Consider the following 144,179-nt stretch of genomic DNA (forward strand, 5'->3'; position numbering starts at 1 on the left):
TCTCCTCCCCCAAAGCCCTGGTCACTTGTTTATCCTCTTTCTCCAAAATCCAGATGCACTGAATTGCATTTTCCCAAATGTACACCCACCTCCCTGACCCTACAGATTGCCAGCGCTATTCTCAATAGTGTTGCTATTTAGCTCACTCCTACAGTTATTTTAGCCTCCGGTGGTTCGGTGTGGTTTTGTGGTCCTGGGGCTGGAACCCAGGGCCTAGCAAATGCTGGGCAAGTGTTCTCCCACTACATTACATAGACTTAGACTTGGTTTCAGTATCACCTTTTCCAGCAAACTGCCTCACACCATTTTCAGCATGCTTGCATCTCCACAGCTGGGCTTTGCTAACACTCAACCTGAAACCACTTTTCCATTGTCTGTTTTCTTAGCCAGATGTGATCCCTGAGGGCAAGCACTGAGACTTTCATTGTTTCTTCTCCAATAGTCCCTTCTTCCCCTGGAACAGAAAGGGATTACTCCTGACCCTGATCAGGTAGTAAAAGCTGGGGAGACCCATCCATGGAAGGAATTTTCTTTTGAATCCCTTCCCAGACAGGAAAAGGATCTCTTTAATTAGGCATGACCTTGAGGTTGGCCAGCAGATGGATAAAAGCAGGTCAACGGTTTAATAATAGGTCTTCTCTAGACCGATGACATTTTAAAGGAATGTACACAACTATCCAGCTATCCTTCGGTTTTAAGGCTGAAGAGAAACCACAGCAAGCAGGAGACAGTACCTCTCCTTCAACTAAATGCCACGAGTCAATGAGAGTTTGTTCCCAAGGTCCAAAACATAGCTGGCCGTTTGAGTATAAGGAGAGAGAGAGAGAGAGAGAGAGAGAGAGAGAGAGAGAGAGAGAGAGAGAGAGAGAATCCTTTTGTAGTTACATTTTTTTACTCTTCTACTGTATGAACATTCCTCATGGTCCTGAAAAAAAACAAAAGGCCATTGCTTCCATGGCAACAGTATCTCCTTGCACTGACTCTGAACAAAGAAAGACCAGGAGAAAAGAAGCCTTGAACGTTTTATTTGAAAATTCTTTCTTGCTTAACGAATTTTAGAAAATCACTTGACAATCATCTTCCCCAGAAACAGTATTATAATTGTTAAAATGGCATTGGTACCCTCATATGTACAAGTATTACATAAAACCTCAGGCTGTGTTCCTTCCTTCTTGTCTGACTAGCCATCCCAATCCCAATGCTCTCTCTCTCTCTCTCTCTCTCTCTCTCTCTCTCTCTCTCTCTTTCTCTCTCTCTCTCTCTCCCCCTCCCCCTTGTCACAGCCAAAGCCCTCTGCCAACACAGATTTCTCCACTCATGCAAGTATCCTGGTATCAAGAAGAAAACAGAAAATCCTTTAGAAAATTAATGGCAGTGCTCCCATTTGGTCTTAGCAGAGATAACCACTCAGATTATCAGAAGCATGCTCAGCAAAGGAAATTACCTCAACCTTTTGGCTGGAGAATGCCTCCCCCCCCCCCCCCCCCCCCCCCCCCCCCCCCCGTCTGTCAATGAAGTTTCCATCAGACAGAATGGACACGCACACCTACACGTGTCCTTACAGGCAAACGCAGCTCCTGCATTGTGCCGACTGCCAAGCTGGAAGGTAATTAGTTGTCTGTAGCCTGGATCACCTCATCAATATTTTAGCAAATTCAACAGCCTGAAAAACCATGGCTCTGGCAGTGTTTCTGGCTTACCCTGCTCTGGCCTTTGTCCTGTCCATCCCTCTTAACAAAATGCTTCCAGAAAAGGCAAGAAGACCCAAAGGAGCCAAAGATGCCACTACTTTTGAAATATTTTCCTTCATGTTTGTTTGAAAAACATCCAAATTAGTTCCAATTATTCATCCACAGGCTTAGCTAATGAACCGAGACAGTAGGCACAGGTTCGCATTTCTTCTTGTTTTGTTTTGTACTTTTAAAAATATTGCTGTGATGAGCATCTGTTTAGACCTGCCTAGGTCTAACAAATGAAGATGGAGGCTCCAATTCAGTTAGATTTAGATTTCAGATGAACAACAAAAACTTTTCTGTCATAAATGTAGCATAATCTTTGGGATGTACAATCACTAAAAGGGTATTTATCGGTTATCTGAAATTCACATTTATATGGACACCTTTATTTTATTCATAATACTATATGTATTTCTTATGATCATCACTGAAGCAGATAAAGGAGAGAAAAACACATAGAACACGCAATGTGGTTACAACAGTTCTCTCCAGGGTGGGATTTCTTCTGACTTTTATGTTCATTAAATTGGTATGATCTTGTATAATATTATAAGGACCAGCCTTAATATTATACATCCCAGGGGCTCAGGAAGAGAGAACTACTAACGGGGAGGGCTATTTTCAGGAAATAGAATCTCAGCACACTGAACTCTATAGTCCACTTGCTTTAATTCCTGGCATAACATCCTTTATACACAGCTTCAGTTCTGTTCTCATGCCTAGCTCCTTTCTTGCCTGATTTCTCTCTGTTTATCTACTGCTCCCTCTTAAGTTCTATCTTAATTCTCTCATCTTAATTCTGCCTCATCTAGGTCCTTTTCACCTTGTTCTTACCCAGCTAGGACTTTCCCATCTGATGTGATACCTCAGTAAAACCCCCCACTCTATCCCCTACAGACAAAGAGAAGCTTAAACCAGGATTCCTAAGTGTAGATAAGAACTTAGACCCCTTTTCCTCAGGTGGCTGTATCTGCTACAGGGACTTTGGAAATCAGTCAGGATATTCGACCAAAAGACTAAAAAGGGAGGCGGGTTAAAATAAATTATATGGTCTGTGCCTTTAAGAACTAGCCTCACAAAGAAAGGGAAGCACTCCTTCCAACCTCCCTGCTGTGAGTGAGAGATTTGGAAGAGCCTCCCTGGAGACTTGTAAACTTAGAAAACACCTTACTTTTGCATTCTGTACCTAAAGTCTCCAGTAGCGGCTTTGGGGACATGATCTAGGCACAAGACCCTCACTCTATTGTCTCAAAAAGGGGGCCTTAGACAAAGATATCTCAATATAGATAGACTCAGGCCAGTTTCAAGTCCCCAGAAATGATGGCGCCAGCCCCAGGAACAAAAGAACAGAGTCAGGATGTCTGATGGTAACCAATTAACCACAAGAAGACCCTCTCCGGAGATAACATGACCAGACCCCGGAGAGGAGTTGTAAAACTCCTGACAGGGCAAACAGATAAGCTAGAATAAGATAAAGTCCAAAAACTGGACCAATCAAGGATGGACCCATACTAACCCCCTCCCCTCTAAGAAATTTTATGGGTTTTGCCTATAAAAACTAACTTCCCCAAGGAAGAGGGACTCCTCCCTGCCTCACTGTATTGGGTGTAGGAATGAGTCCCTGTCTAGACTTGTATCTGCAGAATAAAACTTGCTGTTGCATTCTGGACATCCAAGGTCTTCGGTGGTCTCTTTGGGGGGTCACAATCTGGGCATAACACTGACTCTTCCTCATCTTTCATCTTCCACCTCCAGTACTCTTTTCTAGCTCTTCAATCTAGTTCTTTCCCATCTCAGTTTGTTCCTCTCAAGTTCTTACCCATCTAGTTCTTTCATTCTTTTTTCTCTTCTCTCCCTTGTGCCCTGGAAGTCCTGGTATATAAAGGGAGGTTCCGAGCTAAATTGTGTAAAGCTATTACTTAACGTCCACCTCTCCTAGGCGGTGTCTCCTTGTGGAATTTAAGTCGGGAGACTTGCAGATGAGCTGTTATCATTGGAAGTTGGGCGCCCAACTGGGTGGTGTTTCCTGTAGTCCTTGAAAGTGGCTAAGGGAGATAATCTGATTCCAGAGAAAGCCTTTCCTGAGGCTGTTCTCCAAATACCTGGAATGTGTATGTCCAGAGAGTGATCAGTCCACACTGTTAGCCCTTCTTAGGGAAAAGTCAATTGGGAAAACTATGAAGGCACACATGATTTTCATAACAGAAGACAGCTGATATATAACAAGCCAAGTAACACCCAAAACTCCTTGGGATTTGGCTTCCTCTGGAGGAATTCCCTGATTCCTCCAGGTAGTGACTTTGCCATAACCAGCTGAGTTCTTATGATATATTCCTGCGGCCTGCAGCAATATGAGATTTCCAATTTTTTATCTTAGCTTTTATATTCAGAAATCTAGTGCAAGTCATGTTTTAAATGATCTGTACAGTGGACTTATAGTTATGCAAATTGTATCCAAACAAAACTCATTCTTTGGAAATGGAATCCACTCCTCCATAGCAGACTGAAGGAGTAACTGACTGTGAGGATCCCTTGTCATCATCCTGAATTTCATGCAGAGGAGCCTCACCCAGGGAGAAGAAAATCAGCATTTCCATCATAGAACATGCCTGCAAATGAAAGTGCCTGTGTGAGCTGCAGAGAGAAGCCAAGGTGTGCACTGTAGAAAGGGAATGGAAGCTGTCTTTCAAAGTGATTGTTTTTCAAGTCCCAAACCACACAAATTAGAAAAAGTATGAATTAATTTTTTTATTTGATACACGATGCATTGATTCTGTGGCAAATATCTTTTCTATAAATTCGATCACTCATGGGTAAGTATTGGGACAAAACAAAACAAATTTCACAGCCACAGATTGCTCTTCTCACTTGAATCTTGCAGACCATAAACAGTCCCACTGAGACTTCGTAAGCTTTTCAGAATCATGAATATTTGAGTGAATTTTCTGTATTATTAATAATAAAAATGTAAGCTACTTTTCCATGATAAGAAGCAGTAGCTCAGAATTTGCATTAGCAGTTCACAAGGGTCACAATCAGACACCACTTTTGTTTATACATACATTCATTTGAAGTTATTTTCTCTTCATGAAATAATTTATTCAAGTTTTGTGGTCTCTGTGGTTTTATAAATCACCCTAAGAAATGGTTCCTCATGGATATGTTGGCATTCTTGGTGAATTTACATGATTAGTGATGATTAAAGGTTATTAAAACCTTACATGATAAATATTAAATAGCCATTGTGCTAATTATTGGCTCTTATTCTAAGTCATTTTTGTAGTAACAGAGGCTGTGAAGGGTCTCTGAAATAAAACAATGGTGTTCACAAAAGGCCTACCTCTTAAAGGAAGCCTTCTTTCAACTTCTGATTCTAATTGACTAAATTCCTGACCTCATCTCTGTGTTCCCAGCCATAGACTAGAGGTGAACGGAAAGCCAGCAATCAGCATTAGGAAGACAGGACACTCCTTTGTATTGGCTTTGTTGTGGCTGTTGTTCATTTTCCTTTTTATTTTTCCTGTGGTTTAGGGTCACTATTCCATAAATAAGAGCTAAGTAAGAATGACGGTCTAAAAATCAAAGGGAAAAAAATCAGCTGCTAAGAATTTTCTTAGAGAATCTAAAGCTTACCTCACTTTTCAAATGTCAAGTAGCAACTCCATGCTATGGCATTAGAGTGATGTCTCTGTTCCTTGGGGCGGGGTGGGGGTGAGGTGAGAGGTGCCTCCTAGAGTTCACAAGGCAACCTGGGGCTGGTTTCTTTCAGCATATGAGGACATGGTTGCTTCTGCCAGTTTGCAGTCAGCAAGCTAAGACAGGCCAGAGTCAGGAAAGCCAGGAGGGGAAAGAGGGAAAAGGGAACAAAAGGAAGGAGATGGAGGAAAGGAAAAAAGGAGGAGAGCAGAGAGAGTGTGGTACTTTGAATGTAATTGGCCGCCATAAGCTCATAGGGACTGCCACTATTAGGAGGCATAGCTTTGTTGGAGTGAGTATGGCCTGGTTAGAGGAAGTGTGTCACTGTGGGGGCAGACTTTGAGGTTTCCTATGCTCAGGGTACCACCCAGGGTCTCAGTCGACTTCCTGTTGCCTCTAAGATGTAGGACTCTCAGCATCATGTCTGCCTGCACAGATCCATGCTTTCCACCATGATAATAGACCGAACCTCTGAACCTGTAAGTGAGCCACCTCAATTAAATGTTTTCCTTATAAGAGTTGCTGTGCTCATGGTGTCTCTTCACAGCAATAAAAGCCCTAACTAGGGCAGAGAGGAGAGAAGGCAGAGAATAGAGTAGCAAACTGGAGCACACAGGTAGGAATAGCCTGATGCAGAAGTACAGGAGTCGGAAAGTGAAATCGGGGGTTTAAGGGCAGCCACTTCCTGGGAGGGGAGATGGCTAGGTGTGAAAAGTGCTGTGCAAGCATGAGGAGCTGAGTTCAGGGCCTGGGGACCCCAAAGGCTGGAGACAAACTCCAAATTCCTCCAGAGACAACTCCATCTCAAAAATTAGGTGGAGGGGCCAAAAAGATGGCTCAGCGGTTAAGAGATTGAGCTGCTCTAGCAAAGGGCCTGGGTTTAGTTCTTAACACTTACATGGCAGCTTCTAATCATCCATGACTTTAGTTCCCGGGGTTCTAATGCCCTCTTCTGGTCTCGGTGGACACTATACACACCACACAGTACACAACACACACACACACACACACACACACACACACACACACACACACACACAAACTTTTACTAATTGAGACTTGTTGGAATATGTTTTACTCATCTGCAGTTCAGACCCACACTCACACTCACACTTGGATTAACATATACTCCTCAGACCTGTTCTGATGACCACACCCTCAGCCTTCAACTTGACTAAGACTATGTACCTCAGACAGGTCATCAGCATTTGGCATACAAGTGAGAAAGGCAGAGCAGAGCCGCTTTTACACTGGAAGCTGAGTAAGTCCTGGTCATTTATAATATTTCTATGCTTTCTTATAGCTTAGGAACTTTTTCATTGTATTTAATTAAATTATAATTACATCACTCACCTACACCCAGTGTTGTCTGCATGTATGTGCTTCTGAACCAGCAGAGCTCATTCATAGAGAAGACTAATTCTCCCTCTCTCCATAGTCATTAATTGCCCATAGGTCTTCATCTAGGAGTAGAGCCATTAAGAATCTCCCCATTTAGGTTGGGATGTTCTGCTGGCTAGTTTTATGTCAACTTGACACAAGCTAGAGTTATTTGAAAGGAAGGAACCTCAATTGAGAAAATGCTTGCATAAAATCTGTTAAGAAATTTTTTAATAAGTGGTTAACAGGGGAGTATAACAATAGTTTTCTTTGGGCCATCATCTCACAAATAATGACAGGGAGACTTATTAATTATGAAAGCTCGGCCTTAGTTTAGGCTTATTCCTAACCCATATTTTTAAATCTATGTTCTGTCACGTGGCTGATTACCTCATCTCTCTCTGCCTTTCCTCTTCCCAGCATCCTCTCTGTCCCCAGAAATCCTGCCTAACCTCTTCCTGCCTAGCTACTGGTCATTCAGCTCTTTATTAAGCCAATCAGAAGGTGCCTTCACAAAGACACATCTTCACACTGGAAACAAATATTCCACAATGGGGGGGGGGGGAGTAAGTTTATAGTGAGTGATGCTATCCCCAGGCTGGTGGTCCTGGGTGCTATAAGAAAGCAGGCTGAGTTAGCCCATAAGTAGCACCCCTCCATGGCCTCTGCATCAGCTCCTGTCTCTTGTTTCTTGCCCTGTTTGAGTTCCTGTCCTGAATCCCTTCAATAATAGATTAAGATATAGAAGTGTAAACCAAATAAATACTTTCTTTCCCAACTTGATTTTGGTCATGGTGTTTCATCATAGCGATAGAAACCCTAACTAAGACAGATGTAAACTGATTTTGGAATGGTTCATGTCTTGTTTAGGCATCCATGTTTTTGAGGGTCATAGATGTAGCTTCCCTGTCATAGCTAGAAGGCACAATCTCACAGAGGACGTCCTGGTCTTCTGGCTCTTATAATCTTTCTACATCCTCTTCTACAATGTTCCCTAAGCCTTGAATGTAGGAGCTGTGTTTAGATGTATCACTGGGGGCTGAGCACTTTACAGTCAGTCATTCTCTTTATTTTGACCAGTGTGGCTTTCTGTAATGGTCTCTATACGATGTAAAATAAGCTTATTTGATAAGGGGTGATAGCTATACTTATCTGTGAGCACAAGGATCAATATTTAGAATGTGGTTAGAAATTATACCACTTTAGGAAGTGACAGCAGTAGGTTCTCCTCTAAGATTCATGGCCCTACTAACCAGACGCATTTAGCTAGTTTTAAAGTAGCAGGCTTGAGTTCCTCCTATTAACCAGGAATTGAGTCCAATTAGATAGTTATTGGTTAACTCCAATGCTATAGAATGATCCATTTGTACATTACAAAGATTTGTCACTCAAATTGGTTTAATAAAAAGTTGACTGACCAGTAGCCAGGCAGGAAGTATAGGCAGGACAACCAAACTAAGGATGTTGGGATTAAGAAGGGTGGAGTCAGAGGAGATGCCAGAAGACACAGAGGAAGCAGGACATATAGAAAATGACATAACAAGCCATGATCCATGTGGCAGGTGGTAGATAAGAAATATGGGTTAATTTAAAATGTAAGCATTAGCTGGTAACAAGCCTGAGCTATTGGCCAAGCATTTGTAAATAATATTAAGTCTCCGTGTTGATTATTTGGGAACTGGTAGGCAGGAAAGAAAAGTCCACCTACAAACGGCACACAAACATGTGGCACCTACACCCCACATAAAACTGAGAGAACTTGGGAAAGGGTTCTAGACACACAGAAATGGAGCCGTGCATGGTTTCCCTCTTGTGTCTCTCATGGCTGGCACAATGCGGAGATGTGTGTCCCAGCTACTGCCCACAGACTTGAGTTGCCAGCCTGAGCCCTGCCTACATGCCATGAGGTAAGTCGCTTGGCAGGTTCCCACAGTCTCGCATGCAGGCAGTGTTACAGAGAGGTGTCTCCTGGCAGCTGCCTGTGGGAAGAGCCAGCAGCCATGTACTACCACCATATGCTCATAAGCTACACCTGCAACAGCTGACAAACCACTTTAAGATTTATCTCATGAAATCAAAACCCAATACAGATTCTCGGTAAAAACAGATCCAGACTGAACAACATCTCTCAATGGGTTACAGTGTTTTTAAAAATATACACAGGCTTGGGAAAGAGATGAGGAAGAGTATATACAGTCATAGATTAAGAAATATAGTTTTAAAATAATAAAGTACTTAAAAGGGAGTAAAGTAATTTTAAAAAGCCACGTGAAGATGAAAAACACACAGAGAGTCTGGGTACTGTATGTTATTGTGTTGTCTTTGAATTTTTTGACTGCTAAAAAAGGAGCGATAGCTACTAAGAGACATTTGATTATAAAAGCTGCTGAATTAAACCAACCTACATATTTTAACAATATCTTGATTTCAAAATTTAAGTCAAAAGGTATGTTACTTTGGGAAAGAGGTTATACTTGTATTTTCACAGAAAATAAAAGGCTATGGATTTATTCAAAGTTAAAGATCATCAGGTTTGATGGAGGTAGACTTCCTGAAAATCCTGGCTACAAACATAAAGAGAGAAATATAAAAAATTACAAAACACATAGCATATATTTTACCTGCTCAAACATAAAACAAAAAAATCATCTTTGGCTAACTCGCATACAATACACAGTCTATACTCGTATTAATACAAAAAAGATCGTTACCTTTTAAAGTTTATATATTTTCAGAACAAGGAGACCAAACACCAATAAAGATGGATGACCTAGGTTATCCAACATCTCAGAGCACCTCTGTTACAATTTCCTCTGAGTTCTTCATCCAGAACAGCTTCAAGGCTGCTGGCTGAGATGATCCAGCCTCACAGACTATTCCAGCCAAGATTTAACAATTATCCTGATTTTTCTCAAGGTTCGCCCAAAGTTGTCAGTGACCCCAAACAATAGGAAGCAGCCTAGAGAATAATACCTACATTCCAAAAAAAAAAAAAAAAATGGGCTCTCCCTATGGGTGTGATACACCTGAAGCCTCATCCTCAGCCACTGACCTGCATGGTCTAGTTCTAGGACCCTAAGTTCTAGAAGAAGTCACTCTGACAAGGCCAGGCCTGGGTGCTCTGCTATGCCTATGGCCACCCGCACTCCATAGCCCACCAACAGCAGCATAACACAAGATAAAACCAGCTAGATAGAACCAACACCATGGGCTGCCTTCTGCTGAGGCAGAATCATGGCTCAACACTGCTATGAGCAGCCACAAGTAATTTTAGCACAAATAAAAGTCAGATGGAGTAGACCCACATGTCTCCACCAAACACCATGGCCGTTCCAGTGGCTCTTGCCACAAGGAGGTCTGAAGACAGGGTCCTAAGGACATGTCATGTGAGGTTGCACCAGTCTATCACTAAGTTCTGAAACTGTCCTTGGCTGTCCTATCCTCTTCAACCAACAGTGAAAAGTCATTCTTCATACTGTGCTGCTTGAAGTTGAGGGAGTGCTGGTGAAGTAGTCTGTTGGCCACTGAGGTTGATTCTAAACTGGGGCACATCTGAGTCTCTTAGCCACAAGGACCTGGACACTCTCAAGGGAGCACCCAGACCTACTGATAGTAATGCAGACCAAAATATGAGTCGGTCCCACTAGGGTCGAGGTCTCCATCTTATGCTGGAAGCCTGTCTATAGGCTGTATGTGTGAGTGCTAGCCTTCGGATAGCTGTTCGGCACAAGGTTAGGGAATGTGTAATGGAGTATTCATTTGGCCACCAAGGCTGGTGCTAAGCTGACTCATACCTGAGGCTGACGATGCTCCAGGTACACTTCAAAGATGGCAATGATTCAGGCTAAAACTTGAGTGTATCCCACAAGTGTGCAGGTCACCACTGGATGCCAGGAAGGTCTAGAATTTTTATGCATGGACTTTGTCCTAAGTGTAGAGGCTTTCCATTTCTCTCTGGTCCACCTGCTCACCATCAAGGATGTTGCTCTGAGCCCCTCATCAGAGTCCTAGGCTACCTTGTATTTCCTGTTCCTCATCAGGTAGTCTTGTCCCTCCATCCGCCACATCATCACAGTGAATTGAGGTGGGAGTGGTGGAGGCATTCAGACACCAGTTGATAAGTTCTGCTGACTTGTGCTGTGGCCACTTGCCTGATGCTAGGAATTGCTGGGCTCGTCCCTAGCACAGATATTCACTCTGGATACCTGGTATCTGGTTTCAAGAAGAAGGCCTGAACTGAATTCCTTTTCTTTCCCCAGCTAGTAGTGTCTTTATCACTATGGAGTTGGAGAAGGGCTGAGGACATCTTCCTTCCTGTGTTCTTTAATGCATCTTTCCCTTTTATTGTACCTGACACGGGCTGTCCCTTGGCTTCTTCAGCTTTTGCAAAAGGAGTCTGAAGAGCTGTTCAAGATGGTGACTTTGTGAGAAGAAAGCTATTAAAGACTATTACTCATTGCTAGTTCACTCTACTTCTTTGGTTGGATGACTGAGGAGAGGTATGTACATCTTGGGTAGAAATGTTGGAGACCATTGTAGAATTCTGCCTACCACAGCCTGAAAGCAAGAAACCAAACTTGGCTTCTTGGAAACATCATCAGGGCCATAGAGGAAATGTCCAGGTGATGTGCCCAAGACTATGAAACTAGAAAATCAGTACCATTTAGCAATCCATTCCTCATTGTTATAGTGAACTGCCCCAGTCTGGAGACTTTATAAAGAAAATGTTTACATACTGTGCTGTTCTGTAGAGTAAAAGTCTAATCTTGGGTGGCTTCATCTTGTTCAGCTTCTGATAAGCACCCCCCCCAGCTGTGTCACACATGACACATGGATAGCGTCATGGTAGGAGTTTGCATGTGAGGGAGACATCAATGTGGTTAAATGGGAAGCTTGGCTACTCAGGGGTCAGCATTGCTGCTGGAATTAGAGCCTAGTACTTTCTGTGCTCTAATTGTCTGAAACAAGTCACATGGCCAAGCTGATGTAAATGGTGTAAGTACCTACAACACTCTCCCAGGATGGAGGCTGCCAAGCTGCTCCTCAGACCACACTTTTTAAGAGCCTTTATTAGGGGTACAGAAAATGAAAATCTCTCTAGGGTAGGTACACCTGTATTGCCTGTGGACAAGGCCTACTCAATAGAAGGAGACTCATGGCTGCTACTGCTAACCCAGCCAATCTGTGCTTCAGAGGTCACAGACCCTCGAAGAGAATGTACCATTGCCATTTTCCTAAATCAATATAGCTTCTAACTGTATTTTAAATACTTATCCTTATATTCACAGATGAGTGTAGCTGTCAGTCTTCACCAAAGAAACTTCTTTGTGCAGCAAACACCATTACAAAAATCCACATCTGGTTAAGAGGCTGATAGTAAGTGACCATGTGGTGACTAGACACAGTTGTTCCAGTACAACCCAAACAGCTAAGACTCATGGGACATTTGTGGAAGAGGGGGCAGAAAGACTGTAAGAGATAGATCCAAGACGTCTGCTGCAAGACATTGTCTCTAGATGTGACAAAGTGCTGCATCCATGAAATCTCAACAGCATGGTTACCTAAACAAGACCTGCATAATGACCATGAGTAGATGGGGGGAATTTCACAAGGCCCCACCTTAGATGAAGAGCTATTGGTAAAGCAATGGCTGATGGGAAAGGGAGAATCTATTTCTTCAGTTCAAGGGGGCAGTCCTAAACACAAGTGCATATGAACAACATTAAATGGATCAATTGACTCTGTGTGTGTATATTCATGTGTGTGTGTGTGTGTGTGCATCAATAATAACTACAGGAGGGTTCATTAATTCAAGAGGGGAACAGACACAGTAGGAGCTGAAAGGGAAGGAAAGAGGTGGAAATTATGTAATTCTAGTACTCATGTATAAAATTTGCAAAAAATATTTAAGTTCTGATTATCAGATATGGGGACACACACACACTGCATTCTTCTCTCAGAAGCAAACAGGATCTGTCTGGTTTTCTTCTCTATGCTACCCTGGCTGAGCTTCACGCATTCTGAATCCCCAGTGGCCACAGGCCTTGCTTGCTCAAGTGTCAGTGCATCTGGCAGGGCTGTGTGCTTCTTCTTGTGTTCCTGCCAATGTGTCACCACAGATAGGGTTAGATGATTTGATGGGAAGCAAACAGTTTTATACAAATAACAACTTGACTCTCAGCTATCTCTGAACCAACTACAAAGCAGTGAGAGGTTTTGGAATCTCAGTAATGGAACATGGCCTTCTCTTACTGAGAAAAAACGTGTCCAGAGGCTGGTGAGGTGATACAGTGGGTGAAGGGCTTGCCACCAAACCTGTAAACCTGAGTCTGATTCCCCAGAACTCACAGGGTGAAAGAAAACTCCAAACTCCCTGTCATCTCCCTGTCATGTTGTCCTTTGATCTCCACATGGGGGCCATGGAATGAACACACACACACACACACACACACACACACACACACACACACACACACACACACGTCAATGTCAAAGGGAGGGTGAAAAGAAAAGCAACAACAAATGGCTGGGGTTTATTTTTTCTCCTAACCTCTTGCACTTACATCTTTTTGTGTGTGTATTGGACATGGAACAGAGATCATTTGCCCCAACTAAAAAAAATTAAAATTTAAGTAATAGACTTAGTTTACTATAATTACAAACTACCTAGTTTCTTATAAACTTCAGTCTCCTGGGCTAAAACCCAGAAGCATATCAAATGTTTTAACAGTATTCCCTAGAACAACTTCACATTAATAAAGCCATATCAAATTTTTTGAGAGTAAGGTTCACTCAAGTGAATTCCACATCTTCAAATAATACCTTTTACACCTATGACATGAAGTTGTCATAAGAGAACTACCTTCAAAGTCAGTGATCCAGGCCACAGTTACCTGGACTCTAGCTTACCTACCACTCACTGTCCCTGCCATTAAATATACAAATACTGTATTATATATAATAGAATTTTAGTTATATCAAAAAGGAAATAAACACACACCCACAGACACATTCAAGCATGCATGCATACATAAAAAGTATGTGTAAACACATTCATATTTATATTATAACATACATACTATTTTAGAGTTACAATAAAATACACACAAATGTGTATGAAGCATACATAGTTATATAAGTTAAAACTGTGTTTGGATTTAAAATTATGTACACAAATATAATATATAATGTAAACTATTACTTATTTAAATTATAAATATATATTTCTTACTCAATTTATTACAAATTATACATGGATCTCATATGCATTTCTGTCACTCCAAATAACTCTGCATTAATAGGCAGTTATCAAAATCTTCTGTTTGAACTAAACATCCTCAAGGTAATTTGGTATCATGAATGTCTAGTTTTATTCTTTTATGAACCATCCTTTTAACACCTTAACGTAAAGCTTATATATTCTCAGTTCTGCCAAAGCTTCCTTGGCTCAAGGACAATGGAAATGGCCTGGATTTAATAGTCACCCGAATAAAGTGGATCTTTTGTCCCCATCGGGATTTAAAGGCAGTTCTGCAGGTAGGCCTGTGGACCAGCTGGCTCCTCAGTGAAGCCACACACCAAAGAAGCTGCGCTTTGAGTCCCCATGTGGCTTCATACAAAGCAAGTTATTTTTACATTACCTAAAATGAGCACTAACACAGTAGTGTGTTCACAAAACAACAACCCACGTTTTCCTCCTCCACATGGTTTCATAATACTTTAATTAACTTGAATTATTTTGTTAGATAAAGTCTGTAATTGAACTAATAAGAGCCTCCCACTTCATTATCGCTAGGAGTCACAACTAATCATCTTGAAATACAATTTCTTAACTTGATGCTCATTATTAAACCATGCAAAGAATTAGAATAGATATTTTATTCATCATCTATTATTAGGGGATATGTATTTTAGTTATAGCTTTGGATAAGTGTTATAATTATTTTTCCAACTTTTGACAAAGGTTTTCTAATCAAAGAACTGGAGGAAATGTTATAAAAGAAGAAAAGGTAAGGATAGTGTCAATGAAGAGTCCAGATGTGAACGCAGCCACAGTGAATAGGTGCTCTGAGTCAGAGGAAGAATAATGCATTTTGGCTTTTCTGTATTTAGGTAGAATTTTTTCAAATTTCCTTTTGGCCAAAAACTAGCTTTAAGGAAATCTGAATCCAATTTCGTAATCCTTAAACTTTACAGCACAAAAAACAGCTACTTATCTTTGCTTCTCCAACCCCATTTACTCACAGCAAAATATTCAAACTACCTCATAATAAATCTTTAAAATTTGGTAGAGAAATTTACTCCAAAGAGTTTTGTAAACTCATGACTATATAAGGTAGTTCCCAAGAGCCTAAGAGAGACAATTTCTGTTCTATAGAACGGTAGTGATTGGAATTTTTTTAGAATTAGTGTATATTCATTGAATAAACAATGGCTTGAGAGACATTTTCACACATGTATAGAATGTGCTTTGACAATATTCACCTTCTGTTCTTCTTTCCTGACTCCTCCTGCCTTTTTTTGGTCTCCCTCCTCTTCTCAAATAATCTCTCTTCTATTTTCATGTCTTATTTCTATATAATCTAGATTGTACATATGAGAAAACAACATGTGGCATTTGTCTGCATCTGGCTTATTTCATTTAACATGATGATCTCTAGTTCCATCATTTTTTTTCTGAAAATGACATGATTTCATTCTGATGTTTGTTGACACTCCATTGTGTACATTTAATACACTTTCTTTATCTAATCATCTGTTGATGGACATCTAGGACAGTTTCATAACTTTTCCTACATCTTGGCAAAGATAGCTGTTTAGCTCATAACTCAGAAAATAGAATAGCCATTTCCACCTCCATTTGAACCATGGGGAAAGTGTCTCTGTCCCTATAAAAATTCTATTATTCTTGGGGAACCCACTGCAAGGATGCCACTTGTGCAATTATTTCTTATTTCCTCTATTTATTTTTCCTCTGGATTGTTCCAACAACTCAAAGACATGCTCAAGTTGCTGGTGTTACCCATCCCCACTCCAATGAAGTTCAATGATGCCATCAGGAGGTTAATTTCCTTGCATCTCTGCATCCATGCATGCTGTTAGCTTCATCCTCAAAGCAGTGTCTCTTACACTGGCCAAGTCACTGCAGCAGTTCTAACTCCATATCTGCAAACCATGCCATACAAAATGATTGGGGAGAGTGATTTTGGCAGCTTCCTTGGTACTCTCTGAAAGACATGAACTGCTTCTTTCTATAGAAACTCACAGAAATTGAGACTATTAACATTTTATTTGCCAAATATTTTACAGACCTACTTCTATTCTAATTACCTTGAATAAATCAACATCATATGGAGAGTGACTTAAGTCTATGTCATGTGAGTCAATGACTATGATATAGGAGAGGAAATATTGAGACACAGACATCAAATCTATGTTAGTCTCCAAGTAAGGAACCAGAGCCCTCCAAATATAGCAGGTGCCACACATGGTGATGAGAAAGAAATGATGGTGGGAGAGGGTGCCACTACCCAACACATCATTTCTGGAATTATGTTTCACACTCCAATGTGAGATGCCCAAGCTAGAACTCTTTTACTGCCACCTGCCATCACTAGATCTGGTATCTTCTCTGGTATCCCAGTAAATGCTAACATTTATCACTTTGTTGATAACCAAAATTTAGAGATTATTTTAACTTGACTTGGTTTCCATCTTCCCACCATCTAGACCATCAGTGGGGTCTATGAGTCCCATATCCCATCTATACTAAAGCTAATGATCTCCTGATTCCTAGAACACTGTCTAGCTGTTCCCACCCTGTAGATTTTACTGTTTTCTTAGGTTCTAAAGAGAATTTTAGAAAAGGTATTCTAACGATAATCAGAATAATTTATGCATACAAATATTAACAGTGACAAAAATAATTGCCAATACAGAGATGGGTAAGCTTTTAATATATTTTCTCAAAATGTCAACGTAAGGTCCATATATTTATTAATCTCAGTATTAATTAAGCAAATAGAAAGTATGTTCATGTTGTTTTAAATTCAGGAAGAATGGAAGCATGCATGTTGAATAAAGAGCAAGTGTCCAGCTCTAGAAATGGCTGTGGGAACTAGGCCATTGTAAAACTGTCAGTCTAGTTCTTTTACTTGTCCCAGTTTTAACGTTTTTGTTTAAGACATATTTAGGAATTCTGGGGGAGGGAATAGAGAGATGGCTCAGCAGTTAAGAACATGGGCTGCTCTTTCAGAGGTCCTGGGATTCCCAGCACCCGCATGATGGCTCACAATTATCTACAACTGTAGCCCCATGGGACCTGATGCCCTCTTCTGGTGTGCAAACCATGCAAACAAAACACACATACACATTAAAAAAAATATATAAATCTAGAAAAAAGAAATATTTAGGAATTCTTTAAAATACTTTTAAGTTCTTCGGGTATGGAACAATTTTATATAGTCCTGCTACTTAAAATGTATTGATTGTTATTTTACTTTATGAACATTAGTTGACATTGGCTTACTTTGCCTGGGGTAGGGTCCTCTTCATGCTGGGTTGGGTGGCAGTTGTGAGGCAGAAGCAGGTGAATCCCTATAAGTCTGAGGACAGTCTGGCTTACATAGTGAACCCCAGGCCAGCCAAGGCAATATAATAAGACCCTGTCTCAAACAAACAAAAACAAAATGTCCCTCAATTCTATTAGAGTTGAAATTAAATAAATAGAATGTATCCTGAATTCTTTTTGAAGAGTTTTTAACTATATGCAATTGAAATAAGTGAAATCCTTTTGATAGTTTTTTTAATTAGTTCATATTCACTATGCATAGTGATGAGTTCCCTGGATATTTTCAGTAAAGTATACTACATACTTTAACTATATTTAATCCCATATGTTTTTCCCACCTCTTTCCGCACCAGTCTGTCCTTTTCTCACACACACACACACACACACACACACACACACACACACACACACACACAGAGAGAGACAGAGACAGAGACAAAGGAACAGAGAAACAAAGACAAACAATATATTGATACATATCTAAAATCAACATATAAGAAAAAAATTGATATTTGTCTTTCTGAATTTTGCTTAAAATTATAATCTCCAGTTCCATCTACTTTCCTTCTAATGACATGACTGAGTTTTCATCATAGCTGATTAAAATATCATGTGTGTGTATTTGCTACATCTTCCTTACCAGCCTGATGGACATCTAGGCTGATTTATAACTTGAATAGTGCCATGGAAAGCACAGACAAGCTGGTACCTTTGTAGTACATTTAGACTTCTTAGGATATGTCTCCAGGAGTGATATAGCAGAATCATATGGCAGCTCTATTTTCATTTTAAAGTTTTTGATGGAGCCTCTATATTGATTGCTATAGTGGGTAGACTAAGTTATACCCCCAACAACAGTGTAGTAAGTTTTCCTTTTCCCCCAACATTGTGACCAGGATTTGGTTTTTGTTTCCATAATGATAGTCATTTTGAGTGGGATAATAGCAAAAATAAATGTAAAACATGTCAAAGACCTTAATGCAAATCCTGAAAGTGAAAATGCTTCAGAAAAAAATATTTCAAGATATCCACATAAGCAAGGATTTTCTTAAAGGATGCCACATAAAATTAAAAAGCTTCTATACAGCAAAGGAAATAGTGAACTGAATGAAGAAATTCCTTACAGAATTGAATAGAAATCTTTGTCAGCTACATATCTGGAAAGTGATTAAAATTTATACTATATGAAGATCTCAATAAAATAAAAATAAAAACTCTCCAAGCTAAAGACTCCAATCAATAAATGCACAAATGAAATTGTGCTAGCTAGTTTTATGAAAGCTTGACACAGCCAGAGTCATCAGAAAAGAGGGACTTGCAGCTGAGAAAATGTCTGTAAGTGCTTTTATTATTTTTTATTTTTATTATTTTATTAATAATTTATATTGGTGGTATTAGCTCATCTTGGGTTTATAGTCTGGGATACATAAGAAAGCAGACTTAACAAGCTTTGAGAAGCAAGTTAGTAAGCAGCACCACTCCATGACCTCTACTTCAGTTCCTGCCTCCAGGTTCCTACTTTGAGTTTTTATGCTCACTCTCCTCAGTGATGGAGTGAGACCTGAGAGATGCAAGGTGAAATAAACCCTTTCCTCCTTGAGTTACTCTTGGTTATGGTGTTTTATTACAACAGTAGAAACCCTAACTAAGAAAGAAATGGATAGATGATTCTCAAAGGATAAAATACAAAAAGGAAAAAAAAAGAACAAGAGGAAAAATGTTTATCATCCTCAGCCATGAAGTAAATGCAAGTCAAAACTGCCTATTGATGTACAAGAGACTTCAAATAGCCAAAGTAATACTGAGCAAGAACGCAATGCTGGTGATATCACAATACCCTACTTTAAATTATCCTACAGAGCCATAGGAACAAAACAGAATGGTGCTGGCACAAGCTCAGACATGTGGACTGATGAAACAGAATCAAAACCCCAGAAATCAACCCATGCAGCTACACTCATTTGACTTTCAACAACGGAGCCAAAAATTCACATGGAGAAAAGAGCCTCTTCAACAGTAAATGACCTGTCAACAAAATTTTATTATAGTCCAATCTACAAAAAGGAATAAGAAAAGAATAGCTTTGATCATTCATAGTTTCTAAACTAATTTCCCCTGAGACTGAGAAGTGTTATCTTGGCATTCTTCCCTCCACAAGTATTCTGACGTGGAAGTCCTACTCTGGGAAACAACGGTACCATAGTGTTTGTGTTCTGAGGTTCCCATGGTTGAAGATGGCTTTATGGAAAACTCGGACAGAGAAGAAAGGGGGAAGGAGAAAGGAACACACCTCCAGAGACCCATAAACACACAATCTAACTCATAAACCCTGCCATCACTGCAGAAGGGGGAAGCTCACCATGTCCAAAGTCACTAAGCATCTTATTTTCCTCTCTCATCCCTGTCAAGAAGAGCTCTCTCATTTCCTGATGCCGTTCAAGGGTTGAGGTATGGAAAACAGGAGGCAATTAGACATTGTTAGGTGCCCGGAGCCTCGAAGCCTCACAGCCTTACATTATGATGGCCATTTCCTATTTTTGTTTTCAAATGAGAGGAGGGAATTAGGATTATGTCATTAAAACAGTCATTGGCTTAACCTTCTATTTGAGGTAGAAAAGTGGTAGCAATGGAGACAAAAAGAGACGTCTCCGGGATATATTTTGGAAGTAGATTGACATATATTGTGGTTGGAGGAATAGCAAATAAAAAAAGAACTAAGAATTACTCTGAGGTTTTTTTTTTTTTTTTTTTTTTTTTTTCTTTGAATAACTGAGTTTCTTTGAGTGGATGCCACTACTGGGAAAGGCAAATGTAGTCAAGAGATAGGTTTGGGGAGTAAAGAACAGAAATTAGAAAGTTCTGATTTGGGCCATTTGAACTTTGCAGTGTTTGGTGGCCAGGTAAATGCAGATCCTGTTCCACCCAGCACTAATCAGGCTGACATACGCATCTTCATACACTGACACTTCTGTTCACCCTGTTTCCAGAGGGGAAACTTCCATGTCATACTAAATCAGGCCTTTTATTTCTGTCAGCCATTTTCTCCCAAATCTTTCAGGCTTTCTACATTTCATTGCCCTGATGCTAACTCTGAATTTACATACCCAGCCCACTTTTCACCCCAATTTCCATTACTTTGTGTTCTCTGTAGTCATTAGAAAAAAAAAAAAAAAAACAGGATCGCATAACTTCTGCTGGCTGTATACATCATAATACAAGAAACAACTCCACAAATCACAAGAATGTAGTCATCTGAATATGGGAGAATTTGTTTATTTAAGCTGCTCCTACTTGCATCCTTCCCACCCACTCTGAGACCAGCAGAAAATGAAGATTGTTGAGTACTATTGGCCATATATCATTTGGTTTTCTTCATCATGGAAATAAAGGGTGATAACCACCACCAGGTAACACTGCAAAGGAGCTAATGGAATTCTGGCTACCAGATGCTCCTGTGTGAACATTAAAACTGTTCCCAAAGGTAAAAAACAAAAAACAAAACACCTTTAGTGCACAGCGATCTTTCCAGCTCAAGTCTGTTCAGCTCAAAACTCCAGCTTTAGCTAGAATGTTCTTCATCATCTCTTACTTTGTCCATGCTTTAAGATAGTAAAAATCAAAGGGAGGGAAGGAGGGAGAGGAAGGGAGGGGAGGGGAGGGGAAGGAAGGGGAGGGGAGGGGAGGGAGGGGAGGGGAGGGGAGGAGGAGGAGTGAGGGAGGGAGGGGGGAGGATAGGAGGGAGGGAGGGAAGGAGGGAAGGAGGGAAGCTGTGCACACATCACTTTATTTCCACCCTCTCAAACTTTATATCATTCTAACCCAGAGTGTAGTTTGAAGCAATCTGATATGCTAAGAACATCTAGATGGATCTCCTGTGAACGCCACAGGTAGACTATACATGTAATTCGTGTTGCTTACATGGTGAAGAGAGAAGTGGTGGGGATGAATAATTAGATATTTCTTCAATCTTTTCAGCAAAGGTTCTTGGGAGTAGAGCATTTCCACTGATATTACAAAGGAAATGAAGACATCAAACATGAAAGGAGGAAGACAGAAATGATGCTAGTTAAAAAAACCAAATACTATGAATTGATGCAAAGTCAGTCAGATTGGCAGTTCACGAGTATGCTTGCCTGAGGAGTGGACACTCCCAGGAGGCCCTTGTGTGTGTTCAACAGAAGTCATTAGAATCAACGGACAGGAATTTGCATTTCACACCTGGGAAATCCCCAGAGCAAGTGTTTTAGTTACTTTTCTGCTTCTGTGATAAGCAGTGTCACCAAAAGCTCCCTGAAGACAAAAGGGTCTCTTACATCTCACAGCTTAAAGTCTGCTTATTGGCTTGCTCTCTATAGCTTGCTCAGCCTGCATTTTCATACAACTTAGGACCACTTAATTGTCCAAGAGTGGCACCGCCCACAGTGGGCTGGGCCCTCCCACACCTGTCATCAAGTCAATGTCCTAGACTTGCCTACAGGCCAATCTGATGGAAGCATTTTCTCAGTTGAGGTTCCCTCTTCCCAGATGACTCTAGATTGTGTCCAGTTGACAAAAAACAAACAAACAAACAAAAAACAAAACAAAACACCTAAGCAGCATACCACGTGACAGCAGTTAGAAGCAACCAGACTAGCCAGAGTCGAAAACACCTCCATGCTGTTCTCCAGAGCTCACCTCCATAAGAAATCAATTTGTGTTGCACAACTCAGCCTTCTGGTGTAGACAGAAATATTTCATTTTTTAGAAATTACTAAAAATATTTATAGCTTGACGAAGCTAATTTAAAACACACAGCAAAAGCAGGCCATTTCTTGGGTTCTCTGGGCTGCAGCTGCAGGGATGGCAGCTTCTGCCTCAGCAGTGATGGCTCAGGTCGGAGCTCTCTGTGAAAGCCATTCTCTATTCAAGACAACCGTTGAGCAGGCAGCAAGGCCTTTCTGCTCATTGGGCACCCACTGAGCAAGGATATGAAAATTCCTCCCGTCTCATTTCCCCTAAACTTTCCAGGCATTTGGGCCTCAACAACATCCCGACTTCATCCTAGGGAGAGGTGGTATTTTTTTCTGACCCAGGAAAGTAGTTTATAATCGATTTCCTAATCTAGGAAAAGCTGAATCTTACCCGTTTAAAATAAACAAAACAAAACAAAAAAACAACTAAAATTTGTCCTGAAAAACAAGTGCAATTAAATACGGTAATTGGAAAAATATTTTCTTTGTTCTGCTGAGAAAATTCAACAGAGACTACGGACCCCAGCCAGCCTGGCCATTAGGAATCCTGGCCAAGGTAGGAAGGTGGCCATGCTTACCCTGTCTGGCAGAAACAGTCATAGACATTTCTGATCTTTTTCTGCTCCTTGGATAGAAACAACTGCTATTAGCTTCTTTAATAGTTCTGGAGAAGATGAACTCCATCATCTCTGCACATACTAAAGGAATCAATTTTTCTCTGATGGAATTAACAATACTTCTTGTGGAAAAACTATTTTGTCATAAATTTTAATGAGCACGCAAGGAGAAACAATTTGCTAGCTCCAAAACGTACAAAGAAAAAAAGAGAAAAAAAAATCGAAAGGGAGGATAAGGGAGGCCATCAGGAAATGGGAAGACCCACTAATCACATTCATTCTGAGGACATTGCTAAGCGGGTGCTGATTTCACACTCCGCATTTGAGACACATATGTCTCTTGATAAAAGCAAAGGGAATGAAATTATAAAGCCTGACAATGTCATCACCGTAAAAAGCTCTGAAAGTTATTGTCTTAAAATAAGCGCCCGGGAGGCCTGGATAGCCTCACCCACACAAAAGCAATTTCTTTGTCATCTTCTTATTTAACTACGCTAATCCCTAGCGGAGCAAACATGGGGTTCCTACGACGAAGTGCAATGTTGTGAACCATGACATTTAACAGATGAGCAAGCTGTTCCCCCAGATGAGCCGTTCCTCTAAGACTGGGCAAAAAATAGCCTGAAATGAATCACATAGCGTACAATGGCACAAAAGATGATTCACTGGGTCCCAGGGCAAATAAGGAGTGACTGGCTGGTGTACTCGGTAGCACAATCCCAACGGGCGGGCGGAGTTGATTGGTCTGTACCACACGGAGCTTGGAGCTGAGGGGACACCACAGGAAGTGCTGTGATGGACAGGGCCTGAGGGAACTACTCCTTCGGGGATGATAGCAGGCCATGGCTGCTTGTCTTCTGAGGCAGACAGGGCCCACTGCACTACGGGCTCTGAAGTGTATGCGGTGGGGTGATTTATCCAGAAGGCTGCACAGCTGGCATCAGATGAAACATTTGGGATCATTTTACTTGTATGTTACCTAGGGGCAGCATTCCCTCTGATGCTAAATCTAAACCATTCCTGTCCTGTCATTGCAGGCTCTTCAATGAAATCTGTTTCTCACAGGATGTCTCAGTCTTGGAAATAGTATGTGATTCCCCTACCAAATGGAATCACCTATATACATAACTCCTTCTCTTTCTACAGAGAGAGAGAGAGAGAGAGAGAGAGACAGACAGACAGACAGACAGACAGACAGACGAGGACTTCCTTTAAAGAAAAAAAATCTCAAGATGAAGTGATAAAGATGTGTTTCTCAGGATGGGCACATTAGCACCTGCAAATAACTCATACTAGAGGTGACTGCTCACTGACTCACAAAAAAGCCCCAGAGAGACTGGTTCCCATAGTTCCCCTTAGGGAAAGAGGGACAGAAAATGTGGTATGATAAACATTCCCACAGAATTACAGCTTCAGTGGATTCAGGGCAAGTGGAATTGCCTTTTCAGACATTCACCATGCAAGAGTGAATTAAACTAAACTCTAAGAGAAAACATTCAAAACGCACCCCACACAATGCACACAAGTCCAAATCCAATGAGAATGGATTATTGATAGGCTGTGAGTCTATCCTACTTAATGCTTGAATGTTAGTCAACTTTACTTCTTGATTCAATTTAAAAGCAAAATCAATATTGTGATTATTACTATTCATATCTTAACTATAGGTTCCAAAACTATTTTAAGAAATTAGAAAGCAAGTTTAAGCAAGTCCCAGGAAGAGTTCCAGTTTGATGCCCAAACATTAGCACACTTTGCAATTGGTAAATGAGCATCTTGCTCACATCCATTATAACCCACAGGCATACCACATCTTTAACTTTTCCCATATGTCCTGGGTTTGCATGGTGACAATACTGCTGCTTACCACAGTTTTTCACTTCATCTAGAAATAGTCAAAGAATTGGATGCTATTTCTAGCATTCCAGGAAGGATGCCTAGAGTCTGTGCAAGTAGTTAACAGTGCTTATAAGAGTCTACAAGTGCAAGGAAGGGTTAGCAAGCCTTGTTTGGTCTGAGTGACCTCTTCTTGCTTCACAATGGGGCTCAGAAAAAAGATGACCAAGCACAAGTTCACACAGCTGTCCTGTGAGGCAAGCAATGGGCAGGTCATCAGGTGCCCTTATCGGTGACACCTCAGAACCGGGAAGCCTTTGCTTCTTTTATGTCCAAAGAACAGGTGCCCCTAAAATCACTGAGACTTCAAATGACCCAGGCCACTCTGGCTCTTCAGTTTGAGTGAACTTTTGCCAAACTGCTAAATTTGCTGTGAACGGTGAAGTTGTGGTGTGAGTAGGTAATATTGGTAAAAGCTTCCACTTGATAGTTTACGGAATATAGCATAAAGTCAGAGGGAAAAGCTGGGTTTTGGAAGCCCTGAAGTCTCACATCAGAGGTTACTTTAGGTGTCAAGATGGGGTCTACTTAAAGCACAGAAATCAATGCTGTGGCATAATTAAAACAGCAAAAATCCCTGCAGTCCTCACTACCAAAGCAAAGAACTTTAGTCTTCCTGGAATTCTACTGTGCTTTCATCCATGTTAAGTATTACTGAAACACCTTACCTCTTCACACCCTTTTTGATATAAAGGATGCTTTCTAAGAAGTCAAGCATTTGTCCAAACTTAGTGTGTGTCAATAAGTTCTGGTATAGATAAATTACTATTTGGTATTATGCATTGTATTATCTCTCCAATGAAAGGCATTCATGGCACAATATTAATTGTACAAACTTATCTATAGAATGCAATCACTCTATGACAATCAAAATGTTGTTACATTATCAAACCAAACCATTCCACTCTTGCTCCATCCTAAGAATGGAACTGCTGATTATAAACATCTGTTGGTGGATTTAGTCAAGCAAAGGTTATCTCGGTGAAAACAAGTTAACAAAGCAGTCCATCACCTGCCTGTTGGTCTTTTTGTTGTTTTAAGATTTATTTTACTATTACTTATATGTATGTAGTGTGCCTGTGGGTATCCACACATGTGCCTTGGGAAGTAAGAAGAGGGTGTCAAATCCTCTGGGGCTGGAGTCACCAGGCAGTTAGTTGTGAGTTACTTCATGTGGGTGCTGTGAACCAAACTCAAAGCTTCTACAAAAGCAGCAAGCGCTCTTAACCAATGAGCAATTTCCCCAGACCTTTAAGATCTTCATTTAATGTTCAGAAGAGATTGGGTGGGATTCCTGGTTGATTTCCAGAATGCAAACAGAATCCATTTTTTTTTTATTTAGTTAAAACATACAGCAGTTAGCGAAGCCTGACAATGCATACTCAGTTACTAAGATATTTTAGATGATTTGTAGGCAGGTCATGGAATGTACCAAGTAGAAAAGTAGGCACCACTCTTATCTCTTGTATCAGTGTGGAAATTTCAGTTCTTCTGACAGCAACATCTAATACTGGCTCACAAATTACAAACTAAACTTGCTTCCTTGTGCAGTGACCATGAAGAACATTGACATTCAGTAACATAACACACACACTTCAAGAACCAGTGACTGTACTCACCAGATGTGGTTTGATTCCACCTAAATATAACCTTACACTGCTTAGTAAACCAGTAGCTTTGCTATATAAAGAAGTAGAGAACTCTGTAGTCACTTCTTAACTGAAAGCATGTGGAAGAGACACCACAGCAAAGGGAAGGGAACACGACCCACTGTTCCTGAAAAGGAGCAAAGTGATGGTTTCTTTGTGCTTTGCCCTTTGCTTGACTTGCCTTATCTTCCTTCCTTCCCTCTCTGCCATCAGCTTTGTCCCAAGCCAGAGACCTTCTAAGAATCTGCCCATTTCATCTGCTATGAAAGCCACCTATAGGATCTGACAGCCTCATAGGACCAATTGGATCAGATTCTTCCTGGTGACGTTGCTGGAATCGGCTTGTGCATTTTTTCTATCAACTTGACACAAGCTAGAGTTGTCTGGGAAGAGGGAACCACAACTGAGAAAATATCCCCATGAGATCGGCCTGTAGGCAGGTCTAGGGCATGCTCATGATTAATGATATGAGAGCCCACTGTGGGTAGTGCCAGCCCTGGGCAAGTGGTCCAGGCAGGTGTAAGAAAGGTAGCCTGGGTATCATAGGCCTAGGTATCATAAGCCTGGGAAGCAAGCCAGTAAGCTGCAGTCTGCCATGACTTCTGCTTCAGTTCTCTCTAGGTTCCTACCTTGAATTTCTGCCTTGACTTACCTCAGTGAAAGTGTAACATGAAATAAACCTTTCCTCCAAAATGCTTTTGGTCAAGGTTTTTAAACACAGTAATAGAAACCCAAGACACTGCCTTCCCCAGAGTTCACTCATTTGTTCCTTCAAAGTAGCCTTGTTTTCAACACTGGGTCTCTGCTTAGGTTGCCCTTTGATATTTTCTTTGATAGTTTCCACGTGCAGTAAATTCTCTGCCCTCAAAGAATGGCATTAATGGAGTTAATGGAGACGGGGTCTTGACAGTTCTTACCAACAATATCAAGAACTGAGTCCTGTCGCCAGTGCCCTCAACAAAATATAGGTAATCATTTGGGACCATGACATTTACTGGCTCAAGGATTCCAAGTTCTTTGTACCACTGTGTCCTCAAAACCTGAGGGACTATGTAGCCCATGAACAAGATGGAACAACAATCATTATTTCATCTTTTTTTTTTTAGAAAAACAAACATTAAAAAAAAACCCCACAACTTTTTAAGTTTGAAATAATTATAGTCTCACAGAAAGATGCAAAAATACTACAGTCCCAGAAAACCATCAGCAACATCCCAAGAAGAGCTACAGCATATCACAAACCTAGCACGATGGACAAACCAGGAAAGTGGTAGCCGTCTATTCCTGCTCGGTAGACTTCACTATGCCACCACCGCCCGGCCATAGTGCATATTTCCATGTAACAGCTTCCACAATGGAGACAGAAAACCATTCCACTTCTCTTTGGTGGGTACCTTGGATTTTGAGCCCTGCCATAACTGGCACCTGTCCCCTGGCAACCACATATCTGTTATCCTCTATAGTTTTATTTTAATGTTTTTCTAAATACAATATGAAATCTTTTGACTTTGTTTTTCAGCAGCCATATAGTCCTTGAGGTCTATTAAGGTTGGAGTCATGTACCAACAGCTCATTCCTTTCCATTGTTTATGCATCAAAGTTTGCAGAGTATAGGAATGCAGGGACTATTTCCATCTCAGAAGTCTCCTGCCCTAGCTACATAAGTAAACAGTAGCAAGGGCTGAAAACAATCCACCCACAATGCAAGGGATGTAGGTTGAGATCTGGTTAGCTTCCAGCAATCTCCAATCACAACTAACCTAAGAAGAACATCCAAGTACAAGTTTTGTGTAAGTATAAACTTCTCTATCTCTAGGAAAAATACTTAGGTGGAACTGTTGGTCACAAGGTCAGTTTTCCACAACAGCTGTACCATGTTTCATTCCCACTAGACAATAACAAACCCAGTTCTTCCAGGTCCACATCAACACTCGCTGTTTTCACTATTTCTCATTTTAGCCACGGTAGTAGGTGTGCAATGATATGCCAGTGTGGTTTTAATTGCTATTTTCTACTAGCTAATGAACATGTTTTCATGAGCTTACCTGTCAACTCTACCCCCTCACATGGTGAAACAGCAGCTGTTTTCCCCCTATTTTGCAATCAGATTGTTTTTTATAGTGATGTATGCGCGCGCATGTGCGTGCGTGCGTGCGTGCGTGTGTGTGTGTGTGTGTGTGTGTATTTAGGGCCCGGAGCTTGTTGTTCATACTTAGAATGGAGCCTTTCACTGCTGAACATTTTCTACTGATACAGTTAATGCTTTGATGGTCAGTTTCTCCCTTAGAAGGAATTAAGGACAGACACATTTCCATTGTGCTTAAATCTACATAAGAGGACTGGGAGAATGCCTTATGGAGCTGCTGAGGAACAGGTAGACATGAGGGACATGCAAGCTCAGCAGTATTTTGACAATTAAATGATAAACACATATGAAAATACCCACTTTAACAGTGAATTACAAACCATGTGGTTTTTTTTTTGTTTTTTGTTTTTTGTTTTTTTTGGTTTTTCGAGACAGGGTTTCTCTGTGTAGCTTTGCGCCTTTCCTGGAACTCACAGAGATCTGCCTGCCTCTGCCTCCCGAGTGCTGGGATTAAAGGCGTGCGCCACCACCGCCTGGCCCATGTGTATTTTAATACAAGAGATAGAATTCTTTTTTTCTTACAAAGCAGTTGTCTTCTAACATATCATAGTTCTTCCAGTCTTTCTCTGCTGAGGAATTGTACTGGCTGCATCTGTGATCTCTGCTTCACCACCTGCTATGTTCTTCTATGAATCAGCAGTATTCCATACTCTGGTCAAGTAGGAATTATTATTGTACATCAAAGTTTGCCAAGCCTAGGAATGCAAGGACTACTTCCCTATCTCAGAAGTCAAACTCTCCTCCCCTGGCTACATAAATAAATAGTAGCAAAGACTGAAAATGATCCACCCACTACACATGGGATTTAGGTTGAGTTGTTGGCTAATGAAATGATGAAAGATTGAAGGACATGTGCCTTTGTTCAATTAGATATTTTGCAGGAACCGTTTAGTGTGCAGCATGATTTCTAGTTCAGGACATGAGAGAAAGATCATCTTCAGACTTCAGTAGAAAATCCACTCAGAACAAGGAAAACAGGATGGAGATGTGTTTGTCTTTGATTCTCCGCACCAACATGGCTGTTCAGAGTCATCTGTAACTCTGTTCCAGGGCTCTGATGCCTCTTCTGGCCTTTGTGGGCAATGTACACACAGTGTGCAGACATAGAAGCAGGCAAAATACTCACATATACAAATAAATAAATCCTTTTAAAATGAGAGTAAAAGGATTTTGAGACCAAAAGTTTGGGTTTATTTTAAAGGATATAAAACACAGTAAAGACATTAGAAGTAATAAGGACAATGTAGGACAGAGAAGAGAGAAGATATGGAGGAGACAGGGTGATAGGTGTTGAGACCAGCAAGTGTGTAGAATGGGGAAACAGAGAAGCAAGGAATGTCCCACAGGCTCGGCCTGAATGATTTGGGTAGATGACTAAGGGACAAGAAAAGAACGGGAATAGTAGAATAGCACTTCAACACAAATCAAAGGCTGACTCAAGAACAACAGAGGAACAACTAGAAAATGAACCACGTGTGCCTTGGAGCAAAGGTGCAGCTGGTTAGGTAACACATAAGGTGGCTTTGACATCTGTCACAGCTTGACATTATCTTAAGAGAGAACACCTAGACTTCAGCATGTCTCACATCAGTGTTTCCAATTTCTTCTTGGAAGATAGTTCTATTTTTTCCTGAAAACCTATCTATATTGAAAATCTGGAAGTCTCTGGACTACAACTGCTTTATTAAGAGGTTTTCTATAATTTTTTTCTTGGCTAACTGCTGTAGATAAATGACAGTTTCAAAGAGAGCCTGCTGTAGTTAGAGAACCACACTACAAAGATAGAAGGCATCATTCTCATTGCTCACTTTCTGGACTTCGATTTCTTCAGTATATAAAACAAACCGCCTGAGGTAAATCAATAGGGCTTCTTTAGATCTAAAATTGTGAGAAATGGGCATCAACCCCCATCTTAAAAAACAAACACATGCACCCTGCCCTCCAGAAGAGCACCAGAAATGCTGCCCACCATGGCTGGGCTTCAGACTGCAGCTGTTCCCATGCGAAACAGGATTTCCGAAGACTTGTCTTTATAATTTAGAGACCCAAATCCTAGTATTCTGTCAACAACTTGACTTGACTTGACTTGCAGTTTCTTGATTTCACAAACTTTCAGCACATTCTGCTGCTGGTCCTCATTCCCCCAGCCCAATGTTTCTTACACCATCTCCTTTCTAGACTCCAGCACTGGGTCTTTGAGTCTTAAAGGGCCTCTCCATCCCATTGATCACTTCAACTGATAACTCACAGACTTTCTTCAGTTCTACTGGATTCTCTTGAATCTATGCACTAGAGATGGATGAGTTACTACAGGAAGAAGGTACTGTTAGGAAAAACTACCATCATCCTCCTGGGTTTTCAAGGCAATATAATAGATGCCATCTTCATGGACTCATTCATGAAAAACTAGAGTTCACAGCAGGGCTTATCTTCCACTTTTCTTGCAAGAGACTTTCTTCCCATATAAAATTTTATACAGTAGCTCACTACATAAAACAGACCATAAAGTACAAGCAATGTGGTCACGGTTTGTAAGAAAGGACAAGGGTCCCAAGCTTGGTCAGCCCCAGCTCCTCCTTCCCACCTTCCATCTGCAACAAGGACTCCTGCAGATGCATCACAGGCATGGAAGACAGGAGAAAAGCACCACTTACATTCTTCTTCCGAGTATCAAAGCTTCCAGTAAGCCTATGACTTCAGAAAGCTTCTTTACTGATATCAAAAAGGCATCGTAAGTCATTTTTTCCTCAATTACTCAAACATATGGAATACAAAACAGGATTTTTAGCAGAATAAAAATATACACTGGCTATCAGTGTGACACATGAGGGAAATAATTAGGAATAGCTAGAAATTCTTTCCTCAAGGTTTCAATCAGACACACATTAGTAGTGAAGTGGATCAAGAGTACTTTTTATTGCACATTTGCTTACACATCTGCTGCTTGCGGGTGGAACTGAACTGAAACACTGAGTTAGCTTCAGCCAATTTCCCATCAACTGAAGTCAAGCGGTGAACTGCCTACATGTGCCCAGGGATTCTCTCCCAGAACTCAGGCACTGACATTCTCATTCTATCTACACACCAAAGCACACATTTTAATAATGTTTTTCTTTTCATTTTAAACACTCAAAAACAAACCAAACAGCATACTATAAAGAAGATAATCAAAACTGACATGTCCACATATAATCCCGGCTCACAGAACTTCTGATCACACAGCACTAAGAAGGAACTGTAAACAATCACTCTGCAAACTCCTCAGCAATCCTATGTTTGTTTTGGAAAATCCCAACATTGAAGAAACTTACTCTTTCACAATTAGGCATTCATGACCTCTCTTGCCACCTTCCCACCCAACAAAAATTGTGAATCAAAATCTCCCATAGAAGTGATGATTCTTGACCAAAATGTCCAGAGCAGTTAGGAAGAACACAGCATTTCATCAGGTCCAACTTTAAAGAGGCCTAAGACATTAACAGCCCAGTGAAAAACCAACAAAAGACACATCCACTGTGGCAAACAGAGCATTCTGGCCAGTAGTGGATCAGATGTAATGACTGAGGCTCCTGCCTTAATCTTATCAATGTCTTACTTAAAAACATATGTGGCAAACTCTTCTAAATTACTCCATACTCTAAAATGAAAAAAAAAAAATTTTAATGGATCATTCCTAAACTTTACACTTCACCCATATTTTCCTGTTTAAGGTAATTTAGAGTAAACAATCCAACCAACCTTGACCTAACATTTTTCCTGACACATCTTCACATAAAAGCTACTAAAATCACAATTTTGAAAAATTTCTCATTAGTCATACAAACATTATAAACTACGGGAAGAAATCATATCCACATCTGCTCTGACTAGAGCAATGTGCTACCAAACATGTCCCAACACTTGTGCACGGGTTCTCTTCATGTCAGTGCAGCAATCACAACCTCGGCAGCAGCCTCCTCTTTCCAGTGAGCTAGCACCCGTGCTTGTTCCACATAGGCACTGCCAAAGGCCCCTGTGGTGTCCTCTCCACGACGACAAACTCATCAGGGTTGCCAAATGCCTCATAGAAAACCAGCAAGTCTTGTATCGCATGCTCCTCAACCTGGGAGAAAGAAGTGAAGAAGATTTGCTTCATTCTTTTAAGTAGAACACATTAGTGGGGTTAGCAGTGTTCTGACTTCCTTTGGAGAAACTGAGACTTTACATAGATACAACACAGCAGAACTGAATCAGAAACCTTCCTAGTCCCACTGCCTTGCTAGAAACCTTGAGTCTGAGCTGGAATAATCAGATACCTGTTCTCACTCCAATTCAAATCTCTTCTTAAAATTGTTATGTGCTTGTGTGAGTAACTGAGTGCATGTCTGTGCACCCCCTGTGTGCAATGTCCTGGGAGGTCAGAAGAGAACTTCCAAACTCCTAGAACTCGAGCTAAATGGTTGTGAGCTAACCAATGCTAGTTAGTGTTGAGAACCAAACCCAGGTCCTCGAGAAGAGAAATACATGTTCTGAGCTGCTGAGCTGTCTGCCAGCCCCTCAATTTGAAGCTTAAGTTAAGGGAAAAGAAATGGAATTGACTTTCTGGGATCCATTCATGGCAGCAGTTTCACCCTGTGAGGTATTTCCTGCTACTACACATTCCTCTACAACTTGCTTTTGCCCTCTCCACTGTCCTGGGGCTTATCTTTTCCCAGCCGGCTTCTCTAATCTTTCAGATATGTCTGTGAAATCTTCCATCTCTCAAATAAATCCTCTTTTTCATAAATTAAGCCCAAGATGGTCTCTGTTGTCTATAATCTATAAGCTTCAGTAGAAACTGAGAAGAGCAGTAAACACCATCAAATTCTTTTAAAGCTTAGAATAGCCCAGAGCATTGCCAATACTAAAAATAGAAACCTGATTGCAACGTGCTAGTTCAAATTATCCTGAATAACTCCAATTAATGACTTAAGTTAATGGATATTTCAGTCTAGACTTACATGCACTTAAATTTTTATCTAGTAGATCTAGTCAAATGCTCTAAGCCAGTCAATAAAATGTCCTACAGACCTGTGGATGGATGTGGTGCCACACCAATAATGTGACATTTGGAAGGCAGAGGCAGGAAGACAGCCAGGAGTTCAAGGCCAGCTTGGATTAGAGAGTTAGACATTGCCTCAAAAATACAACAAATAACAACCAAACCCATGGGCCTCGGACTGAAACAGAGAGCAGTCCTGGCCGAGCTGAAGCCCGCCAGTGTGTCCCTCACCTGAATGAGAGCCAAGGGTTTCTCCCGACTTCTGATGAGTGCGGCTTCTTGTTGCCGCTCTTCTTCTACGATAGACGCAAAAGTGACAGGAGCGACTGCCGTGGGAGCAGCCAGTGAGGAAGACAGCCAGGGACTGGAAGGATGACAACAACGACTTTCATTCATGTCCTCAGAGTTTTGCATGTACAATTTCCTATGGATATTACTTAGCAATGCTGTCCCCCACCCCAGGGACTATTCCATAATGTAACCTGGACACTTTTGTAGAAATTACAGAATGGTGAGTAAAAACACAGAAAAGGAAAATTATTATTATCTTACTTAAATAAGTATTACAGATAAAATTTTAGAAAATTCTAAAAAGTAAAGGTGTAACAGAAATGATATAATTAACTCTTATTTATTAAAGAGAATACTCAAATAATACAGTCTAGTAATTTCAGCTACCCAATTATCCATTTCTTAAACATGTATTTGTGTCAATGTATAGCACCAGCTTAGCTTTTGAGGCCCACAGGTAATCAATTAAGCTTACTTGGGACTCTCTAGAAGTGGAAAATCAGAAACATGATTGCTTTCTAGTCCTGGAGTTCCATGAGTTGAACATCTGCAAAACAAATTCCAAAAATTGGGATTAAGGCTTTCAGTAATATTAGTAACACTACTTATTAATAGATACAGCAGAGCCATAAGCTTCTTACTCAGAGACAAATTACTGTTTGCACTCAGACATAGTTTAAGAAAAACAAGCAAACAAAGGAATTTGCAGAGAATTGAACCACACAGGGAAAGCATCCATCAGAATATAGACTATTTCCCATTTATGTTACCCTCTTGTGTAGATCTGAAGGTTTATGATTCATGATGGCAGAGCAGAGAGAGCATGTATGATAGCTAGAACAAGCTGAGAGTTCACATCTTCAATCACAAACAGGAGGCAGAGAGAGTGTACTGGAAATGGCCCAAATTACTCTCAAAGCTTGCCTCCAGTGACATCCTTCCTCCAAGGCCATGCTTCCTAAGCCTCCCCCAACAGTACTGCCAGGAGGGGACCCAAGTATTCAAATGCCTGAGTCTATTGGAGACAACTCATTCAACAACCACACTTCAGATGCTGAAAATTATCCTGGTGGTTCTGGGAACCAATTAAAATGTATTGACACTTTCAAAGATGCACAAATAATGTAGAACCGATAATTACTTAGTTGTTAGATAACTATAGTAAATCAGTAGTTACCAACTATTGAAGAGGAATAAAGGGTAGACATGATCAAAGTACAACAGTTATATATGGAAACGTCACAGGGAAATCTGCTATTTTCTACAATTAATATTAGCAAATAAAGGATTTTAAAAAAAAATGGTGTGTTGCTGGCTAACAAAAGAAAATTACCAGTCTAAGGTTTCAAACGCAGGGCCTATTAAATCAATGTAAACTAAAGCTTTAAAAGTAACAATTCTAGCCGGCTGATGGTGGTACACGCCTTTAATCCCAGCACTCGGGAGGCAGAGGCAGGCAGATCTCTGTGAGTTCGAGGCCAGCCTGGGCTACAGAGAGAGATCCAAGCCGGGTACTAAAGCGACACAGAGAAAGCCTGTCTCAAAAAAAACCAAAAAACCAAAAAAAAAAAAAAAAAAAAAAAAAAAGAAAACCTAACAAAAACCAAAGACTAACAATTCTACATAACATTTCATATTTTATGAGAAGTGTCAGTAGGTTTGTATGATACAGTATTGTGGCCCGTACTTCATATATAACATTCAGAAAGGGCTATGATGTGATGCTGAAACATCAATCTGGAGACTGTAGGTTTAATGCAAGAGAGCAAGTCCTCTAAAAATTTTAAAACGGCAAAAATCTGTTTCATAATATTATAATCCCACAACTCTTTCCACTAATAATATTTAATGGATAATTATATTAATCATTTCTTTATCCAAAAAACTTGGGAGTCCATCAAAATTTCATCATAAAATATAGGAAAGTCATTAAATAAAACAACTAGTATTTTTAAGAGTTCTAAGCTTCCAAATAATATAAAATTAGTAAGCTTCAGATATAAAAACAAAACCAGACATTCCATATACAATCTGAATATAATTAGCCTTCTTAAAAACTACCAAAAGGTTATCTAAAATATTCTTTAAAGATTTTTGTTTAAATTAAAAGGTACTGTCAATTTTAGAAGTTAACTGAGCTATTTTTGTTTAGAAAATATCTTTTTATTTATAAGATTTTATACTACCTTTATTTTAAAAATTTACCTAATACTAAAACTAATATAACAATAATAGTAACTTTGTTCCAGGAATAGTTTTTGATGTGATTAGAAGCACAGCTCACATTTCCCAGTGCAGAGACACAGTTATTTAGGTGAAAGGAAAACAAAAACAAACAAACAACCACACAGAACAAAGAACTAAAACACAGAACACAAAATCCTTCCCTTCTGCATTTTAATATCCCCGGAGGACACTGCCTTTCTTTGCTTGCCATTGCCTTGGAGGCGAAGCATTTTTTTAAGTCACATTTTGTACAATTAAGACATAAAGTGTGGTGTGCAGAGCCTCCTCAGCTGAGTCCGATGCTTACACTCTAACCCCTGAGGACCACCTGCGTTCCTGTCCTCCTGCTTTTCTCCCACTGTTTCCTGTGTATGCTGTCTTTTCTCCTATTTGTCAATGTTTTCTTTAAAGATCTCAGTTGGCATTCCCGAGCCTGTGACATCAAAAGGATAACTTTTCATGGCCTGTTTCTCTGCTGTTCCCACCGTCCCACAGTAGAGCAGGACAGTCAGGTCTGCAGCAGCCACAACTGTTCTCTACCTTACTTTCAGCATGTCTGACTCTCCCTTTGCCAGGTCCTCTTCCATGCTGCACTGCATTGTCCTTTATTCTGCCTTGGCGTTGAACTTCATGTCTACACAGTCTCACTTATTAACCAGACCTCAAATCCAGTAAGGCAAGGTCCTGCATATTATAGGTTTATATATGCCCAACAGAAGTCAGTACAATGCTGTGCCCCTGCCAGGTATCCCATAATTTGGTATTGTTTTTGTCTGCTGTGTTTTATATGTCCTTTTTGAAAAAACTTACTGGAGAATTACATGTTTTCTACGGTTAAATAAAATAAGAAACACAACCTATGCTTTTTTCCATATCCTTATTAGTGAGAACCATCTACATAAAAATTAGTTCCCACATCAACCATCAAGCTATTGACACATGATCTCTCAACTCAAACTTCCAAAGTCACACAACAGCACATACTTCTCACAGTTAAGTTCCAATGTGACAGCACACTCTAGTGACCAATGAGCAAAGCACAGGTCCTTAAGATTTTTCTGAGTTCCATGACCAATGGCAACATTATTTAGTGAAGAATTAAAATCCTAATGGACACTGCTAGTATTCAAAATGTAAAATACTATAAAAAATAAACTTAATTTTTATACTTTCAAATTTGTGCATCAGAGACACCCAATTCATGACATTTAAAACAAATATCACCTGAAAAAGAGTTAGTTTTAATTCATTTATTTATTCAATCACCAAATATTCATTAAATGCCCATTCTAAATATATGTGTGCAATGACCAGCAAAGAGAGACATACTTGCTTTAGTAATACTGCTACAAAAACAAAGGCAGCACACATACATCAGATGATAAGCTGGCTCACATCTATAATCCCAGCCACTGAGGAGGCACAGGCAGGGGCAGGTGGAGCTCATTGAATTTGAGACTGGCCTGGTCTACATAGCAAATTCCAGGCCAGCCAGAACTATATACTAAGATCCTATTTCCAAACAAACAAAAGAATCATTAGCAACAACTATAACCACGTAACAGAAATAAGTAACAAGAACTTACTAACTAAAGGAAGTAAGACCCTTTAAAATATCCAACTAAATAGACTATGAAGAGTTGGAATCACAATTAAGGTGATACAAAGGACAGTTGTGAACAAGAGAAATTCAAAGATACTATAACAGTATGGCTTCCACTAACATGAAATTCTAGAAAGTATACAAGCTCTAGATTGTCAGAAATTAATGGGTAACTGCTAGGGAAAAGGAGCATGAGGCAGACTCTGGAGCAGTGATTATATTCACTCCTTTCAGTATATGTGACCACATCATGGCTGTAGATATATGCCAAAACTCCAAACTATGGCTTCAACATGACATTTAGTATAAGCAAATATCTTCAAAAGCATTACCAAAAGTAAAAATAAAAAGAAAGAGGAAATGGACTTTTTAACTTTAATCCTGAATTACAAGAAGTTATAACATCTGTCCTCTACATTTTTAACATCATTTCAGAACAAGAAGTCACCAGAGAATATTTTAAGGTAGAAAATATAGTTTTGAATTTATTACCTCACAACATTTAGGGCCTGAGAGTTTTCGATTCCTTTCAAACCAACTTTTTTGACATGATCTCCTGAACTATGGCCAGTAACAGGTTTTTTGTCTCCTAGTAGGAAATCCCGGAATGACTTGGATGAAGGTGAGTGCAGAGAAGCCCTGCAGAAGAAAGCAAAGAGCATGTTAAAACACTTTGCAAAGGGGCATTACAAGGAGATAATACGTAGCGTGAAACTGTCAAAGAATAAAAAAATGTAAAAACCAATTTCATAGATTTTTCAACAAAAACATTTAAAGACAGACGAGCTTCACAGATTTTTTTTTTCTTCTCCTACAACTGTTTATTCCAACAGAGTTTCAGTGTGCATGCCTGAAAAGGACATGATATACTTAATTTTTTTTTTTCTTTTGGTCAACTTGATACAAGCTAAGATCATCTTGAAAGGGGGAACTTCAACTGACAAAACATCTCTATCTGGCTAGCCTGTAGGGAAATCTGTGAGGGGCTTTCTTTAGTTAATCATACAGATAGGCCCAGCCCACTTTTGGACTACCCTGGGCAGGTGGTCCTAAACCATGGGGACCAAGCCCTTTCCTCCATGGACTGTGACCTGGGACATGTAAACCAAACAAACCTTTTCTTCCCCAAGTTAGTCCTGGTCATTGCTTTAACACAGCAAAGAAAAACAAACTAAGACACTAGAAAACACTTTCATTAAATGACTATTCAAAGCGTATGCAAAAAAATGAGAGGAGAATATACAATGATTTAATTATAACTTGCAATGCGGTACTGGAATTTTGTCAATTTTGCACCAATGAAAATTATGCCATAAGAAAAAGGAATTACTAGATACCTGAGCTGGAGATAAACTCTAGATGTTAAAAATTAGCAAGGATACTAAAATAGTTACTATAGTTGTGCAACAAATTTATGTTGGGATGTGTGCTGGCTAGCTTTTTGTCAAACTGACACAAGCTAGAGTAATTTGGAAGGAGGGACTTTTAATTGAAAAAATGTGGCTGTAAGACTGGCAAGTCTGTCAGACACTTCACTGATCAATAACTGATGAGGGAGGGTGCAGCCCACTATGGGTGGTACCGACTCTGGGCAGGTGGTCCTGAGTTGCATAAAAAGCAGGCTGAGCAAGCCAATAAACAGCATTCCTCCCTGGCTTCTGCTTCAGTTTCTGCCTTGAGGTCCTGCCCAGACTTCCCTCAATGATAAGACTGTGAATGTGGAACTGCTAAGGAGAAATAAACCCTTTCTTCCCCAAGTACCTTTTGGTCATGGTGTTTTATCACAGCAATAGAAACCCTAGCTCAGACAGGATGAATAAAATGACATAAATAACGCAGCAGAGAAAAATAAATGATAAAATAACAATGGCATTTCAAAAGTGAAACACAATGTTAAAAACAGTTAATTGGATGGACTTGCAGACTGAAAGTCACTAAAGGAGATAAATCATTGGAATTGTTGAATGTGAAGAACAGACAGATAGATGACTGCCACTAATTTAAGTCAGCCTTGGTGGGTTATGAGACATTAAGTGGCTAATCTTTCCCTACAGGAGAACCAGAACCAGCGGAGATATACAGAAGACAAAAACAGAAATCAGACAATGACCAAAATCTTTTCACAATTGGTAAGAGACATAAATTTAAAGATTAAAAAATGTTAGCAAACTCCAAAGCCAAACGCAAAAAAAAACCCTAAAAATTTGCTTTAAATTAAAGATAAAAGGAAAAGCTGGAGAGCCCAGCACACTTAGCTCAGTGGTACAGAATGCCTAGCATGCAAGAGGCCCTGAGTTTGATACCAAGACCAGAAAAGGTGTGTGTGTGTGTGTGTGTGTGTGTGTGTGTGTGTGTGTGTGTGTGTACGTACACATGCATGTGCTCACGTGTGTTTGGTGCTGGTGCTGTGGGGTGCTCTGAAAGCAGACACAGAAATACATCAGAATATGAATATAACTAGCTTGTTTCAGAAAAAGCAGTAGAAAGAAATCATTAACACACCAAGAAAAAGAAAAATGTCAAGCCAGCCTGCATCTCCAAACAAAACTTTGAAGCCATAAACAGGCCTTGACTGTGTTAGATGAGAGCCAAGACCCCTGAACCAGGCAATAAACACTGAAGCTGCTTTGTAGGGAAAATATGCTATGGAACAAGATAATATAATGCACCACAGGAATTATAAAGGTAATGAGGAACTACTGTAAACAACTCAATGGAGAAAAGTGACAATTTACATGGTATGGGCAAATATATTTTTTTTAAAAAAATCTATTACCAAAGATTAAATGTTCATATACCCAACAGAGGTAAATCTGCAGAACAGGCTAAGTGGAAGAAACCAGAAAATGCACCTATTTCCAATTCTACTGAAATTACATATAATATTCCAATTACATATATTCTAATTGCATTATGTTTTAGAGTAGGCAAAACTAATCCACCACAACAAAGAAAATGACCAGTCATTGGCTCTGGGACAAGAAGGGCGCACGGTTAAAGAGACTATTCCAGTGAGAATGTTCTAGAGTGACAGTAATGTTGAGTAATTTATAAAACCAACAATATACAATTAAGAAGAGGAATTTATTTTAGGAACACTAAAAACAACCCAAAAAGTCAATCAATATATATAATTCATCATATTAAGATGACAGGATGAGAAAAATCCTATGAAAAAATTCTATGATTCAGTCAACAGAGGCTTCACAAACAAAATACTTAGGAATATATATATTTGTACATTATGAAAACTGTTGAAACAACCCTAAGATTTACTATGCTCGTGATTCGGAGCACACTAAATTTAAGATAATTACCAACAAAAGTCCATCAGTCTTTTATCTGTTCATAATATATTTATTTTTGACAAAATTCGTGTAAATATGCAAAAGATAAAACAAATAATTTTGGAAAAAGTCTGAGAACTTAACAGTCCCCAATTTCAATGCTGACAGACACTTCTCACGGCAGTGGAGTAGAGAGGACACAGACCTAACAAACTCAGTAACGGGTCTAGGTTAGACCCACATTCACTTCCAGCAACAAACCCGTTCATCAGCAGATACTGGTCCCTATTTAAGGTCAGTTATTATAAATAAAATCTCAAGCAGTAGGAGACAAAATAATTTCTTTAGAAATTTGTTTTAGAACCATGAACTAATAAAGTATTTGTGTTTAAAAAAACTTTAAAAAAATTAATCTGAATTTGACTTTATCATAAAAATTTTGTCCTCAAGACACACACACACACACACACACACACACACCAAAAATCCAAAGTCCATTTGGAAGAACCACCTTCATTTCCTTTGCAGCCTCGGCCCTAAGCCACACACATCTGCAGGTACGGACAGCACAAAGGACAGGGACCATGAGTGACTGGGAACACTGTTGAAGATCCTGACAGCTTGCTTCTAAATCTAGGAACTCTGTAACTCCTACTATGAAAAGACAAGCTGTCAAATTCACTCCTGAAGTTAGGAATTCCCACATGTAGTAAACAGCAAATACCCTGCCAGGTTCTTTCCAGACAAAAACAGTTCTTTGCTTAGGATAATAAAACTACTAAAAAGTACCAAGAGCAGTTAGAGAATATCTTAAGCACACACACTCATTAACTGTGCACGGTAACCACCTATAAAGCAGCTAATTCGGCAGTCTGAGCAAGCCCAGCCCTTTCCATTGGTTATGCCCAGATGTAAAACAGAGTCTTGTTTCCCACAATTTTTCTTTCTGAAGTTGGGCCTTGGCTATTTTCTATCCTAAAAGCCACAGAAAATTTATGGAGGAATAGTTGCAGAAATTTATATCCATACAAAAATTAGTCAGGATTCTGTTCCTTAGCCTCAGAAACTTTAATAAATAAAATTTCCAGGTCAAAAAGGCTAAATAACTGCAATTATTTTATATAAGCTAGCTCAAAAGAATTTTACATTCAAACATCACGCCAGGCCACAAAGACCATATATTTTCCACAAGATGATAGTGAAAAATGTATTTCGCCAAGTAAAACATTTGAAAATGAAAAGTGCCCAGAACCCACACACACTCAATGTTTCACATTAGTTTTAAAATTCAACTGGCTAGAACTCCATTCTAATGCAAAACCCCATTCTATTTAGCACTTTCCATGGCCAAAGCCAACTGTAGGTAGCAGGGGTACAACTATATCTTGGGAACTTAGAGAGTTATTGCATGGATATGTGACTAGACCAGTAAACACTACCACAACCACAGTGTAAGATTTAGCAGGTTCATTTGTGCTTTAATTAACTGCACATTTAACATTAATCTAATGACAAGTATAAAAACATTTACAAAAGTAAAATTTCATTAGGTGATTCCATAGATAATGAAATGCAAGTAGCTAAAAAAAAATCACTACTATCGTAAATACATTCTGTAAAAATAGCCTAACAAATCAGATTAAAATGCTAACTTTAGATTTATTTTCTACTTTCTAAACTAGAATATAATTTAAACTCTACCAATTACTTTTCAACTAGCTTGTACAAGGGATGGTATCTCAGGAGCATTCACCATGCATTACACATGTTTTCACAGCACATGTGTCTGACTTAAAAATCAAATTATGTATTATATTGAATAATGTGATTAACTGTATTTTTTAAAAAGATTTATTTATTATGTATACAGTATTGTGCCTGCATGTGTCCTTGCAGGCTAGAAGAGGGCACCAGATCTCATTACAAGTGGTTGCTGGGAATTGAACTCAGGTCCTCTGGAAGAGCAGTCAGTGCTCTTAACCACTGAGCCATCTCTCCAGCCCGATTAACTGTATTTTAAGTATTTTGTACATAATTAACAATTATAAATCTATCAAAAGCAGCATATTATATTCATTTTTTGTCTTAAGCTCAATTTAAGCTTTACAGACATATACTAATTCAAGAAAGAAAATCACTCAACAACTAATATTTATTTCAATTTATCCTAAAACATGCCTCAAAGTTCCTAAAAACTAACCATTAACTAATTATTTTATATAAATGTATTCTTTAAATTTCTAACAAGTAATATTGAGGAATATTATTTTAAGGTGTGTTTCTTTTATTTATGTTGCATTTGTTTAATTCTGTGAAGCTGTGTTACTGTGCCAAATAAAGAACTGAATGGCCAATAACAAGGCAGGAGAAAGGATAGGCAGGGCTGGCAGGCAGAGAGAATATATAAAAGAAGAAGTCTGGGAGAAAGAGATTGAGGAATGAGGAGGATTTCAGTGGCCAGCCAAAGAGTCACCCAGCTACACAGCCAGACATGGAGTGAGAAGGAAAGAAAAGGTATACAGGAATAGAGAAAGATAAAAACCCTGAGGCCAAAGATAGACGGGATAATTTAAGAAAAGCTAGCAAGAAACAAACCAAGCTAAGGTCAGACATTTATAATTAAGAATAAGCCTCCGTGTGTGCTTTATTTGGGAGCTGGGTGGCAGGCCCCCAAAAAGAGCAAAAACCAACAACAACACTGGTCTGTGCCAATAACTTAAGATAAAATCCACATAGCCTTAAAGTCTATTATACTCATATTATGTATATTATTCTAAATAGAGATCTTCACATATATACTTGCATATACATTTTTAAAAGTTGTTTCAGTTTAGTGTTTAATGAGTATAAATTCAAGCAATGTATAATATATCCTAAAGAATTTCATAGAGAAGCAGTTTTTGAAAGATCCTAAAGGAGTGCTGCACAGCTCAATGGCAGAGCGCTTGCCTTGCACACCTAAGGTCCTAGGGTTCAATCTCTAGCACCAAAAAGTAAATAAATAAATAAAATCTTTAAGATGAAATGTAGTTGAGTCTAAAATTATAAAAGAATATTAAACATAAACCATTCACTTATTTTCAATCATATTAATAAATGAATTCAGTAGATTCACTTCTACTTAGAAGTCAAAATAATCTATATTTGGTCAGTTATATAAATTGTCTTGATAAGATATAAAAATTAATCACTCATTTGTTTGCACTTAAGTTTTGTATTTGATCATGGCACAATTATTTTTCAAAGAAAATATCTTCATATTTCTGCCAAACTTAACAGCATTTTTCTCCCCATATTCCTAGAACTCTCCTTAATAAGCAATAGCCGATTCCCTGAGCATTTTAGGAAGACAGTGCCATCCATGTGGAGCTCAGCTCACGCTGCTAGTGATTACTGGGGAAGAGAGTTGACTAAATTTGAACATCAACATCCGAGGTTTCAAATACCTCATTACTTTCACTAAAATCCCATATAACGGGCACACAAAAATAATCAGAATAAAGACATAACGCCACAGCATCCTGAGGCCAGCCAACACGAGCACAGCAGTAGGCAGCTACAGGGACAAATGGTCTGAGTGTGTAGGAAGACTGAATTAGTAGGACCAAACCCCACAAACTCCTGTCTGCTGGAGACACCCTTGGAACCAGACCGTGGTGTAGCTGGGTGACCAGATATCACCTACCTTAGCACAAGGAAAAGTTGATTTGAAGTCACAAGTCAAATGGAAAACAGGAATAATAAGCTGTGTGCTATGTGTCGTCTCAACTTGAAATGGTAAAGCATGTGAAAATCTATACCAAATGTTGAGAACCCAGCATCAGCGCTAACCTCCTTACCCTGACCAGCTTCGAGAATACCAGCACCTAAATATGCAGAGTTTGTCAGCAGAAGACGCCCGTTAGAAAACTAAGAACTCTGGAGATGAGGGAAAGACACCAAAGATCACCAACATATGTGGGGTCCTAAAAGGGAGACTGCAAGGAATCATAGTTATACACACAGGCACACAGTATTTCCAACTGTAGCACAAAAGCAAAAGAACCAACATACTTATGCAGCAAGACACAAAAATGAACCATAACAGAGACCTCTGAAGCAAAGGGCAGTGTTTAATTAAACGCCAGTTTTAATGTTTTATGAATGAGCCATACAGTATGACTTTTTGACTTCCTATATTAATATATTGCTAGGATCCAGCTATGGTTATATTTAGTCATACTTCTTTCATTATTCTGCAGTATTATACTTTCTAAAAATGTTTAGCCATTCATCAATGACAGATGACAAGGCTGTACTAGGTTTTAGGTACTGCAGTACTGATAATATGGACATTCTTACAGTGTGTAGACACAGATTTCTGATTCATACATGCCAAACACAGAATCATTTACAGAGTAGATGGATCTATCATAGTATTTGAATCATGAACACTATATAAAGGCCAAAAAGCACCACAGCAAACAAGACAGACCACAGAACACAGACGCCAAGAAAGATGTTGCCAGGAAAAATCCTGAAACTCCCTATGCTTGTTTACTGCTGGCTTTTAAAATAAGCCAAGTGACGTCACAGCGAAATCCACAACATTAAGTCCAATGTATCCTCAAGTATTTAACAGCTTCTCTCAGACTACAGTAACATCCAGAATCGCAACAGTGGTTTCAACCGGATTTCACCTGTGTTTAGAGAAACACCTCAGTGCCACCTCAAATCTCCTTAACTCCTAGCTGGGTTTTCCCATTTCGTGTCTCTTTGCTTCCCTTCTCACTGACAATGCTTCACATCTGTTGCTACCTTTGGCAGGTCCTGACAGTTCTACCAGCGACCTTCAGAACAAAATCAATTGTTTGCTATTCTCTTCAAAATAATTTACATTTTTGGTGGTGGGAAAACAGAAAACAAAAAACCCTTCAGGAACAGAGTGACAGGCATGAACACTGACAGAATCCCCCTAAATCCTGAGACAGGATTCTCCTGTCCCTTCCCTGCCCTTCCCTCTATCCATGCACCTTTCTCTTAAACTGGGTTCCAAGCATTATGAAATGAGTTTCCAAAAAGGGGAACTAGGAAGGAAGCAAAAACAACATTTTACACAGCTCATCTTTGGAGATGATTCCTAGCAATGTGGCCCCCACGGGAAGACTGTGACGGCTCAAACCGCCATGATGTGACACGAAGTCAAACAACACAGCTCGGACAACGGACCGCTGCTTCGCTGTCCCGTGTGAGACAACCACGGATGCACACACAAGGACTAGAAGATCGGATTACTAAAGATCAAGCCTGCGGTTTTGAAATTTTAGTCTATTTGTTCTTTATTTTTTTTTTTGTTTTGTTTTTTTCGAGACAGGGTTTCTCTGTGTAGTTTTGCGCCTTTCCTGGATCTCACTTGGTAGCCCAGGCTGGCCTCGAACTCACAGAGATCCGCCTGGCTCTGCCTCCCGAGTGCTGGGATTAAAGGCGTGCGCCACCACCCAGCCGTTGTTCTTTATTTTAAAATGAAACACTGAATCTCTTTTCAACAGAAACTATAGAATGGCAAGAATGACATCCAAAAGTAAAAAGTAAATCCACACTCTTGAAACCATGATGTCTGTTAATACATCTAAAATTATAATAAAACAAAAATACTTTAGAAGTCTGTACTGCACAAGTTCCAACATTTAAGTTAAAAGCCAATAGGGGAAATGAAATATTTAAAAGGACTTTAGAAACACATGCAGGGGAAACTCAGAAGCCAAGAACCGCCACTGAAGCCAAGGGAAGACCTCTGTAATTTTAACAACAAGAGCATACCATGCGTTCGCTGGCTTGGGGGACTTTGAAGGAGCTGTTAGAATTGGTTCCATGCTGTTTGTTCCTGAATTGTTTTCTTTGGTGGTCAATGCAATCATTTTCCTTTGCCTCTGAGAAAGTTTGACTCCATGAGAAATAATTTTCCTAAAAATTAAATTAGGGTAAACCCATTATTTCTACTGGCTTCACTGCTTCTAAGAAATTTTAGGCACTTTTCCTAAGAAATCATTATGCTCAAAACAAAATTAAACCCCCCAGCATTAATGTCTGCTTAATCAAGGTCATCGTAACATGTTTTCTATTTTAAAGTTTCAGTTTATATTGCTGATGATCAAACAGTGGTTAAACATGAGTCCCCAGAACAGCATTCTTTCCAAACGACTTCGCATCAGGCTTGTGCATTTCTTCAGAAATAAAACTTCATGACAATCACTTCAGTGACAACGGTACCCTAGCCCTCTGGCATCTAACACTGACTCTAATGCACTAGAGCATCAGACCAACTCAGTCATCAGCACACAGCTAGCAAACAGTACTGAGGCTAAGGTACCTATCGGAGGGTTTATAACTATTGTATCAACTGCACAAAAATGATAGGAAAGATCCAGTATGTTGTTCCAATTCTGTAGGACAGAAATACAACACAACATGGTCTTTTGTCTTAATTTTTTTTTTCTTTTTAACCAACCCGAAGTTTAACTTTGGTGTTGCGCCATATTTTTGTCTACTTTCTTCTGTTTCCATGATGGTTCTGAAATCCACAACAGGAGGACTCACGGGACTAAAAGACAAAAACAAAACAAAACAAAAAAACCCAGCATTCATTACCTATAATGCCCAACACCGAACTTAACTGAATCTGTAAATTATATATAAGACTGATAATTAACTTATAGACTAATAATTCATTTTGTTAGCTTCAGCCACCCTCAAAAAAAGATATTTTGAATGACAGCTACTCTCATAGATACATATATAACATTACCAAATAATTTGAAGTCTTCAAGTTGAGCAATAACCTGAAGTTATTCTAACAAAACAAAAGGAGTCCTAAATCATCTAAATTAGGCAAAAGAACTCACTAAAATTCTAATTAAAATCTTTATCATTACAGATGAATGAAGCTGAAAATCATTTCATTTTCAAAAACAAATGAAATCGTTACTACCATCTATTATTAACAAAAACAGGCACTTTTCAAAAAATATGGGGGTGCTCAGCAATACTGAAGACATACCCCAGATCCCTCTGTACTCTAAGGGGAAAGAAAGAGGCCCTTAGGGGTATGGGAGCTGCACTGTTAGGGGAAAAAAAATCTCTAGAAATAGTTTCTGATACAAGTGAAACCTATGATATAGCTAAGAATAATTCACTTTATTACATATGTATTTCATATTTCCAACTGACAAATGGTTGCAAAGCAAAAACTAGTTTTCTCCAATGGAGTCTCACTAGGGAAACAAACCACTCATAAGGGCAGACCCCATGCCCAGTAGTACACGACCAACGACCAACATAAAATGAATCAATAGTGATTTTGTAGATGTTTTGTCTTATATTGCTTTGTTTGAGCATTTTTTAAAATGTTTCGTGTCTTTTGCTTGTATTATTATGGTTTCTGATTTTGTGTTTTTATAGGTGTGTGTGTGTATGTATCTATTATGTGTATTTCCTATGGTTTTTCTTTTTGTTTCAATTCTGCTGATTTTTTTGTTTGTTTGTTGCCTGTTTGTTGTCTAAAGAAAGAGGAGGCAGGCATGGAGTTGGATGGGTGGGAATGTGGGTGAGGATCTGAGGAGAGAGAAGGGAGGGGATACCATAACCAGAATATATTATATGGAAAAAATTCATTTTAAATAAATATAAGTAAGAGGGAAAAAGGACATCCTACCTGCAAGAGCCAGCAACCCAACTGGAAGCGCCTGCAGTGTCGACTCTGTTACTGGGAATGAACTGGGGAGCAGATTTAGACGTGGGTGATTTTTCCCATGGTTTTAAATCTTCCCTAGCACATGCAGGAGGTGTACCATTCACATATGGTTTAGCTTTCCCCTGTGAGAAAAAGGAGAGCCCAAGTAGTAATGGCAAGCATCTAACTTAGTAGCTGAGCGTGACAGTCAGTGACACCGGATCAGCTAGCACTCGCCATGTCTGTCTCCAGGCCCACCACCTAGCCTGCTCACCCTCATCACTTACTACAAGCTGCTGCGCACACAGGAAAGTAAGTGCACACCTTAAAATTCTACTCAGACAAAGAGCAAACAAAATGACAATAAAAGTAGTACATATAAGGTATGAAATAGAATTTTAAAATTCCTATTTTAGAAAGAAAATTCACTTTAGACATGAAACTGTGGTACAATGTCTTATAATCTACTCTATGATGTAGCATTTTAAATAAAATGAAAGTAACTAATACTGACACTTCAGGGGCCTTTGGGTCAGAGCTATTAGAAAAGGCTCGAGAAGGTCTTAAATGGCATGTGTACTACTCTTCTGTCCTCACAAGACATTCCCTACACACCTTCACCCTCCTGACACCTCACTGGCCTTCAGATTGACCTTATGAAAACAACAATTTCTTCAAACATCTGCATTAAACTTGAACACTTTGTAAGAATAAATTTATAGTCTCAGAAATCCCCAGATGTTCCAATATGTTTTGTGAATGTGGCAAAGGTTGTAGGAAAATGACTCAGTTTCTAAACATGTAACCATTTTCCTTCCTGTAAAGAAAAGCTGCGGAGCAGGTATTAATGGACGTCGAGAAGAAAGCCTCCTCAGAGGTAAGCCCAGGAGGAGCGCTACAGCTGTGAACAAGTCAGCCAGCCAGCCCGGCACAACAGCTTCCGGCTGGCTATGTCCATTAGCACCAGGTAAAAAAGAGACCACGACATCTGAAACTAGGCTTACTTTCAAAATCATTTTTCTCTGATAAATTTTATTTCATTTTAATAGCCACTTCTTAAAGTTTCTGGAATTTAGCTACAAATATACTTTCCATTGAATAATATTGAAAGTCTATTGAATAATACATTATATATATCAATATATTTATCATCAATATATTTTTACTTGCAAAAGGATTAGAAATGAAATCATAAAGGATTGAAAACTGTATTAAAATTTCTACAATTAGAATAATTAGCCAGGCGGTGGTGGCGCACACCTTTAATCCCAGCACTCAGGAGGCAGAGCCGGGCGGATCTCTGTGAATTCGAGGCCAGCCTGGTCTACAGAGCAAGTTCCAGGACAGGCACTAAAACTACACAGAGAAACTCTGTTTTTTTTTTTTTTTAAAAAAAGAAGGATTATATAACTCTGGAAGAAAATATAAATTATACATACTAGTTTTAGTTTTTTTTTTAACACCAAGAAAATATTTGAAACTTTGAGAGAATATCATGAAAACTGAGGTAAAACTAAGGGCACATCCAAACATGTAGTGAGAAAAGAATGCTGTATCAGACCAACCTCGACCTTCTCCGGATGGAATCCTGCTGTAAAATCAGGCGACTGTAAGTCCCTAGGACTACCCACTCCTGCATAGCTTCCTTCAGAGTCTGAGGTCAACAGTTCTGGGAGAGACTCCACAGAGTTGGTCTTACCAGACTTTAATAATCCTAAAATGCAAAATAAAATAAAGTAAATAAACTGTAACCAGACATAGTAAGCATATATGCATTTCACTCAATGAGCCAAATGGAAAGCGAGCAGCTTATTGCTCCAGACTACACTAACACTTAAATTATATTCACCACACTAACAGCACACTAGTTAAGCTACGGTGACAAAGACATTAAGTGAAAGATCAACATGGAGGAGATAGTAACAAAACTGTTTATTCATCCTAAGTCTCAAATAACTCATTCTCAACAACATAGAGCACCACAGCATTTGCTTCGAAGAGATGGTTAGCTTCTTTCCTCAAGAAAGGTAAGGAGTGAGAAGAGGTGACCAACTCCACAGCAACCCCATCTCTGCCTGTCCCTTTTCAGCTGTGCTCCGCAGGGAGGCAATGGCTCAGCTGTGAGAGAGGAAGTACCTAACGGTCTCTGTGCCAGCAGACAGCCCAGGAACACAGGCTCCTGCTGACCCCACTGGCAGCCTGTTGGAGGGTTCGTCAGTTTGTTTTCTGTACAAAAAAATCTGTCATTTGAAAATGTTAATTATCTTACCCCCAGAGATGACCTAAATGTTCACCTCTGTTATCCCTAAGTTCAGGTTCACTACACACATACTACAAAATAAACTTCTACTTGATTTCAGGTGATAATTCATGCATTTCAAATTAATTAGAATCTATATGAAATGCCAAAAGAAACTTGAAGATGCAGACATTATCTGAGCCATAAAAGCTATACAACTGATTGAAAATAACATGTGCTGTCTCTTATACATTCAGAAAAGTGTTATCCCTTTAAGGAGATCACCACACACCATAGCCTTCTTCTCTTGTCTATTACTAAAAACAGCTTGGCAATGACATCCAAACTTTCTCCTACTTTCATAGGCATTTTAAGTAAATTTTAATTTCATATATTACACTTAACACTGTATGCTTCCAAACCCATTAAAATCAAGACAATCAAATAAATGATTGACATGGCAAGCAATTATTTTTGGTCAAAACGACAAGATCACTCATCGAACTTCAAGGATCAGCATCCATGTCAGGTCTCTACACAATTGTTTCTGATGAAACATGCCTTGTACTCAAATGTTCCTTTTGGTCCCCAAATAAGTCCCACCCTTTCATCATTACCTACTTGGGCCACAGAAATTATGCAACATCAGAATGTATATGGAACTTGACTCAAGAGAGCAAATACTATTTATTCCTTTTGTCATTATCTCAGATCATCATAAACTTTCCAGATCCATTCCCTGATGTTTAAATGAAAAGTTTAAAGTAAGGGACATAAAGTATTTCTTCACTAATCTCCTCCAGCTTTGAAATGTCAAGAGTGTGTGAGTGTGTGTGTGTGTGTGTGTGTGTGTGTGTGTGTGTATGTATGTGCTTATATCCACATGTGTGAGCATGACTCCACACGTTACAGCAAATGTGTTAAGATCAGATTATAATAACATTGGGTGTCCGTCCTCACCTTGTATCTTCTTTGAAGCAGTATTTCTTTGTTGTTGTCCCTGCCATGTATACCAGGCCAAGTTAGCTAGCCTGTGACATTAAAGGGATTACTGTCTGTCTCATCTCCCAGAGGTGCACTGGGATTTCCTATCTTCCCGCTCTGCATCCAGCTTTTACTTGGTTTCTGAGAGTTATAACTCAGGTCCTCACTTGCACAGCTAATGCTTTTACCCACTAAACAACTCCCTAGTCCATGAGAATCTAAGAGTCTACTACACACACACACACACACACACACACACACACACACACATTCACTCACACAAATTGATTCATACTCTTTAAAGCAAATCTAGTATCTACTTTTTCCTTCAGTCATTAGGTAACTGAAAGATCCCCAGTTTCACAACTGTCTGGCCATTTACTCATTCTTTATCAACCTACCTATGCTTTGTCTTCAGGCTAGAAGTAAAGCATTCAACAGAGAATACAAAATCACAGAATTCTATGCTTGGAAAGATCCTAAGATGTGTCTTTCTCATTTCTATATCTCCTGATTCCTACCTTTAATGCTTCATAAATCAATCTAGGCAAATAATCTCTACTTTTAAATATCTTTTGTGTTACTTAAACCAATTATTCTCGACATTATTTCCTTTAGTTGTAACAAATATCAAATACCCCATTCTTTCTTTGCCTTGCATAACAGCCATCTTTTCCTAAGGACCACAAGTCAATACACAGGGTAGACTGCCTGTGAATGATATGACAGAAACTACACCAGATTATGTCTGATTGCCATACGCAGACACACCTACCACCTCAAAACCCACACTATAGTTTCATTACTTTTTGGTCATACTTCACAATTTTATCTAAAGAAACCATTAACATTCTGCATAGTTTAAATTTAGGTAAGATGAATCTAACACAAGGGACACTATATAAAAGAACTAGCATAACGGTTGAGAAAACAGCACAAAACAAATAGCAGGGAGGATACTGTTCTAGCTAAGAGACACTAACATCAAAGGCACTGTTACCCTTGATAGAACAAGAGACAACGCTGAAACAGAGCTCTGAAAACACTGTTGAGTACTCATGAAAATCTGGATACAGACGCTAACACTAGGTAAGGCTAACCAACTGTGTTAACTATCTGATACTGATATCAGGGTTTTAGAGGAGAGTTCTTAAGAGAGTCTTACTATACTATTTATGAGAAACAGCATATTACAAAGTATTCCAATCAGATCAGTTAAAAACAGCTCTGTCAATGCACACACACTATGTTTAGAGGACCACTGTGGGCAACAAGCAACTGTGCTTCTCATAAGACACAATCTGTACAGAGCTACAATGAGGGAACTCCCTGGCATGTATGTTGCCCAGGGTCAGTCCTCAGCACCACAGAAAGGAAAGGGTAGGAGGGAGGGAAGGAAGAAATTGTGGCAATAAATTAACAGTGAGTCTAAATACAGTATAAAGGTGTTCATAATGTTGTGTGTGTGCGTGCATGTGTGTGCCTGCATGCATCTTTTATATTTTCAGTAATTAATAAAAAAATCTTCAAAATAAGGCTGGCAGACGGACCAGCAAATAAAGGCTTCTGTCACCAATCATGATGACCTGAACTTGACCCCTGCAACCTACATAGTGGTGAAGGACAGAAATCACTCCTAAAAGTTGTCCGCTGACCTCCACACACAGACCAGAAATATGTCCAAACATACTAACCTGTAGATGGCGGACTCTGAATAATATCTGAAAGGTTGTAGCCTCCAGAACTGTCGGAGCGCTTCCGTGGCTTCTTTTTAGCTCTTGTTTTGGCCTTCTTGAACATTGTTTCCCTAGGAAAATGCAAACATAGAATTGAAAGGCAAAACGTCTGGTCAAGCGCAAACCACATAAGGACATGCAGGTACCATTCATACACTCAGGCAGACCAGGGGAAATCACTAACCGTGCTACTCATCAGTGTCATCTATTTGTGCGTTAGCCCCAGAATTACTACTGTTAAAGTTAAAAAAAAAAACACAATGTTGGCCACAATAGCCAACAAAGAGCAGCACTGAGAGTTCCGTGCCACCACATCTCCAGGAGTCACCACAAGGGCTCCCAAGTGATGGCAGCAGCTTGAGATCCACTCACTTCCACAGGCACTTCCCAACAACACCAAGTTCACTAAGACTTGATCTGAGATATGGGCCTAGTCACATATATGTAGCATACTACAGAGCTGCTCCAGAACTCCAAGGGCAAAGGGACCCTCAAGTTCACCAAGACAAGAAAGAGGACGTACATCTGTACCACGAGGAAGTGAGAAGTGAACAGCATCCTGCCTACGATAAGGAAAACTTGTGCCAAAGACTGAGCCTCCTGCCCATCTCCTCATAAAAAAGCCTTCACCAAAAAAAAAAAAAAAAAAAAAGTACAACACTGTACATAGTTACATTAACTGTAATCATCCAATAAAAACATTTGATGTGTGCATGCATGAGTGTGTGTGTGAGAGAGAGAGATGAATGCGTGTTTGTACAATGTGAAGTCATCAGGGGTCCTGCTCCATCACCTTCTACTGGATTCCCTGGAGACAAGCTCTCTCAATATTTGCTTGTGTTACTTCACACTAACACCTAGGCTCCTGCCTCTAAACTCTGAGTGCTGTTGGACTTCTAGGACTATGGCCAGACCTGGGTTTTAACAATGGGCTGAGGTCCCACCTCAGACCTTCATGCTTGTGCAGCAGTGTTCTTTCCCATGGAAGTACCTCCTCAGCTCTTGTGGTGGTTTTCTAAGAGTAGCTGAGTGAATGTTTAATTGCTTGAATTAAGTACTATGAATCAGGAAAGGGAAGTAGGTATCTGTGAGTGCAACAACTGTCTTATTTTAGTGAAATATTTAACATCTCATTATATACTATAGTCATACAAGCCAGCTGTGACTATATCATTTTGTGGTAGTTAATATGAATCATTTAACTCAATGTTAATGCATTTTATAATATTAATATCATATATGTTATACACTTAAGGATGTTATGTTTAACTTCTATTGTCCAAAATAATATCACAACATCAGAAAAAAAGCTTAGAAAGTAATTAAAAGAACACTTCTAGAACTCAAGAATAGTTTTTCAATGAAGTATAGCTATTTGTCTATCATAGATGACCTCAATGCCCAAAGACTTCACCCTACCAAGTTATTTGTCCCACAGATAATTCTATGATGTGAGCCTAAAATACTAATAAGGTATTAGCCTAAAATACTAATTAGGTATCTATTCTATGCAAAGGTTGTCAAAATGGTTAGACCCACATTTTGGTGATGGACTCCCAAATCTCAATTTTTGTGGATTACTGTTGGAGTCGAATATGAAATGTCCTCCCACAGACTCATATATTCAAAGTGGTCCCAGATGGAATAAGGCTCAAAAGCAGGGTCACAAGAAAAGACTTGGATAATAAGGAGTCCAATTTCATCAATGGAATAACAAATTTATGAGTTTACATCTTAATGTGCTATTCAGAAGTAAGTTCCTAGCTGGAGAAACGCGATCGATCACTGGAGCATTCCTGGGAAGAGTGTGTTGTGACCTGGTCCCTTGTTTTCTCTCTCCTTGGCCTTATGAGGTGAGCAGCTCTGCTCTGCCACGCCGGCACTGCTGTGACATTCTGCCTCCGGCCTTATAGCAAAGGAGCCAGTGGCGCATGGACAAACCTCAGAAGCTGGAGGATAAAGCAAACCTTTTCACCTTTAATTGGTTTTTCTCAGGGATTTGCTAACAATGCAAAAAGCTAGTGTAGTCAACATCTACTGAAGTAATCTGGGTCTACAGAGAGGACTCCTGAGAAAATATAACCCCATCTAGGGCTGCCACATTCCTCTCTGGATGCCTCCTGAGTACAAGCCTGTAGTCTTCCGACAAGATGGAGGAGAGACAGTCACCTGACTGAATGGGTTCAGGAAGGGATGGCATCTACTTGTCCTAATCCTCACGAGCTGGGATGCCATAACTGCCAAGCATTCCAGAACTGTTTCAAGTTGTGTGCTGTCAATACTACAGAGCCACAACTTTCCAGCCAATAGCAGCCGCATCTCCTGACCCCCGCTGGCACCTCTGCTGCTCTTCCTGTCTAGGGCAAGCAGCATGCCTTTTCAAATGTCTACTATAACTTCAGGAGGTTTGGAGGAGGCCATTAAGACAAACGCACTTGACTAACCTGTCTGTCTATCTGAAGGCTACGGTATTTTTATACTTACATGTTAAACAGTTTAGATTTAAAATATCAGCCATGTATAACTACTTTGTATTATATCAAAACTGAACTGCACATTCATACTTCCTATATCAGAACTTCTCAATTTATAATTCCAATGTTAATATAAAGTGTCAGGTGTCCCATGAGGTAAGGAAGAAGAAAAAGGAAAGAAAAAATAGAACAGGGCTTACGAGTAATTTGGTTCCATATTTATTTCTTCTTTAAAAAAGACATCCCCATCATCTACTTGCATGTAGCTAATATCTGGTCCATCTTGATAGGGTGTAATGACTCTTCTCTCCATTGCTGGAATCTACAGAATGAAAGACAGTAAACACAAAATTGGTAAAGATTTTTAAAAACTAATAACGTGTCACTTATACTGTCAGGTGGTAACATTAACTAGGTAATGCCTAGGATGCCTAATGACTCTCAAATACAATGGGGAAATTTTTTTGAATAGATTCAATAAAAAGCATTTTATATAAAATCATTGGGGGTGGGGGCTGAAAGGCAGCTCTGCTTTCTTATTAAGTACAGACTGATCCATCTCTCAGGAGTCATGTGAACCCATGCTCCGTATGTACTGTTCTGACATTTGTAACTAAAACTCTGAAACAGCAATTTTTATTACAAAGAAATTATAAGAGATGTGTTAATTTTATTGTCTTCAGTTTTGATTTTCACACTTATCTATGGGACTTGAAAGAAAATTTATGTTCTAATTTCTAAAAGATAATGTATTTGCATTCGTTATAAAATTATTCTATTGTGTCTGGTCTAATACCCTGTTTTAAAAGGTAATATGTTGTTTTTTGCTTTTTACTCCTTTTGGGGGGTCCCGCCACCCAGCTACCAAATGAATCACACACGAGGTACTTATGAATGCCCAGCCTTAGCTTGGCTTAGTTTCTAGGCAGCTTTCCTTATCTTAAATTATCCTGTCTACCTTTTGCCTCTGGGCTTTTACCATTCTCTTACTTCTGTAAATCTTACTCTTACTCGTTGGCTTGCTGGTTGTGGAGCTGGGTGGCTGGCCCCCGATGTCCTCCCCTTCTCTGGCTCCTTCTTGATCTCCCTTTCCAGATTTCTCCCTCTATATATTCTCTCTGACTGCCAGCCCCGCCTCTCCATTCTCCTGCCTTGGTATTAGCCAGTTCTTTATTAGACCATCAGGTGTTTTAGACAGGCACAGTAACACAGCTCACAGAGTTAAACAAAGTCAACATAAACAAAAGTGACACACCTTAAAATATTCTACTACTGTAATATCTTAGCTTACAAAAACTGTACTGAGAAAACAAAAATACTACCATTTTTCGGTAAAATGTGGAAAGATCTTTCAAAACGTCCTCACTTAAAACATCAAGAGACCTGAAAAACAGGAAATAAAATTCTAGCTTAGACTCAAACGACTTAGCAGCTATCAAGATTTTCAAGTACGCTTATTTCAAGTTGTCAAATAAGTAATTTTCAAGTTTACATACACTAGCTATGAAAACTACTTCTGGAAATACATATAGTTATATGTTATGGATTTCAGGTAACCAGCAAACACATTATACAAATATCTTGATAAAACTAAAGCAAGTCTTTGGAAAGGGAATAAACATGATCTTTTCTTCTGTAACATGATATCAAGTCCTCATTTCTCAATCTTCTTCTGCAAACTGTAATGTCTAACTGTGTAAAGAGTACTGTAATGATAGAAGACTGCTTTAAGCATCAGAGTATCAAGGTTCTACCTAACATTATCACTACTCTCAACTACCTCCATGACCAAGAACAGCTTACTTTGCTTCTGAGTCTTATCTTCCAGTATAAAATGAAAAATGGATTACATCAACTATATTCAAGATAAATTCAAGTCTCACAGGTTCCAAAAGATACTTTAGGCATCAATGAAAATTTAAAACAAGGTTTACATCCATTTTTATGTGTGTGCATTTATATGTATATATTGTTTTATATATACAGTGTTATGTGTATGCATTCACATATATACTGTTGTTTTTAAAAGCTATTTCTACAACTAGTACAAAGCAACTTTCATATTCAAATTTGTACCATAACAGTTTTCAACACTTGTAGGATAATTACTTACATTAGCTTATAATGCTAAGTAAATTTGATATAGCCCTCCTTTTCTTAATATTTCCGAACATGTTGTTCTCACTTTTAGCAAACACATACCTGATTAAGAACAGTTAACTTTACATACAAAGTTACACTTGTCTACTCATATAAAATAACTCAGAGACATCACCACAGCAGGAGCTATCCTGAAGTGGCTCAGAGGATACACCTGTCTCACTATAACAGAAAAACCATGTGATATGGCATTTTCTATTACAGCAGTGTTGAAAGAATTGATGTTTTATTTTTTGGTAGCATCTTATCTGACAAACTGAATGAGATTAATCTCACAACACTGAATAATAAACCTGCTCTCAAGAGAATCACTAATGTCAGAAATGAAATTAAGTCCAGAATCCTAACCAGCTTCTAATATATTTTTATTTTAATTTTAAAAATTACAAAATAATTCTTAAATAGCAATAGAATTTTCTTTAAATCAGTCCTAGCTCATGATTGAGACCATTCGTGATTCATCTCAAGAAAACAGCAGAGCACTTTATTTCAATGTTTTAGAATTAGTTTAATTAAAAATCATATTGAATTTGCAAAATGGGTAGCTAAGTTGTTATTTGTTTTGCTTTGTTTATTCATTTTATTGTTGTTTTGATACATAGTCTCACCCTATAGCCTTGTCTGGCCTAGACTCTGCTATGTAGACCAAGCTGGCCTTGAGCTCACAAAGATCCACCTGCCTCTGCCTTCAGATTGCTAAGATTAATGGCATGCACCTCCATGTCAATTGTTATCATTTGTAATGATCAAGATTTTCTCATTTCTTTCCTCCCAAATTAAAAAGGACAAAAGTTCTCCAAGCCTTCTTGTAGCACGAATCCTAATTGGACTTAATAATAAAACCTTGAGTCAGCTATAGGGGTAAATGCTGAAAGATCAGAGAGACAAAAGAGCAAGCCACAGCCACCACCTCTTACCTCGCTAACTCCTGAACCTGAAAGAGACTGAGCTCCTATCCCTGTGGCCTTACATTCCTCTCTCCACCCAGCTGTATCACTTCCTGTCTCTGCCTCCCTAGTGCTGGGATAAAAGGCGTGAGATCCCAAGTGCTGGGATCAAAGGTGTGTGCCACCACTGCCTGTCCTCTATGGCTAAATAATGGCTTAGCTCTGCACTCTGATCGTCAGGTTTTATTTGTTAGATCACACACAAAACATCACCACACCTTCTCATTTGCAGTACAAGGATATTAAGAAAAACTATTTCACAAGTATGTGAAAATTAGTCTATGTAACACTTTTAGAAAAATTATATATATATATATACATATATATATAACACTAAATACTAATTATTGTAACTACTCAAACAAAATATAAAACTACATATATAATAAGCAGTATTAGCTACTATTATTATTACTGAAACAAAACACAGAACAAAGGAGAAGATAAATTATCTTAAGTATCTTAAAATGCAAACTGGCACCAAAGGCTCCAATTCCAAAAATCTTTGCTCACAAATGTAGCCTCATTTATTTTTATCCTCTTAAGGTTTAAAATTTTTCATTAAAAACAAAAAACAAAGAATTCACAAGTAAACAGGCCATATACACATAACCCTAATGATTAGGACCGTAAAGCTGCCCTAGGCCACATAGCCAAAACTTATCTCAACAAAAAATAATTTTTAAATCACTGTTAGAAACCCTGGAAGTTTCCATAGTCCCGCTAATTCTGAAAGTAATGACTCCTTAGCATTTGTCAAATTCTTTCCATCTTAGTAAATACGTTATTTACTTTTAAAGTCCAAGTCCATCTTTTATTTACATATAAACATCTGCTTGTGCAAAAATCATACAGCACAGGAACTCAACCAACCTTGCTTCAAGTATGGCTGCCATATTCAGCCCTATGAACTGTAAACAAGACAGTTTCAACTGCTGAGCATTGTACATCGCTGCAAACTCCAGCAGCATAGCAGCATTCTTAAGGGTAACTACAGAGAAAAGAGATTTGCACAATTAGATGAAGAGTGACATACTTTAGCAAGGGAAATACTTGCTTTTCCAAAGTTACAAGATTTCAACATTTAAAACAAGAAAACTGTTCTCTAAACAAAGAAAGGAATGCTGAAGTGAATACAGAAATGAGCTTCATTACAATATTAAAGCAATTTTCACTGATTGGTTTTGAGGGGAAAAAATAAGCTTGCACACACAAAAGTTTTAGAAAACAAAATACATAAGGGTATTCATGTTAGCTGAAAGCATATACATAAGAACTACCATTCTGGGCTGGAGGGATAGCTCACAACCAAAAATATAACAACTACCATTCTTCCTCCCAAAAGCCTTGAGAATTCTTCACTTTCACCAGTGAACATTCCTTTTCATTCACATAGTACAACAGTCTTCTATAACACTAAAAAAGACAGTTGGGCATAGTAGTGAACACCCTGTAATCAATCCCAGCACTCGAGAGGCCGAGGAAGGACTTCTGTGCATTCACCAGTCTGGGCTACATAGTAAGATCTTGTCTCGGAACCAACAACTACAAACCAAAACAGGCATTAAGTCTAGGAGAAACTGTCAAGCTAATTCTAAATGTTGACTAATCTGTATATATGAAATATAACTAAATCTTACTGTAGTATTGTCCATGCCACTGCATAAACTATACAAGAGCTTAGGATTACTAATGTTTAGTAATGTTCTATCTATGTGAAATGCGTTTTGCTCGAAACCCTCCAAGAATATTCCACCTGCTTGTAACTCCAGCTACCTAAAACTCTCATCTTCTTACTTATACTGAGTTCCAGCCAACAGAAGAATATGGCAGATTTTTAGTCTGTCTTCTCCCATTTCTTTTTTCTTTCTCCCCTAAACTGTCAAAAGCTACAATCACAGTCAATAACAGTCTGTCTCCCTCTGACTAAGTTAACACTGCAACTGATGAAATCATCTCACAAAACAAAAGCAGATCACACAAAAGCTTTCCTTGAACTGTTTAGCTGGAAATGATGTGTGCAATGACTAGACAGGCTTCCATGGAACCCTTCTGCTAGGAATTTACCTATCAGTAAAATCAACTGTGCAGCTAAGACTAGGAAGGAACATCCCAGGAGGTCAACAGAGACCACTGAGTCAATGAGAGTACCTAGGTACATACGGTACATCTACGCCACAGGAAGTCCTTTACTGTAGCATCTTTTCTTGCCTATGGAAAGAAATTCAGGGATACTTGCCTATTACTAATCAAGAAGACAGCCCACAACACTCAAAAAGATGAGAGAGCCTGGCAAGCTCCTACCAAAATCAAAAAAAAAAAATTAGCAGAACTTCTTCCTTATTTCCCAAAGCAGCCATGAACTAAAACATATAAAACTGGCCTAAAAGTTTGCATATCAGATTATGAAAACTGCAACTTTCATAATAGAATAAACAAAATTGTCTAATTGAAGAAAGGAAAAAGGGCATTTCAAGACCACTATGGTACTGAAAGGATCAGTAACACTGAGCTCAACACAGTAAGAACCAAACAGTGGGCAAATGGAAAACGCATGGCCTGCACGGCTAAGTCATTTCTACAACTTGAAGAAGCAGGTACAACAGCGAAACCATAAATAAAAATTAATATTTCATTTCTAAAATGAAAAAAGTCCATTGATTTTGTTGAGATAAGGTAAGGGGAGAAGTATATAAAATTTACAGCAAACAGAAAATGAGTTGGTTAAAAAAGAGAAACAAGCGATCAAGACCAGGCTAACGGTAACAGCCTGCTTTCAAACCTTCACCATTGAAATCCCAAATAGACTGGATATCACTGTCATCACTTATGGTTTCACAGCATGTTAATAAAAATATTTTCTAAACCTAAGGTGTGTATGTTTTCAATTATTTCTAAGGAAAGAATGTGTTTACAAATGATGGCATGTAATAATCTAAATGTCTTGCCCTTTCTTTGTTTTTTGTTTGCTTTTGAGGCAGTCTTACTATGTAGCTCTGGAACTCTCTATATAGATTAGGAGCTCTAGCCTGGAACTCTGTATAGACCAGACTGGATTTAAACTCAAAAAGATACAACTGCCTCTGCCTCCCAAGTGCTAGGACTGAAGGTGTGTGTCACCATCTTGACTTTTTTTAAAAGCACACACACATAGCAACGGTGTTTCACCATAATGGAAAAATAAAGCTAATACAATAAAGTACACTAGATCAATCTGAAAACAACATAGTACTCTAATTCCAATTACTCACGTTTTTCAGTCAATGCTCCTTCACAAACCTCCTTTAATCTAGTTATGAGAAGCTGATCAGCCACTACAAGAACACTACAAATAAAATCCACATTTTGAGACTCTAACAAGAAAAAGAAAAAGAAAAAGGAAAAGATTACTGTTATTCTGTAACCATTTTAACTAGTAAAAAACAAAGTTAAGACATCAAGGTACAGAGGCTTATGAAACACATCAAATTATCTGCACCTTTCAGGTGGACAACTAGAAAAAAAGCCCCTAAAAATGCCTTGGTATTGAAAATTCTCTTCCTATCACTATGATAAGAACCCCAGTGAGAAGAAAGTAAAGGATGCATGCTCCTGCTCAGCCCCCTTTTCTCTTCAGACAATCCAGGACCCCAGTCCAGGGGATGGCTCTTCCACCCTAGTTAATGGTCTTCCTATCTCCACTGCCATATTTAGGACAATCCTTGGCGGGCACAATCCCCCTCCCAGTTAATTCTACGTTCTATTAAGTTGACATTAACCACTAACCATACGTGGCTCATACATTCTCACCATGGGACCATAAAATGATGAATATGAAGTGACTATTTCAGTGTAAAAGGCTACTAGCATGTCTGACTTGTCTACATTTTCCCATTTCATCAAGAAATATTCCTAGACTAACAAATAAAGAGTCAAGTTGCCCATTCTCCAGTGCAGGGCCACAGAGCCATACATATGGGGAGCACTAACTATACTTAGTGGTCTATCAAAAATAAATAAGTAAGAAAAAAGAAAAGGAAGTTGGGAGGCAAAAAAGTTGGAGATACATAGGAGGAGTTGGAGGGAGAAGCAGGACTGAATATGATTATATTTCATTGTATACATGTATAAAAATTTCAAGAATAAAAAACTTTTAATTAAATTATAAAGACAAAATATCATAAACATAACTACACCCCAAACAACGATGGTAGAAATATATTTTTTTCCTTGATGACACATTTTTTTTAAAAAAAATGTACACATCAATAATAGACTATGATGATGAGCATACAATTTCTATAAAGACATAATGACAACAGAACGAAGTAGGTGGAAAGGGGGCTATAAAATACATTTTTGACTAATACTGACACTGAGTTAGAATTAAACAGGTTTGTTTTGACAGTAAAAACCTCCCCTAAAACTAGAAAATTAGAAAATCACTTTTTCTAAACCTAGTAAGGGCTAGCAGAATGGCTGATTTGGTTAAACCACTTGCCACCAAGTGTGATAACCTGAGTTCAATTCCCAAGACCCACAGGGTGGAAGGAGAAGACCAACTCCAGTAATTTATCCTGACCTCCAGCACCAGGGTATCCGACACCCTCAGCTGGCCTCTAGGGGCACCTGCATATACAACACACACACACACACACACACACACACACACACACACACACACTTTAAAAAAGAAATAAAGACAAAAAACATTTCCATTTAAAATAATGGCAAAAAGAATTCTGAGAACAATTATTTTGACAAAGGAAGTAACTGCAAAACCTATACACAAAAATCAACAGATTAAAACTATGGTTGCACACCCAATGCCCTATACTCAGGTTACTGCTAAAATGGCAGCTTTCTCACATTAATCTACAGGTGAAAATACTGTACAATTTGACAATGGTGACAAGGGCACAATTTTAAATTATAACAACAGATATGTACTTTAGAAATGTGCAATTTATTTGATGTGAATATCTCGATTTTTAAAAAGAAATATATACACATTTCTTTTTAAAATATACTATTCATTTCAAATATATAAATAACAAATATGTGTTTTAAAGTCGAAGTTACATATCAGGTACACAAATCTTCTGAATCTCACCCTCGGTCGAACACATCACAACAAAGACCACCCAGACTTCCTCCTGCAGACTGGGGTTCTGTCCCTGCTACAGACACTTGTCTCTTAACACAGTTTGATTCTCCTCCGCTCGACTCTCACTTCTTGCAAAGAGGGTCTTTTCACTTTAAAAATTCTTCAATGTACATCTGTGCCTAAAAACTAATGGCACAATGAACCCCACAAACGTTATTCAGAAGAACTGCAGCAAATCAGACCCACAATCGAATCGTGAGTTCTGCTTGACAATGTGCACAAACCACTTCCTTCACAAACGCCCTTTGAGTCTGCTTCACTGCTGACACATTATTAGAAAGAGGAAATTTCATAGAGAATTGGTCAAAAATTATACTTCTTGTATTCACCAATCTTAACACAGAGGTAGCTAGAGATGAAAGTTCTAACACTAATTTCAACCATGACACACAATTCTAAAATGATTCAGGGCGATGAAAATGTAATTTTTTTGCTGATTACTATATAATAATCTGTTACATTTAAAATTAAACCTCTAAAGACAGCACAAGAGGAAACTGATTCCTGTTGATTCCATCACTCTCCTATGATGTTAGTACCTTTTATCACCACAGCTTCATCAGTATAGAGGTAGTCCAGAATAACTTTCAGAATCTCAGACTGTATTGGCATTTCCAGAGCTGCACAACTGGAGGCCTATGAGCATACAAGACAAAACAAACAGATTAACCTGAAAAACAAAATACTACCATACTCTAGGCTGAGTTAGTACTATGAAACTAACTCTGGACAGAAAATAATACAAAGGACCCTTGGAAGAATTTATAAAATACAAATCTAAAATTAAGATGCTTAATTTTAAAATATAACATAAAAAAGGGACATAGAAAATTCAGAAAACAAGATACACAACGACAGTCCTCATGTGTGTCTCAATAATGGTGGTGAGACTGTGATTTTTAAGCAGCTTTATGGCAATAATTTTAACTTCCAAATGTTGGAATTTTCTAGCAAACTTGAACACACATAAGGTAACACAGAAATAAAGAACTAATCCAAAATACCACGTCCCAATTCTGAACGTCTTAGTGTCTAACCCCCTAACCCCAGGTATGCAGAGATGCCTACACACTCTCTATTTACACCTTACCTCAATCCATGAGCTGCTCAGCATGCTGTGGAAATATTCTGTAAGAAAAACAGTGCAGTGAGAACAGAGAAGCAGAACCCAAATGAAGGACCCAGCAGCTAACAAGATGCCACCTACCAAGTCTTGCACAGAGCACACATTTATGACAGGGGAATTCCTTCCCATCCACAGACTTCATGGTAACATCATACAGAAATGAACTGGAAAAAAAAAAAGTTTACTTAAAGAAAGATCAATTTCTTGCCTATTTACATAGGGGTAAAGAAGCCTAAGGATTTGGCTTAACTTTAATCTTAGTCAAATGCTGGCAAGAGTAAAAACACTCATGGATACACATGCACCTCATCTCTCACTATCTCAGGAAAGACAGTAACAGCCAAATCATCTTCAATTTTTTTAGGAGAACTGAATATTAACACTTAAAAAGCTTCCGTTTGATTTTCTCTTTTATTGCACTGGACTTCTTTTTGTATTAGCAGCAGTTGGTGGTACACTCCAAGCCCTTTAACTCTTTTTTGAACAACCTGCTGCACACCAAGTAATCCTTAGAAATTTTCAGTATCTCTTTCTTCAAGATTTATCACCTACAAAGTATCTAACATAAAACTTTTAACAATGTATATAGTCTATTTATTTTTGAAAAAAGGCATACTAAGCAAAACAATCATAATCATAATGAAAATACATAAACAGTCTGATTGAAAGAGATGAGGTCTGCATAAAACCCCACTTGTAAGATTCACAACTGAAGAAAAAGCGAAAATTGAAATCCCTCTCTTCATCTGCATAAACCCGAAAGCATGATCTCCTGCAATGACTTGAGCAGTTGCTCTGTCTGACTCAGTGGCTCCCCAGCCCCTGAAGTAGCAGAGGTGAGCGGTCTCCCTCCTCACGACAGCTGCCAGCAGCTCCACTTTCATCTAATGAGCCAAACACCTAAATATGCAAGGCTGATCCTCATTTACTAACTTACCATTTTTTCTGACTTAGCTTCAGTTTATTACCAGTTTTCTTCGCAATAACATTAATTTTTTCATTTTCAAATCTGACTCCATCTAACCTATCAAGGAAAAATGTAAATTAACAACAGGTGGATATAGTCTTCTCCTAAGACCAACACACAACAAAATCTAACAGTCAGGCTTACAGTCAACACAGCTACGTCATTCTCCTAGAAAGTATCAACAAACTTCATTCCAACCTATAATATATCAGTCTTAATTTGAATTTAAAATGTGCTTAATATCATTACTGACAAATCAAAGCTGTAACATAGTCTTTCTGTACTTTCCAGTAGGAATCACAGTACAGTCCTCCCTGCCCCAAATCCATGACAACGGTTATTCCAGCACAAGCAGCTTCATATGAAAGCCTGTGAGAGAAACAGCATATCAGTGCTGGTTCATAATGTGACAAGTGCCATGAGACACGTCTTTATCAACAACACAGGACTTTACATCCTGAGAATCTGAGGTCTGAGACAAAGCACACAATGTGTAGGTCTTTCTGACACCCAAGATCTTTCCAGCACACACTCAGGGCATAGCACCTGGAAGCCACCAGCAACCTTTCTGTTCTTTCATTTCAAATGAAAAGTCCCTACGTGGTAACTACCAGAAAACAGCAGTCCCTCTCTCCCAAAGACAGAAGGAAAAGAGAAGGCAGAGAGGGGAGTGTAAGGAAAGAAAGAAAAGGCAACAAATACTTCACAGGAGGACTGAATGAGGTAAGCAGAGGATGAGGAACATACCTGCTACTCAAATTACTGAGGCCAAATTTCTTTGCAACATTTTGCAACATTCTTACAGGATCATCTTCCCCAACACCTTTTCCCTTTTTGGAAGATTTGTGTTTGCTTTTCTGCCTTTCACTAACTGTATGAGCTTGGTTGCTTTTATAAACCTCAAATGCTGCCTTCTGGTTATCATCTGCAGGGCAATTCTTCTTATTCATATGAGAATCTGGGGACCCCTTGCAGTCTTCTGGGTTTTTGTTCACGAGTATTCTGGGTTTGAAGCCATGAGTTAAGAAGTCACAGGTATCTGTATACATGAACTGTAAGAGGTATTCGAACAAGTCGGGATGAACTTTCTCCACCACAAAGAGATGGCACCCTGCAGCATCTTCGTCCTTCCGGTACACATCTGTCAGTTCTAAAGGAGTGCCATCTGAAAGAAACAATTTCTGGAAGAAGTCAGAGCGCACTGCTAAAACGTATTTATGAGCAGGGAAGAGTCTATTGCCAACTTGAAATGTCACATCGTGGATGTTATCCATTTCATCTGTTTCCCTCAGGAGCTTGCCAAACTCTTCAAAAAAGGACGAAGAAGACACAACTGGAATTTCATAAAGGCTGGAAATGAAACAAAGATAATTACTACATTGAAGAAACAAGACAATGGATCCCAAGCTGATTCCCTTGAAAAGAAACAGTTTACTTAAACTTTGAAATGTTCTGGTGTTTTCTAAATATAAGAATATCACCTAAAAAATGTTAAATACTCTATTACCCTTTAATGTTTTTCTATTTGTTTTTATATAATGTTTAAACAACATAACTGAAAACAATAAAAATAAGAAAAGTTCCGAAGTTTTTCCTTTTATACATGACTTATTTTACAAGTGAAGAAAAAACAGGAACTAAACAAATAAGATCACAGATCAAGAATGGTTACTCATTCAAGTAAAAATATATATACAATCATTCTAAACCCTGAATGTTGTATTCCTATAATTACAATCTGTTCATCTACATTTCACTCTACCAAGGAAGGAGATTGATGCTCTTGCTTTGCCTTGGACTGGGGCGTTCCCAGCTTAGGACATTTTCAGTGCTAAACTGTTAACCTGGGCAAACCAGAATGGATCATCACCTGGCTTCCATGCCCTCCTCCCTCTTCAAAAATGCCCCTGATGTTTATCTTCTCTCTTTACTAATGTAGTTAGAACATGTTCACTGGGATTCTACCCAACATGTGACCACACCACCTCTTTTTTGTCAATTATCACATTTAAGAGTCAGAAATTTTTATACTACCTAAGAAATATTTATAATCCATTCTTCAGAATCTGAGAACCCCAAGTCTAACATGTACTAAAGACAGCCCCTATGGAGGCAAGTGTGTTTTTCTTGAATGTTTTCAAAATCAGGTTGTAAAGTAGGGGAACACACACTACTATCCCCAGTGTAACAAACACTCGTTTCTGATCGCCCTTGTAACGCACTCATTTTTGAAGGTCTCTAGATCTCGGTAACAGCTCCTCAATCTAATTTGCATCAGGAGCTACTGAAAACAGAAGAAGGTCTAGTGATTATTCCTTCTAAAAATAGAATGTATTAAAGACAATTATACCTTGTTTTAGGGTCTGACTGTAGGATTGCAAAGTTGCACCCACTTGCATCTGTGCTGACACTAACAGCTCTATGGGCAAAAGGAAGTTTCTCAAGTCGAATCCTTTCATACACACTATTTGTATCAGAGACACAAGACACATCTGATGAGGAATGATGTAGGTTTGGTAAAATGTCTGCTAAAAAGAAAATAAATGAACTATCATTAATCAAGGCTGCAATGGAATTATTGAAAAGACTTAGGAGCAACTGGAATAAAAAATGATGTGAAAAATATAAAAGTACACATGAAGTCCTTCTGAAGAATTTAGAACCTCTCCATCTTCAACACAGATTCGGTGCTGCGTACTTTCGATACATACAGAGAACTTTCAGTGTTAGCCACAATCTCTTCTCCCAATAAACACCTTCCACACTGTAGCCAAAGTCACCTTTCACACTGGTAGCTGTATCCATATTAGCTGTTTATGACCCTAAGTGTCACCACAAGCTCCCTCCTTTCTCTGCAGGCTCTGAGGAGACACCCCAATGACCACACTGTGCTACTGAGATTCAGTGATCACCAATAAAGGGCAATCAAGAGTCAGCAGGACGGAAATGCCCTACCCTCAATAGTCCAATCTAGTAAGGAAATCATACCTCAGAGAAATAACTAGTCAAATTCAGTCTATAAAAACAAAATATTGCCGGGCGGTGGTGGCGCACGCCTTTAATCCCAGCACTCGGGAGGCAGAGGCAGGCGGATCTCTGTGAGTTCGAGGCCAGCCTGGGCTACCAAGTGAGTTCCAGGAAAGGCGCAAAGCTACACAAGAGAAACCCTGTCTCGGGGAAAAAAAAAAAAAATTAAAATGTTTCCATGTAGACATGGCACTTACAAAGAAATTATTCTGGCTGCAACACAAAAAGGTTTTAAATCAGAGAATATACACAAAGACTCTATTACTTTAATTCCACACACAGAAATAATAAAAAAGATTATATAGATTGGGACTGTAGTAGTCAATCAGGAGAGGAGAAAGGAGGAATTTTCAAAAACACATTTAAGATAGGAGTAGCACAACTTGGTAACTATAGATGTACAGGAAGGGGCATGGGGTGAAACCACTGAAGTGCAACTGAGGGTGCATGAGACCATGAATTCTATCAGACCACCAAAGAGTGATGTAAAACTCAAGACTCGCAAATCTTCTTACACGACAGACCTGTGCTCCAGTTACCTTTCAAATGGAGTCTATTCCAGTCTCCTGGACTTTACTATGCTTCCTCCAACACTGTTATTCCCATCCCTATGCTCCTACGAAACTCACGTACACATTACATTAGTTATCTGTCTCAGGGAACTTTTAAATCAAATGTGTCTCTTGGCTCTATAAGCTATGATGCCTGGTAACAAGGGGCTCATCTCCCACATTGTTATATCATTAAAATGCTGACCTGTGTCTACCACACAGTCAACAAACCTTGCATGTTTACAGACATGAGTCATCTATAAAGAAATAAAACACAATAAATCAATATTATGTAAAATTCCTTTTACGTTTTATAATTTTGAAGAGTCTATAATGCTTGAAGCAATCATAAATGTTTTTAAGATATACTGTAAGTCTGTAACAATTAATTTATTGGTTCAGGAGGATATAATGAAGGACCACGATGTGCCAGAGAATACATTAAATACTAACAATATAGAGGAATACCTATGCCCTATACCATGAGTGACCTTCTATCTACAGGAGATAAATACTGAACTAATCACAAAGGCAAATACACAATGCTTAGGGGTAAACCTAGCAGTTCCGTCACATTAATAGCTGACTAGAGTTCTTAAGTACAATCATACAAACTGACCTTTCTTTTCAGAATTCTTTCTTTTGTCTTCAAACCATTTCCCTTTAAATCCTTCCCCATCCTGTGTGACAAACAGAATTTCATTTCTATTTAAAGCAATATCGGAGATTGACACCTGGCGTGGATAGGCCCATCGGCACTGCTTCAGAGAGCTGCTAAGTGATCTCCAGCAGAACACCTAAAACGAAACCAAACCACAGCACAATATAAAGTGACACAGCAGCAGGAAAAGCAAAATCGGAATTTAAAAAGAGTGCTGTCAAAATAAAAGTCTGAACTTGTGTGTTTCGATGATTATTCTTCCACAGAAAAAAGAGATAGCTGCAGGCAAAACACCAATGCACATAGAATAATTAAGTAAATGTTAAACACAGAGAGAGAGAGAGAGAGAGAGAGATGCTACAAGAAATCAAGATGATGTTGGAGAATTACATCTTTCAGGAAGCAGATTAAGCACCATGAAGTATTAAATGTGTTTCCATGGCACTCCCCCTAGGAGAAGCTGTTTTCCATATGACTTGCTTGGGGCAAACAGTCCTGCTGGGGTATTATAGCATACTAAAATGTTAGAGCCAACACTTCAATGTGAGGTAATTACCAAACTCAATCCAAAAAGAAGACATACTTCATTGTATAAGTAAACAAAGTCTTAGATGAAGAAGTCACCCCAGTTCAGCGACTCCTAGTAGTCCTGGGAACAGGACAGGGAGTGGTGCTGAGGTAGAGGACGCAACAGGAGGGTGCTGGGCTGTCCTGCACAACTTCAGCTACGGAGGCCACCTTTGTCTGGTCACCGGCACGTTCTACGTTCAAACTGCTGACAGAGGAGGAGGGGCTGTTGACTTGTTTTAAGCCCAGCGCCTACTCTACAGCCCAGGCTAGACTAAGAATTCATGAATCCTAGTCTCACTGTCCTAACTACTGGGATTAAAGAGTGTTCCACCATACCCAGTTAAAATTGATCATTTCCAAAGTCTGACTCCCCATAATCAATTTTTGAAAATAATGGCTGTAACTTGTGCCTATAAACACACCAGCAGGTGGAGCTTTGCAATTACATCTTGTAGCCAGTTATCTTTGATGGATGGGGCTGAAGCAGGGTTTTCTAAACCCCAGGCTGCACTGCATCTTCCAACGCAGCCAGCATGGACTCAGCTCACAACCTTCCTGCCTCAGCCTCCAGCATGCTAGGATTATAGGAAAGCACTCCTGTGCCTCCTTTCTAAAGTCTATGATGGCCCATGAGGAGGGAAGGGGCACTCTGTAGTACTGACAACATGTCCAGATGTGATTATTCAACTTTTAAAATGTGAGGCTTCATATCATTATTTAAACCTCACAAAATATCTTATCATGTCATTATTTTATCAGAAGAAAACTGTTTTCTTAACCAGTGTGTAATTTTATCAATATTACTAATATATGAAAGTTAGATATGATATTAAATTTAAATATATTTAAACTTTATAATACTATTTAAAATTTAAAATATTTATAATTTAAAATATAATTATGAACCTATATTAAGCATTTCCTTAAATATATAATTAAATATTTTAGGTAGGGCTGGTAAAATGGGTTACCAGTTAAAAATGCTTGCTGCCAAGTCTGATGACCTGCGTTCAATACACAGGGCTTACATAGTATAAAGAGAGAAGGAGTTCCCCAAACTTTTCCTCTGACCTCCATAGAAGTGCACCACAGCATGTGCTCATACACATAATTTAAAAATTAAAAACATCTAAAATTGGCAATTCTATTAGAGAAATGCATTGATACACTTGTAAAAGGGATGAAAATTACAGTTAAGAGATAAGACCTAGAAGCACATTATTTATATATGTAATAGAATAAAGGGTATCATAATCTCTACATACATATATAATATATACATTGATATTTAACTATAATTGGGGACAATCTTTACAACTATGGCCTAAATGTGTAATATATTGCCTGTTTACTGTTATAAAAATAACTATATGACATTATCTTCTATCTACACCTTTCAACTCTGTTTACGGATACTCGGTTTACATTCCAAATAATTCAAATTACTTGTTTTTTATTTTAAGAAGAGGAAATGAAGCTTTAGGCTACAGTTTAGCAACAGTACTGGCACCATTGGGTTAGAGACAGTCCTGGGTGTCTCTGGAACCCTGGCTCCTCACTTGGATGTCAAGAAGGGAAGGAGCATCAGTAGCAACCATCAAAAACCAGGCACTACACTTCACATTATCACCTCTATACAGAGCACCTTACTAGTCTTTAACATAATGTATACTCACCCTTCCGGCTCCATCCATAGCAAGGATGCATATTTTCTGGCCCCCATTTTCTGTCAAGTGTTCTGGATCAACCTTGTATTCCATACAACCTCCAGATACAAGAACCTTTTTCAAGTTTAGTTGTCTGAGTGAAAAAAAAAAATCATAAATTAGCATTCTCTAAAACACACACGCTTTATTTTATAGAAATAATAATTCAAACAATAACTGTCGAGGAAAGGAGGAAGAGTCCAGCTCTCCTCACTGCAGTCCCTCCCCGGCAGTTCCTTCTTCCTACAGCATGTCAGTCTTCTTCCTACAGCATGTCATACCTCTCAGAGTCTCTACTCACACCATGGGTTCCCAAACCCCTCCTGCCTAGGTACACATTCACTTGGAGTTTCATTCACTGGAAGGCTATCAGCTCCTAAGTATGCCCATATCTTAACAGAAAAAAAAAAATATTAAAAATAAAAATAGAAATGCTTCAATAAGGCTAATCCTAACCACACATCCCATGAAGGTCATCGCCTCGGCTAATACCGCACCCATTGGCCACACATTTGTTTTTCTGCGTGTCTGATGTACAAAACACAGGGCAGAGCCTGCCCACTGCTCCTCTACAACTGTCTTACCTCTCAGAAAGTTTACTTGCTTTGAAAACACAGTATTTTCAAAGTTACAATGTAGTAATTTAATCTGTATCAGAACAATTTCTTAGTGAAAATTTGGAAGGGAGGTATATTTAAACAACTTCATGTGTTCAGGGGTAACTTTAAAATGTTTTATAAATGTGAATTAAAAACTACAACTTAACATTCTACAAGTCAACTCACATCTATTTAAATGGTTCTAAGAAACACATGTGATCACATTTCCATAATTCTGAAACTAAAATGCAACCTACAATCAATGTCAGACAGGGAAGTTTCCGTGGTAACCTGACGTCTTAACAACCTGAAGAAGTCACCATCGCATCATCACCTTCATGCATAAGTAAGAACATGTTCGCTGCACTCAAATTTAAATCTCTGTGTTCCCAAGAGCTAAGTTATATTTTCCAGGTATCAGTCATAGTTGTGCAAAAATTATTTCCACACTTGTATTCCCTACTTTAATGAAATATGATAGAATGAAACATTGCTCAAATATTGCTCTTAAATATCAGTCTGAAACGAAAAACATTTTCTACAAAAGGTGAATACTTTGGAAGGACCTAAACAATACACCACTGTCAAATCAGATATGAATTTGTAAATGACTAAAGACCATAATGTATCAGGAACACAAGATTACTTCCCAATTATTTTTAAACACCTGCCCTTTGCATCACTCTAAACAAAATCACAGGTGAGACACGTGGTAAGTGAGAGGCAGAAGGCTACAGCTGGCATGGGCACCCAAACCTAAATTGGATTCTGTGTCCTTTGATATCCCAGGTAACAGCTAGTTTAGTGCACGTTACTGCAGCATGGTAACCACAACAAGTACAGTGTACCAGGATAAGCAGCACACCAGTCAGATGTAAAGAGCGAGCCTGGAAAGAGCGCTTATGGCAAACAACTGTTTTAATAAACAGTGGATAAGACAGTAAAGTCCACAGATGAAACAGTGACCCTGACAGAAAGCAAGAATGAGGATTAGTCTAGTTCTGTGTACCAGATACATTAAAAAGGAAACTAAACCTTGTGGGGCACAGCTTATGTTAAATATGATTCAAAAACGGTATTCTACAACTTGCAAACAGAACTTTTATATGTCTACTAGATTCTTGTCCAAAAAAAAAAAAAAAAAAAAGTCATCAAAGAAAACAATGCTTAATTTTCCCTTCCCTTCTGTCTTCTTGTGAAGCACAGCATGCTGGTGAGCAGATCTAAAATCAGTTCTTAGAATGACAGGCTTCTTTTTCAGAAATATACCTACTTAGTGGCCATCTTCTTGCACTGATAGTCTGCAAGTAAGTAAATGTCTCCCCTTGTGGTAACACAGACAGTGGCGCCATCGCTTGCGGCTACCAAAGACATAGTGATATCCTTATGATGAAGGGCAGAGACTTGACGAGGGGCAGTGACACACTTTTCTCCATTGGGATCCAGTAAGTGACCTAAAAATTTACACAAAGAAGCAAACCATAAATACCTATTCTAAGATCAGACTGTAGCTTTTAGATACTGCCATGAAAAATTTCTTACCCAGTTGTCCACCATTCAGTCCCAGTGTGTAAACGGCTTCTCGAGTCCACAGCACCGTATGAAACCTGCCTGCAGCTACTCCAATGACAGTCTTTCCTTTCAGGTATTTTGCCTGTATCTATTCAAAATGAGAAGTAAGACTCTGCAGCTGACTACGGATCTAAAATCTAGTGCAATCTTCTCTAAGATACAGTCCACCAGGTAATAAACATCCTCCTCACAACCACTGTCTTCTCAACCACGACCACATCTCCCCATCACACCAAAACCCAGATCAGCAGAATACATTGATGAAGCCAATTTCAGTTATCAGATTTAACAAACTAAACCAGCATTGTATAAAACTCAAATCATTACAATTTTGGTAATAGTAAACATTTACAAAATAATCATTCTTAAAAAAATATATACAGTGATTTCTAATCTACCAAATCCAGGATCTCACAATGGTAACACGCTTGACATTTTGGCACAGATGATCTTCTCTCACGAAGGACTGTCTTATGCATACCTGGACTCCACCCACTAGCTAGCTATCATTAGCACCACCATCCCACTCCTGCTGAAACTGTCTTCAAATACTGCCGTGTGATCCCTGGGAAATCGAAGCTTCCCTATCAACCTAGGATTCCAAGGTGGCCATATAATGACAATAAAAGAGGAGTGCAATCCATTCACTGCTCCTAAAGAACTCCACAAAACTAAATACCCACAAGTTGACAATAAGACTAGAGACTACACCCAAATATCCTGGAGTAATACTACTGACCCACTAGCAATTCAGAAGAGAAAAGAGGAAGATTTATACACTTAATTAAAACTGTCAATTCAATGATAGTTTTAGATACAAAGGATTAAACCAAAAGGGAATTTAACACATAAGACATGTGTAAAGTGTGATGCACTGAAAATATCTGTCATGGGTGATGAGTTTAATAAAACAACTTAGAGTACTCCATGTAAGGTTTCTAAATTTGGGGAACAGGTACCTTTTGATGGTGGTCATGTGCTGATGGGAGAGAGAAAATGGTGAAATTTGACCCACACACCCTCTTGTCAGCAAGTGTGACACTTGAATAGAGACACATTTAATAATGCAAAGGCTTTTTTCTTAGTACCTTGCTTGTGTAAGTATATGTTATATGGATACATTCCGTTTTAAGGAAAACAAGTTTCAAACTCAAAAATCTGGGTCTGAGAGTAAATTTAAGTAGTAAAAATCCTGTCTAGCTTGCAAGAACCTTGACTTCAATTCCTAGCACCAAAAAGGGAAAAACAAAAATGAAAAAAAATCAAACCACATTCATCTCAGCTTCTAAATATTTAAAGTTAAATCTGCAGGCTGGTGAGATGACTCAGGGGTTAGGAACTCACATTGCTCTTGTGGAGAACCTGAGTTCAGTTCCTAGCACCATGTCGGACAGTTCACAACCGCCACCCCATAACTCCAGCTCCAAGAGACACCTGCCCTCAGGTGTACTTACACAATTACAAGTATTTTTTTTTAAAACATTAAAGTTAACTCTATGGTAATCTAATAGGCAATCTCCCAAGTGCATAACCTCCCCTGTGCTTTTATTTTTAACTTCAAATGCATGCTAATTTGTACTGTCATTTCCTTTTTTTTTTTTTTTTTTTTGTTTTTCGAGACAGGGTTTCTCTGTGTAGCTTTGCGCCTTTCCTGGATCTCGCTCTGTAGCCCAGGCTGGCCTCGAACTCACAGAGATCCTCCTGGCTCTGCCTCCCGTTTCTTATGGAAAAAGATAAACACAGGGAGCACAGGAAACGCTGAGTGAGGTCGTGAGCTAATGTGTACCGCTGACATGGGCCCAGCCATGTGGAGGGCTCCAATTCCTCAGCCACAAGGGAGTAGCACAGCCTCACCTGGGTGAAGCTCAAGAACAATGGCAAAGCTTCCCTCAGGAGCTTGAGTGTGAGTGTTTATGAACAACTGGCCAGTGTGTGCAAAGACTAACAACTGCAGCTTTCTCCGCCTCCTGGCTGTTTACAGCCTGGGACTGTGTAGAGACCTCCTACCAAGACCAGCTATCCCTCTCCCTGTGCGGCACCTAATACACATGCTGAGGGTCCAGGAAGCTGGGGGTAGTAGGCCACCGCTCATCAAAGTAAGCACACTGCCACTTGATCCCAGCTTCCCCAGACATACGACGTCTGCCTGTCCTTTCTTCATTCTCTCAGTACTGATAGCCAGGACTCGAGGGCCCAGCTGCATAAGCCACATCAGAGAAGTATGTATCATATCACTAAAGAGAAGTTAACTAAGTAGATACAGTTGCTCCACTAACAAGCTACATCTTTTATCTATATAAATTTTATAGCAAATAGACACCTTATTGGTTAAAAATAGAAGCTTACCTGTCTGGGTACATTACAGCTGGAAGGTGGGGGAATAATTCCTAGTTGGTGAAAAATGTTGAGACCAAATGTATAAACACATCCATCTTCAGTTAACACAACAGTGTGATCCTTGGCAGCTGCCACTTGGGAACAATTGTGACCAACCAATCCTTCCACAAGCCTGGGAACCTAGGACACAGTTAACTTTATTATAAATACACTAGTCAGTAGTGATCATTTATATAAAAATGCACACAGACTCTGTGACACCACATCCAAAATGGTACAACTAGAAGACTTCCCCTTCCAAAGGCAAAGTCTGCGTCTCATTAAGGGACAGGTAAACTAATGAAATTATGTTCATGGTTTATGAGCAAAATGGATGCAAGACCAGTAGGGAACTTCAATCAAATAATTTAAGTGAGTTTTAAAAAATGTTAAAAACTGTTTATTAAATTTTTTCTTTGTATGTATGCATGCGCGTGCGTGCGTGCGTGCATAAGTGTGTGTCTGTGTGTTGTGTGTGCGCGCACACACGTGCGCACGCATCACATGGTACATGTGTGGAGGTCAGAGGAAAACTTGTGGGGTCTCCTTCTGTGAATCTGAGAACCAATCCCATAATGTCAGGCCTAGCAGTACCTGTTTAGCCAACCTGTTGGGTCTCAAGTGACTTTTAAGTCCTCACTGCATCGCAAATGCAAATTTGGTGGCGTGAATAAAAGGAAAAGGAGCCTATGGTGGTTTGAAAAAAAGTGGTTCCCAAAGGGAGTGGCATTGTTAGGAGGTATGGCCTTGTTAGAGTAGGTGTACTATGTTGGAAGAAGTGTGTCACTGTGGAGGCAGACTTTGAGGGCTCACATATGCTCAAGCTACACCCAGTGAGACAGTCTACTTCCTGTTGCCTGCATCTCAACATATAGCAGCTCCTTCTCCAGCTCCATGTCTACTGTACACAGTCACACTCCCTGCCATGATAATAGACTAAACCTCTGAAACTCTCAGCCACCACCTCAAGCAAATGTTCTCCACTGTAAGAGTTGCCTTGCATGGTATCTCTTCACAGCAACAGAAACCCTAATATTAACCAAACATACACTCTCCTATTTCTTTGCAGTTACTCATACTAGACTCGAAGCTCACACCAGCCACTTACTAGCTATTTGATCTCAATCAAATGTTTAACTTTCCCTCATTTTCCTTATCTGAGAACTAAGCTTTCTTAGTGTTACTGTAATGCACACAAGATAGACAGAAGCCCTTGCAGCTGACCAGACCATTGTGAGGTTCACTGTAAGCAACAACAGTTCACCAAATTCCCCAAGAAGCAGAAGTTAATAATATTGTAGCTTTCTTTCATTTAATATCTATTTTTTAAAAAAAATCAGCCTTTTCCAATTACCACTAAGTTCCAATAACATAAAAACTAACATTCTAATAATAAAGAAAATATTTTTCACCTTTTTAGATCATGCATATTTTAAGGAAATAAAAATCTGTACTTCTTCAGAGGAGGGTTTTACAATTAGTCTGACCTTTAATTTCAACTCTATAACTTATATATACACATATACATAATATATTATATATACACATATACATATATTATAAATACATATATTTTCCTTACTCAGTATTTATTGTTATGCCAAATATTTTTTAGATACTTTCACTTTTATTTAAGCCTTTAATTTTTATGCTATATACTAGGAAGCAGATTTCTTAAAACTGTAACTAATTTTGAACATTATTTTGCTTTACAGTTAGGATAAAAAATTAACTGATGTTTCCAATTCATCACGGCTTACTGATGTCTACTATGTAATGACTCAATTACCAAGCATGTCTGCTCATCTCCATGGCCTAACCGTCCACCACGACCGTGCCCACAGGTATAAACCTGCCCTTTCTGGGACAGAAACACTGAATGAAATTTGCAAAGCACCACCTAAGGAGAAAATGGAATTATGTTATTAAAACTCTCTGAAAGAAAAATCATTTATTTCATTTCTTTAAGAGGAATATTGTTAATTGTATAAGTTAAATAATGTGTTCAGGGGTATTCACTATATTATTCTCTTTACAAGTGTTCTAAATAAAAATAAAAAATATATATGCCTCATTTTAAATTATAACTATAAAATACATGGGAGGGGAACAAAGAGAGCAATTATAGTGAGAAGTATATAGTGTAATATAGTGTAAGCTTTCAGTCCTCAATGACAAAATCATTGTCCTTTGTTTTCCAGTTTAGTGAGGTGTCAAACAACAAGAACTGAGTGGAATGCAAAATGGAGAGTAAGATTATCAAACAGAATCTGTGTTATTAAATAGTCAAACATCAAGAGTGTTTTTAGAAAATAAGTTTGATAATGCACAGCTGGAGAAGCACTGTATCCTTTTTTGATCTCTGTCTTTAATCAAATATAGCTTTAATATCCTTACATAGCCTTAAAGAATTCTGTATTTGTTTTCAAGTCTTTCTCTTTCCCATTTCCTTTTTTGGTTCCTAACATCAACCAGCTGCTGGCACACACTTGGCACTCACATACTCCACAAATAAGCATACTCAAACAGGTAGACTGCATCACGAGAAGGTAGCAACACTCAGTTCACAGCAGCTTTAGACATGCCCATGCTTACAGACGACCCCACAGGCCACGTTTTGCTGCTTTCACACCAGCATTACGTCACTCTGCCTTACTACTCTACAACTCCTTCCTCTTAAGATACACAAAGATGAGAAAGAAAGAAATCCTAGAATCGTTTCTCCAGAAAGGCATGGCCCTTCGAAAATAAGAAAACTGTAAACTGAGCTATAGAAATCGATGGGTGACTCATAGAGTTCTGTAACACATGCTTGCCCAAAAAAAAGAATATAAAATACTCATTTAGCTGAACCACAAATACAATAAAAGTCTAAAAGCCAATCCCAAGTTTATAGTTAGAATTTTTAAAGGAAAAAAATTGTTTGAGTCAAAACGAAATATATTTGGTTCAATTACATATTCATTTTTATTCTACTACTAAACCCATGACACCAGAACTTGATGTTTTGAATTTTTAAACAATTCAACATGGTTTTTCACTTCAGTTCTCTAGGATATGTAATGATTTTATCTCTGCCCCATGTTCAGTTCATTTGGTGCTATACTACAGAGCTCTTTTTCAGTGAGTAAAGGGACTGGCTTTTCACCCAACTGTGCTCAGTAAATACTCCCATCCAGCTTCCGCTTCCTGGACTGAAATTTACAATCCCTTTCTTTTCTCACACCTGTCCACACAGCTTGCCTTACTCATGTTCTATAGTAAATAAAGTTCCCTTGATCCTCAGTTTCTTCACAAATACTATTTCCTTTCATTAGTGAATTTTGTTTTTTAATGTCTTGTTTATACCATCAAGTAGAACAGACTCAGTTTCCTTATACTCCATATACAAGAGGACCAGAAGGTAGACTCATACTCTAGGTCTCTTAATAGCACCATTATTCCCTCATTACAGGCAAAAGCTCCCCACTCCTCAAGACCACAAAATCTAGCTCTACCACATAAAAACTAGAAAAGGAAAAACATCTTTTGAATATCCTAAACAGTCAGTCATTAACACCTATGAACAGATTACCATTTTATGCTCTTAGACAAAAACTGAAGGGATGGCACACCACTGTGAAACCCTTGAGGACCTGCTCAGACTAACACGTACCTAGCAGCACCGCCCGCCCGTGGGACGGCATGACTGTGCATCTGTTCCCCTCATGCTCTGACAGCCCATCTCCTCGTGTTCACTACTGACTCCGACACTGGGCTCGGGATTCCCATCCATGCTGTCCTTCCATCATGGTAAGGTTTTCCCGGGTCTAGAGCCAGCTTTTATGACACCATCCTACCATTCCCTGCATTCTCCAGTCTCTTCCCATTCCTATATAAGCTCCTGTTCCTGGTCTTTCAAAGTTGAACATTCTCTATAATTTACTTTTTTATTAAAAAACAAACGAACGAACAAAAACTTGCTAGCTATGATCCATCAGAGCTTGGCTTTGTGATGTTATACCAAGGCCTAATATGGGGCTTGTATCATTCATATCCAAATATTATTTTAGTTAATGACACTAACAATTCCACCAGAAAAACCATCCAAACCAGAACTGTCACAGGCAAGCCAGGCATGCACAGTAATTTTAACAACTGAGCATTCCAGTTTCAAATATAAACTAAGGATTTGTAATGACACGTGACCTTAGGTGAAATCAGTACATTACTAAGATTTCCAAAGGCTCTTGTGTAAAAGGTTTGGTTCTCAGGTTGGTGTTACTAAAAGGTGGTAGGAACTCAACAAGTGGTCGAGTAGGAGGTTAAAGATCATTAGGGGAATGCCCTCAAAGGGGACTCTGGGATACCAGCCTCTCCTTCACACCCCTTGCTTCTTGGCTGCTCTTAGGTGAGCAGTGTCTTCCGTCACAGTCTCCCGACAGTTGTGCTATCTCACAAGGCCCAAAACCAGAGCCAACTAACTATGGACTCCACAACTTGATCCAAAATAAATATTTCCTCCTCTCAATGAATCCCAGGCGTTCCTTTATAGTAACAAAGATTAACATAGTTCGTAAGACAAAGATGAACTCAAATGATGGGCTCTGAGGTATAAAATGTAAACATCTTAGCATTACAGTGAGTACAGTGTGAGTGACTTGTTAAATTTAAATACTTTTCAGGACTGCCCAGAGTCCTGTAAACATAAAAGGAAAATGAAGCTTGGAAAGAGTAGTATTAAAGACACACACACACACACACACACACACACACACACAATGCTGGAGAGGAGGAACAGACTGACAGTGGCAGTCTGTGGAAGTAAACCACATCACTCAGCAGCAGGACAGAGAGCATGGAGGAAAGCTTCATAAGTTACCAGCTCAAAGTGCACACTCACTCACATTTAAGAATTCAGGATCATGTACCAAAACCAACACCAACCTGCAACACATGCACTCGAGAAATAAATGGCTTAGCACCCACTACACATATGTCCGGGTACCTTAGTCTTGATATGACCAAAGCTAATGCAGTCAAAACTGAAAGTAGCAAATTCCTAATGGATTTCATCATTCAGGTGTTATTAGAACTTCACAAGAGTAAAAATGTGCAAAATCCGAACTATCAAATGTAATACTTTGTCTTATCTCCCAAAGTACAGAGATGATATTTTAAAATACCTGCTTGACGTAAACTCCGCTCCTGGAGAACAGATCCACCAGCTCTGGGTGATGCTTGCTATTCTGGCTTCCGTGACCCAGAGTAAAGTTTGTGTTATCGCCCCAAGTATAAACTTCTGTGGGATCTGAAATAAAAATTAAGATTTTATACTGTTATAGTTTAAATGAATGACAACTTAGCCTAATTATATATACACAATAACCATCCGTTTACCTGAAACATGACTCAACAGAAGCTATCTTAGCTTCCATATTTAGAAAGATTTCACTCTTCATAAATATGACTTTATTAACACAGTATATATAATTCTAAGAAATTCTAAAACTCAGAAAATCCACATCACAGTGAAAGCGAGAAGAATCTGATGTGAACAATCCCAGCATTGGCCCTCACTGAGAGCTAACATGTAACCTCCAGCTGAGAGAAGCATCACCTGCCCTGTCTATCTTGTTTCCAAGAAAATCTAAGTATAAGATTGATAATTATACCTGCGTTTATAAAGTGAGCACAGAATCACTGTTACTATATGTTATGAAATAAACATTGACTTTTTTTCTTTTTTAGGGGAATTGAGGGATTCCGAGTGCAGAATGATCTCTGAATTTATTATGTAAGAGAACATGGCCTTGACCTCCTCACCCTGCTACCACCTCCCAAGTGCTGGGATTACAGGTGTGAACTAACACATCCAAGACTAACATTAGCTTTCTCAGTTCACTCTTGATACACAAAATCACAATGACTAGGGAAAGAGCCTTTAAACTGATACAGAGGAAAGCTTGTGGTAAGTCTTCAGTTTTATTCTGGAAGACTGAAAAATGTTCTAGAATGAAATTGTGATTGTCATATACAAGGTAGGGGAGGGGATGACTGTTATCACTTAGATAAAAACTCTGCAACACCCCCATTTAATCCTCCTCTCCCTTCCTGTAAATTCACAAGGGCAAAGAAACTGGAAGAAGTGATACTAATCTGTGCAAGCAGGACTTGGGAGATGATTCAGTGGGCAAATGTGCTTGCCACAAAAGTGAGGGGACCTAAGTTCAAAGCCCCAGGACATGGGGCAGCCAGACATGGAGTGAGCATCTGTAATCGCAGCACTCCAACAAGAAGATGGGCGAAACCAAGAAAATCCCAGAAGCTTGCACAACAGCTCACCTGGCAGATGCCATGCATCTCCAACAAGGTGAAAGGCAAGAACTAATACCAGGGCTGCCCTCTGACCTCTACATGTGCACTCTGTCACATAAGCATGCCCACATTCACACACAAACACAGACACACATCCACAATGTGTGCACACACAGAGAGACACTTACTAAATAAACTGGTAATTTTTTTTGAGGTAAAATAGTTACTTTTTTCAGTTACTTTGGGTACTGATGTTATTTTCTAGATACACATTATGGCTTTACAATAATAACAATTATCAACTGCCAACCCTTTGGGTTGTGCTTTATCTCTTAAAGACACAACTTAAAAAAGGCAAAACAAGATGTTATGAATAAAAAAATAAAAATAATCAACAGATGTGAAAGTAAAAGTTCTTTGTAGATATTCAAACAAATAAATCCTCAATATCTTAATCAGAAAAAATACTAGCAGGAGTTTCCAGAACTGCACCTTGCTGGACTGACTGTGTGAAGCTATCCTTACCAGTGTTCTTAAATACAACATGAGTTGGCCTGTCCTTCATTAGAAGATCCAAAGGTGACAATCCTTCTTTATCTTGAATATACAAGCTAACACCATGCTAGAAAAAAAAAAAAAAAGTACATATTATCAACATCCTCCCAACCAGTAACTTCTATATCAAATCAAATGATATAAACACACTGAATAAAGAAAGATAACCATGCAATAATTATCTCTCATAGCTACATACATTTTTCACTGATATACAAAAGAACTAAAAAATGCTCATCAAAAAAAGCTCAGTCAAAAAAAAAAAAAAAAAAAAGCAAAGCCGGGCAGTGGTGGTGCACGCCTTTAATCCCAGCACTCGGGAGGCAGAGCCAGGCGGATCTCTGTGAGTTCGAGGCCAGCCTGGGCTACCAAGTGAGTCCCAGGAAAGGCGCAAAGCTACACAGAGAAACCCTGTCTCGAAAAACCAAAAAAAAAAAAAAAAAAAAGCTCAGTCATGTTCACTACAATGTCTGTAATGCATAGGTCACGCTATGGCATGTATCATATACTCAAAAGATATTTGTTCTAAATACTTTGCAGTTAGTGTGTCATTCAACCCATGCAACTCTGGGATTCTATTAGGTTTTCATAACAATAGGAAAAACCAAAGCAAGCTCTTCCAGACCACTGAGTAAACAGCAGTATAAAAATACAATGGCACCAGGTGCTAGGCAGTAGGATTTACAAGTCTGAATTCAGCTTGGAAAACTAAACGGAATCTGGTCTCAAAATTTAAAAACAAGACTAAGTACAGTCCAGCCACAGAGTACTTCCCTACCATGTGTGAGGCCCTAGGCTCACCCTAATATTACAAATGAAACAGTAAAGAACACTTGCAGAAGAACTCTATAAACATAAAGCCTTTGGCATTCAATCTCATCATGGAATAAAACGGTCAAAACAAGGCTACTTAAGATTGTTACCTCAGGCCGGGCGGTGGTGGCGCACACCTTTAATCCCAGCACTCGGGAGGCAGAGCCAGGCGGATCTCTGTGAGTTCGAGGCCAGCCTGGGCTACCAAGTGAGTTCCAGGAAAAGGCGCAAAGCTACACAGAGAAACCCTGTCTCTAAAAACCAAAAAAAAAAAAAAAAAAAAAAAAAAAAAAAAATTGTTACCTCAACGGTACCTTTATGTATGCAAAGAGTTTCTGCTGAGGTCTCTTATATCTCAAAATCAGAGACTGATAGTGTTAACAGTATGTGTGTATATTTATTGAGCAATTTATTTTGGCATTTGACATAAAAATTTCTACAGTTCTGAAGTTTATCAGATGCAAATTCTCTGAACGTGCATTCATGATTATAGTGTTTGTTATCAACAAGTAACACTTGAAGCAAGCAAAAGCCCAAAATTCAGGCCAAATCACAACTGTTTCAAGTTGAAGCCCTAAATATAGACACATGCCTAGCAACCTCTCAGACAGAAGAAAACCAAAGAACCCTCAAAACTCAACAGAATTAGCAGCAATGTAATATTCCAGCCAAGGTTTCAGAGATGAGAAGGAGTAAGCCTGCAGCCAACTGATGCTTTAATTCTTTAGCTTCCCTACAGGGAGAGAAAAGGGATTGGTGACGCTCCTTACAGATGTGGAGCAGAGAGGCAGAAGGACTACTACTCCCCTTTTGTAGATACAACTGAGGTCTCATGTTTGGAAATTCATCCAAGATGACTCAGTAAGTAGGGCCCTAACACAATTTAGCTACCGAAGGATGATATTGTACTACCAATAGACATTAGAAATCATTTTGGTGAGAATATATTACAAAAAAAAATCTTATGTAAATAATTATTTTAAAATAAAACAAATTAGGTAAGATTCCTAATTTGACTACAAATTGCTTGAGGATAGAAAGACTTTAGTATTTTCTGGGCCTGCATAAACTTGAAAAAATGCCTGTATAAAGCGAAGTTACACATTTAGAATGAATGACTCAGTATTCATTAGTGCCATAACACTGAGTATTTCTCAAAACACTTCATAATCTGGCTATTCACAAAACAAACCTAGATGGAATCTACTGAGTGAGAAATTTCATATAAATTAAGCTGATTTTAATTATCAAAATTTTAAACTAAAAACATTTTATTCTAGTTAAACAAGAAGTGGACATATTATTCAAAACTATTAATTCTGATGCTCAACAACCTTGTAAAGCAGTCAACGATAATTTATTTTTTAAATACCCAAAAATATTATTTTAAAATTTTCAGTAGAACTCATTAGACTGGAGTAACTTTAACAGTGGGTTTCATTGTAAGCAAGCAGAAGCTCAATATAAACAGAGCAACAAAGGAAGACCTGACTAGTCAGTCACAGGCACCAACAAACCTCCATGAGGTTTACACTCTGCCCATCTGCTCAAACAGCTCTCTACACCTCTGGGGGGGGGGGTAAGCAGGGTACTGGAGGTGGAAACCTGGACCTTGAGAATGCTAAGCAAGTATTCTGCCCCTAAGCTACTTCTCCACACTGAACCTCTCTTGGGTTTAGGTGCTGCCCAATTAATAAACTATTCTTTGTTCAAATAAAACTGTTCAAGGTTTTTTCTGACAATAGCATACAGTGCACATATCATAAAACTGCACAATAGCTCATCGTATGTTGTGAGCTTTGATGTATATTTGAAATTTTACATAAAATGTGTAAATAACTAAGATATAAGGGATTTTAAATCTAAAGATGAGTTATAGCAGTAGAGTATCAAACACATATAAACCTCTCTTAGAAAATACAACATGAAATAGATTAAGAAAATGCCATGCCTAAACTCCAGCCAGGGAAGCAGATCAGTGCCTGGCTCTGCCATCAGCAGAGACGCTTCCTCCCGCAGCACATGGGAACAAATACAGAGACCCACAACCAGACAATAGGCAGAGTTCGAGAAATCTTGGAACACTCGGCCCTAAATGGGCTGTCTCCATCAAATCCCTCCCCCCAGGGTCAGGGAACCCTGTGGAAGAGGAAGTGGAAAGAGTGTAAGAGCCAGAGGAGATGGAGGACACGAAGGAACCATGACCTTCTAGATGCAACAGGACTGGCACATGTAGGAACTCACAGAGATGGAGGCAACACGCACTGGGCCTGCCACACCCCACCAGATGGGTCCTAGAGCTGAAAAGAAGTAGTTGTACCTCCAACAGTAGATGGCCAAAAGAAAATGAACTCAATGGCAACACTGGAGACTCTTTATCTCATAATGTCACATCTGTCATATTGAACCTTTTTTTTTTAAATTTTACCTTATTTTTTAACATATATTTATTTATATTTTCTCTATCTTTTTACTCTACAGGTCCTCTGTGTATATATTATAGGTTCTAGTGTAGTGTGTTTTTATGAGATTCCTCAGTGTGCGAACAAGTAGGTCTGTTTCTTATGCCTTTTCTTGAGCTCTTTTCCTTCTGTTTTGTCCAATTGCAATGTGTTAGTTTTTGTTTTATTTCATTATGCTTTATTTTATTTTTATCCAAGCCTGTTTTTTTTTTTTTTTTTTCTCTCTCTCTCTTTTTTTTTTTTTTCCAAGACAGGGCCTCACTATATAGCTCTGGCTGTCCTAGAACTCAAAATGTAGACCAGGTTGGCCTCAAACTCACAGAGATTTGCCTGCCTTTGTCTCCCAAATGCTGGGAATAAAGGCATAAACCTGGGATTAAAGGCATAGCTTGTTTACTTTCTAATGAGAAATAGGAGGTAGATCTGGATGGGAGTGGAGATGGGAAGGAGGTAGGAGGAAGAGAGGGAGGTGAAACCTTAATCAGGATATATAATGTGAGGGAAAAAAAAAAATCTATTTTCAATAAAAGGAAAAAGAAAAAAGAAAAGCACATGCCTAAATAAGTTTTAAATAAACTGACACGTACCTTCAACAGAGACCAAGCGCAATCAATATGTCCATAAAAAATGCTTCTGTGCAATGCTGTCCAGCCTGACTCCTTGTCTTTCACCAGCAAATCCACTCCTTTCTCAATAAGCCAATCCAACACTCCTTTCTTCCCGCAGGAGGAAACCAGGTGGAGGGCATTCCTGCCAAAGGCATCCTTGACAGTTGCAGCATTGAAACAGTGACTGGAGAGGAAGGCCTTGATCTGGTTCTCACTCCCCTTTGTCACCACAGAGAGGACATCCATAGCATGCTTCAGGGATCGGCATTTTGATGTACAGTCAGGGGTGGCAGAATCCATCCTAATTGCTTTTATATTGCTTACTCCTTCAGAACAGTCAGTGAAGGAAATTTTAAAAATGAAAAGCTAGGACACAAGGATACTTACTATTCAGGAAGAATTATTGAGAAGATATGATCCTCTGGGGGTTATAATTTAATTAATCACAACAATTATATAAAACTATATATCTTTGTATAATCTTTTGGCACTTAAATCAAAAAATTATAAATAGTTCTATAAAGTTCGTATCAAATACAAGTTCTTTAATTTTTTTAAAAAAATCCCAGTTTATAAATTATTCCTGGAGTCAAGCACCAAGGGGGAGTGAGGAGGGGAACTCCCCCTCCACACCGTCTGAGCCTTTCAAATATCCATAATTGCGAGGGTGACCTGTAGGAAAACAAAGTAAAAGGAAAATTACAAATCTAACTCTCTTGAAGTACTTTACAATGTAACTCCACATCTAAATGCCGTTCATTAAAAAAAAAAAAAAAAAAGCTATCAACTTTCCATATTGGTCTCTTTCAGAATATTCATTATCTCCTGTATTTTTAAACTCTATAAGCTACGTCCCCAGGAGCTATAAACACATTCAAATCTATTACCTTCAAGAGAATGTCTTCCAAAAGGTCACCACTTAAAACTACATCATACCCATTACCAAAACAACCAACACTTCACCCATTACTCTTCACTTTGTGGTAGGCAATGTGTCTTCTCACCTGAATGGCCCCTTGTTATGGGGGAAATAACTAAACTAGGGGTATCAGAAAAACTGGAGCACTATCTGAAAGAAATAATTTTTGACACTTTATACCTGTACTAATATAAATTTTAGATGGCTCAGAGACAAAAAAATGAAAACATAAAAGGGTATTCTTTTATAGTCATCGCATACAAAAATATGATCTGAAATCTTGAAGTATAAAATGATGATGAGATTCAATATAACTCTTAAAGCTATATAAAATGTTAAAGACAAAAAAAGGAAAACCTTTCCTATTACATGGTGTGTAAACTTTTCCTTGATATCTAGTCTTTGGGAACAGGAAAATAAAAAACAATTACAAGACTCTTTAGAGACAGGCCGTAGTGCACTGTGTGCACAGGGAAACTTCGGAACATTAGATACAAATATGGAAGAGTTTAAATATGTTATTTCCACTCCCACCTGAAATCACAACATCAGAAGTCTAAGATCTAACTGGCTTTCTGATACTGACTATTCTGATGAGTCACCTTTTAGAAATGAGAGCAACAAACTACTTGAATTCTAATTCTAACTCCAGGTCTGTTTCTGCAAACCTATACAGTTTTAACTGAACACAGTCCTACAAAAACAAACAAGCCAACCAACAAATAAACAAACAAACAAAAACCCACTTCAAAATCTTATTTTGAACCTAAAAGAATAAAAAGTCTTTGGCACTTAACTGGCACCAAGAAAAGGAACCAATGCCCTAAGTAGTTTAAAATGTCAAAACTAAACACAATTTATAGCAAAACAGTCAAGTCACTGATCTCACTCTTGAAAGCTCTAAAGCCCACACCACTCCTGCTTTTCCCACATCAGGAGGGGTTAGACGTTAGACGGCCTTTTGTGTTTGAAGTGGCCACTGCGCTGAATCCTAAAAGGCAGGATGGAGTGATAATGCAAGGCTCCTGCATGGGTGGTGGGCTAAGAAAAAAAGGGCTAAACACTTTGGAAATCAGAAAAAAATGTAGCACACTATACTGGTTTGAATGAGAATGGCCCACATGTTCCTATTTTTGAATATTTGGTCCCCAGTTGGTGGAACCATTTTGGGAAGGAGTATGAGGTGTGGCCTCAGAGAAAACATGCTACTGGGAGCCAGCTGAAAAGTTTCAAAAGACTCTAGCCATTCCCATTGTCGCTCTCTGCCTCCTCCTTGCAGATAAAGATGTAAGCTCTCAGCTATTCTCGCCACCCCCCTTTGCTCTGCCATGATCATAGACTCTAACCCTCTGAAACTATAGCCTCAAATAAACTTTTTCTTTCACAAGTTGTATTGATCATGGTGTCTTATCACAGAAGTAAAAAAGAAACTAAGACAGGAGCCTAAAGAAACAAACAAACAAATTATAAATAAATCTTTGTCTTATACATGACCTATGAAATGCTGAAGAGAGCTGGCACAGCGTAGCTAGCTAGCTTAGCCACCGGCAATGGTTCAGCCCAACGACTGTCCCACCACAAAGACTTTAGCAGGTCAACACTGAGTTCTGAACCATGAGTCACAGGCCCTATATTCCTCAATAATTAAGAGTATAATTATATTTTAAAACAAACCTAATCATCTAATCATCTACTCCCCTAATATATCCCAAAAAGAAAGCAAAACAAACAAAAAACCCAATGTCTCACATGTTAAAAACAGCTTTATCTAACACTAATCAACAATCTTACCAAGTGTGAACCCTGTGAAGTACAACAACCAGCCTGACAAGGTACGTTCACTGTTGTAATATTGGCACAAACGTTATGGAGTAAACACTTTCTGACTGGACTTAAAGGCTTGCTCCATAACGTAGAACTCATATCTGGCACCATTAATGTCCCAAAGGATCCAATGTTTGAATGCTTGGTTCCCAGTCAGTTGAACTGTTTGGAAAGAATTGGGAGGTGTGACTATGTTGGAATCAGTGTGGCCTTGTTAGAGGAGGTGTGTGTCACTGGGGATGGGTTTTTTTGAAGCTTCAAAAGCCCACACCAGGCTCAGTCAGCCTCTGTGCCTCTCTCTCTCTGCTTCTATTTTGAGGATCAGATGTGAGCTCTTAGCTACTGCTACAGAACCATGCCTGCCTGTGTGCTGCCATGCTCCCTGTCAAAATGATCAAGTACTAACCCTCTGAAACTGTAAGGAAGCCATTAATAATGAAATATTTCAACTATAAATCCCTTTGGTCATGGTGTTCCACAGCAACAAAGACTGTATTATGCAGCCCACAACGCTCAGATTCTGAATTCAGGACACCTGAGCTAGTAACACAAGTATGTAACTACCTAAGGATCCTGAACACACCACTTAATTTCTCTAAGCTTCAATATTTTCATTTGTAAAAGGAATTTTAAAGTATCTCTTGACCTGTTCTAAAACTTAATGAGATATTTTATCCACATGGCGCAAACATTCAACAAGTTAGGGAGGAAAATAGGACATCTTGATAAGTCAGAAAATGTCAATACTATATTAGGGCCCTTTTTTTAAAAAAATACTTTTCATCCAAATCTTTAAAAGGCTACTTCTCAGTGCTTATAAAAATACCTACCATCTTTGAACTTTCATATGGACATGTACATACAGAGCTTTACCTAAATTAACTATGTCTCATTTCAACCTGTTTATTGACCCTATAAATATTACTACCTTCACTTTACTATGAGGAAACAAGTAACCTACCTAAAAATCATACAGTGAAAAGAGTACTCTGGATACCACTTGTCGATCAACTGGCTCTCTCACCACAGTTAGGAATGTAGGATGTAATATAGTGTAGTCAAGAAAACTGTCACTTGGGTTGCTACACTAAACCATAGACAAGCGGCTTGAGTTCCCTATTCCTCCATTTCTTCCTTTGTGAACTACTGACAATAACCTCCCCTGGAGATATATGCCTTGCCGACATGGAAGGCTTTTAAGATCCTTACAGTAAGGGAGAGAAAAGCATGGTATCCTTCTTCATAATTTTCACAATCAGTAAGCAAGACTGTTTTTACTGAGCTCTTTAGAACCAAAATACCTCCCCTGTACACCTATATCTTTACTAATTTAAATGTTTCAAGCTACATATTATGAGTCATAATCAAAGATCAGTTTTTATAAGCTGAAACAAATTTTTAAAAGTAAGCGCTTACAATGGCTAGGACAGTAATTTAACTCTATTAATATTGTAATCTAATGTTCTCAAATACTCTCTGTGTAGAAGACCTAGAAACTTGGTTTAGTTCAATAACTATCTCATTTTCATAACAGAAAATGTGCCCATTTAGGGAGCAAATAAGTGCATCTGGATGTAGCAAAGAATAATAAGAAACTAGTGTGTCGAAAGTAACAAGTCATACCAACATCCTTTAATAGGTATACTTATTTAGTCTAGAATTTTAGAATCCAGAAGCATCTTGAAAGTTAAAAAACTAAGTGAAATCATCACACAAAAACTAACATACTGAAAGTCCTTCAAACAAGTTTTATTAAAAATGAAAACCAACATATCCAATTAATTTTTGTCTTGAAGCTGCGATGTGACTAAAGTTTGGCAAAAACTTTTTTAGAAAACACGTTTTTTTAAAAAAAAGTTCTGACCTCATGTACCATGAAGTAAGTAGGTTTCTAAAACAATAAAAACAAACGAACGCATTTCAACAAAGAAGTCAGAAATTAACCAAAAATGCCTGCGAATTTGCATTAGGGAGGTAGCCACACTATTAAGAAAAAAAAAAAATTAAAGCACCACCCTTCTCAGTATTTCTGAGGAACTTCTTCAACTGTCCTACTTCGAGGTCAACGGAAGCAGGTGCTACTCAACTTCTGCTCCTCGAAAAACACCCCCTCGGGCTAACACAACTCGAGTTTCATGACTACGTTGGGATGTCAGATAACAGAGCCAAACATGGCCTATGGCCTGGGTTGGCCATTTCCCCTCTGAACTGGAATTCCCTTGCAACCTGATAGGTAGGCACCAAAGGCCTCTTTAGCCTATCTCTGCAGAACACACATAGTCCCTTTCCTCCCAGCAGCACGCCTTCCTGCAAGACCTGCTTCTGCAAACTCAACAGGGCCCACGTGAACTCAAAAAAAAACTTGGTAAACTCCACTAAGGGTTTAGGGGACACGGGCGCCTCCAGGATGGGCTCCAAGGGAAGTGACGCCAGGCATCTCTCGGAACTAGAAATGCAACGTCGCTGGAGGGCGTGTCGGGAAGCCGGGCGACGTAGCACTTCGCGGGACCAGGCCATTCATTTAGCTGGAGGGGGCGGCGGGGCTGCGCTCCCGGGCCACCCGCCCGCGCCACGCGCGGCGCGAAGCTCGAAGCCACCCCTCCGCGAGTCCCCTCCCCGGGGCCCTGCTTCCCCCGCCGCGCTGGCGGGACGCCGTCGCCTCCGCCCTCACCAGTCGCTAGATGAAGGTGCGCCGGGGGTCTCCGCTGGGAAGGCGCGCGGCCGCGCAGGGACTCATCTTCAGTGACGGCGGCCGGGGACGACGAGGGGAGCCAGGAACCGGGCTGCCCGAGTCCGCTCCGGAGGCGGCTGCAAGCGACAGCCGCGAATGCCGGCGCCGGGACGGGGTTCGGGGACCTGGGCTAGAGCGGGCGGGCCTCGGGAATAAGGCGGGCGCTGATTGGCTGGAGTTCGTGTATGCCCTACGGTGATTGGTCGGGGCCTGCCCACAAGGCCTAGCGTGGCAGCACCTCGGCTGTGGCCTTCCCCTAGGGTCCCAGAGGAGCTTGACCCTGCCGGCCTTGGGGGCTGCAGACACGGGCTGCCGCCTTGGACTCAGAGCCCGTGGTGTCCCTCGTAGATGGCAGATGTCATCCTAGTAGTTGTGTTCCCCGGCAGGTCGTGACTCGGAAGGGAGGAGAAGGCGGGGACGAAGAAAACAAGGATCTGGCTGGATGCCCGAGCACCGGTCACCACTCAGTAGAAGGATAGACACCTTAGCTAAGTTGCCTCCCGGGTCCCTAGCAGTGGGGGGACTTGGAAACCAGGGGTGTCCTCTTCCCGGGTCTTAGCCCTGCTGCTCTGTGGGCCCCTGTTATGCCCAGATTGTCCGTCACTCCCTTTGTCAGAAGGCACCACAGCTTTTTCAAATCGCCACTGTGCGACCCGCTGCTGACTTGGGGTCACACCACTAGGTACCTGAGGCCAGACTTGCAATAGGTTTTCTCCCCTTAAATCTAGATCGAAGGGCCATTTTAAAAGTTGGAAACTGTTAGGGAGGAAAGTAAACCAATAATCAGTCCAGAATGGAAAACATACTGCTGCTGAAGTCTGATACAGAGGCGCCTTAGTAAACATGGGCTCGGGGAGGAGCAGCATGACTCAGAAGAAAAGAGCACTAGGAGCCCGGAGATGGTTGAACCTCTGCCATGTTTAAACGGAGTTAAACTCGATATCTTCTTATACCTGTTCAGCCTGGTTATCTGTTTTGTAGACTTTGTAGGACGTTAAGTTGTGAGATCAACGTGAAGGAGAAATGAAAACTGAGACCCAGTTCCCCAGCTCTCCCAGTACAAGAACTTTCTTTGCTTTCCTACTTCCTACTTTGACACGTAACAAAACCCAGTCTGCAGTGTATAAACAATGACTTGAAGCTGTGTAGGATAGTCACACATTCAGGAACAAAGAAGCCCAGTGATCCAAAACTAAGAATGTAAATAAACGTGTTGACCTGAGTTCACATCTTTTATCTGTCTCTTCCTTGTATTTGAGTAAGTCCTTTAGGTTTTCTGAAGCCTTATTTCCTCATCTTGCAAAGTACATTTTGCTGTGGTGAAAATGTGTTGATAGCATTGAATAGAGTGCCAAATACACACACACACACACACACACACACACACACACACACACACACACACAGCTAATTTTTATACATAAAGTATGTCCTTAGCTGAAGTATTCATTCATCTGGAAGTTGCCCTGTTTCAAACACTTGCAAACATTGGGGGCACAAAATGTTCACATAGCCATAATCCTATACATAAGAATTAAGTGCAACTTCAACAAACATGTGAAGAGATACACTAAAGTACTACAGATTTCATCTGACTTCCCGAAGAAATGACAAACTAGGTCAGAAGTAGAAGATAATTGGATAATGGAGAAAAAGAAAGGACAGAATCATGTCAAGGAATGTCTTTGAAGTTGGGGGTGGGGGCCAGAACTGGTCCTGCTTCAGGAAATAGCAGAGGAGAAAGTCTTAGAACACTGCTTACAAAGTAGAAACCTACCTGCCACAGTTGTCATGGTGCTGACCATGACACTCTGACATAATATTATTGTCCCTGGCACAAACAGCGTGAGTTTCATATTTTTATACACTGTTGGGCCCAAAAGGAATGCTAGCTGGTGGCCAATAGGTATCATATATGTAGTGGTTGTAGGTGGCCATGTCAGTTAAGAAACTCCAAGCTAATGAAAAATTAACCTTTTACTGTAGATTGAAAGAAAACTACCTAACTTACCTCAAGGTGAAAATTAACCACATTACACCAGAAAGTAAATAGCCTGGCTTACCTTTGGACGAGACAGAAAGACACTGATCTAACTCTTCATCTTTTTCTTTTTCTTTTCCCATCCCTTCTGCTCTCCCCTTTTTATTTTACTACAGGCTCATCAATATTTGTAAGTCATTACATCTTTAAGTATTTTTCTCCTCCATGCCTTTGTCGAAAAATTTTATGCATTTTTTTTTTTTTTCATCACTGGGCAATCTTCCTTTTAGGGCCTACTTTTCCTACTTGCTTTCTGTTGCCTCCTTTCTCTTTTCTAGTCTACTTTTAGTAACGTTTTGGATTTTATCTTACTGGTTGCAAAAGTTTGTGTTTTCTGTCTTTATTCCCCTTCTGCCACTCATCAAATGTTCTTTTGGAGCTTTCTCACTATTGGGGAATTACTCTTTTCCCTTTTCTCTTGATAACTGTGTGTTCCTTTCTTTCCTTCCATCACAGTTGTCGCTTCCTTTTTCCTTTCTTCATTAGCCTGGCTTCTCCTCCGGCTTTCTGAGTCCTTGACTCCTTTCTCATCTGTTGCAGTGTTAACTGTAAGTGGCTGTTGGTCTCATACCAGATGCGACCTTGGTTTTGCCATTTTCTGTTTTATGTCATTGGTCATCCACTACTGAGATTTAATTCATTTTGGTGTGGTTTTTATTGCACAGTTTGATGTTGCTGCTACAATAGTTTATCTTTTCCTCTCTTGAGTAGTACTGGGTATTAAGCACCCAGGAGAAGTATTCTTTATAAGGAAATACTCAAGTACAGCTAAAATACATTGAGAGAGATTCCAATGAAGAGATGTAAAAACCATAACACAAAAACACAAGAAACACGAAAAACACATAAACTTAACTCCCTTAGAGTCCCCTTTGCAACTATAATTCCTCGATTATTGAATCTAAAGATACTGAAATAGGTACAATATCAGCTGAAGATCTTAAAAGTTTACTAGTAAAACCTGTCAAGGAACTTAAAGAGAATACAAGCAACCAGATGAATTCAATCTAGGAGCTATAGAAGAAAGTAAGGGGCACAGAGGGGGAAAAAACTCAGCAAAATAGATGAGAAAAACGTGGATATAAAAGAAATGTTCAAGAATAATTCTCACCAGTAGACTTAACCAAGCAGAGGAAAGAAATCAGAGATGGAGAATGAGGTAGAGTATATACTACATCCAAACATCAATAAAACAAAAATAAATAAGCATGACCACAAGATTCAAGGGCCCTGGAATATAATCAAGAGACCAATCCAAAGAGTCTATGGATAGAAGAAGGAACTGATAGAAAAATTAAAGATCCAGAGAATCTACTCACTGAGATTTTCCCAATTCTAGAGAAATAAATGGACTCTCAAACACAAGTTATTTAAAACCATGAGTAGACATGACCAGAGAAGAACTTCTTCGTGACATGTTATAGTCATTCATGTTGAAAACATAAAGAACAATATTAAAAGTGGTAAGAGATAAACTCTAAATTACCTACAAAAGCAAGCACATCAGAATTGCATCACTATCTGATGAACAGCCCTAAAATCCAGGAGAAGGAACCATATTTTTCAGGACCTGGAGGGAAAAACTGTCAACCAAAATTGTTACACTCTGGAAAGCTCTCTTAAAATTGGAGATGGGGGGTATACCAAGACAAACACAAATGCTATGGTTCTTGATGACCAATCTGCAAAAGGATACTTATGGAAATACTATACATAGAGGAGGAAGATAGACTTAAGCACAAGACCAAATATGAGAGGAGTAACTTAATGAAGGGTAAGAAGGAATCATGTCCAACATAGTAAACCAGCATATTCCTAATACAAATAGGGTAGAGAGATGTTATGGGAGAGGCAGAGAAACAATCTTGGAGTTAACCAGACAAATCAATAAGAAAATGTTAGGATTTAGTAAACATCTCTATAATACATTTAAGTGTAAATGATCTCAACTCACCCATAAAGAGATGCAAACTAGCTGACTGGATTAGAAAACAAACAACAACAACAAAAAAAAACTACATTCAAACTATCCACTGTCTCTAAGAAACATACCTCACTGGTATACACTCAGGAAATCTGGATCAAAGGATGGAAATCAATTTATAAAGTGAGTAGAAGTTGAAAATAAGATGGTATAATAATGCTGATATATGGTGGAATAAACTTTAAAAAAGTTTTTTATACAGCCACTGTATATTAATAAAGGATACAATTCATCAAGGTATAAGTTTCCATCTGTATACACACAGGTAAGTGCAGCTCTTACCTCTCATCAAGCAAGTTTTGTTTTGTAGCAGAGGAGACCATCACAGAAACTCACAGTTGGTCAAAATGCAAAGAAAAACTGACTGGGGTGGGTGCCCATATGCAACTGATACATCTAAAACAAAACCCTATTACTGAGGCTCAGGGAACACCATGGAAAAGGGGGTGGAAAGAAGGTAAGATTCAGAGGACCAGAGCGTCTGCTACATATGACAAGGAGTTGCATGCACAAAACCTTGACAACATGCTCACTTGAAGACCTGCAGGAGGCCAGGCAATGGTGGTGCATACCTTTAATCCCAGTACTGGGGAGGCAGAGGCAGGTGGATTTCTGTGAATTCAAGGCCAGTCTGGTCTACAAAGCAAGTTCCAGGACAGCTAGGGCTGTTACTCAAAGAAACCCTGTCTCAAAAAACAAAAACAAACAACAACAACAACAAAAAAGCTATGTATTGGGGACCAGCCCTGACCTGTCAAAGGGTTCTTGAATGGAGCAGTGAGGAAATGAGAAATAATAGGAAGAAATATAGACGTAGACAAAGAAAATGACAGAGACACAGGATAACTTTGGGAGGTCCCTGGGTCAATACCCAGTCACTCCAAGTTTATTCATGATGGGCTTTTTCATACATCAGCAAGGAGAGGGGCAAAAGACTTTCAAGGTCAAGGTATAAAGTACCAACAAGTGTAGACCCGTCAAAACACTTGATAAACACGCCTTTGGTCAAATCATCCTATTATGCAGCCTTGCTGGGCAAAGCAAGCTCAGACTTTCTGACCTTGAGTAAGGCCTTATTAGGGAGCCTCTGTGGGCCCCTACACCTGCACAATGACAATACCAGTTGATATGTCAGGAAAAATCTCACAAGATCCTACCACTAAATGAAGAGCTACAGCAATTAATGACTGACTATAAGAGAAGAATAATCAGTCTTCTCCAGAAATGAGCTGCTGATAGATTATCTTATCCCAAGTAATTAGTCCTAACAAGTCACACACACACACACACACACACACACACACACACACACACACACACGTATATGTCAATAACATGTATATGTCAATAATAATTAAAGAAGAGTAATGAGCTTGAGAGGAAGTAGGGAGAGACATGGGAAGAGTTGGAAGGAGAGAGTGTTGGGCAGAAATAATGTAAATATAGTACTCATGTATGAAATTCTGAAAAAAACATTTAAAAATAATAATAAGATATAATAATATTTGGAATACATATGCACCAAATATTTGGGTTCCAAAAGTCATAAAACAAATTCTAATGAACATAAGAAGCCTGCCAGGTCCTTATACAATAATAATGGATGATTTCCATACCTTACTTTCATCTCTAGATAGGTCATTTAAACTGAAAAATTAACAAAGGAACTCAGACTTAATTTACATCATAGATCAAGTGGACTCAATATATATATATATATATATATATATATACACACACACACACACACACACACACACACACACACACACAGAATATTTCATCCAACAGATGCAGAATATACATTTTTCTCAGCAGCCCATAGAATCGCCTCTTAAATAGACTACACAGTCAGCCATAAAGCAGGTCTTAATGATTACAACATAACTGGAAGTTTCTTTGTGTAGTATAAGATCATAGTGCAATAAAAATAGCAACCAATGTCAAGAGAAATTATTCAAAGGTCAGAGACGGAACACTGAACTTTTGAAGAGCCAGTGGACCTTCTAAGAAAACAGAGGTGGGGGAGATGTGAAAATCTGAGATCAAATGGAAATTAATGCACAACTGTCCCAGTTACTTTTCAATTGCAGTGACAGAACACCATGCCCAAGGCAACTTGTAGAAGAAAGAGTTTGATCTGGGACTTGTAGTTTCAGAGGGTTAGAGACCGTGATGGCAGAACAAAGGTGTGGTGGCTCACATAGCTGAGAGTTTACATCTTGATCTGTAAGCAGGAGGTGGAGAGAAACACTGGGAATAACATGAATGGTTTGTAACCTCAAAGTCCAACCCCCCAGTGACACACCTCTGCCACCACAGTCACACCTTCTAATCCTTCACAAATGGTTCTACCAGCTAGGGACCATGTATTCAACCATGTGAACCTACGGGGGCCCTGCTCACTAAAACAACCACAACAACTTTCCAGACTATTCGGGACACATCTAAAGCAGTTCTAGGGGAAATGTTTATAGCTGTAAGTGGTTACAATAAAACTTTTTAAATTAAAATTAAAATAAAAAAAAAAGCCCACAGAGATTGTTACCCATTGGTATACTTCAAGAAAAACAAAGACAAGGCAAGTCCAAAAGTTGTAACAGAAAGAAATAAAGATGAAGGCAGAAACTAATGAAATGGAGACTAAAGAATGATTAGGAAGCTCAAGCAGAGTTAATCTTTGAAAAACAAAACGAGCTAGAAAAACTCACCAAAGTTAAAAAAATGAAGATGAAAATTAATAAAATCAGAGAAGAAAGGGGGGAAGTTATTACAACAGATGCAGAGGATTGTTGAGAAGTACTTTAAAACTTAAATTCCAGAAAAACCAGAAAATCTAGAAGAAATAAATTCCTGCTGAACATGACCCACCAAAATTAAATTAAAAGGGTATAAGCAAAGCAAATGAATCCATGATTGGAGCAGCAATAAAAAGCCTCATAACAAACAAACAAAATTATGGATTCCTGTCAAATTCCTCAAAATATCTAAGAAAAGCCAACACCAAGGCTTCTCAAAGTGTTCCAACAATAAAAAGGAAAGGAACATTACCAAACTCATTCTATGTCGTCAGCATTACCTTGTACCCAAACTGGGAAAAGTATACAACAGGAAACCTATAGACCAATTTCTGTCACGATCACAGACTCAAAAATTCTAAATAAAATTCTTGTAAACCGAATTCAAGGACACATGAAGACCCAATGCCATGATCAAGTTGCTTTCATTCCAGAGATACAAGGACAATTTAACATATCTAAATGAATAAAGATAATACGTAGACAACACAAACATCGCATGAGCATCTCAACTGATGTAGAAAAGGCTTTTAACCAAGTTCAACATCTTAACAATAAAATCTCTAAGAAACTAGAGAGAAAAGAAACATATATTAATGTAATGAAGACTGTTGACAAACTTGTGGCCAACCTTCCACTCAGTAAGGGAAACCTGAGCATTTTCTTTAAAATCAGGATTGAGACAAGTGTGCTGAGATAGTTAAATTTTGTTGTTAATTTAAGCAGTGTCGAATCACCTGGGAAGAGAAAATCAATGGGTAATTGTGTCAGGCAAACTGGCCTTTTGGTATCTGTAGGGGATTATCATGAATGCCTTGGCAGGTGTGAGAAAACCCAGCATGAGAGTGGGGGGCATCACTCCCTGGGTTTTGACTCTATACTGTGGAAAAGTAGAGAAAGTCAGCTGACCACTGATCCTGTGCATTTGTCTTTTTTTTTTTTTTTTTTTTTTTTTTTCACTGTGACGCAGGTAGCAGTTTGGAGTCCCAGCCTTTGGAGTTCCAGCCTTTGCAGTCCCAGCCTTTGCAGTCCCAGCCTTTGGAGTTCTAGCTTTGACTTTTTTGCAAAAGTGGACTGTGAGGCCAGACCAAACCAAACCATGCCAAACCCAAACCCTTTCTCCCCTGATTTGCTCTCTGCCCAGATACATTATCACAGCAACAGAAATAAAATTAGAAGAAACATTTTCAGCAAAGTAGAAAGATATAAAATCAACATTTAAAAAAATCAATAGATTCTTTTGTATGCCAATAACCAACTTGTAGAGAAAGAAGTCAGAAAACATCATATTTATAATACCTTCAAAATAATATAAACATTAATAGTAAAATAAAAATTGTACCAGTAGGGAATTATTTGACATATCTCTGTTTTGCCTTTTATATATTTATTTATTTTAAATGAACCACTCATTGCTATAAACTTAACCAAGGAGGGAGAAACCTGTATACTGGTCACTTCAAGACTTTGAAAAGGAGCTGAAGAGAACCTTGTGGTTAAGAGCACTTGCTTTTCAAAGGAATTTCTCCTTCACCCGTAAAGAATGTCTTTTGGGAAAGAAATGCAGTTAGCAGTAAACCTAGGTTGAGTTTTGAGTACTGTGGTGGTTTCAATAGGAATGGCCTCTAGAGGCTCATATATTTGAATGCTTAGTCATCAGGGAGTAGCACTATTTGAGAAGGATTAGGAGGTATGGCCTTGTTGGAGGAAGTGTGTCACAGGGGCAGGGTAGGTGGCTTTCAGGTTTCACAAGCCCACAATAGGCCCAGTCTCCATCTCTCTCTCTGCCTGTGGACCAGGATGTAGCTTTCAGCTACTGCTCCAGCATTTGTCCAAATGCTTCAAGGCTCCCCTCCATGATGATGATGGGCTAAACTTCTAACAATATAAGCAAGTACCTAATTAAATCTTTCTTCTGTAAGAGTTGCCTTGGTCATGGGGTCTCTTCACAGTAAAAGGTCAGTGACGAAGACAAATACTAAAATGGTGACTAATAACCATCTGACTTCTGAGGGCTCCAGGCATACATGTGTCACAAATAAATATATTCAAGCGCAATGCTCATACACATAAAATAAATCTTTGTTTTTAAAATCCTAAAGAAATAAATTGAAGACAGTAGAAGATGGAAACACTTCACATGACCTCAGGCAGTTTCTCAAAAAAACAAAACAAAACAAAAAAACTAAAAATAGAAAGCATGAGTTGTTGTACCCATTTCGAGAATCCCCCAGAGACCACCAAGGAGCTGGTTTCCGATGTAGTCATATAAGGGTCCTTTTATTCAGGTTCAACCTGGGCCGCCGCATGGCAGATGGAAGGAAATGTGGCGATAGCCATGAGCCCAGGTATAGAGGGTTTTTATAGGGGAAAACCACAAGCCGGGATTTGGTAACTTGGGATTGGGTAGAAGGGGCAAGGTGATTTTTTGAAACTATTGGTCTAGACTTTTGGCAGGGAACCACAACCTGCTGAACAGGATTATCTTGGACTGCTCATCAGGATTATCTAGATATCTCCAAGGGCCATAAACCACAGACAGGATCCTGTTAAGCTTTTCTTTCCTGTATAAACAGCAGACAGGATGTCTGCATGAGTATCTGGATCCTGTTAAGCTTTCCTTTAAACAGCAGACAGGATGTCTGCAGAAGGATACTGCTCTGTATCCGTTCAAGTTATCATGGCATATTCCTGAGTCTGTGAAGTTAAGTCCAGGCCTTCACAGAGTCAGCTATACAGTTCTTGGGTATGTACCCAAATGACTCTAATTCAACATACAGAGGTACTTGCATATTCATGTACATTACTAACTTTAAAAATTAAAAATGAACTACTAAAGGACAATTTTTAAAGTGGTAAACATTATGGACTTGAGTAAAAAAAATGATGCCACTTTATTTAAGGCAGCTGAATTAAGGATAAGGGGATACCTACAACTTTCTATGAAATGCAGCTAAAAATCCAAGAGGAAAAAGAGAAAAAACCTATGGATATGTGATAAAGTATGCTTAAATGCTAATGGTGTGATCTTAATGGATATCCAGTTGTACATGGTAGAATTCTAAATTTCTTATATGTTTCAAAATTTTAACAGAGAAAGAATAAAAAAGAAAAAAAGCTGGAAATAATTTTTAATGTATGAATATCCTTTGAATCATGATTTGGACACACCACGTGTAAACTGTTTTTAATTTGTGAAGTTCTGTGATCATGACTGCTAGCTCACTACTTTTAGGCCTGTTGTGGAGGATGCTGTGGATCCTGGGTACCACCATCCTCGCCTTACACTTGAGAGTGGGTTACTCTGAGCTTAGCCACTGCCAGCAGCACCTTCTTCCTGAAGGCATTCTCTGCCTACTGAAGTTCTGTTTTCTGTTCAAATGATTTTCTTTACAGGCAAAGGAGAAATTCCTGGGGAGAGCAATCCACTTCCAGTTTCTTTGGGTCCACACATTCCAAAGAATCTATACCCTCCTTTTCTTGTCTAATTTCCTCTTATGTCTTGACCTGTTTTGCCTCCTTCCTAATAGACTGTTGGCATTCAAGCATTTTATCATGTCTAAAGGAAAACAAAGTGTGGATTTGAGATAATGGCATTTAGGGTTTTTGTTTTTTAGTTTTTTTTTTAATTTTAGTTTTTGGAGACACATACAATGAAATGTTTACAAATAAAACTCTACTATCCGAGTATTTGTCTCAAAATACAAGTGTTGGTGGGAAGAGTGAGCGCAGCAATATATGAAAACAGGACAGAGGGTGAGATTCACTGACCTTCAGTGCTAGACATGGGGGCTCATTATATACTTCCATCCACTCTCTGTGTCAGAAGATCTACCCAAAATGACTTAGGCGCCAAGGATAACAAAGGATTCATTAGAACAAGCCATTGCTGCTTGGGTTCTGCTGAGCAACTCAGTGAAGGAAGACACTGATTTTTAAAAACTTTACAGGGCTGGGCCTTCCAACATGCCTGTAATCCCGGCACTCCGGAGACTGAGGCAGGAGGATCAGGAGATCAAAGCCAGTCTGATCTACATAAAGAGTTCAAAGTTAGCTGGAGCACTATCACTCATAACAAGAAAATATCCAAGAGTGGAACAACACTAAACACTGGCAGATTCTGCCCAGGCATATTCCCAATACTTTACTTGTAATAACACAAAACTTGAAACAACAGATTGCCCTTCAGTGGATAAAAGGCTTAACATACTTAGGTGTGTCAATTCCACAGAACACTACTCAGCTGTAGGAAGGAACTCACTATTGACAACACTGCAGTTATTAAATGGGCTTCAGGGGTAACATGCTGAGTCCAAAGTCAAATCTCCAAAGATTACATGATTGCACTATAGGACCTTGAAAACAGAGTAAAATGAAGATTGATGGATGATTGCTAGTGGTGAGGGAGGAGAGAGAGAGGGTGTGACTATAAAGGAGAAGTATGGAGGAAAGCATTTTGGCAGTGGACCAGAGTGGCATCCTGATTGTGTTGTGGCTTTATGAACCTATGCAGTTATACAGAACTAAATACACACACACACACACACACACACACACACACACACACAAACACACACACAAATTTTCTTCTTTTAAATCTGTTGCATTTATGTAATAAGTAACCACTGAATGACACTAGTGGGTGGGCCTCTCTGAGCTAATTCTGCAACTTCCAGGGAATCTGCACTCTTTTCAAAGTACAAAGTAAGGAAGGGCATGCAATTTTTAAAAGCCTCCAGATTTAACTGAATGCTGAATCCAGTGTAGAGAGTGTGAGGGTGAAATCTTCCTTTCCCCTCTCTAGAAGCAGGAGTGAAGATTTTTCACTTGAAGCCCTCTAGTCTCATCTTTATAGGCCCTCTACCCTCTGTGAGGCTTTCTTGGAGAATTGATAAGCTTCCCCCATCTTAGTTACTTTTCTGCTTAAACTAGACAATGTGGGTTCTTGTTTGCTGATTTGAATACTGACTGATTTTTATTCTGATAGTTTCAATTAGCTGTCATTATCTCCTAAGAGATTTAGGACAGTGATAAGTAAAGCTAATTTGTCTTCATACACTGGAGCCACTGATGAAGTTGATACAAGCAAGGAATTAATTAATGGATGGTTAATATGCCTCAGGAACATCTTTTCCATGAGCCTGATTACAGGAGCTTTGTTAACACTAGCAGCAGAATGGACAGGAGCCTATTTTGCCTTGTGGAGGTTGGGGGCCCTCATTCTGTCGGCCTTTTGTGTCATTCCGAAATACTCAGGAAACTGGAATGTTTAGGCTTACACCTGTGCCAAGGTCCTTAATTTCTTTTCCTTTTTTTTTTTCACTAATGTAGTGATACACAGCGTTGTCCTAACCTCATGTCCATGCTTGGTACTAGACAAAGACTCTATGGACAGTTCTCCTGATGGGACGGGGTAACATCAAGCACAGCATTACTGTTGCCCTCAGTAGTACAGTGATGAGGAGTGATGCTTAGGTCAAGTAAAGTACTAGGGGAGAAAGCAAAAAGAAAAAATGAAACATGTAGCTCAGATAAGAAATAGCACCTACATTTGGGGTAAGCTAAAAAAAAAAGGAGAGAAAGAGAAACTCAGAGCAGTATCTTAGAGGGCACCCCGATCAACACTTTAGTAATTTCCATTGTTACTACTTTGTACTGAATGTTTATGTGGGTAGGAATCTGTCCTAATTACATTTTTGTTGTTGTGACAAAATAATATAAATACAAGGAATGTTGGGAAGAAAGTATTGATTTGGCTTACAATTTTAAGTCACAGACCATCATTTTGGAGAAGTCAAGGCAGAAACAAACATCTAGTCAAGTCACACCCACAGTCAACAGCAGAGTAAGAATAAACACATACTTGCTTACTTCCTCTCAACTAGTTTTCTCCTCTCATATTCAAGATACCCTGTCTAGTGAATGGTGCAACCCACCATGGATTGAGTTTCTTCCTTCATCAATTAACAATCATGACAGTTCCCCTACAGACTTGCTTACAGGACAACCTAATCTAGATAATTCCTCACTAAGAAACTCTTCCCAGTGTAGGGAGCCGCTATTCTAAGATGGCGCTGGCTTCCTGGTAGCCTAGCTGTAAACAACTCCATATTTGGCTATGATGCACGAGTATGGTAATTGGCCTTATGTCCTCAGCCTATCCCGTGGCTCCCCGTGCTAGCATTCTGGCGGGACCCAATCACAGTATGGCACGTTTGCCTGATTCCCTTTATAAGCAGCTGCAGTTTAGTCCTCGGGGCCCCTCACCTCCTGCTCTCCCTTGATCAAGAGGCGCTCCAATAAAGTGTGTTCTGAGACGGATCCTCGCATGGTGGTCGTTCTTCCTCGCTGGCCGAGGAGCGCGCCGCATCCCAGGTATTTCTAGAGTATGTCAGGTTGAAAATTAAAACTGTCTAGCACAGACTCTGTGTCGATATTGGAACTTTATACCCCATGTACTTAGATTAAAATTATGAAGAAATTGTTAAACTTTATGAAGACAGAAACACAGACACATATAACTTGAATGGAACTTCAGGCTGATCCATATAGAAGTGGTCAGCTTTATTTTTCCTTCCTCTTGGTCCTAGCTTTGTGTTTGTTAGTAAAATGCATCCGGGTATGCACTTCCTAAAGTCATACATAATTGCTTCAAAGGGGATGCCCCAAAATGAAGCTGGGAGAAGGGACTGTCAGGGGGGACACTGCTTGGTTTTTGTTTCTTCTATGTCTTTTCAAAGTTTCTACCATGGGATATTTAGATTGTTTTTGTTGTTGTTGTTGTTCTTTTGTTTTTGTTTTTGTTTTTTTTTTGTTTTTTGTTTTTTTTTTTTAAGATAACAGGGAAATTGAAGCAGCTCCATGTCAGCCAAAGGCCACCATTTGTTTTTAGGTGTCTCTTTAGTACTTTCCATTTACGAGTTGCTTGAAACCCTCTGTTTCCTGTTTATGGTTCTGATTTTTTACAATTATGGGAAAGAAATGTAATCTTAAAATATTTTCAAAAGAATTTAAATGAGATCTGCTGTGGGATGGTCTGTATGTCAAATTACTCTGATTGGTCAATAAATAAAACACTGATTGGCTGGTGGCTAGGCAGGAAGTATAGGTGGGACTAACAGAGAGGAGAAAAGAAAGAACAGGAAGGCAGAAGGAGTCACTGCCAGCCTTCACCATGACAAGCAGCATGTGAAGATGCCGGTAAGCCATGAGCCACGTGGCAAGGTATACATTTATGGAAATGGATTAATTTAAGCTATAAGAACAGTTAGCAAGAAGCCTGCCACAGCCATACAGTTTGTAAGCAATATAAGTCTCTGTGTTTACTTGGTTGGGTCTGAGCGGCTGTGGGACTGGTGAGTGACAAAGATTTTTCCTGACTGTGGGCAAGGCAGGAAAACTCTAGTTACAGAAATCAGTCATTGTGAAAACTCCAGCTTTCTCTCTTTCACTGAAATTGATTTGACTATTCAGTGTTTAATAGGCTTTTTTTTAATTAAATTTGTGATTTTTAGATTTCCTGTAAAGAAAGTTATTAGTCTTTTAATGGGAATTGTATTGAACCTATAAATCATTTTGTGTAGTATGGACATAAAACAGACTATAAAGCCACAGTCAGTAAAACAGCATGCATCTGGAATAAAAGCCTACACATGGATCAATTGGATAGAATAAAGAACCAGAAACAAGCCCATATAGCTATAGCTCCCTGACCAGTGACAGTCACACACACACACACACAGAATAACAACAACAAAAGATAGATATACATTAGAGAAAGGATTGTCTTGTCAATAAACAATACTGGGGGGAAATGGATATAAAACCAGATTCCTATTTCTCACTGTATTAAGATACAACTCAAAGTGAATTGAAGCACTATAGGTAAGACATGAAACTACTAAACCACTATAATAAAGCAGAGAACACTTTAATTATAACTATAAGCAATACTTATTTTATAAAACTCTATAAGCAAGGCAATGATACAAAAACACTAATCATAGTACTTGAGAGGCTGACGCAGGAGGATTCTGAGTTTCTGTCTGGTCTATATAATGAAACTTTATTTCTCAAGAAAAAAATGAAAAATGGAGAAGGAAAGGAGGGAGAGAGGACAAGCAGACAAATGGGATCATGCATGACAAATGAAATAACATGGAGTAGAAAGACAATCTACAGAATTGGTAACTATACATGTTACCAATGATTAATATATTGAATGTATCAGGGACTCAAAAACTCAACAGCAGTAAAAAATAATGTAATTAAAAATGAGCAACAGACATTTCCCCAAAGAAGATACAAGTATGTGAAAAAATGCCCAGTATTAGTAATTTCCAGGAAAAGGCAAATCAAAATCATAATGAGGTAGCACTTAAAGTGACCATAGTTAAAAAAAAAAAAAAAAAGACAAACCACAACAGACACTAGTGAGAGTATGGATAAAGGGAGATTCTTATACATTTTGGCTGGGAAATGTAAGCATGCAGATTAGATTCTCCAACTGATAACAGAAGTGCTGCATAATCCAGCTGGAGGAGGTGAAATCACTGTATCAAAAGATACCTGCACCCCCATGTTTACTAAAGTCCTATTCACAGTAGCACAGCACCAACCAAGGTGACAGATACAGATGTACCTTGTCTAGCCATGACGGATTGAAATCTAATAATTTGCAGCAACACGGACTGAAGAACTGAAAAACATGGTGGTAGTCAGGGATCCAAACACAAATACTTCTCCTCACCTGTGCATTCTACAAAAGTCTGCTTCATAGAAGTGTTGCTTTTTTGGGTTTTTGTTGTTGTTGTTGTTGGTGGTGGTGGTGGTGTATTATTGTTGTTTATTTTAACTCTTTGGGGACCCATCACCCAGCTCCCAAATAAATACATAGAGTCTCATTCTTACTTATGAATGCCTGGCCTTAGCTTGGCTTGTTTCTAGCCAACTTTTCTAACTTAAATTAACCCATTTCTCTTCCTCTACATTTTGCCTCTAAGCTTTTTAACCTTTTGTAACACGAATCTTAAACGGTCTTATTAATAAAAATAAATAAATAAAAACTCAGGGCCAGATATTGGGGTAAACGCTGAAAGATCAGAGAAACAGAACAAGCCACATCCAACTTCACCTTGCCAACTTCTTAACGGACCCTGTTTCCTTGAACTGGAAGCCTCTGAGTTCTCATCTGAATAAATTTCAGCTGAACTGCTGCTGAAAGCCTAAAAGCTTAAAAGCCCCTAGTTCCTGGTCCTCATGTCTTATACATTTTTCTGCTTCCTGCCATCACTTCCTGGTATTAAAGGCATGTGTCTTTCCCAAGCAAGACATGAGTTGTCAAGTGCTAAGATTAAAGGTGTGTGTGTCACCATGCCTGGCTGTTTCCAGTGTGGCCTTGAACTCACAGAGATCCGAATGGATCTCTGCCTCCCAAGTGATAGGATTAAAGGTGTGTGTGTGTGTGTGTGTGTGTGTGTGTGCCATCATTTTCTGTCCTCTATGTCTATCTGTTCTTTTCTCTGACACCAGATAAGTTTATCAGGGTGTACAATATATCGGGGGGCACAATATCACCACAACCTTTCTTTAGTCTATATGTCTTTCTTCCCTTCTTACTTCATGGCTGATTGTGTGGTTGGGTGGCTGGCCCCTGGCATCCTCCTCTCCTTCCCCTTCTCTTGATCCTCCTTTTCTCTTGAGCCTAGACTTCTCCTATTTATTCTCTCTGCATGGCAGCCCCAACTATCCCTTTCTCCTGCCTAGCAATTGGCCATTCAGCTCTTTATTAGACCAATCAGGTGTTTTAGAAAAGCACAGTAACAAAGCTTTACAGAGTTAAACAAATGCAACATAAAAGAATGCAACACATCTTTGCATCATTAAACAAATACTCCACAGCATAAACAAATATAACACATTTAAAGTAATATTTTACATTTCTCTTTTTTGTCTAAATAAAAATGAAAGGTTTTAACTTTAACATAGTAAAACTATACACAACAAAAACAGTTATCAAGTAAGAATTATATTTACAATATTCATTTAATTTGTATTTAGCAAATTCAGAGAAAATACTCCATTATCTATCTTATCTTGGTGATTCCAAAGTTTTACACCAAATTACTTTCTATCATAACTAAGGAACTATAACTCTAATTATTTAGTCTTTAACTCCATCAAAGACACCAGAAGGATGTAATATTACCTAACAATAGAGACATCTGGCTTACTGAACAGTCATCCAAAGTTCCTCTGCTGTGTTGGGGTATCCATCTTCAACCTACAGACCTAAAACATCTGGCAGACTTTTCAGTGAAGCAGGAAATTTGAAGGACTGTCCCACCTTGTATTGGTAAAGTTCATCAATTTCTTCCCTCTGTGTCCTGTAGAATGTCTGGCAGACCCTTCTGTGAAACAGAAATCTCAAAGGGCTGTCCTGCCTTGTCTTGGCAAAGTTCAACAATCTTTTTTCCTGGGGCCCACTGGTCTAGTCTGTACAACACACTTTCAGCAGCACTCAAAGCAAGAGCAGGTTCTTGCCCAAATGGCTAGCCTCGCCACATTGAGAACAAATTCCATATAGAGTTTCTTCAATGCCCATCAGCTTTTTATGAAGTAAATTGATGCTGCCAGGAGCAGATGTGTCTCACTGTCATGAAAATCCATAGGTTATTAAACATCTTAAATTCCATATTCTGTAGGAGTGCTGTGGATATCGCTCTATATAAATAAAACACTGATGGCCAGTGACCAGGCAGGAAGTATAGGCGGGACAAAGAGAGAGGAGAATTGGGGAAACAGGAAGAAGGAGGGAGAGACACTGGAGCCAGGGCCAAGAGAAGCAGCATGTAAAGACGCCGGTAAGCTACCAGCCATGTGGCAAGGTATAGATTTATAAAAATGGGTTAATTTAAGATATAAGAACAGTTAGCAAGAAGCCTGCCACGGCCATACAGTTTGTATGCAATATAAGTCTCTGTGTTTACTTGGTTGGGTCTGAGCAGCTGTGGGACTGGCGGGTGACAAAGATTTGTCCTGACTGTGGGCAAGGCAGGAAAACTCTAACTACATGTAGGTCTTTGAAGTGTTTGAAATTCATCTATCTGTCTAAAATATACCTGTTTAACCTTGAAAACGTAACTAATGTGAATACAAGTTTGATTATTATAGATTACTAACCTCATTTCTTAATGACACATTGCATTTTTAAAAGAGCTGTGTAATCACAATACCACAAACAAGAGTAGAAACATATATAAAGTATAACAAAAATAACTTTAAATTTGTATCAATATACCAAAATCCATGCCGATGCAAAATATTTGAGACTAATTATTGTCTTTTTATCCTATATTCCTATATTCCCCTAAATGATAACAAGCATCCATGGCCCACCAAATAACCAACAACCACCCACACCATCTCTTGGGAATGTGGGTGTCATCATCTCTAGATTGCTTCCTGTTGTATGTGGGCAATGGCATCTTTAGGATCCCTGAGAAAACTGAGATAATGGCCAAGTCCTAGGAAGACAAGTTGTAACCTTTGATGGCTGGCCCCTCTTGCTTCCCAGGTCCATGAAAGCCAAGTCTAAAGCTCACAGGCCTGATCAGAGGTAGGTGGCCAAGAACTGCATTTAACACTCCAGATCTGAAATGCCAGTGCCCTGTATTGTGGCAAACATTTTTATTTAGTTTTTCGTTTCTATTTAGTATGGGAAAAGGTTGTTTAAGTGCTCTCATGTACAGAAGAACTTTTTAAAAGAGCTGTATCCTTCTTCTTTTTTTTTTTTTTTTTTTTTTTTTTTTTCAGCTTTCTCAGGCCCTATATGGAAATTCAAGCCTCACATTGGAACACCAAAATGATGTTGTTGTTTTTGTGTTTTAACTCTTTGGGGACCCATCATCCAGCTTCTGTTGCTGGAGGGTTTCTCTCCAGGTTCCCCAAGCCCCGCAGTCCCACAATCCACTTATAAAATAATCACTCAGACGCTTATATCACTTATAAACTGTATGGCCATGGCAGGCTTCTTGTTAACTGTTCTTTTATCTTAAATTAACCCATTTTTATAAATCTATACCTTGCCACGTGGCTGGTGGCTTACCAGAGTCTTTACATGCTGCTTATCCTGACGGTGGCTGCAGTGTCTCCCACCTCAGCCTTCTGCTTCCCAGAATTCTCCTCTCTCCTTGTCCCACCTACTTCCTGCCTGGCAACCTACTTCCTGCCTGGTCACTAGCCATCAGTGTTTTATTTATATAGAGCAATATCCACAGCAAGCTTCCAAATAAATACATATTTATTTTTACTTATGAATACCTGGCCTTAGCTTGGCTTGTTTCTAGCCTACTTTTCTAACTTAAATTAACCTGCTTCTTCTATGTTTTGTCTCTTGGCATTTTGACCTCCTTATTCTTATATGTCTTTCTTCCTTTCTTACTCCATGGCTGGTTGTGTGGCTGTGTGGCTGGGTGGCTGGCCCCTTGGTGTCCTCCTCTCCTCCTCTTCTCATTCCTCCTCTTCTCTCAAGCCTAGATCTCTCCTCCTCTTTATTCTCTTTAACTGACAGCCCTGCCTATCCCTCTCTCCTGCCTAGATACTTGCTGTTTAGCTCTTTGTTAGACCAGTCAGGTGTTTAAGACAAGCAAAGTAACACAGACTTACAGAGTTAAATAAATGCAACATAAAAGAACGCAACACATCTTTGCATCATTAAACAAATATCCCAAAGTATGAATGAATGTAATACTTCTTAAACTAATATTCCACAACATGGAAGTGAAGAAATGTTTCTAGATGCTAGGAACGTTAGAAGGGAAGGGGATGGAGTAAGTTTGGATAAAAGACACAAAAACAGAGTTAGAAAGTAAGTTCAAGTTTCTACAGCACAATGAGATGACTACAGGTAACTGATTTATTATATTGTGATGAAGGTGCATCAATGTATATCACTTAAATTTTAGAATAAGAATATTTTTAATGAGAAAGATGAAGTTTGAAGAGGTTAAATGACTTGCTCAGAATGTCACAGAGATACAAATACTCCTATCTCCCATATCAGAAGCAGAATAAGCCCATTGCCCGCTCTAGTACCAACAGATTAGCAGAGAAAAAAGAAAGAGCTCTGGAGGAATCTTCTGTAATTGCTCCATATCAGCTGACTGGCAAATTGCCTTCTGCTTCCCAAACCCCACTGCATTTGCCATTTGACCAGCTCACTTGGGCTTTCCTTATATTTTGTCTTTTCTTAAGCTTTTAACATGTAAATAGGGGCCAGGAAAGAGGGAGAGTGGGACTGAAAAGGGGAAACCGAGAGACAGAGATAGAGGTGATTGGTAGATAGATGATAGATAGATAGATAGATAGATAGATAGATAGATAGATAGATTGATTGATGGATGATAAGTGCATAGATAGATGGATGGTAGGTACATAGATAGATAGATAGATAGATAGATAGATAGATAGATAGATAGATATAGGAGAGGGGAGAGAGGGGGGGGGACACTGGGTCCCTGGTTACATAATATGAATATTAGAATTAAAAGTCTAGATACATTCTCACAAAATTTAGCATAGTGTATTTACAAATAAGTTTGTTTTTAATTTTAAATTAAGTAAATTATATGATCACAAAGAAAGTAAGATTTTGGCCCTCAGAAGATACAGTTCAGAACAACTCATTTGTTTTTCTGTTGCTGGACACCTTGGTTGATTCTGTAATTTAATGAAGTAGGCCAGGTACTCTTCTATCTATTAAATCTGTCACCATCATCTTAATCATTCTTTTTATTGTTTTATTTATTTTATTTTATCTTGCAGTGAGTGTGCAGGTGTGTATGCATATGGAGGTCAGAGATTATCTTTCAGTTTTTCTCTTCTTCCATCAAGAGGGTCCCAGGGATTGAACTCAGGTTGTCAGGTGTGGCAACACACACTTTTGTCCACTCCATACAGTAGTTACTTTAGGGACAAAGTTATAAACCATGGGAAAGTGAACTTAGACATCTCAATTAGCAAAACACACTTATAGTGAAAATTCCGAAGTTAAAATTGGCTTCAGGTGAATTCTAATCTTTCAGGTCAAATATTGTGAGCAAGGCTGAGTTTCTTTTTATCTTTCTGCTCAGCTTTCTTTCTTGGGGTTGGCCCTACCTCCATCCCAGACTCTGATGGTCTCGAGATGCCCTTAGCAAATTATTCTTTATTAATATTGAACAGGTAGATATAAAGAGTATGTTCTAATATTCACAGTCAAGTTCATAGGTCATATATACACCATTGAACTATTCCCTCTGGCCATGAAAGACAGAGTAATGTAAAATGAAACTCAGACTTACATTACTATAGGAGCTAAAAAGGAAGCATTTCCTTGGAATCACATGGATCACCAAATGGATATTAGTAGCTACTAGACAGACAGAAAAGGTACTGTAGAGAAGTCGTGCATTTCTTTGATGTTCTCATATTTTAGCCAGTACATATTAAAATAAGACATCAAGCAATATTTGGAGTGCACCAACAGGGTTAGTATTACTCTAGTTATCTCTCCCTCTTGATTCCCCTAGCTGTTTTGTGTTGTTCCTCAGTTTATTAATTTGATCAAACTTTCTAATAATAAAATCCAGAAACAATCCTCACTAAATCATTATCCTTTGACTGCTGCCTCATTTACTCATGGCTAAACATTAGCTGTCTTTGCACAATGTAAACCATGACAAAATGGGCCCAAAAAAAGGTCACTATGCACCCACAAAAATGGACCCAGTCCCTCTCTAGCTAATAGATATAAAATGTATTGAAATCCCCAAACATAAAATTGCCCCATTGTCTAAGTTCACTTCCTTAAATTATGTCCCAAATTACTCAGAACAAATATTACCGTCTTGAAACTCCTTCATTCCTCACGATGAGAAGCTTCCCTGTTGCAATGAGCAATGAAGACAGTTGGTTCAGTGAAGGGTATATTTTTCTGGGTTCTTGCCACAGGTGTTACTGTAGTCCTTATTATAGCTATGGACTCTCTGAAATCCATACTTGTGTCCTTCACTCTTTTTCTGAATTACTCCAATATTCACAAAATGGTTTTCTTTGTATCCAGGCTTATTTCTTCCAAGGCATGTCCTCAAGTCCTTCCCAGAACTGTATTTCTGAGATTTTGATCTGGCAGTATCATCTCATGCCCTAATTGCTTCCGAATATGTTCTTGCCTGTGATATCTTCTGGTGTGTTCTCCAACTGTCCATTCCATCAGGCATCATCTCCCCAACTCCAGTTTCACTGACCAGCTTTGATGAGTCTGTCACTCTTCCAAATCATTTGTCTGAACCTTGATTATCTTTTGGCCTCTTTTGAGTCTGGAAATCTTTGTCTAGATAACATTTATTTGTTCTTCAAGACTTGGCTAAGTCTCTGGCTTGAGTGTTTCTTCTTCTGATAAGCCATTTTGAAATTCTTTGGGAGTCAGCGTTTTGTGCTGTGGATTATCTAAACCATCTTGTGGTATGTTTACTTACTTGCTTTCCCTGGGAGTTTCCTGAAGTTCAGAATCTTGTTTTACTCATCCTGATACTCTCCAGCAGTAGACCTTACCCAGTGTTCCTTAGCAATGTTTGGAAATGCAAACTGTGAAATGAATTGTTTCGCAATTTCTAGAGGAGAAAATAGGGCAAAGGGGCCAGGTTGTTCAGGAATTGAGGACTATTCTGTGGAGGAGCCCATGGATAATCCAGTCTATGCCATGGTAGTGGGGCACTGGGTCTCCTTTCATGTCTTTATCTCCTCGATAAAAGAAATTAAGGAAAGACACAGAAGGAAACTCAAGAGCAATTTATTGGAATCAAAACAAAAAGCTGGGCGATGGTGGTGCGTGCCTTTAATCCCAGCACTTGAGAGGCAGAACCAGGCAGATCTCTGTGAGTTCGAGGACAACCTGGTCTATAAAGTGAGATCCAAGACAGGCACCAAAACTACACAGAGAAACCCTGTCTTGAAAAAAACCCCAAAATAAATAAATAAATAAATAAGAAAGGAAGGAAGGAAGGAAGGAAGGAAGGAAGGAAGGAAGGAAGGAAGAAAGAAAGAAAGAAAGAAAGAAAGAAAGAAAGAAAGAAAGAAAGAAAGAAAGAAAGAAAAAGTCAGCAAGGCATACAGCTGGTGAAATTGGCAAGTTCTAGGAGATGGAAAACTGACAAAGACAATACAAGGTGAAAAAAGAGACACTTTGGAAGACCAGATGGACATACAGAGAAAAAGAAAAAGAAAAAGGTACCCAGGGTCATTGTTCCTTGTAGTCCATATTGAAGGGGCACGACTGCTGTCCTCTTCTGGCACTTGAGTCTTAAATGAAAAAGCAGCATTCCATTCTTCTGGATGAATGAAGGTGAAAATGATTTACCATAGTATTATTTAACCTGGCTGTTAGCTAGAAGTTGCTTCTTATAACTCAAGGGTAATAACTAACTAGTTATGTTTATTGTTGTCAGCTTACCTTCTAGCTATGTTATCATCCTTGGGTCAGTGTAAGACCGTGATTATCTTTAGTGCTGCCCTGTGTTATATGCAGCTTGCAGTTTTTATTACTCACTGAACAGCCTGGGCTACTCCACTTCTCATCAATGAAAGCCAGAGCTTGAAAAGGAGTGACCGACAGCTTGGAGATTTTCCTTCATAGTACTTGAACTCTGCCTGCTTTTTAAACTTTTAAATTTCTTATGTATAGGGTACTGTTAACGAACGATCCTGCTCTTTGTCTCAGAAGAAGCTGGCATGCTGAAGTTCATGTCTCTTAAGTGGTGCCAGGAAAGGAGGCAGCCAAAGATGGCACCTTGATTCACTTTCTTCCTGACTCACCCATTACCATCTTGAATATAGCAGACCATCTGATACCTGGGATTCTCTTGTGAAAAATACTGGGTCACATCCATTGAGAAACCAATGGGTTCTCAATAGTTGCTCATTTAAAAATGAATAAAAGTCTAAAAATGAGTAAGTGTGATAAAGAAAAAACATTGAAAATTATGAATAAATAAATTGGGGAAATCAGCCCAAACACTGTACTTGAAGATCAAAGTGTAACTTAAAGTGTGTGTGTGTGTGTGTGTGTGTGTGTGTGTGTGTGTGTGTGTGTGTGTTGGGGGGGGCGGGAATTGAAGGGAAATCCATGTTTCCATGATGCAAAAATATAACATTTCTGTCCTACCCCCAGAAGCTGTGATACTCAAACTTGGTTGAAAAAATTTAGTGCAAGCACACTTGATGACATCTGGGGTGGGGGTGGAGGCTGGAAGTCAGCTACCTGATGGGAGGTGGATCTCTGTGAGGCCTCTCAGACCACGTGGCCTATGACATTTACCTCACCTTTTGTCAAGGCGCCTTTTATCCCAGTTCTGACTTGAACTTTATGTTCAGCCATTTAACCTAAGGCCCATTACTTGCAGTTTATTGTTGCTGCAAATTAAAATCTGCAGGGAGCAGATATGCACTGTGGTTTTATTGGCCAATGTAAGTACAGAATGACTCACATCTTCCCTTCAGGGAAATCTTAGGTAGGAAAAAGTTTTCCAATGCTCAACTTTTCCTGGAATAACTTTGTCATTAAAGATATAGGCATTGAATCAAAAGCTAATTGACTCAAACTGTGAATAATTTAATCTGGAATTCTAGATCCATTTACTGCACAAATAATTGACACCAAGCATCTTTTATGCAGTGATGCCAACCACTTCTGAGGTCCAATGCACTTATTTCTGGTTTTGAAGGAAATATTTTAAACTCCTCCTATCTATTCGAATTGCTAATGATAAAAAAAAAAATCAGTGTCGGGGTAGGGAGATGGCTCAGTGGGTAAGGGCATTTGCTGCACAAGCCTAAGGATCTGAATTTAATTCCCAGCACCATGTGAAAACCTGGTCATGTGCACATGCTTGGCCAATAACCCCAGTGCTGTTGGCAGTATAGACAGGAAGGTTGCTAGGGTTTCCTGGTCAGGCCGAAAGGGCAAGCTTCAGGTACTGTTTGTCTTAAGGGGAAAAGGTGGAAGGTGATAGAGTGGGACACTCAATATTTTCATGACTTTCAGCATTCAGCATTCTCCTTTGGCCTCAGAGCACACAAAGGTCATTTGTGCATGCATGCACTCAAGCGCATGCTCTTTCACTCACTCACACACACACACACACACACACACAGAGAGAGAGAGAGAGAGAGAGAGAGAGAGACAGACAGACAGACAGACAGACAGACAGAGACAGACAGACAGAGACAGAGACAGAGAGAGAGAGAAGGATTTCAGTATAATACCAACCCATCCATGCATGATCTAAACTGTGTTTCAAAATATGATGCATCCTTTAAATCAGGCTTAAAAATTTTAAATGCAAGGGCTAATAGTTAAAAGCACTGGTAGTCAAAAGGTTCAGTAGTTAAAAGTGCTTGTAATTCTTACAAAGGACCTGAGTTTAATTTCCAGTATCCACATTAAGCAGCATATAACCTTCTGAAACTCCAGCTCCAAAGGATCTGATTCCCTCTGCTAACTGCTGTGAGCACCCATACACACATAGACACATACACATACATTTAAAAAAATTTATTTTTAATATTTAAAAATTTATATATATATATATGTATTTAATTAAAATATAGTTAATTTATTTCTTCCCTTATCCCTCCAAGTCCCCTCCCTCCATCGCCTTCCATGTCCTCCATCACTCTCAAATTGGTAGTCTCTTCTTCTCCAATTATTATTGTTACATATACATATGCATTTATGTATATGTATGCACAAAAATATAGATACAACCTGTGAATCGTGTGTATGTGGTTTCAGGGCTGACCACTTTGTATTGGATAACCACCTAGGGGACTCATTCCTGGGAGAGGCTACCTTTTCCTCTCTTGGCAGTCGTCAGTTGCCTATATTCCTTCTCCTGAGGTGTGACCCTATGAGGTTTTTACTCCTGCCAAGTCATCATGTCTAGGAATACTGCCATTGTTGAGATCTCATTCTGCAGCCATTTCTGTGGGAGATTGTTTTACAGCAGACTTCCTGGACCTCTGGCAATATCTTCAGCAATGAGGGAGCTTACCTTCAGCTATTGAGAGGCATCTAAGGGCAACAACCATAGACTATAAGTTGTGAGTCACTTGAGCTACAAAAACCAATCATTCTAAAGGAGATTTCTCGTGCCTAGTACTGGAGAGATTTTGGTAGTCTACAGCCCTAGTAGCACAAATCCCTTTAATATGTAAGTATATGTGTACATATATATATATATATATATATATATATTCCTAGGCGTTAGTGTGTTCTGTACAATTTTAGGTAAATACAAAGTAATAAGGTTCCTTGAGGCTTCATCAAACACCCTTAGTATTATTTGCCCCTCCCCCTTTCCCTTCTATATTGGCCTTTCTCCCTACTCCCAAATTGGAGCCCTCCTCTCCATTTTTCTGATTCCAGCTTCATATCACCTGTATCCAACTGTTTCCGCCTTTAGCCCCCTTCCCCCCTTATAATTTCCTGGTTTCTGAGGTTACTCCATGTTGTGTATTCATACCTGAAGATTTGGAGCTAAGGACTGCAGATAAAAGAGCGCAGAAAGAATGCAGCCACTCTGGAAATCACTGTGGAGAATCCCCCCCCCCCAAAAAAAACCTAAAAATAAATCTCACCTATGACCCAGCTACACCACTCCATGTCCTATGTCCAGAGGACTAGAGATCCTACTCCACAGATCCTGGCTCAGCCATGTTCCATTGCTGTTCTATTCACAGTAGCTAAGAAATAGAGACAACCTCAATGTCTTTCAGCAGATGAATGGATAGTGAAAACATAGTACAAATACATAATGAAATACTATTCAGCTATAAAGAAAAAATGGAATCATGAAACTTGCAGGTAAATGGATGGACCTAGAAACTATATTAAGTGAGGTAATCCAGACCCAGAAAAAAAAAAAAACCCACTATATTTTCTCTCTTTAATATAAATTTAATATATGGTTATCAATGATTATTTTTCCTAAACTTCTAAACTCAAAGGAGAAAATAGTACTAAAGAAATCTCACAAATGACCACAAAGGAGTCCTGTTCATCTTCACTTGCTGTTGACACAGCACACCCCTAAGTCCAAGGGTTCTGTTTCTTCATTCCGTCTTTGAAAGAAGAATCTACTTCCTATCCCTCACCATTGTTCTCTTGGACCTTTCAAGCTCGTCAGCTTCTGAATGATGAAATTAACAGTGGCTAATGGTTAGTGATGCTCTCATGTAGCCTCTTTCTAAGGATGTTTTGGTTCTCAAATACACTTGTAAATCTGGGGGTGCAATTGATCCAGTCACTTGTGTGTGTGTGTGTGTGTGTGTGTGTGTGTGTGTGTGTGTGTGAGAGAGAGAGAGAGAGAGAGAGAGAGAGAGAGAGAGAGAGAGAGAGAGAGAGAGAGGTAAATAGACTAGATCTACAGAAAAAAGCCTAGAATTGGAATTTGTGTGAGTATGGAGTAAGAGATTCCAAGAACTCACTTGGTGGGAAGCTGCTATCTTTACCTGTAAACAAAGCTCATCAAAGCTACCTACATTAATATAAGAGAGATATTAAATTGAATGCCACTTGTCTATTGAGCACATTACATGTATAAGTACTCTGACAGCCACTGCAAAGGGTCACAAGCCCACTTAATTTTCTATATATGGAATAAGATAGATACATAAGTATATCATTGATAGTAAAGTAAAAACTCCCATAAGAGACAAAGGAGTTGTCAAGGTACAAATGACTATCATAGTCACCTGAAGGGAGTTGTGGAAAATTTCTAATTGGAGTTATTTGTGACTAACTGAGGCTTGAAAAGTTTTTTTGAGCATCTGAAAGCAATCTATAATTTCAATGTCTTCAACATGGAGAAAAAATTGAATAGAATTTGACTTGGACCAAAAAGATGTGTAAACAACTACAAAGGGAAACCAAGTGGCTTGGCTGATACTTTGAGATCACTGGTCTTTCATCATCTAGATGACTAAGAGTAATGCTGATGTTTATCAACTCCAGTTGACAGATGTGGAAGTTAATTTCAGGTGGTAGGAAGACTGGTTTCTCTAACTACCTTTCCTTACCGAATATCATAGTCTGTTTTGTGATACTATAACAGAATACCTGATACTGGGTAATTTATAAAAGATAAGAAGTTATTTCTTGTGGCTAAACAGTGGTGGTGCACGCCTTTAATCCCAGCACTCAGGGGGCAGAGGCAGGCAGATCTCTATGAGTTCGAGGCCAGCCTGGTCTATAGAGCCAGTTCCAGGACAACCACGACTATACAAAGAAACTCTGTCTAAGAAAACAAAAACAGAAAAGAATTTATTTCCTATAATTCTAGGAGCTGAAAAGTCCTGAATCAAGGAGGTCCTCATGTGGTAAGGGGTTCCTTGTTGTGTTGTGTTATGTCATCTGATAAGAAAAGGGGGAGGGAAAAGAGGGGGGAGGGAGGGAGAGAGAGAAAAACTCACCTTTATCTACTAATTTGCTCTTCTGATATACAATCCTGACATAATGATATTAATCCATTAATAGTTGTGGAGGCCTAGTGGCCTGATCACCCTTTGAAGTCTTAACTCTTGATACTCTTGATATTGCTGTACTGAGGGTTAAGTTCCTGTCTCAGTCACTGTTTTATTGCTGTGAAGACACCATGACCAAGACAACTCTCACAAAAGAAAACATTTAATTGGGGGCTTGCTTACAGCTCCAGAGGGTTAGTCCATGCTCTTCGTGGCAGGAAGCAGACAGGCATGGTGCTGGAGTGGCAGCTGAGGGCTTTACATCCTGATCTGCAGGCAGCAGGCAGAGAGAAAGAGACGCTGGGCCTGAATGGGCTCTTGAAACTTCAAAGTCACCCCCAGGGACACATCTCCTCCAACAAGTCCAAACCTCCTAATCCTTCCCAAACAATTCATTAACTGTGGACCAAGCATTCCAACATGGGAGCTCATGTGGCCATTCTCATTCAAGCCACCAGTTTCCATCTCAGGCAGTTTGAAAAACACATTTACACATGCATATTAATTTAATCCTTCTATGAATCAGTTGCAGGATCTTATTGCTTCCCTGGTTAGTTAGTTAGTTAGTTAGTTAGTTAGTTAGTTAGTTAGTTAGTTAGTTTGAGACAGGGTTTCTCTGTGTAGCTTTGGAGCCTTTCCTGGAACTCACTCTGTAGCCCAGGCTGGCCTTGAACTCACAGAGATCCGCCTGCCTCTGCCTCCTGAGTGCTGGGATTAAAGGCGTGTGCCACCACTGCCCAACTTCCCTGGTTATTATAAGCTGTACAAAATCTTTGATGTTAATTTTACACTTGTATGAGGGTCATGATTGTATCCTGTTTAAAACATTTTTCTTTAATGCTAGTACTTTTCATCTGCACATAATCCTCAAGTAACTAATAATATATCCTTCCCATTTTGCCTTTATTTGAACATTTTAATATGCACCTCAATGTTTAGAGTATGGTTGAGAGTTCAAAGGTTCAAAGTTAGAAAAACAAAGGACAAGATGAGTAATTGCTTCTATGGATAACATTGGAAAATATTATCCTAAGTGAGAAATCCAAGTCCAGAAAGACAAATGCCACATATTTGCTCTCATTTGTGGAGCCTAGCTTTGAATTTTAGAATTGTATGTTTAACTTGCAGGGTCTTTAGGGGTCAGAAATCCAGCAGGGGGGCATATCAGGGAGGGAAGGGAAGAGGTCTTAGCGGGGGAGAGGATAGTAGAGCGTATTTAACATGAAAAGGAAGAACACAGAACTACTGGGGTTTAAATGTATTAGCAGAGATGGGGGATGGAAGAGAGGAAGGGGTGGGTGGAGGGTTAATTAAAACTAAGAACTATGGATATACAACAAAGCCTTATGGAAACCCACTACTTTATAAGTTAACTAAAAATATAATAAAAAAGAGGAGTTTAGACAGAGATGTCCTGCATGGGTAGACAAGGCTAGAAAATAGGAGTTAATGAAAATCTCAGTGTTAGGATACCTCCTTTTTAGTTATTGGTCAGGAAGCCTAGAACAACCTCCCTACCCCCACCTCCACAAACAACATAGGCTATTGCCATTGGTCTTGGTGTTTCACCATAACTAGATGGTAAGACACTGCTACTGAAGGTGCCACATGCTTTGGTTGTAGAACATAAATAAACCAGTCTGGAACCGATCAGTGAACTTTGTCTTTGCTGGCTACCTTTCACAGTAGCAGAAGGTGGTGCTTCACTGGTGGTCTTAGACCCTGCATACTGACCTGGCAAGTGAGCTGTGCCCACGGGTACAAAAGTGGCCTGAAAGTTACGGGGGTTAGCCACCTGCTTTCTAATTGAAGTCGAGGCTTGCTCCACAGGAGGGAACTCATGTCTGGTACTATAAACCTGGTCAAAAGCCCGTGGCTGGGGGAATCATAGGACCTATGAGGGATCCTATTATTGTTATTTTACTAAATGGTTATGTTGTCAAGCTGCCTTCTAAGTATCTTTATATAATATTATATTCATAGATTTGTGTGGCTGTCCATCTTCGTCCAAGAAGCTAATCTTTGCTCTGAGCAGCCGTTAATACAGAGAGGTTCATAACCAGTCAAAGTTCTAAGAACTGTGACTATGAATGCTCAGCCCTAACGGGACATCTATATCAATTCCTGCTCACATTAAATTCTCAAAAACATAGTGAATGAAGCGGGGATGAGAAGAATGTCAGAATGGGAGGATGGAGAGGGGGAGTCTGAAATGCTGTGTTCTAAACGTAACATGACTATTACACAAATGAATTCACAGCAGCTGTGGTCGCCTGCTTGATACCTGCACTAGATCAACCCAGTTAGAATTCCAGCGTCAATGGGAGGTGGTGTTTCACCAGACTCCACGAGGCTCCACCCCTTCCATGAGAAGCTATTGGCAGTTGATGGCTGCTGGGAGAATGAAAGAGTCATTTTTCTTTGGGGGTGTGCTGCCACTGGCATGCTGCCCATGCTTTGGTGAACACCCCAAAGCTTACGTGCACATGGTAAGAACTGACTGGACTCAGAGAGTTATAGAAAAGAATGAAGTTGGGAGGGGGGCACGTTTAGGTGCCCTGAGAGGAGTTGGGGGTAGAAATGGGGAGTGAATATGTTCCAAATAAACTATATACACATTTTAAATTCTCAAAGAATAAAAATGTATAATGTTAAAAAAGAGTTTTTCCTCTAGAAATTCAGAAACTCTCAGATCATTTGTAACTAATACAGAAAGAAAGATTGAAAAAGAACTATTGAATCTAGGGACTATGAGGCATTGGCTTATGTCTGAGAATAAAGCCTTTACTTCAAAACAATACATATTATACATTGAGCGTGTAAATATTCAGATTTATATTTTACATAATATATTTTATACTTATGAATTGTACATATGAAGATAAGTATACATATACATAAATTTATAAGCATATATTTACTATTTACACTAGAAACATCCCCTTGGAGCCAGGTGGTGGTGGCACATGCCTTTAATTCCAGCACTCAGAAGACAGAGCCAGGCGGATCTCTGAGTTTGAGGCCAGCTTGGTCTACAGAGCGAGATCCAGGGCAGGCACCAAAACCACAAAGAGAAACCCTGTCTCGAAAAACCAAACAAAAGAAAAAGAAAAAGAAAAAGAAATATCCCCTTGGGGTGTGAGTCTTCTATACATCATTTGACTCTGATGTAAGACATCTGATATAAGACAGATACATGAGCCATAGTCATTGTGGTATACTTCTCTTCAAATCTTAGCCACTAAGATAGGAACACAAGCATGCTGTGTCAAATCAAACTCTTAGTTACAGAGAGATGGATGGACAGAGACTGTCCTTCTTATTCTAGAACCTTCATTGTTGAATGGGGAAAAAAACCCAACAACCTTGTTTAGTCCACAGACACAGCTGTTTATCCTTGATGACACTGTGTAGTTGAATTTTTTTGGCAGGGTGGTGGTGCTAGCTCACAAATAACAGCACAGAGACTTATTATTAAATATGAAAGCTCAGCCTTAACTAGTTCTTATAACTTAAATTAACCTATATTTTTAATCTACGTTCTCATGACTCATCACCTCATCTCCATACTGTCCATCCTGCTTCCTCCTCATCTGGTTGGCAACGCGGTTTCCTCTTCTCTGTCCAGAAGTCCCACCTATCTCTCCTGACTAGATATTGGCCATTCAGTGTTTTGTTACACCAATCACAGCAGTACATCTTCACAGTGTACAAATACCCCCCAACAGCACTGTCCGTCTATACCTCTGCTGGTCTATCATTGGTACCTCATGGTACCACAGAAACTTCTGGCCCTACTCCTACCCAAACCTTACAAATATCTCCCCAAGTAGACTGACTATCAGAAGTCTGGTCCCTCATCTGGTTCTGCCCAGACACTTCCTAGTACACAGAGATCAATCCCCACCTCAGAGTCTCCCACTGGGGTCTCTACTTAGAGAGTTCTTACCTAATCTAGCTCATTTCCTGTCCTGGCGAAGCCCAGAAGGTCCAGGTTCCTGACACTGAGCCTTCCTTTTACTGTAACCCATAGGAATCACTTGTCCGTTTTCTAAATTATTCGGTCCTATTGCCTATATTGAACTAAAGTCTAGACCATGAAGATGCAAACTTCTCTTTATCTTCCTCTCTAGCGGTCAAGTACTCTTCAGCAGCCAGAGCACAAAAATCCCCAGAAGATAAGAAGCATAATATAAGGCACCATTTGTCCTTTAGAATTATCAGACTTTGATTTTGTCTCTGAAGATGGATGTCCTTCACTCTTAACTCTACCCATAAACTCTATAAACTTTTATTAGAAACCTGCACGCTTTATAAAGTATTTATAAAACACACTACAGATGTGTTTGCGTTCTTCTGAAGTGGGGAGAAGATGTGAAGCCCTGCTTGAAACCTCTATGTATGTTCAGTCTCCATGCAGCCAACAAAAACAGAGGCCAGCCATGAGCAGACGGATTCCAGGAGGAGGAGGTGGAGGAGCGTCCTCTCAAATCAAGTTATTCTTCTCCCTTACTACTGAGTCTCACCGTTCTGCTTTTAAGAGCAATACAATAAATTATCTTAGTCTGTTTTCTAGTGCAGTGATAAATACCATGACCAAAAGCAGCTTGGGGAGTGAAGGATTTATTCGGCTTATACATCCTGATAACAATGGATCACTGAGGGAAGTCAGGGCAGAAACTCAAGCAAGAATGAAGGGAGATTACTTACTGACTTGCTCTCCATGTCTTGCCCACCTGCTTTTTGCACACAGGACCAGAGGTGGCACCATCCACAGTGGGCTGGATCCTCCCACATCAATCATTAAGCAAGAAAGTGCTCCCCAGACTTGCCCACTGGCCAATCTGATGGAGACATCTTCTCAGTTGAGGGTCCATTGTCCCAAATGATTCTGCCTTGTGTGGAACTGGCAAAAACTAACCAGCACAGGATCTTATAGGCTCCTAGAAAGCCCCAGAAGTAGATAGCCTGAAACAATACTGAGGGAAGTTTCTTTCTAAAAAAATTAAAAAAAAAAATCCCTTGGAAAAGTTTGAGTGGATGGCCACTCAAAAAAGGAGAGATACCAACAAAGGATTATAGATTATATATTACTTTAAATAAATTTCTGTATACAGTTTAAATGTGTATGTGAGCGTGTAGGTGTGTAAGAAAGAGAGAGGTTTTTATTTTATTTTATTTTATTTTATTTTTTTTTGGCCATAGTTAAGATTGTAACATGGTGTATTCATCACATCTTGATCTTGTATCATAACAGGGTCTGGTTATGCAATTAAAAAATAATTAAACTGCCTTCATATCTTGATGTGAAAATTAGATGATTACATTCTAGAAATACGCTGCTTAATCCTGTTCCATTTCTAACGTATAATAAACTTGGCACTACAAGAGAAAGTTGAAAGTGAATGCTGCCTGGCGTTCTTCCACAAAACTTCCTGCTGTGGAAGATTGGTCCTTTCAAATAACATGGAGTACTGAACTGGTGTTTAATTTAAAAATCTTTAATCAACAAGGATCCCAACAACCACTTAAAATCCACTGCCTGTCAGTTCTACCCACCAATTAGGAAATCACTGCTAATGCCATCTACAGAATGAGAGCCTTTGAATTAAGAGTCTGGGGGCGGCGTTGGAAGAGAATAAAGAGCTCACCATGTCGCGTCTGAAAGGAGAATGCAGGAGTAGTTTAGCTGAAATTAAGAACAAGGTGTTGGAGTACTTTTCAACAGAACTGTCTCTGCACCTCAGCCACCTAGTCTCATTCTAATCAACACAGAGCATGTGTCTGAAAATCTGCCACTCTGAGAAAGAATACTCATTTTTGTATCCTAGTGATGAAAAGGCAAAGACAAAGAAGCCTTTTCCCGAGCGTCAAAGAACCCTAAGAAGAATAGTAAATCAAATGAGGAAGGTTCAGCTGATGGGTTATACTGGGAAGTTCACCAGACGTCACGTGAAGTCTAAATGTTATTTCTTTCATTGTCTCCTATTAGTCAAAACATTTAAGATTATCCCAGCATGTTTTATGTTTTAATTTGTTTTCATGCCCATCAGCTTACCCACAAGACCATGGCACGGCGTAAGAAGGCAGAATAGGATAGAAGAGATCCCGAGGGAGTCTAGCCGTCCGGAGGCAGAGGGGACACGCCAGCAGGGTGTGTGGGCGTGTGGGTGTGCGAGCAGAGGTGGCAATTGCCACTTGCAGGTTTGGTGGGCAGGAGAGGAGCAGCTGAAGAGGGGCCCTAGGAAAGGTGAGAGGGCTTGGAACCCCTGCAGCCAGGGAGGTGGGGACAGAAGAGAGAGACCTCATCCTGGAAGTAACTCATAGTTGAAGCAAAGCTGTCTTCAAGGACAAGCTCGAGGTCTCCGAACAGGCCAATGGATTCTGAGAAGCACAAATCCTATAACAAGTTTCTGGTCTGTGTAGGACCTTCGATGTTTTCTTTCCATGCGGACAGAGGGAAGGTTGTTACTGACTTTCAGTCTTGCTCATAGTGAGCCAGCTTCTAAACCCTGGTTATTATCTTCATACATATATCTCTTTAATAAGTATAATTGAGACACCTTTTAAAGACTCCAGTATATGTAAAAATTGAAGAAGACAGATTAAGTCAGAAGGGTTTAAAACAGAGCAGTGAAGTGAGGGCTTTTGTTTTGTTGGATTTACTAATATCGGCAAAGTATGTCTTTTATTTTCTTGCGACAGGCAGAAGTAAAAGTACAGAGAAGTCCAAAGTTCAAAGGCAATAATTCTTCTAAACATTAAAATAGACTGGTCTTTTCTGTGCTCCACAAAACAAATTAGACTGTCAAACTCCTGATGACAACGAAAAGAGAGAGAAAAGTGAGAAACAGTCCCTGCCAAAACAAATGAACAAACCAAACCAAACCAACCAACTAACCAAAATCTACAAAAGCTCTGGAATGAACACCTTGGAGATTTTAAGCCAGACCCAATGGCGTGGGGTTTTAAATTTTATCTGCCACGAGATGGCGCTGTATAAACACAAAATACTAAGGCAATCCATTTCAGTCTTTTGAAATTGGTGGTTTATTAATTTAAATAAAATTTTAATGATAAACCTAACCACCTTACAAAGCAATACATCAGTCCTTTACGTCTCTATTAATGAATACTGACTAGCTTTGAGAATGGTTCAAAAGCAGCTTTAGGGTTGTTCTATGACAGATAGGAAACTGAATAACAAAAAGGTAAGAAAGTTGATAATATAGGAAAGGGAAACAGAACAGAGAAATAAACTCACGAAAGAATGTATAATTTGAATTTTCTTTGGTTGCCATTAAAACTGCTGGAGCCTCAGAAGACTGTGGGCTTGGAGTTCCACCAGTAATACCATAATTCATTCTTTTGTTACATCATGAGAACTGGGGATGAAAAGGCCCATGCTAGCAGAAGTCCTGGGAAGAGATTACATATGCAAATAATTTCACAGCACTTGGACCAGGAAAAGGTTTGTCTTATAATATTTCTTTTAAGTCACACACAGAAATCTTTAGTGGGTTGCTGAGAAGCAAAATTGTAAAATTAAAAAGGACAGAGAAAGGAAGAGAATATTTGAAAGGGGCATGCAAAACTGTGGTGAAAAAGTCAAACTACGGATACGTGCAGATTCTGTGCCATTTCCTTTTTTTAAGTTAAGGGAAGGGTAAAGAATTTAGAAAAGTTTAGGGAAGAAAGGTTAAGTGTATTTGTAGCCTGGGGAATTGAGGACATCTGGTTATAATCATATAAAATAGTATGGGTGTGACCGGGTGGCGGAGAGGGGGAACCCAGGTCACCTGCCTTCCTGCAGCAGGCTGATGGCATGCACTGTTTCCCAAGAGCAGTGGGGCTGTATTCCACACAGCTGGTGTGCCATCTACTGCTTCCTCTCTGCACCTCCTTCCCCAGGAAATGAGAGAATTTTAGGACGTCAAAGAACTTGAGAAGGCCATCTCGGTGGGTGGGTGTCTGCAGCAGCAGTATGACCGGTCTAGTCTAATGCCAGGGGGGCATGGAGAAACGTGAAGAACGCTCAGGGCTGCTGATGTAACGACCTTCCTTCCGGCACACAGTCTCCCAGGGAACTCCTTCCTCTTCCTTTGTGTTTTAGCCTACAAACAACAGCTCCTTTCTGAAAAGGTCAGCCTGCTGTTCAGACAGAATGGGTGCTTCTCAGCAACTGGGAAGACCTTGGTACCAAGAGCACCTATTAGGAGAGGCAAAAAGACAGCCAAAACAAAGAATAGGTTAACCTCCACATTTATTTTTGATAACAAGAACATAAATTCTATTTCCCATCTGCATTAATTCCATGATGTTCTGAAGATACATTTACATTAGAAAAGGGCTTTATAATCATTTGAATTACTTTATAGAGAGGACATGGCTGCCACCAAAACTGTGGAAAAATACAGAGCATGACTTTCTTTTACTCTCAGTAATTAAGAAAGAATCTAATACGGAATGCTGAATTTCAGATACTGGGGAATTATGCTTCTACCCACAATAAAAATGTTAGCTTACTACTTTAGAAAAGCTTTGGCTCATTAATTTTGACACAAGTATTTAAAATAATTTAGTTTCCACGGTAAATGGTCTGTAGACTCTTCAAAGTGTTGTTCGCTAAAATATTATTAATGTGAAAATACACTCAACATGTCTTATAATTTTGCTGAGAAATGAGACGTGAATGCTGTGTTTTATGGGAGAGCTAGAGGTGGGGGAGGAGTGTGCCTCAGCAGTGTAACTCAATTTACGGGAGTTTTGAGTAACATAGGAAGTAGATCACTAGAAAAACACACAATTTCAACTTTACTATCAATTCCCATTCAGCTCGTTATCTCAGTTATTTTTCTGTTGCTGTGACAAAACACCATGACCAAGGCAACTTATAAAAGAAAGCGTTTCATTGGGCTTACAGTTTCCGAGGGTTAGAGTCCATGACGGTGAAGCAAAGGCCTGGCTTCAGGAACAGCCAGGAGCTCACACTTGAAGGCAAGCAGCAGGCAAAAAGGGAACATTGGAAACAATGAGAATCTTTTGAAATGTCAATGCCCCCCTCTAGTGACACATCCTTCTGCAGCAAGGCCATACCTCCTAATCCTTCCCAAACAGTTACCCAACTGGGGGCTAATTTGCAAACATATGAGCTTATGGGGGCCACTCCCAGGCAAACTGCCACACTTCTTCCTGAAAAACAATTGCTGTGGGGAATAAACACCGTGAAGATGGTTACTGACATGCTTATGGCCAGCTCAGCTCGTGCAAACCCTGTGATGACCAAGAGCAACTGGAGAAAGAGCTAGAGAGTCTAATTACAAAGAAGGAGAAGTATAGCCACAGTGGAGCTAACTCCAGCCGAGTCTGTTTTGCAGAACTCTCGGGAAATATTTGGTGGGAGTGAAACTTTGAGGAGAAAGAGTCAAACTGGCTGAATGACTCACTCCTCATCATAACGTCAGCTGTTCTGCCAGAGCGCCAGGTACCAGGTATATTTTCTGCTTCCCTCCCACAGAGCAGGGCTGGCTTTCCACTCGAGCCTCTCTCTGCACCCTCCTGAGGCTCTCCTTCACTTTTCTCCCAGGTTATTTACTCCATAAAGTCACCCCAAGATCCTCAAGAACATCTACTCCAGGCCTGCCCCATAACATGCTCCTCCAATCAGTTTTACCTGAACTGCTCTCGGGTCATTCATTCTATGGTTTACTTTACAATGATGTGTGCATTCAGTTGTATTTCTTACTGAAATAGAAGGTCCTTATAGGCAGTATTCTGGTCAGCCTTCTCTCTCCAGATAACAAAAGTCCAGATATATCTGTATCAGTTCCTCTCCACAGAGCTCTAGGAACCATGTTCCATGGGCACCACGGTGCTTCCTAATCTTTCCATGTACCCAAGCCCCCACTTAATGACTGTTGACAATGTCTTCCTTCACCCAGGATCTCAATAAGTTTATGCTCTCCCAGGTTGCATTAGCTAGCCTGCTCTGTGTCCCAGGGCTAGGGTGATCAATTGTCCTGTCTTTGTAGAACTGAGAAATTTCCAAAGAGGGATTTGCAGGACTACATATCTTGTAAACTAAGGTCATTGGTCAACCCAATACTTTTTTCCCAGTCTCCATGCTTACACTGCAGTCAGAGCTCTTCTAGGCATGTCTTCAATTTTCTTGTTTAATCTCTCTCAATAGAGCAGTGGTTCTCAACTCATGGGTCATGACCCCTTTGGGGGGGTCACATATCAGGTATCTTGCATATCAGATATTCATATTACAATTCCTAACAGTAGCAAAATGATAGTTATGAAGTGGCAATGAAGTGATTTTTTGGTTGGGGGTCACCACGACATGAGGAAGTGTATTAAAAGGTCACAGCGATAGAAAGGTTGAGGACCATTGCACTTCTCTTGTCTGTCTGTGTTCCTGGCATCTACCTGGTGACTAGTACTTTTTTCCTACAAGTCTTCCTTCCTTCCTTCCTTCCTTCCTTCCTTCCTTCCTTCCTTCCTTCCTTCCCTCCTTCCTTCCTTCCTCCTTCCCTCCCCCCTCCCTCCCTTCCTTGCTTCCTTCCTTCCTTCTTAAGAAGATTTTTTGTTTACTCTTATTTTTGGATTTTGGGGTGAATAGCTGCTGGATTTCTATAGCATTTACCTTCTCAGTTACTCTGAGGGCAGTTTGAACATTCTCATCTCATTCATTTTTGGATGACCAGAAGCTGCAATTCTACTCTGGTCCATCGTGTGTGACTAATAAGGGAATAAAGGAACATGTTGAAAGTCCAGGGGGTATTTACTAAGACTCACCACTCTATGCTCACTAATTTATTTAATCTTCCCAGCAAACTTCTTCAAGGTTTGATCATCTCCATCTTATGAAGCAGAAAATTAAAGGTCAGAAAGATGAAATATTGCTCAAGGTCATGCAGCTCACATGAGGTATAGACCAGTTATGTTGCACTTTTTCTTTCATTTGGCTCAGCTGAATCTCTGGATTTTTTTTTTTTTTTTTACCTTGGACAGCAATAGCCCTTCAAGGGAAGACAAGAGCAGCCTGGAGAACTGTGTTTACGTGTGTTGAGACGGTGAGGCAGTGAGCAAGGACTGCTTATTACTAACACTGTCATCAGAATCATTTCCAACCATTTCCCCAAACTCTCACTTTCTCAGACATGCTAGATATGATATGCATAGAGAGAACACACTAGTTCACAGGCTTAATTTTCTGTGTATATTCATTAGTGATATTTGGGTGAATATGATATATGGTCTGTGGGGACTCAGGAAAGAAAATTCTCATCCCAGATCACATCTGAAACTTCAAATAATTCACTTATTTCGATATTTAAACATCCTTTCCATGTGTTTGCTATATATCTCTTGCTCACTATCTACCCCAGAATTATATTTAAGAGGAAACCCCAATGTGGGTTATAATATCATACACACCAACACATACACACAATGTGAATACATGCACACATATGGATACACACACAATTTGATTTGAATAACATGTGATTTATCTCATTATGATTTATTTTTAAAACAGAGAAACAATAGGAGCTTGTAATTAGTCTATAGTCTTTGATTCACTACCATGAACTGCATGGCATCTACTTCTATAGAAAAACTTTGAAAGATGAAAGCAGCATCTTATTTTGGTAGCCTTTAGAATAATTTTGAAAGTTTTGCTTGTTTCAGAAAACAATAGTCAATTACATGTGGAGTTTTGCCTTTAATACTTTCCACAAAAGCTTCTATGGCAACGAAATCACTGCTTCACGGCTTAAGAATTTAGCCTTGTCCACTTGATGATTGACATGTACTTAATAAGTGTAGTAAAGGATTCCTTCATGCTTAATATCTGTTTTTATATTTTGTCTGTTCTGGAATGAATTACTCTGAACTAAAGATAGCTATCAATTTAATTACGCTGGATTATGGCTGATTTTTTAAATAGTGAGATTAGTTGGGTATTGATATTTTGGGCATATATGTTTAATTTTCATTTATATCAGAAGATTCATAAACATTTATTCTTGTGATTCTCCACAAGGCATTTAATAATGGAAAAGTAAGATAATACCAAAGAAGTCATTTGTTGTAAAATGACTAAACGTATGGAGATCTGCCTATCTGCAGGGATACTAAACCACAATAGACAGGACATCCTAACTCAAACCTTTCCTTAGATGCAGTTTTCTTGGTTGCTCTAATTTATTCTGCTGCTGGCATAATTTACACGCTGATTTTTATTTATCATGCATTTGTTCTGTCTTTATTCAAGCAGTGGTAGCATCCATGAGGAGATTGGGCAGGCCATCTTTCTCAGAACCAGGGAGATTTTTGTGGTAGCTGCCTGTCAACTTCAAACTAAATTATAGCAAAGACCTCCAGTTTCCCAGAACCCTCTCAGGTCTCTTCCTGACCTCAGTCACTATATAATAAATCACACACACACACACACACACACACACACACACACACACACACACACACGGGACAGAGTCTCCCATGCTTTCTATCAGCCTGTTTGGGCCTCTTGGAGTAATAAAGAGTGAACACCAACTTTGTGGAAGCACAGAGAACGTTTACCATCTTTCCTACTTTTCTGAACATTGATCTTTATTCATCACCCATATTTCAGAGAAGAGCCAGGGTAGATAGAAGGCAACCAAGAAGAAGTTTCAGAGATTAGGATAGTCTCCCCAATGGACAGGGATCATGAGTCACTGGGAGAATGAAAAGTGAAGTAAAGCCATTGAAAGATCCAGTGGGAAGGGACACAGCTGTGCCCAAGATATGAATATTGTCCCAGAAACAGAATGGTGGTCACTGCTAAAGCCCTGCTAAAGAATCTAACTTCCCTTCCCCCTAGCAACACAGCAGGAGAGACAGAGACAGAGACAGACAGAGACAGAGAGAGAGAGACAGAGACACAGAGACAGAGACACAGAGAAAGACAGACAGAGACAGAGAGAGGGTGCTCCAGATGCTTGCATTACTCGGGAAACATTTTCCAGTGCAGAAGCCTTCTGGAAGGCAAGGCAGTGCCTGAGAAACAGAGCAAAGGGTTCCAGAGATGAGGAAATGTAATCAGAGTTAAGAGGACATTCTTTGTCAGTTTCAAGATCCATATATGAAGGAAAGTTCTAGAATATAAAATTTATGCTGAATATAAAAGTTATGGCAAACCCAGGTCTGCCACAGATTCTCAGGAAGAGAGGTGATGTGTGAGAGAATGATTGCAGCAATGGACTCTCCAGGGTAGAGGCTTTTCAGGGATCCCCAAGATCTCCGCGCAAAATCATTCCCGTATTACACAGAAATACTATGCCGTGCTTCTATTGATTAAGCTTTAATACATTTCTGTGGGAAAATTTCCTGTCCTAAGATCTAATATTTCTTGGTCTGTGAAAGGCAAAGAACCAGAAGGGAGCAACCCTGAATGCTGCTAGATGAAATTAATTGCCCACACGGAATTGATCAAAGACTAATAATAAGGATGATTGTTCCCACCCATGTTACTGATTTTCCTGTTCTTCACTAATTGTCTGTCTAGTTATTGACTCAGTGTGACATTTTAGCCAAGACTGATAATCTCTGAAGATTTCACCCTTGTATTAATTGAAGATCAACTCCCAGTCTCTCGTGTTTTCTCTTTGCCTAATAAAAACTCTTGTCATTTAATAACTAACAGATTTTTTTTCTGGTAAAATGTTTTCCTATATGCCTGACAGAATCACAATGTTGCACATAATACATATAGCTAATAATAGATAGAGCTATATGCACAGATATGAGAAAGAACTTGATAGTTACAAACCCATGAATTGGGTTCAGCAAACTCACGTTTGGGTTCATTGAATTGAACTGGGAATGATTATGTCTAAAAATTGTTTTAGAATTTGTTGTTTCACAAATATACTCCTACAGTACATGGGAGGTTTGCGAGGTATTATTAGAGAAAAATACAAGAGAGTGATGTTCTTCTCTAATGGGGTGACAGACTTCATGGATGCCATTTTCTTGGTTACAAGGGTTCCCCCATGTATCTTTTCTCAATAATAGAAGAAAATTTGAAAGCTTACTGAGATAAATGCATTCATAATCTCCTTTAATCCTCAAAGGGCCACATTTTACAGATAGAAAAATTCAAAAGAATAATTTTTTCCCCTGCCTACTCAAATGCTAGGTGGTAGAGCTTGAGTGGTGAATTTCAAATACGTTCCTTTCTCTTGGAACTGAGCTGACCTCAGTGACTCACTTATTGCTAACAGAATCCACCGGGAGTGTCTCCTGAAGCTTGGTCAGAAAAGGTCATGCAGCTTCCACGTTGCTCTTTTGTGGTGCTTTTTCTAGTGGAAACCAAGGGGTGTATAGGAAATCTTATCTTCTTCAGACCTTCATCTGAGGGAAGCCACATGTCAGCACTCTGGTCAAGAGTTCAGTGTCAATTATCAGTTATGGGAGTGGGGCAATTAAATGTCCAACACTAGGAAGCCATGAGATATTGTAGCCCAATATCTGATTACAATGACATGAGAGGCTTTTTCTTTTGTTTTTAAAATTACTCTTTCATGATAACACACACACACACACACACACACACACACACACACACACACTGTCCTGTTGTGTGATATTTTGTTTGTGTTCTGACAAATAAAGCTTGCTTGGAGTCAGAGGGGGGAACTAGCCACTAGTTAGTCATAGAGGTTTGGAGGTCTGTACAGACAGGAGACAGGAACTGGATAAGGTAGGACAAAGACAGGAAGTGATAAGTGGGGTGGAGAGAGGATCTTGGCTCTTTTAGACTGAAGGAACAGAAGGCTGCTCCCCTGCTTCTCTGATCTTTCAGGTTTTACCCTGATATCTGACTCCTGGTTTTTATTGATAAGATTAGTTAGATTTGTGCTTTAATGTTCTTTAATCAAAGTTCTCATTTCTTTCTCCCTTCCACCAAATCCTTTCTTCTCTCCCATGGAAGACACAAACTATCTTGTATTCATGCCCTTTGTATGTGTGTATGTATGGCCCACAGAATTTAGTAAGAATTGCCTGCATGGGCATGAGTGGGGCATTATTTACATGAATACTAGTGGCTACCCAACTGAGGAATGACTTCCTCTTCTCCCACAATCATTAGCTGCCTATAGCTCTTCAGGGATGGATGGAGCTTTATGAGCCCTCCCCCATCCACGATGAAATGTTGACAGGACCAGTCTTGTACAGGTAGACACTGCTGCTGCAGGTTCATGGATGTAAATTCTATGCCATGTTAAGAATGACAGAATTTTATGGAATTCTTTCACATACTCCATCCAGTTCTTAAACTCTTCCTGTTCTCTCTTCTGTGATGTTTCCTGAGCCTTGGAGAGAGGGCAAGAGCTTTAGAGCTCTGTTTAGGGCTGGATAATCCACAGCCACTTATTCTCAGCACATTGATCAGTCATGGGTCTATGCATCAACTATTGCCTATAGGAAACAGAAGTTTCTCTGACCAGGGCTAAGAATATCACTAACCTATGTGTATAAATATAAATATCTTGAAGGAAGTTTGACATCATTCCAATTAACAAAACAATAGTAGTATGTTCCCCTTGCGGGTTTCTGATACTCAAAGCCATGGTCTTTGACTAGGTTTACAGTACCAGGTATGCATTCTTTCTGTGTAGTGGGTCTCAAATCTAATCAGAAAGCGCTTGGTTACTTTCACACAAGTTATGTCATTGTTGCCCTAGTAAGCAACTGTTGCCTGCTAGGTTGACATGAATGTTGCAAGTGAGTTTCCTCTTTCCACCGTTTCCACAGCACTTTGTAGCACCATGAAAGCTAACTATCAGGGAGGACGCTTCCAGTCCAGTTCCAGCTTGATTTCTCTTTGTATGACAAGAGTGTGAAAGATTTCTATGAATGCTACCTGGTTTCTGTGTCATACCACTACGTGTTATAGGTGTTTATTGTAGTAACAACAACCAGAATAGCTATCAGTGGAACCTGAGTGTGTTTGACCCCCAAACTCATCTAAATTTATGCATTTTCTGCCTCTTTAAGCATTTGATTCTGTTACTTCATAACAAAATCTAATATGAAATACACTTAAGTATATGATTATATGGTGAGACATTAACTTTGGTGTGTCCATGATGCTTTGCATTCTACCAAATGCTTTTCTGAATTCTATTCTCTTGTCCTTTATCAAACCAGAGAATCACCACTTTACAAATAATAATAATGTTTTCATTCAGTCAGCCAATATTTATTGATCACCACTATATGTTAAACAGATAATAGCTCCCATTAACGCACAAAACATTAGTAAAAGTAGGCTTAAGAACATTGCTACTGATAAACGGTAGAAAGAAAATGAGGAAACACACACTTAAATACATAAGATGCAACATAAGAAGAGTTCTCCACTAGAAGAAATGCAGAGAATTCTGGGGAGAATTAAAAGCTTGGTTTTCTAGGCAATTAGAGAGGGAAGGGAAGAATGTAAAAGGAGTTCCTGGGTTAGTTTGTCTATATCCCTAGCTTCAAGTCCTTAATACAAGACATCCTCCTAGCACTAGCCAGAGGGAAGAGGGTGGAGAGAAGAATCTTGATGGGGAAGCCAAAGATGAGTCTCTTGGCAGGCATGTCAGTAGATAACTTGTCAGGAGAGTTTCCAAGTTAAAGATCATTTTCAATCTACCAGACCTATTTATTTCAGATAAAAATAGTTCATTCCACTTTTTTCTTCTTTTCGAATGGCTCTTAAACTTAAGGTAATTTTTCTTTTCAGAGTGAAGCAATGATTCTGTAGATCCATGATTTACACACACACACACACACACACACACACACACACACACACACTAAAAAAAAAAGCTTTAGGGAAAGAGGTTACTATTCCAACAGTATTGATCTACAGTTTAAGAATAAGCTAAATATTTCTTTGTCCAAGCAGTGTGGTCTACTTTAAAAAGTCATTTTTAAAACATACTGTATTTCTTGAGCTAGCTAACAAGAGAACTGAACTTACCTTCAATAGTAATTAATCCCAAAATGAGTGTGTGATCCAAGATCAACCAGATTCTCTTTTAAGAACTGGTGTGAAACAACAACAACAACAACAATAAAGGACTTGGTGTGAATGCCTGGGGAAGAAGGTTCCTTAGTTGAACTCCTCAACTACAAAGACTATGTAACTCTAGGATGCCAGGAATTATCATCTTCCTCAGGGAGACAGCCAGTCAATGTAATAAAGCTAGCATCAAAGTAGACTGATTCTCTTCTGGAAGTTAACAATGTTACAGTAAATAAGCCAGCCCATTAGTATTTTCCTCCCTGACTTAAGCTAGTTTGAATTGAGTTTTTGTTACTATCCAACATTCCAGTCTTAGTTAAATTCATTGTCATATGAATTCATAATGATGGAATAGATTTCACATCCATATGATCTGCCATATCTCTGCCCTCATTCTGACACCCCCTCATAGTTTCTCAGGCCAAGGTGGTTGTTAGGAGCAAAGGCTTTGGCATCAGACAAGACAGAGTTGTGCTATCAACTCTGCTAAGTACAGGCTGTGTGATTGTAAGCTGGGTCGTGTTCTCCAGACACATCTCTGTAAAATAGGGGCTTTGTAGTTTGCATCTTTAGGTTTGTTTTGAGATGATTCATGTAAGACATTTAGCTCAGCCCTTAATGGATTTTTAAGGTCTAGATAAATATGGTTCATACAATCTTTTTTAGCATTTCTTCTACAGGCATTTCTAGACACCAAGAACGTAAAAGAAAAGGCTTGGAAAACAGGTATATATATGCCTTTATTCCATTGATTTATTATTTATTCTGAGGGAAGTGGACACATGTCATGGTGCAGGTGGGAAGAACAAGGGGCAGCTTTGAAGAGTCAGTCCTCTCCTACCATGAGGACTGAACTCAGGTTAGCAGGCATCAAGAGCCTTTACCCATTCAACTGTTATGTAGGGCAAAAAATACTCCTTTACTTTATCCTAAATCAGATTGGTAGGATAGATGGATGTGATAAAAGGAAAAGAATCTACAATAACCTAAATTTAGTTATAAAGGCCACGAGGCTGGGGAGATGAAACAATATAAGTTACGGTGTTGCTCATGTGTGTGATATGTTTAGGATTGAATGCTTGGGATGGATAATCTATCAGGGGCTTGTCCCTAGAAAAGACAGATTCTTCCTATTCTTCCTGGGAGAAAGGTATTTTTTTTTCCACCTGAGAATTTCCTCTTTTTTCTTCTCCAAAAAATTATATCAAATTATTCTATTATAGTGTTATTTAATATGTAAACTGCATCACAACACAAAATAAAGTAGGTTTTAAAAACTAAAGCTATGGTTATTTTAAAACTTTGACCTCAGTGTTACCATGACCTACCACCAAGACCACCCCAAACAATCCAGAAAGATCCATCTATCCTACCAAAGTTGCATGCCTATATCTATTAAGAAGTTAGTGTGTGCATGGATATGTGTGTGTGGTATTTGTGCATGTATGTGCAATGTGTGCATATATACATGTTGTACGCATGTAGGTGCATTTGTGGGAGTTCACATACCTATGTACAAGGGGAACAGAATCAATACCCAACATCCTCCAGTTCATTTTTTTGCAAATGAAGTTCTCACTGAACCTAGAGCTCACCAGCTTGGGTAGGCTAGTGCTTGCAAGTCCTTGGGATCTGCCTGTCTCTGCCTCCCCAATACGGGGGTTATTCATGGGCCACTATGTCTGACTTTGTATGACGATGCTGAGGATCTGAACTCAGATCCTCATGCTCACACAAAAGGGTTGAATTCACTGAGCCATCTCCCTCTTCCAAGAAGTGAGTTATTAATGGCTATTTCTATTTGGACAGTAAAACACTATGTATACATAATTATTTTGTGCCTGGTCCCATTCTAAAGAAACTTTTACAGAATTACAAATTTGGTTTTGTAAATGCCCATACTTCTTGCTGTTGCATTCAAAATTCCTTTGAAACAATGCAGACCCGATGGTTGATCACAAGTTAAGATACCAAATGATGAGGAATTTTTCCCTTTTCTATTTTGTATGCATGTTTTTTGTCAAAAGAACAATGGTGCCACATACGTTTTCAAGATCATGAGTATAAAAACAGAAATTCGCCATACAATCACGGTGACAAAGAATGTGTTTTTTCATCGAGACTCATCAGTGAACTAGCCTAAACATTCCGGAATTTTAGACACATGCAACGCAAAACAAATTTGAGCAAAACACCAGCCATAGCATGAACATATTTGAATCCACCAACGGGTTTACTTCTAGGCTTCCAAAAATCTTCAGAAATCTTAAATCTACCCCATGTTCTTCAGTTTTCTCTTTGCCTCTCTTGGAATGCTATTTTCTCATTCATGAGACATATCTTCAACTTCTTTTCTGGGACCCAACATCACAGCAAACCAAAGCCAGCATATCCAGTGAGGTGACGCAGTGACTTCAAGGGATGTTTGCATAAGCAGTCTTCACAGACACTAGAGACTGAGTCTGTGCAGTGAGGTGCAGCCCAGGTGGAAGATGCTGGCTGATGAGGAGGGGCATTCTCCAGGAGCTTCTCCCTATGTGATGTCAGTTTCCTGCCACTTGCTTCTTTCTCATTTAATATGAGGGGGTGGAGTTCTAGTTAGCTTTACCTGACACAGCTTAGAGTACCTGAGAAGGGAGACAGACTCAACTGAAGCATTACATAGATCTGACTGGCGCATGGGCATATCTGTAAGGAATTAACTTGTTTGTTGATGGATGGAGGAGGGGCCAGCCTCCTGCGGGCAGCACTGTTTCCAGGTAGGTTTGTACAAGAAAGCTAGCTAAGCATGGGACTGTGAGTGAGCCAGCAAGTCGTGTTTCTCAACGGTTTCTGTTATACCTTCTCTGTTAGTTCCTCGATCAGAAGTAATGTGTGAGATGGCAAACAGCTCTGCTTGCTAGTTTCTTCTTGAGTTCCTGCTCTGTCTTCTCCCAATGATGGACTGCGACCAGCAATCTGAAATAAGTTCTTTCCTCCCATTAGTTGCCTTTGGTCAGAGGATTTTAACACAGCAATAGAGAAGAAACTTGATAGATTCTACTATTCCACTGTCTCCATCTCCTTCCCTCTTCAAAGACTTATTTTCAGATTCTCAGTTGTTCTCAAACCTCAGAGGAAACAGGTATCCCTAAGGAATTCATTACACACACACACACACACACACACACACACACACACACACACACACACATACCCTTTTTAAAAATTGAGAAATTAAAATGTGTACTTATGGGGCATTGTAAGATTTTGATGTGTATATGCATTCTAGAATGATCAAACCATCAATTAACATGGCCCACACCCTGGCCAGCTGCCATTTCTTTGTGAGATGAATTAGAATCTATTATTTAGCTACTGTACCTGCCATCACACTCCTGTACCATAGAACACCATTAACTCATTCCTCCTTTCTCACTGAAACCTTGTGCCCTTTGATCGACATCTCCCCTTTCTCCATCCATCCCTTCCCATCTGGACGCTGGTAAAGAGCTTTTGATTTGATTTCATCTATAGGTGAGTTCCTGCAGTGTTTGTTTCTCTCCACCTGACTTATTCCTATTAGCATAATGTTCTCTAAGTTAATCCATGCTGTCACAAATGGCAGAATTCCCTGTCTTTCAAAGCGTGGATATAATCCACAGTGCGCCCCTCATTTTAAAAAGTCAACACATGTCTCTCTCTTCTCTCCTCTCTTCCTCTCCACGCACGTGTCTCTCCCACAGGCCTGCGCACTCTGTCCCTTTATCTCTAATAAACTCTTATAAGTGGATTCTGTCGTGTTTCGTGAAACTTCCTTGCAGGGTAAGAACACAACACAGCTAAATAACTAACATTTTGGTGCCGAAACCGAGCGGGCGCTTCCGGGCACCCTGCGCCTGGAAACCCTCGAACCGGGGAATCTGCTCCGTACGCGACAGACCGCTCTCCATTCACCTGAACCGCATCCAAATTGCATCCAACACCGCTTTCTTCGATTGGTGAGTCCCCCCATTTTTCGGCCAGCGTAAACGGTTTCCTGAATCTGTGAGAACGACCGTTGATCGTCCAGCGCCTCACACGTATTCTTGAGACCAGGGATACCCCCGACCATGGTCTTCATTGGCTATGGTCGGCCCCTATCGCAGGCCTAACTTTTCTAGCCGTCTCCCACGTCTGCAGCCTGAGATATTTCTCGAGTTAGGGCCACCACCGTTGGTGCGTCCTGGGAGCCACGAGAGGCCGGCACGTCCATCTCCTTGACGAAGGGGCAAACCTTGTCTGGATTCCCGGGGAATCCTTTCCTCACCGTGGAGGGGGCCCCTGCTTCTGTGGCTGAGGAGTCAAGGAGCAGCCTGCGCCCGGTATCCGCCCTTGGCCTTGGGGACGCCTGGGGCCTTGGCTCCGGATCACGTTTATTTTTTATTTTTCTGCCTCCGCTGCAGACAAGGCTTCCAACCCTGTTAGTCCTTCCTCTCCGTTAGGCTGTCTTATTGAAGCTTTAAAACTTCTCAGTTTAATGCCTTACGTAAAGATTTCTAAGCTAACTCATTTATGTTCAAAAAAGTGGCCAAAGTATGCTTTAAAAAATAACAAAGAGCCGCCGAGCGGCTCCTTAGATCCCGATATTTCACGGGAGCTATCCAATCACTGTCGGCGTTCAGGCAAATGGAAAGAGTTGCTTTCTTCTTTCTCAACGCTTCTCGTTTCCTTCTCTCCTGCTCATATGCTCCTAGCTGTACGTAAACCAGAGGATTCTCTGACTCTGGAATCTCTGACTCTAGATCTTGCTAAGGAACCAATAATTAAAATTCATGTTCCATCCTCTCTCTCTAACAGAACTCTCTCAGATACAAAGTAAGCTGGGTTCTTATACATCTAATTCTGCTTCCTTTATTAAACAGTTTCAATATATAACTCAATCTTAAAGTCTCACCTTTCATGATTTCCTGAGGAGCTCAGGTGTGTATGGGAGCAGGCTAGGACTCATACAGACGAAATTCATCAAACTAACCTTTCACATCCCCCAGGAGCTGAAGCGGTTCCTGACCGAGAGCCACACTGGGACTACAACACCCAGAGTGGCTGTCTAGCCAGAGATAGATTTATTACCTGTCTCCTGACAGGCCTCCGTAAGGCTGCC

General features: G+C 39.4%; 1 protein-coding gene across 2 annotated transcripts; it reads right to left on the reverse strand.

The window, feature by feature from the left end:
• Positions 1-31,312: 31,312 nt before the first annotated feature.
• Ibtk (inhibitor of Bruton tyrosine kinase) lies at positions 31,313-93,632 on the reverse strand. Of its 2 annotated transcripts, none has more exons than XM_028875493.1 (29): positions 93,546-93,632; positions 88,111-88,803; positions 84,219-84,315; positions 82,562-82,686; positions 79,186-79,296; positions 77,367-77,537; positions 74,991-75,108; positions 74,722-74,902; positions 72,820-72,943; positions 70,532-70,709; positions 68,685-68,859; positions 67,082-67,684; positions 66,305-66,391; positions 65,449-65,531; positions 65,332-65,369; positions 64,781-64,877; positions 62,347-62,448; positions 59,969-60,086; positions 57,311-57,371; positions 56,189-56,310; positions 53,473-53,585; positions 50,121-50,269; positions 48,538-48,698; positions 47,335-47,427; positions 46,647-46,790; positions 38,053-38,199; positions 34,207-34,278; positions 33,672-33,804; positions 31,313-32,522 (listed from the first exon to the last, which is right to left on the reverse strand). In XM_028875493.1, the coding sequence occupies exons 2-29, from the start codon at positions 88,429-88,431 to the stop codon at positions 32,391-32,393; spliced, it is 4,056 nt and encodes a 1,351-aa protein (XP_028731326.1). In that variant the 5' UTR covers positions 88,432-88,803; positions 93,546-93,632; the 3' UTR covers positions 31,313-32,390. The 2 variants fall into 2 exon arrangements, with proteins under 2 accessions (XP_028731326.1, XP_028731325.1); XM_028875492.1 differs by having other exon boundaries at positions 68,685-68,862.
• Positions 93,633-144,179: the final 50,547 nt, after the last annotated feature.

The sequence above is a fragment of the Peromyscus leucopus genome, chromosome 7 (genome assembly GCF_004664715.2).
Source record: "Peromyscus leucopus breed LL Stock chromosome 7, UCI_PerLeu_2.1, whole genome shotgun sequence".
Lineage (NCBI taxonomy): Eukaryota > Metazoa > Chordata > Mammalia > Rodentia > Cricetidae > Peromyscus > Peromyscus leucopus.

Excerpts from the sequence above, each read along its gene's own strand:
- Ibtk (XM_028875492.1), bottom strand. The coding sequence starts at position 88,431 with ATGGATTCTGCCACCCCTGACTGTACATCAAAATGCCGATCCCTGAAG. Across the intron at positions 77,538-79,185 it reads GAGATGAGCAGACATGCTTG|GTTCCCAGGCTTGTGGAAGG; the intron begins GTAATTGAGTCA and ends ACTGTGTCCTAG. Across the intron at positions 56,311-57,310 it reads CCACATTTTACCGAAAAATG|ATTCCAGCAATGGAGAGAAG; the intron begins GTAGTATTTTTG and ends TTCATTCTGTAG.